The 141,514-nt window shown below is 43.4% G+C and overlaps 5 protein-coding genes, 2 long non-coding RNA genes and 1 pseudogene across 11 annotated transcripts; 5 read left to right on the top strand and 3 right to left on the bottom strand.

The window, feature by feature from the left end:
• The first annotated feature begins 10,582 nt into the window (after positions 1-10,582).
• On the top strand, positions 10,583-34,328 carry EIF4EBP1 (eukaryotic translation initiation factor 4E binding protein 1). The gene is made up of 3 exons (XM_043564259.1): positions 10,583-10,793; positions 30,826-31,005; positions 33,874-34,328. Exons 1-3 carry the CDS (start codon positions 10,649-10,651, stop codon positions 33,903-33,905), a joined length of 357 nt encoding a protein of 118 aa, XP_043420194.1. The 5' UTR covers positions 10,583-10,648; the 3' UTR covers positions 33,906-34,328.
• LOC122473615 lies at positions 28,164-28,996 on the top strand (annotated as a pseudogene).
• Positions 34,329-49,751: 15,423 nt separating the features above from the next.
• Positions 49,752-80,694, top strand: ASH2L (ASH2 like, histone lysine methyltransferase complex subunit). Of its 4 annotated transcripts, none has more exons than XM_043564235.1 (17): positions 50,692-50,921; positions 51,589-51,655; positions 51,787-51,932; positions 55,620-55,708; positions 55,995-56,089; positions 60,830-60,925; positions 61,554-61,649; positions 63,010-63,085; positions 63,818-63,835; positions 65,288-65,381; positions 66,131-66,348; positions 74,022-74,189; positions 74,487-74,680; positions 77,580-77,672; positions 78,961-79,059; positions 79,804-79,863; positions 79,958-80,694. In XM_043564235.1, the coding sequence occupies exons 1-17, from the start codon at positions 50,734-50,736 to the stop codon at positions 80,063-80,065; spliced, it is 1,905 nt and encodes a 634-aa protein (XP_043420170.1). In that variant the 5' UTR covers positions 50,692-50,733; the 3' UTR covers positions 80,066-80,694. The 4 variants fall into 4 exon arrangements, with proteins under 4 accessions (XP_043420173.1, XP_043420177.1, XP_043420170.1 ...); XM_043564247.1 differs by lacking the exon at positions 50,692-50,921 and adding an exon at positions 51,074-51,370; XM_043564238.1 differs by lacking the exon at positions 63,818-63,835 and having other exon boundaries at positions 49,752-50,921.
• LOC122473597 lies at positions 58,934-59,936 on the bottom strand. The gene is made up of 2 exons (XR_006294699.1): positions 59,838-59,936; positions 58,934-59,608 (listed from the first exon to the last, which is right to left on the bottom strand). It is a non-coding gene; the product is annotated as an uncharacterized LOC122473597 (long non-coding RNA).
• A 3,062-nt stretch (positions 80,695-83,756) lies between the features above and the next one.
• STAR (steroidogenic acute regulatory protein) lies at positions 83,757-88,196 on the bottom strand. Its single transcript, XM_043564253.1, has 7 exons — positions 88,091-88,196; positions 86,626-86,739; positions 86,171-86,298; positions 85,374-85,532; positions 85,054-85,238; positions 84,391-84,484; positions 83,757-83,896 (listed from the first exon to the last, which is right to left on the bottom strand). Exons 1-7 carry the CDS (start codon positions 88,152-88,154, stop codon positions 83,783-83,785), a joined length of 858 nt encoding a protein of 285 aa, XP_043420188.1. The 5' UTR covers positions 88,155-88,196; the 3' UTR covers positions 83,757-83,782.
• A 6,188-nt stretch (positions 88,197-94,384) lies between these two features.
• LOC122473549 lies at positions 94,385-97,024 on the top strand. The gene is made up of 2 exons (XR_006294698.1): positions 94,385-94,495; positions 96,349-97,024. It is a non-coding gene; the product is annotated as an uncharacterized LOC122473549 (long non-coding RNA).
• LSM1 (LSM1 homolog, mRNA degradation associated) lies at positions 96,776-107,473 on the bottom strand. The gene is made up of 4 exons (XM_043564221.1): positions 107,230-107,473; positions 102,753-102,821; positions 101,282-101,397; positions 96,776-97,289 (listed from the first exon to the last, which is right to left on the bottom strand). The coding sequence occupies exons 1-4, from the start codon at positions 107,273-107,275 to the stop codon at positions 97,119-97,121; spliced, it is 402 nt and encodes a 133-aa protein (XP_043420156.1). The 5' UTR covers positions 107,276-107,473; the 3' UTR covers positions 96,776-97,118.
• Positions 107,474-107,669: 196 nt separating this feature from the next.
• On the top strand, positions 107,670-138,464 carry BAG4 (BAG cochaperone 4). Of its 2 annotated transcripts, XM_043564200.1 has the most exons (5): positions 107,670-108,088; positions 124,731-124,835; positions 135,765-136,019; positions 136,467-136,721; positions 137,450-138,464. In XM_043564200.1, the coding sequence occupies exons 1-5, from the start codon at positions 107,819-107,821 to the stop codon at positions 137,933-137,935; spliced, it is 1,371 nt and encodes a 456-aa protein (XP_043420135.1). In that variant the 5' UTR covers positions 107,670-107,818; the 3' UTR covers positions 137,936-138,464. The 2 variants fall into 2 exon arrangements, with proteins under 2 accessions (XP_043420135.1, XP_043420143.1); XM_043564208.1 differs by lacking the exon at positions 135,765-136,019 and having other exon boundaries at positions 107,776-108,088.
• Positions 138,465-141,514: the final 3,050 nt, after the last annotated feature.

Here is a 141,514-nt window from a genome sequence, read left to right as displayed (position 1 = left end):
TGTATTTATAATTATTTTATAATGATGGATTCAATTTGCTAATGTTTTTTTGAGGATTTTGAAGGAGATAATTAGTATAAGTTCATAAGATATTGGTTTATAGCTTTTTTTTCTAAGTTCATGACAGATACTGGCTTATAGTTTTCTTTTTTTTAGTACTGTCTTTGTCTGGTCTCATAAAATGAATTGGGAAGTGTTCTCTCCTTCTCTGTTTTCTGGAAGAAGTTGCGGAAAATTGTTATTTATTCTTCTTTAGGAGTTTGAAAGAATTCTCCAGCGAAACCATCTGAGCCTGGGGATTTCTCTTTGGGAAGGAAATCTGTTTTATCTGGATCATGACATCTTTGTCCACTGAAGTCACAAAGGTTTTGGCCAAGTTTTAGGATATCAAATTGCAGAAAACCCTGGAAATCATCACCCACATCCCTCACCACATATGAAGAAAGTGATTTGCCTAAAGTCACAGAGCTAGTTAGTAGTAGAAATGAGAAGAGCCTGTGTTTCAGGATACTCAGTCTAGCTTTCTTTGCTGCTAAGTAAATGAAAGTGGCTCAAGAGTGAAGACTCAATTTTCAAACACCCTCCCATTCATTGCCCACTCACTGTCTCATAGGAGGAGATCAAATGCTTCCCTGTGTATAAGCCCTCAATAAGAAGATTCCCCAAGCCCCTTCCACCCCAAAGTTAGAACCAGGAAGGGCAGGAGTCAAGAGCAGAGCTGGCAACCCATGGCCAACGGGACAGAGAAGCAAAACTTTGGCAAACAAATCCCCCAAGGAAGAAGCAACTATAGGGCTGATCAGCCTGGGAATCAGCCCCCTCTGTTGGTCTGATAGACAATTGGATGAGAGGCTGAGCCAAAGAGGAACAGAGACCATGGGCACCTCTCCCAACAGGGTCAGCAAACAGTAGAAAGTTAGGGTTTCCTGATCACACGCCCTGTTTTCCTTAAGGTAAGGAAAGAGGGTATGAGCCCTCTTAGCCCTCATTTCCTTAGGGTATGAGCCAGAGACCACTCTCCAAACTGTAGATAAGAAGGCAGAAGATAGGGTGCCTGGGTGGGTTAGTCACTTCAGTGCCTGACTCTTGATTTCAGCTCAGGTCATGATCTCACGGTTGTCGGATGGAGCCCTACATTGGGCTCTGTGCTGACAGCTCAGAGCATGCTTGGAATTCTCTATTTCCTCCCTCTCTCCCCCTCCCTTGCTTGTGCATGTGCTCCCTCTCTTAAATTAAATAAACATTAATTTAAAAAAAAAAAGGCAGAAGAAAGGAGTGGATAGATTATACCTGCACAATAACATGACATTCCCACAGCTGGATCCCCATCACTGCTTAGGATGTCATCCAGTAGAACCTTCTGCAATAAAAATATTATATATCTGCACTGTCCAATGAGATGGCCACTAGTCCTATGTGGGTATTAGACACTGGAAATGTGAATAGTGCAACTAAAAATACTAAATTTTTGATTGTGATTAATTTAAACTAGTCATATGTGACTAGTGGCTACTGTATTGGATAGCCCAGAACCAGAGAAACCCCTGTAAATGCACTCACAAACAAACCTGAAAAGCATATGAAAACCAGAAGCATAATCTATAATAAGGGAAGTACTAAGATGCGATGGCAACTCACTTAAAATTGAGACAAAACCTCACATCTCAAATTTGCACCAATATTACACGATGCTCTGGTTTCACTTTATTTTAGCTCTATGCATGCTAGTTTGGGGGGAAAAGATCACTTTCGGCAATATAAGGGAAGGAGCATATCATAGGCTTCAGGGATCCACTTGGAAGTTACTAAGCCTATATCGAGTTAGAGAAAGAATATTATGGAGATTTGGCTTGTTTTGTTGACCGTTATATCCCCAGTGCCTAGACTATCCCCTGGCAAGAAACATTCTGGGTAAAAGTTTGTTGAGTGAATGAAAGGAGAGGCAGACTGCCAGAGAACTCGTCTTAAGAAAAAGAACAATTTATAAAGCAAAACCTCTAGGCTCAGCAGAATGGCCACTAGAGGGCGTTCCAGTCCAGCCGCTAACTGGTGACCCGCCGCAGGTAAATCGTTCTCCCCCTTGGGAGAATTCTCGGGTTTTCCCTAGCACTTCCCACGCTCTAGGGTGGCTGTAAAAGAGTAAATCCCAGCCACCACCACTCCCTTCTTATCACACTCCCATGTCTTTCTTTCTTTTTTATTTGTCTGTATGTTTTCTCATGTATACCAGACAACCCTCTGACTTAGATGTTAGGATCACATCTATGTATCTATGTATGGGCAATGCAATGCCCCCAGCACGCTAGGACGCTTAATAAATGTCATATTTTGCGCTTCAAATAAAGAAAATGGAGAGTCATAGGCAGCAGCCCACGCCTGGGAATCAGGAGGTGGGTTTCTAGACAACTCTGTTCAATGTAAGTCCAATATGGTCCCAAACACTGTGCTGTAAGATTCCCATAGGTAGTATTATCTCCATTTTACAGATGAGAAAATTGAATTTCAGAGTGATTGGCAAAGGTCACATAGATTATAAGTGGATTTTGAACCCAGGATGATTTGCCTACAAAAGCCTTGGAATTAACTCTGTAGCATTGGTTTCAAGTTCAAATTCGGCAATGCTGAAAGCATGGCTTTCTAGGAGAGCCAGTGAGGCTAGAAGACTGAAATTGGGGGTTGCACTGGAGTCAGGAAAGGGAAAGAAAAGGCAGTTACATTGGAGTCCTTGGGGGGGGGGGGGGTGGTTGGCACTGTTACCACCCAGAAGAGCAGGGTGGACCTATCACAGGCCAAAGTCTTCAAGATTTCTGTTTAAGGACTGCGTGTTGGGGTGCCTGGGTGGTTCAGTTAAGTGTCCAACTTTGGCTCAGGTCGTGATCTCACAGTTAGTGAGTTTAAGCCCTGTGTCGGGTGTTGGGGTCTGTGCTGACAGCTCAGAGCTTGGAGCTGAATCTGTCTCCCTCTCTCTCTGCCCCTCTGTCCCTCTCTCAAAAATAAATAAATAAATAAATAAATAATTAAAATTAAAAAAAATAAAAGGACCGTTTGTGTTGACCCCCAAATCCACAAGTAAGCCCCAAAGAGATGGCATTTGGAGGTGGGGCCTTTGGGAGGTAATTAGGTTTAGATGAGGTTATGAGGATGGGGCTCCCTTGATGAGGCTGGTGTCCTTTAAAAGAGGAGAGACCGGGGCCCTCTCCCTCCGCTGCATTGAAAATACAGCAAGAAGGTGGCCCTCCCAAAGGCAGGACTAGTGCCCTCACCAGAACCAAATCTGCCAGCACCTTGACCTTGGACTTCCCAGCCTTCAGAACTGTGAGAAATCAATGTCTATCATTTAAGCAGCCCAGCCTATGACAGTTTGCTATAACAGCCCAAGCAGACTAAGACACCATCCTTGCCTCCGCTGTACCCTTTCCTTTTCTTTGGGATAGTTGTCTCTTCTCCTCGAATTAGAACTTTCTCTCAGGTAAAAAAAAAAAAAAAAAAAAAAGAGAACTTGCTCTCAGGTGAAGATCCCACCTACTTCCCAAGCGCTGCAGCTAATCTCACGCTTTCCAAAATTTGGAAATCTCTGCGGTGGTGGTTAAGTGCATGGGCTTTGGATTAAGCAGGTTATAAAAATAAATATGAGGCTTTGTGCAAAGGCCGGCTAATCCCCCACATCCACGACTCATTTTCCTCATGTATATGCAGCGTGGATAATACTTGCCTTATGAGGTTGTGGTGTGATTTATTGATTTTGTCAATGCCAAACCTCTTGCATTGGGTCTGTAGGCACAGAGCAGGAACTCAGGAAGTGTTCGTTTCCTTTTTTCCTTACTTGTGGTGTCACGAATGCCAAGGACAGTTTATATTTAGCAGAACCTTTAGCTCAAAGGAAAAAGCTAAAATGGAAGAATTTCAAGCATCAACCTGTGAGTGGAGAAGATATCTGGGGGTAGGGAGGAACATTTGAGGACCAAGGACCTTGACTTCTCACCTTGTACACAAGAGGATTGTGCACACGGGTCCCTGCCCTCACCTCAAAACAAGAAGAGTGCCTTGTGAGGCTCAACAGGCTTCCAGCACATACATTTGCTCAGGACCAAGATTTTCTCTGGACTGCTCCACAAGTTACTCCCCTCCTGATTTTTTCTCTACTCCACTGTGTTGGACTCCTCTGTTGTCCCTGTAGATCCAACCTCCCTCCACTCTCTTCTGTCCCACTCAGTGCCCCAGGAGGTTGGGCTATCAGGCTTGTCCTTTGTTTTCCAGCTAGATTAGGCTGTCAGGGAGTCAGGCAGGCGAGTTGAGGGCTGGAGGCCAGAGAGGTGAGAGTTTCTGTTTCCTAGCTCCCTCCCTGTGCTTGGCCAGGACTGAAGGCCACAGCTCCAGGGTGGCCTCTCCACACAGTTGTTACTGCAAATACTCGGCGCCCAGGAAGAGACAAGCCACACGCACTCGGGGAATCAGGAAAAGATTGTTTATTGCACACTGGTTCCAGCCCAGCAGAGTCACCTCCAAAGGCTGAGCCTGGAAACTTGGCATCATCTTCCTTTTATGGCTGGCATGGTAGGGGGTTGAGAGACAAAAGAAAAGGGGGAGGGGGCATTTATCAGTGGTGCTGTCTGGGCAGTTGGTAGGCACAGGAGGCAAGCAAGATTACAGAAGCCAAAGTAGTATGCAAGGGGAGCGTCCAGCCTCGGACATCTGGCTGGCCCCTTTTCTCTTGTTTTTACTAGCTTTTCTTCTCACAGTGAGTGTGTGCTTTCCCTAACAAGAACACACTCTCCCTCTTTTTGGATTTCAGTCCCCACACCTTCCCCTTGCTCCTTCAGGCCCAATTTCAGTGCCAGATACCACAGTGTATCTTCTGGCTTCCCTACCTCCTGCCCACACCTTTGTAGATCATCCTTTTGTCAAATTCTCTCCAAATTACCCAATTTGAGTGACCCTAATTGATATAACACTGGTGATGAGGATGCAAAAGGTAAGCTGAGGGCAAAGGAGCTAGCTTTACCCCTCTCCCCAGGTGGGATATGTATGATACTCCTCAGGCACCCCTGCTCGTCCAAGAACAAAGGAAAGAAAACAAGTAGTTAACTGATAGAGATCACAGGTATGCAGGACATGAGTCTCCGTCAGTTTACAAATGTCTTAGTAAATTACAAGAAAAAGGCAATCTTATCAGCAGCCTAATCTCCAGAAAGCTGTGGACTCAGTTTCCTGGAGCCCTAATATTACCCTCCCCTCCATAATGATGTGGGGAACAAAGGCAAGAAGGAAATGGCAGGTGAACTTAAATTTCCTTATAACCTGCAGCCCATTAACAAATACTTGAGGCAAATACAGAGTATGACATCTCTCCAGAAAACCCCTACTGTCAGCATGTTAATGCCTTACTAGAGGGAAAACAACCTTAGCTTGATAATAGCAAAGCCTCAGGTATTTTAGAAGTCCTCTTTGGCATAGCAAAGTCCTTCTGGAGGCCTCCATTTGTCTTTACCTCCCCCAGCTCCACAGTATATAACCAGTTACTCTGCACAACCCCAGTGCAGCTCTTTCTGCCCACAGGTCCTGTCCCTGTGCTTTAATAAAATCACCTCTTTGCACCACAGATGTCTCAAGAATTTTTTCTTGGCCATTGGCTCCAGACCTCCACTACTCCCAAACCATATCACCGAGGGCTGGTTAGGCCCAAGTAGTTGGTCTCCCACTGATCCATGGAGACCACGGGGCCACTGTTCTTCAGTTGCCACCAAAGGCTCTCTGCTGTTTTGCTCTCCTGGCCAGGACACAAAACCTTCTCAGGTGGACACACCCAGAGCCACCTGTAGGAGGGCAACCCCAAGCAAATCGCAGGTGGTGACTCCCGGCACTTGCCAGCACCAGAGTATTGTTCCCACATGGGAAGAAGATGATTTTTATTTTATTTTTTAAGTTTATTTATTTATTTTGAGAGAGAGAGAGAGAGAGAGAGAGAGAGAGAGAGAGAGAGAATCCCAAGCAGGCTCCACACTGTCAGCAGGGAGACTGATGTGGGGCTCGAACTCACAAACTGTGAGATCATGAACCGAGCCAAAATCAAGAGTGGGATGCCCAACCAACTGAGCCATCCAGATGCCTGGGAAGAAGATGATTTTAAACCTGAGAATCTGCTCTTGAGGTCCTTTTATTTATTTTTTTAATTAATTAATTTTTTTCTTGAGGTCCTTTTAAAGATTGCATACCCTGCTCTGAGCCACTAAAATTTTTTGGAATCTCTTGAGCCTAGAAATGGTACTAAAATGTTAAATCCACCATTGGGAATTGTTGAAAGAGAAACAAGAAGTCCAAAATGGAGTCATTGGTCCCCAACCACAGCAAACCAAGACCTAATTGTAGTTTGAACCTCTCTCAGGAATGTGACCTTTTAAGTTAATCTGAAATTTCCTGATCAGCTCTGGTTAAAGTAATCGCGTGATAAAAACCCTGCAATCCCTTCCTCCTCAAAAAAAGATGTAACAGGGGTGCCCGGGTGGCAGTTGGCTGAGTGACCGACTCTTGGTTTCAGCTCAGGTCATAATCTCATGGTTCATGAGTTCCAGGCCCACATCAGACTCCACCCTGACAGTGCAGTTCCTGCTTGGGATTCTTTCCCTCTTTCTCTGTTTCTACTTTGTTGGTGCTACCCTCACCCACCCCACCCCACCCCACCCCCACAAAAAAAATAAACTCTTAGAAAAAAGATGTAACAATCCTTTTCTTTGCTGATAATGTCCTTGCCCCATTCTCCTTCCTATAAAAATCTTCTATTTTGTACAAATCCTTGGAGCATCCCTGTACTTGCTAGGTGGGATGCTGCCCACTGATTGGAAATCAATTAATAAATAATAAATCGATTAAGCAATTAGCAAATCGCTTAATAAAGCCAATTAGGTCTTCACTCAGTAGAACTCTTTTAACAGACTCCTTTATGTTAGCTCATGTGACCTCCACAATGTGTCTTCGGGCTCCCCAATATTCAGTCCCTTCATGGTCATTGGCCATGACACCATGACTCTCACTTCTGCTTTGCCTCGGATGATAACGAATGACCAAGCTATTTCTCACTGTAGATGTTTATTTTCAACGATAATCTGTTTATCCTCTAGTCAGTGGAGAATGTGCCTGTTTTTTTTAACGTGTCCTTTTTTTTTTTTTTTTGGTACCTTTTGACCCCCTTCGAGAGAGAATTCCTCCCCACCCTCGCTCTGCCTCTGACAACCACCAATCTGTTCTCTGTATCTATGAGCTTTTTTTTTTTTCGTTTTGTTTTTCTTTTGAACATGTCTTTTTTTTTTTTTAATGGCTGAATCTCGATCAGGGGCAGTAAGTATAGGAAGCCCTAATTGTACAAGAAAACACAATAGCCTCCAGAAGCCACTGGGGCCATGGCGACAGGATGCATTAGCTAATTCAAAGGACTTCCAGTGGTGAATGGGGAACATGTTCAGCACCAAATATGTTAGGAATGGATTCCCTGACCTGAGGGGCTTCCTAAACAGCATCTATTATAGTGTGATTCAGAGACTCTGAAAGCATTTGTCACTCTTGTGGCTCCTGCTACTTCCTCCCAGGCAGCCACTCCTGGGGGACCCTCCTTGGCACTGCTAACCCCACACTGGTCCAGCTCAGCAGAGATGTGTTGAGACAAAAACTGGGAAGGGCCAGTGCCTGCTTAAGGATTAGACCTCTGTGCCTGGTTGGCTACCCAGAGAAATTCCACTTGCTTAAAGTGATAAAATCGGTCCCTTGTCCCTCCCTGCCTACAGATCAAGTAGAGCAAGATAGGATGGAAACTTCCCCAACCTGTGTGCACAGATCATTACAAGTGTTCAGCTAAGCAGTTGCTTTCCCTGGAATTTCAGCTCTAACCAAATATGCACATGCAATAAGGCAACTGAGCCAACCTCCTTTCAAAACAGTTCTTCCCAAGGCAAGACGATGGGCCACCTTGTTTTCTAGTATGGTGACAAAAGGACAGGCCTGGAAGGGAGGGGACACTGGGCCATCTAGTTTTGCCTCAGGTCTTTCATCGCTGTGTGATCTCGGGCAAACCCCTGCTCTTCTCTGACACTCTGGGTTTTGTTTTTTGAAAAAGAATGTGGTGAATTAAAAGAAAAAAAAAAAAGGTGTGGAGAGCTCTCAACACTAGAACTATAAGATTTTGCCACAGAATGTTAGCATATTTTAGCTCAATTTGTAGAAACCTCAACTGGAGAAAATACGTATGTAGGATCATTTGACATACATATTCCATTTACTCTTTCAGAGAATTTTCGTTTTTAATCTTTGGCCAGGACAGATTTTTCAAAAAAAAAAAAAAACAAAAACCTGAGCTTAAAATTATACAAATTATGGAATTATTGTGGGATTTCTTTTTGACCTAAATGCCAATGAATGCTTTCACTTTCCTTAATTATTAGCTTTTTCCTCACGAACAGTGCAAATTATGGCCTGAATGATTGAAGAAAGATTAAATAAATGAATAAATAAGCAAATAAATAAATAAGATGGTGGTGAATGTTGTCCTGGATGACTTATAACGTACCTGGCCAGAGTTAAAATTTGGTGATTGCATAGTTTCCCAGGAGGAAATTTCCTGGAAGAACTTTAGGATTGCTTTTATCATTCTGGAGCAGCACTATCCAATAGAAATATATACATACATATTACATACATGTAATTTCTTATAGTTTGACCAAAACAAGTAAAAAGAAACAGGTAAATTAATTTTAATGTTTTACTTAATCCAATACAGTCAAAATATTTCAACATGTAATCAACATAAATTATTGAGATATCTGAAGTGTTTTTCATGCTAAATCCTTGAAATCTATTTAGTTTACACTTGTAAATATGGACTAGCCATATCTCAATTGCTCCCTAGGCACAGAAGGCCAATGTCCCCCACAGTAGGCAGTGTAGGCCTAGGGTTAGCTCAGGAGTGCCCAAACCCAGCCAGTCCTCCTACCTGGGGCCTGTGGTCCCTTCTCAAACTCCATAGCTGGCCAGTCATCTTTCTGAAACAAACAGACCCAACCTTAATCCTGTCACTCCCCAGTTCAAGAGGTCTCTGATATCTCCTACCCTTGTGGGACAAAGTCTGAACACCTTGGCATGATTTAAAAAAAAACCATCACAATTCAGCCCCAATTTCTCTCTTTAAAAAAAAAAATTTGGGGCGCCTGGGTGGCACAGTCGGTTAAGCGGCCGACTTCAGCCAGGTCACGATCTCGCGGTCTGTGAGTTCGAGCCCCGCGTCGGGCTCTGGGCTGATGGCTCAGAGCCTGGAGCCTGTTTCCGATTCTGTGTCTCCCTCTCTCTCTGCCCTTCCCCCGTTCATGCTCTGTCTCTCTCTGTCCCAAAAATAAATAAACGTTGAAAAAAAAATTAAAAAAAAAAAATTTTGTTTTAAGTTTATTTTTGAGACAGAGAACTAGTGGGGGAGGGGCAGAGAGAGAGAAGGAGAGAGAGGAGGGAGAGAAGGAGAGACACAGAAACTGAAGCAAGCTCCAGGCTCTGAGCTGTCAGCACAGAGCCTTGAGGCAGGACTCGAAGTCATGAGCCTGAGATCATGACCTGAGCCAAGGTCGGACACTGAGCCATGAGATCATGACCTGAGCCAAGGTTGGACACTTAATGATGGAGCCACCCAGGCGCCCCTGACCCCAATTTCTCTTTCAGAGTGTTCGCCTGTCTTCTCTCCCCTTGCATGACGTGGCCACAACGATAGAAACTGTTCTCTCACACAACAGGCTTTTCTGTTCCTCCTAGCATTTTTCTGTCCCCACTCGGAGAGGTCCTTGAAGACTCATTCATTCGTTCGTTCATCCATTCTTTCAAGGAGTGACTACTAAATGTCAGGTAGCGTGTGGGACCTTGTACCCAACTCAAAGGGCTACAAGGAGCCTCTTTGGCCAACTCTTACCCTCTCCACTCCCCCCCCCCCCGCCCCCCCAGCCACCACTGACGTCAACCCCTCTCAGCTCCACCTGGGCTCTAGTTTTAGTTTTGATCACCCATCTGTGTGACTTGTTCACCCGTCCTCCCACACCTTCCCCCAAGCCGTGGAACGCCCATTCTTGGTTATTTCTTCACACCGTGAAGGCTCAAAACATCGAAGTGGGGTGAATGACCAATCAACCCCCACCTCCTCATCGGAGGAACTAAAGCACGGAACGGGGAGGGGACCATCCGGCCCAAAGTCCTCGGGCAGAAACCAGGCCTTCGCCAACCGCGAGGACTGCTAGGATCTCGCACAGCTCTGCGACACGCCCCGGACCCGGTGTGGGGTTAACTAACCTGCACCAGCCCCCGGCCTCCGGCCCCATCCCATCGCTGCCAGCGTGGAGGAGAGGGTCCCGGGAGCGAAAGGGGCAGGCGGTAGTGGGGCGGCGCCCGCACCCGCGCCGGAGGCCAAGGGGAGGAGGCCTCAAACTTAGGCTGCGGAGGATCGCACGTACCGGCGGCCAAGCCGAGGCGGGTGTGGCTGCTGCTGCTGCGCGGCGGGAACTACAAATCCCAGGTGACGCCGAGACGCAGAGGCGGAAGGGGTGGGCGTGGGCGTGGGCGGGGCGAGGAGGGACGGGCCAGAGCGGCCGGAGGGCCACGCTCGGGCTGCAGGCACTGCTAGCGGGAGACCATGTCCGGGAGCAGCAGCTGCAGCCAGACCCCAAGCCGGGCCATCCCGGCCACTCGCCGGGTGGACCTCGGCGACGGTGTGCAGCTGCCGCCCGGGGACTACAGCACCACTCCCGGCGGCACCCTCTTCAGCACCACCCCGGGAGGTAGGCGCGGGCTTCGGGTGCTCGCGGCGCGGGAGGACTGACTGGGCAGAGCGGGAGGGGTCGGGAGTGGCCAGTTGGACGGGGCGACGGGGCAGAGGGGCCCGACGACTGGAAAAAAGGGCACCACGGACACAGCGAGGGTCACGAGCGGATGGCCGCTTCCCATTGCCTGCCCTCTGAGTGCGTCCTCCGAAGCCCCGGCTGCAAACTACCCCAATTCGTTTCCTCCTGGGAGAGACAGCCGAGTCCCCCTACCCAGACGGATACGCACACTTCCAGAGCAACCACATGCTGAGGTGTGCTGCCTCTTGTGGGTGTGGGGCGTACTGAGGGAAAATAGCGCCGGCTCAGGGTGGCCTGGGAGCAAGGAGAGGCCTGGCCTGGGGTTTTTAGGGGATGGGATGGGCGTTCTTTTTTGGGGTAAACGACTCTTGCAGAATCCCTTTTTCCTTCCCGAGGCGCCCCCAGTTTTGCGTTGGGCCTCCGCCTCTGAAGGAGGATTTGGGCCGAGGGCTCTCTCCTCCAGCAGCGCCTCACCTGCACCTGTGGCAGGTTGCCCACTTAAGCATGTGGGATCTACGCAGAGGGACCTGGGGCCGCGGGCAGGACTGTGCAGAAAACCACGTTCTTCTGTCCAGGGGGAGGGGGAGCCTTGTGACCTCCCTGAGTGTATAAGGAAGAGGAAGCTGAACTGGCACGGGTTGGGGCCAGCCTTAGGCTGCCCCCGGGAGCCAGGCATTCCTCCCAGCCCGGGAGCCCCGGCGCACAGGCGCTGATGAAACCTGCCCGCGCGTTTGCATGATGAAATCCTCGTGGCTCACCACTTCCCTGCCATCCCCGCGCTGCCCTCAGCCCGCTTTGCTCTTCTCCCCTCCCCTAAGCCCTCATCCACCGCTCCTGCCCAAACTACCCAAACTACTCGAAAACCACTCGCAGACAGTGGCGCTCCGTTGAGAGGCACGGGTGCAGGTGGAGCCAGGGGAGCAGCAGCGTCGCGGGCCACATCACATGCTTATTTTCTCAGGCTGCGGTCCCGCCATCAGCAAGCACAGCCAGATCCGAGGTCTCGGGCCGTTTGATCCAAAACATACAACGTTAGAACTGTTAGGAATCACAGATGTACTTGTTTCATGAGGCCCCAAACTGGAAAACACATGTCCCTTGTCCGATGTCACACCGTTTTCTCAGATTGAACGAGAAATACTATCCAAGTGTAGAGGGGAAAATGCTCTCTCTTCTATTAAAAATGATCCAAGGAAAAGTTCTCAGTAAGCCTTCTGTCCACCCTTGACTCAAATTCTCTTTCCATGCTATAGTTCTTTTGTAGTCCATTTGGTCTGCTTTCTCTGTGTCATACTGTGTCTGCCAGGATCCTTCCTGACAGTTTTGGGGTTCTTCAAGTGAGGGTGTGCATCTCTGATCTTTTCAGAGTGGGCACTGAGGCAGCCCTGAAGGCTCAGAGGTGCCCTTTTCTGCACTCTTTATTGCTGGATGGGGACAAGTCAGATTGGAAGGCACAGCCAAGGGCACTGTTTACAGGGAACTCTGATCTACTTCTCACCTTGGACTGGGAAATGGGTTTTTTGTTTGTTTTTGGTAAACCTCAGCATATCTCCCTGCCTTTGAAGGTCTCTAGTTGGGAGAGAGGGAAAGGGGCTCTGAGATCAGAGTATAACTCTGTTTCTGAGGCCAACTGGAGGGAAGCTAGCAGTGCCAGGAGCCTAAAGCCAGCTTTCTTGTCCTGGAGTGTCCAGCAGGACAGGCATAACGCACAGGCTGTAACCTGGAAAAACACACCTTGTTTTTGCCAAAGTCAGCCAGTCTGGTCTGCCTCAGTTAGCCAAGGCTTGGAGTCTTCCTCCAAAGTCTGCTTCACCCTGCTTCTTTGCCAGGGCAAAGAAGCTTAACCTAAGGAAAGGTCATTTCTGGCACCCTTTTGCTGTAGCCTTGAGTGCTCTTTCTCATTCCTCAATATACATGTGAATTACCTGGAGACCTCATTTTAATGTTTCTTTTTGAGAGAGAGACATAGCGTGAGAGGCAGAGGAGTCACAGAATCCGAAGCAGGCTCCAGGCTCTGAGCTGTCAGCACAGAGCCCAACGTGGGACTCGAACCCACGGACTATGAGATCATGACCTGAGCTGAAGTCAGACGCCTAACTGACTGAGCCACCCAGGCACTCCACCCGGAGACCTCATGTTAAGTGCAGACTCTTGATTCTGTAGATTCTGCCATTGGGCCTGGGATTCTACACTTCTAACCAGCGCCCAGTGATTGATCTAAGTACTACACTGAGTACTCAGGAATGAGTGGAATGTGACTTCCCTCACCTTTGCAGACCTCAGGGTCTGGCAAAATGCTGCTGCTCTCCAAGTAAACTTCTTTTGAGGTTGGGTTTGGCATCAGCCCTCAAACCAGGCTCTGGAGAGAGTCTGCACAGGTGCCCATGCTAGTTTCTTTGCAGGTGTCAGGAGCTCTTGGAGTGTCCACAGGTTACTCTTCTGGGAATGGCTCTGCAGTGTTTGTCCCCAGAGGAACAGGAGCTGTGGTTGATTTGAACCGTTTCATTCCTCAGGCTCCGATTTACTTTCCATGGTCATTAACCTTTCACAGGCTAAACCACTGATCTGGTTAGAAGTCTGGAAAACTTCAGAGAAATTTGTTGAAAGGAGTGTTGCATATGAATGTTTGAGGCTTAAAAATCACCAGTGACACCATAGCCCCGCAGAACCTTTGAATGGTCAGAAACCTTCTTCCACCCCTCTCCCATCAACCTCCACGTTCCCCATTTCATGTTGGATTGTTTGACCCCAAAGCCACTAGGGTTGCTTGGCTGGTAATCATACCTAAACCCTGTAACTGGGTAAGGTTAATCAGAGGTAGGCAGGTGGGGCTGCAGGTGTTAATGGCACCCTGATATAGACAAACAAAGTCTATGCCCAGAAAGCTTACCTTGGAGCAGCTCCCAGGTCTTTGGCTATAGGACAGACAGTGCTGGGAAGAGGAGGAGGTGGCCTGGGCACTGAAGCTAAAGTATAGCCAGTGTCCGGAGGCCTCGGTCACACAGTGGGAGATTATGTCTCCTAATTACCCAGGGTTGACAGTAACTCTGATGAGACTAGGGTCTCATTATTCTGGATGGGTTAAAAGAACTTGGACATTAAGGCAGTGAGGGAAATGTAATGGGCCCTCTTCTCCCATTGAGCTGAGCTTCCTATTAAGACATTTAGAACATTCCACACTATGTCCCTCATTAAAGACTTTGACGGGGAGCCCTGGTGTAGAGCACCCCAGACTCCCTCTGATGCCCACCAGACTCAGTGTGTTTAAGGCATTGACCACATCCAGAACCTGGAAAACAATCTGACCTCAAGGGCTTGGCTTGCTACTTAGGAAGATGAAGACACACCTGAAATAGAATTAGGAGCATCAAAGTTGTAGCCGTAGAATGAGGCAATTAGGCAGATACCCCCACCCTTCATAACCAGTAGAACTTGTATGATTCTCATTGTGAGAATTGCCTGCTCCAGGTCGGCAGCCTGCTAAGCCTTACATTCTAGCAATGCACACACAGCTGTGAGATTGTAATTGCCTTCACATTTTTTTGTTGCTTTTGTTTCCAGTATCCTCAAAGGATGGCAGGGCCTTATTTGAAAGGAGAGTTTGATCTTTTACCTATTGGTTTTTTTTTTGAAAGAGCAAAAAAGTCCTCCATTACCAAATTTAGTAAAAGGACAGGCAGGGTGGTACCTTGTCTGCTGTTGTCATCAAGCAGTGAGGCCTTTTCTGGTGTGGGTCTTTAAAGTTTAATTTATTTATTTTTGAGAGAGAGCGCAAGCGGGGGAGGGGCAGAAAAATCCAGAGCACAGAGCCCTATGCAGAGCTTGAACCCATGAACTGTGAGGTCATGACCTGAGTCCAAGTCTGACGCTTAACCCACAGCCACCCAGGTGCCCCTCTTGTGTGGGTCTTTATTTGATATCCTTGCAAAAGAGCGGGGAAGGGGCAGCGGGACTGAGAAAAGGATTGCTTCCCAGGGCGCAAGTTTTGAACGAGGAGTGTTCATTTTCACGCCTACGTTTTACGTGTTCACACAAACAAAAAAACCTGTTGCTTTCTGGGCTTAGAGCCACGCCAGTGTTCTTCCTCCGTTATGATTCATGACAAATGAATCACATGTGCTTGTTTACATGTTTGTTCCCTGGGTAGATGGGAAGTTCTTTCCGAGCAGTCTTACTCATCTTTGTATTGCAATGACTGAGTGCTGAGTCTGGTGTTTAGCAGGTGAAGAGTTGAAAAGAATCCTGGAACGACCGTATTCTCAGGGTAACCTAGTTCCTTTGCCACTGGGCCTGGGTCTGAGCTGGCTTAATGAAGACATTTAAATTTTTCTTTTCTGCTCTTTCAGTTGCAGGGCATAATTGCTTACCTTGGAATGTCCCAGGGGCAAGACTAACTTTCCCTGAACTTTGTCACTTATCCCAGTATTGCTAATACTACTTTTTCCAACTATTGCACAGAAAGTAGAAGGAGGTAGCCTTTATACTGAACGTGTCACTACTGGGGCCAGGGTCTCAGACACTGGGATTTGTGCTCCTTATTTACTTGTTTGCACCCAACCTCACTGCTAGGCAGGAGTAAGTCACATCTGCCCAGGTCATTTGGATGCTCCAGGACATGGGCAACACAAGGTGTCTTGCAATCCAGTGCCCATGCCCCTGAAAGTTTGAGAGAGTTCAGATACTAGGCCCCGAGTATCACAACACTTAGTAACTTCAACAACAGCAACAGTAAATTCTTTAGGCTGGTTGGGCATTTTCTGATGATCTCCCTGAACTCACTCATCTGGCTGCATACAGTTAGCAGCTAGATTGTCTGGGGCTAGAAGGTCCAAGATGGCTGTACCCACATATCTGGGGACACCTGGAAGGCTGGGAGTTCTCTCTTTCCTCTGTATTCTATTACTCAAAGCAAGCCACAGGGCTACCCCAGATTCCAGGAGAGGGGAGATACCAGCCTTGGAATGAGAGGAGCCTCCTGTAGGGACAGGGATTGGAAGAGTCACGGGGCCACGTTTTCAGGCAGTCTTCCACAAGGGCCAAGCCTCAAAGAGTGGTCCTTCGAGGGAACTTAACTGCCCATCCTGCTGTGTGGCTGCGCAGGGCCAAGGCCAGGAATTAGAAGCAGACCAGAACTGCAAGCCTGTGAATTGACTCTTGGTTTAAGAACTGAAGACACCTTCCTGAAAACACAGAGTTCTTGATCCGATGCCCCGTTTTCAAGGCCTTATGTTCAGCTCCACAGAGCAAACTATGCGGGTGGCCATGATGCCAGGCCACTGGGCCATACCTTCCACTGTGTGTCATGCCCCTCCTTGCTAACTGCTACCTAGCCTGCCTCCTCTTTCCTCCTCAAAGCAGCTAGGCTTTGGGAACTCCCTTCAGAGGAGCCCACGCTTGCCCACCCTGCCCAGCACTTCCATCTGAACATCCTTGATTTTCTGGAGTGCTGGCAGTAGGATGGAGTCAGGTTTTGAGGCCAGCGGTCCAAAAATGCGTAGGAGTGAGAATCCCGGGAGGTGCAGGTGCAGGTGGGTTCAGAACTCCCCTTGGTTTCCTGGTGACACATACAATGCGGAGGTTAACCAGGTCTGTTGCCTTAGAGAGAGTGCGTGTGTGTAAATCAATTTCTCTCTTCTGGTCTTTGGAATAAAAGGGGAAGGCAGGCCTATCTTAATTTGCTCAAGCGGCCATAACAAAATACCACAGACTGGGTGGCTTAAACAACAGAAATTTATTTTCTCACAATTCTGGTGGCTGGAAGTCCAGTCAAAGTGCCAGAAGGGTTGGTTTCTCCTGAAGCCCTTCTTGATGGTTGCAGATGACTGTCCTCTTTGCTGCCACTCTATGTGGTGTGTGTGGTATCTCCCTCTCTTATAAGGACACCAGTATATTGGATCAAGGCCCTACCCTAACAGCCTCATTTTAACTTAATGACCTCTTTAAAAACTTTATCTCCAAATTCAGCTACATTGAGGCTGGGAGTTGGGACTTCAGCATATGAATTTGGATGCGAGGGGTTGGGGGGCAATTCACACAAAAAACAGAGCCCCTCCTCTTTCCAACCACAGCTTTTGTTGCGTGTAAAGGGAGGCATTTCAAATGGAGGCTTAACCTGCTTGGCCTGGGTGCATTTTGAAATGTTTGGTTGGGGTGGGTGTGAGGGGGGTGAGGGAAGGGGAAGGAGCTTGGCCAGCCCTTAGAATAATTATTCCAGCTATTTTGTTCTGCACATTTCTGTAAAAACTTTGTCCCTCCCACTTAATTTTCAAAAACAAAATTTTTATTTTGATGTTTATTTTTGAGAGAGACACAGACAGACTGCAAGCAGGGGAGGGGCAGAGAGAGAGGGAGACACAGAATCCAAAGCAGGCTCCAGGCTCTGAGCTGTCAGCAACAGAGACCGATGTGGGGCTTGAACTTACAAACCACAAGAGCATGACCTGAGCTGAAGTCAGACGCTCAACCAACTGAGCTACCCAGGCACCCCTCTCCTGCTTAATTTTCAAATAAAGCGGACTCTTCCTCACATGTCAGGGCCTCGAAGGGAGGGACTAGTGAGAGGGCCCTTTGTTACTCACTGATTGCCCTCATTTGGTATTTGAGGATCTTCATGAGATTCCCGGCCCCTAAGAAACTTCCAGACTTTGGTTCTCTTTGCAGAGCTGGTAGGGCCAGAGATGAAGAAAAATCTCAGACCAAGCACACCCTGATTGTCTCCCCAAGATTTTCTCCTTGACGAGGTGGCTCTGCTTGCTAAGCAGACTGCCCAGCAAGGAAAGCCACCCTGACGCATCGAGCTCCTGCCTGGTGTGTGGCGGGCAGTTGGGAGCCCCCCCCCCCCCCCCCCCCCCCGCAGACCCCGTGTGTTGGCCTCCAGGTTGACACAGAGCTGCTGGCGAGAGCTGAATGTAAAATTATCCGGAGTATTTTGTTCACAGGCTGCTGGCTTGCATCCGAACGAACGTAGGCATTTGAGCCTCCCCCAAGCATGTTGTGAAACACTCTCCCTTTCCCTGGAATGGGAACAGCAGTTCTAGGAATTCTGTTCTTGTACTCTGGCTCGGCCTCACGTCCCCCGCCCTCCGCCCAGGGGAAGAATGTTTCCATCAGGAGAGGCGCAGGGGAAAGTGAGGAACAAGCAAGGCTCAATTTACAGAAATCCCTGCCAGCCCCATTTTGAAGCTGAGTGTGGCTACTGTGGGAAAATGGAGAAGAGATCAAGGCCAGCCTCTCTCTCAGGGAACATCCTGTTCTGGCCAAACACTCAGAAGAATAGGTAGCAGTCTGGAGACCCCTGGAATGTTCCCAGTTGCCCGTGTAAGGCACGGTAGCCTGGTCTGCCTTGCTAGTTTTAAACAGAAGTTGGTGTTTAGGACTGGAGGCAATACAGGTTAGGTCTGCCCCCTGTATGGCCATGGAGGCGACAGCCTTTCTGAGCCTCAGCTTCCTGTCTGCCAGTTGAGGATACTGTATCTCCCTTGCGGGGAGTGGGGGATGGGGCACTAAGACCTGGCCTGTCAGGCTATGAGCAGTGATTTAATCTCCACACTACTCCTGTGAGGTGTGGATTTTGTTAGTACCGTCCTCTTAGAGCTGAGGAATTCAGCGGCCCTTGAGAGTTGAGGGGCTGTTACACGGCACACCCAGGTTTGAGCCCAGAACTTGTGCCTCCAAGCCCCGTGCTGTTTGCACCACACTGAGCACCTGCCAACCAGGAGCTCCTAAAAATGGTAGTGTATCAGACCTGGAACAGACCCTAAAGATTACCTACAAAGCCTGGCACATGGTTGGTACTTTAAAAATAGTTTGAATGAGCCTAGTACACTGCCCTTGTTTACAAGTGAGGAAAACAGACTCGAGGGGAATGTCTGCATTGCTTTGTACATTCTAAGAAACTGCTGTCACCACAAAGCATGTCTTGAGAAAAAATACCATTCTTGTATTTGGCGCACATCTGAAGTTTTCAAAGTCCCAAATGACACTGGTTACCAAACGTGCTGAAGCGCACGTTGGTTCTTGAAGCATGTTTCCGTGGGCCAAAAATAGGGTAGAGGGTGCCCTTACCCTATCCCTTTCACCCCCAGTCTCTTTTTCCAGGGTTGCATACCTCCCCTCTGATTCGTCCCAGCTCTGACCATATAATTGGTCCCTAAATCATGTCATCTGAAGCTGTGCCAGTCATAATAGCTAGGATTTGTTTGCATAGGGCTGACCTCATGTCAGCCTCTGTTGTATTCCACACCATAACCCTATGACGTAGGCACCATCATCATTGTTCCCATTCTACAGAAGAAGAAATGGAGGCACAGAGAGATTGAGTAATAACTTGCCCAGGGTCAGTAGAGTTAGCAAATGGGAGAGCTGGGTTTCTAACCACTAGACTGTATGGGGAGAGGAGCTCGTATTCATCCTGGCGTGTTGTACCCACACCCTCTCTCTACAGGGCAGGTAACTCTTGCAGCCCGCTGGACTTAACATCTTCCCCACGTGTGTTTATGTGGTGACGTGTTTAAAAGGCTTTCACTTCGGGGCGCCTGGGTGGCTCAGTTGGTTAAGCGTATGACTTCGGCTCAGGTCATGAGCTCAAGGTCCGTGGGTTCAAGCCTGCTTCAGATGCTGTGTCTCCTTTTCTCTCTGCCCTTCTTCTCTCTCTCAAAAATAAACAAACATTAAAAATAAATGAATAAAAAGGCTTTCACTTAGAAAATAGACTCAGTTCTTCTCTACAAGTAGTTCAGAACCAAATCTGACTGCTACCCCTGCACCCAGCAGGATCCCAGCTACACAAATGGTTTGAAGCATGGGGGGCGGGGGTCTGCCTTTGTTCTTTTCCTGCCCTGCTGGGAGGCAAGTTCTGGATACCCCTGCTCTGTACCTCCAGTTTTTCCAGTCTAGACCACCCTCAGTCCATAGACCCATTCCACTTTGGGAGAGTGCAGAATTGGGGTGACACTGATTTCTCTGGATGCCTCTGACTTTTGGAGGGCTTGATGTCTCTGTCCACACTGGCACACACAGGGTAGATCTCTCCCCTGTCTCTGATCCCCACATATGCCTCTGCTCTCAGACTTTGTCCACTTGACTATAGTTGTTTGTTTACAGATCTTTCCAACTAAATTCCGAGTGAGGTCAGGAAATTGTTCTTTACATGCCTAGCACTTGGCATGGTGCTGGTACAAAGGGGTTCAAATACATGAGACCAATACACCTGTTTGGGGATGCAGGATCAAGCAAAGATTGATAAATGTGTAGGTGAGGGTTAACACTTGTCCATGGAGGTTAACACTTATCCCTGGATTGGTCCCTATCCTTGGATACATGTCCTGGGAGTTACAGTCTAGCATGGACAGGGCCTAGCACACAGCCCAGAGAGGTGCTGGAGGGACGGGCTCACCACTCCACTTACCCTGCCCAGCAGAGAGCCCCTAGGCTTTTTGTGGGGAGTGGGGGGAGTCTACCTAGTTCCAGTCAAGGCCATTTTCACTTGACTTACTAGAAAAGACATTCTGACCCTATATCCTTATTTATTTGTTTGCTTAATGCCCTATGTGTTAGAGTTTTGTATTAAAAAACAAAATATACTCAGCGTAAAAGATGTTCGTCTTGCCTTGATCCTTATCTCACCCTCAGAGGTGACCAGACACAAAATACATACAGTTCTGTGACTCTTCCACACAATATGTTGCAGACAATGTGCACTTGTTCCAAATAGTAACCACACAGCACCGAATTATAGGTCTGATCCATAATTTAACCTGTCCTTTAATTTAAAAAATAAATCAAAGTTTTATATACATATATATGTGTGTGTATAATTATATAATTCTATCTTCTTTTGTATGTACTTGATTTTTTTCTGTAATACAAGTATGTGAACATTATTTGTAAATTGTTTATGTAGGTAAGTAGTTAAATCTCAAAATTACTGAAAGCCTCCCAACAAAACAGTAACCCCGTACCTCTCTCCACCCCCATCTCTTTAAAAAAAATTTTTTTTTTACATTTATTTATTTTTGAGAAACAGAGTGAGACAAAGCGAGTGGGGGATGGACAGAGAGAGAAGGAGACACAGAATCCGAAGCAGGCTCTAGGCTCTAAGCTGTCAGCACAGAGCCCGATGCAGGGCTCAAACCCACAAACTGTGAGATCGTGACAGGAGCCGAAGTCGGACGCTCAACCAACTGAGCCACCCAGGCGCCCCCTCCCCCCCCCATCTCACTCTTTAGATGCAGCTAACATTTTTCAGCCCTTTCTTTGGGGATTTACTTCCATATTTCTGACTTTTTCTTGACTTTTATTGATAGTTGAGGACTTATTGTCTGTACACCCTCATCTCTTCCTTTTTTTTTTTTAATGTTTAGTTTTGAGAGAGAGAGAGGGAGAGTGCAACCTGGGGGAGGGGCAGAGAGAGCGGGAGACACAGAATCCGAAGCAGGTTCCAGGCTCTGAACTGTCAGCTCAGAGCCTGACATGGGGCTTGAACTCACAAGCTGTAAGATTGTGACCTGAGTCGAAGTCGGAGGCTTAACCGACTGAGCCACCCAGGTAACCCCTCTCATCTCTTCCCATTCCCTAATTTAATTATATCACAAATTTAAAAAAAAAAATACACATTATTTTTATTACTATGGCCCTTGATGAGCCAGGTAGTTAATTATTGTACAACTTAGAAAAATAGAGTTAATAATTGCTTCATTTTAAAATGTAATTCGTTTTCAGGGGCCTGGCTGGCTCCGTTCGTAGAGCATAGGACTTTTGATCTCGGGTGTGAGTTTGAGCTCCACATTGGGTGTAGAGATTACGTTTAAAAAATGTGCTTACACTCACTTTAAGGACCCCAGGTTCAAAAGTAACAGTGTTGGCCCTACTTTGGGGTCTAAGAATAGGCGTGATGGGTGAAGGACCTGGACTGTGGCAAGTAACCTGTTATAGACTTACGAGGTGGCTATTTGAGGCTTCTAGTGAAATCTGCACATCTGTGCTTCATATCTGTTTCCTACCCTCTAACCCACACCTGTGCACTTGTTCTGTGGTTCTGGTGTCTTGTAATATTACTGGGTAGCCAGAAACAGGTGCAGATGCGTTGAGGTTTTTGCTGTTTAGCATGATCGGCAAATTGTGAAAATGTAGAAACACACAGAAAAGGTCCAGTGGCGTAAAATAAATGCAGAGCTGGAAGTGGACTCCCTGGGGCTGCTAGACTTGGTACGCAGGACTGTGAGCCTGTGATGAGCTTCTCGTCCCTGTATAGATGCAGTGTTCTTAGCCTTAGTGGAAAACCTTGGTTTGGTGGTTTCAGCCTGGGGGGGCAAATAGATTGTAAAGGACAAAGCAGTATCTCGGTAGCATAGACCAGTGCTAGCCCTGTCTGTCTATTGAAATAGAGAAATGGACTTAGCTTAGCCACAGAGGTTTAAACTATCTGGTTGTCCCATACATGAACACAACCCAGGGCTCGGATACACAGTTGTATTTAGTGTTTTGTGGTCTGCTAGCCTTTCCAGCCCAGGAGCTTTTGGACAAACCTTTGTCCTTGTGTGAGGTTCGTTGTTGGGATTTTGCGTTTGTTTTTGTGAATATTCCATCCCTGAGCTTTGCAGTAGACAGATGTGATTCAAAACTCACATTCTGAGGTGTTTCTTGCAGCAGAGTAATTGGTTTGCAGGAATAAGTCACGCTTTTCCGCTCAAGGTGGGGGAGGGGTGGTAATCCATGGGATAAGCTAAAGTTCAGTTGTTAGGAGAATTTGATTGGAAATTTTAGCTTTGAGCTTTGTTGCTCTAGTTCCTGAAGTAACTTGGAGATGCTCCTCAATTGTCCATCCACTGCTGTGATTCCTTGGGTCCCACCCATTCTTTCACTTTAAGAGAAAACAAGTAATTGTTGCAGGAGTGTCTGTATTTTGCAGCTGCCCTTTATAAGAAGCACTTTTTCCAAATAAAACAATTTTTTAAAAATGTGCTTAGTTATGGGGTGCCTGGGTGGCGCAGTCGGTTAAGCGTCCGACTTCAGCCAGGTCACCATCTCGCCGTCCGTGAGTTTGAGCCCCGTGTCGGGCTCTGGGCTGATGGCTCGGAGCCTGGAGCCTGTTTCCGATTCTGTGTCTCTCTCTCTGCCCCTCCCCCGTTCATGCTCTGTCTCTCTCTGTCCCAAAAATAAAAAAAAAATTTTTTTTTAAATTAAAAAATAAATAAATAAAAATGTGCTTAAAGGATGCCTGGGTGGCTCAGTCAGTGGAGCATTTGACTCTTGATTTCGGCTCTGGTCATGCTCTCACAGTACATGGGTTCAAGTCCCACGTCGGGCTCTGCGCTGACAGTGTAGAGCCCACTTGGGATTGTCTCCCTCTCTCTCTGCCCCTCCCCCACTCACTCTCTGTCTTTCAAAATAAATAAACATTTTTTTTTTAATTTTGTTAACGTTTTATTTATTTTTGAGACAGTGAGAGACAGAGCATGAACAGGGGAGAGTCAGAGAGAGGGAGACACAGAATCCGAAACAGGCTCCAGGCTCCGAGCTGTCAGCACAGAGCCCGACGTGGGGCTCGAACTCACGGACCGAGAGATCATGACCTGAGCCGAAGTCGGCCGCTTAACCGACTGAGCCACCCAGGCGCCCCAATAAACATTTTTTTTAAATGTGCTTGGTTTTCATTCAGGTAAGTCTCCCACACCCTCCAGTACCTCTAAAATACTAAACAAAATACAGTTTTACACACAAATTCGACTTGTGGATTTATCAGTACATTCTTTCCTTCTGTCCTGAACTGACAGGGTTTGGTGGCTCTAGAACGGCTCTAGTAGCTGCTGACATGAGATCTCCTGAAGCCCTTCATCTTATTCTAATTTTGTTACAATATTCATCCTGTAGCTTTCTGAAAATGTTTCTATTATACTTTTACTTGGTTGGTATTTGGCTGGGTATAAAATGAGGCCAAAATGAATTCTCCCTGGAGATTGTGAAGGCGTTGACCCACCATCTTCAGGTTTCCAGCCTTGCCATTGAAAACATTTATGCCATTTTTATTCCCAATCCTTGAGTGCACCTGCTGTTTTCTCACCCTTTCTGGAAGATTTTAGGATCTTTTTATCCTCAGTGTTGTGAAATTCTGCAGTGAATGTTAAGTTGGTGTTTTTAATTCATTACACAGGATACTCAAGGGGCATTTCAAGACTGATCTCTTTCAATTCGGGAAATTTTTCTTCCCTTTTTGTCTTTTTAGGTAAATTCCGCTTAGCAGTTTGTCTTTTCTCTCTTTCTTAACTTCTTGTTATCTGATGCTGGATTTCTAATTTGGTCTCTTTTTGCCTGTTATTTTTGTCTTTCTGTTCTTTAAAGTCTTTAAAAAGTTAGGGTGCCTGGGTGGCTATGTCGGCTAAGTGTCTGGGCTCAGGTCGTGACCTAGCAGTTCAAGGATTCGAGTCCCGCATCGGGCTCTGTGCTGACAGCTCAGGGCTTGGAGCCTGCTTCAGATTCTGCCTCTCCCTCTCTCTGCCCCTTCCCCGCTTGCACTCTGTCTCTGTCTCTCTCTCTCTCTCTCTCTCAAAAGTAAATAAACGTTAAAAAAAAAATTCTCTCTCTCCCTCTATCCCTATCTCCCACTCACTCTCTCTGTATCTCTGTTTCTGTCTCAAATAAATTAAAAATATATATACTCTTTCAAAAAAAGTCTTTAAAAAGTTGAAAAGTTTAAAAAACAGTAAAGTCTGGGGTGCCTGGGTGGCTCAGTTGGTTAAGCGCCTGACTTTGGGTCACATCATGATCTTACATGAATTGTAGCCCCACATCAGCCTCTGCTAATAGTGCGGAACCTGCTTCAGAACCTGTCCCTTGCTCTCTGTCCCTCCCCCACGTCTGCTCTCTCTTTTTCTCTCTTAAACTTAAACAAACAAATAAACAGTAAAGTACCTTAACTGTTTCCTTCTGTTGGTTTGTTTGGATCTCTCCTTAGATGTAAGCTTTTCTCAGAAATGTATGGAGACATCTGGCTGGTTATATTTAAGAGTTAGGCACTCCAGAGCTGACTGGAAGCCCTTTGTGAGGTCTGGAGGCTGGTGGGTTCAATCTGGTGGCTAGCTGGTATTTTTCATTGGGAATCCCCTTCCCAAAATCAACTTCTTTTTTTTTTTTTAATATTCTGTATTTTTTTTACGTTTATTTTTATCTATTTTGAGAGAGAGAGCGCCCACAAGAGCAAGCAGGGGAGGGGTAGAGAGAGAGGGAGACAGAATCCCAAGCAGGCTCCTCACTCTCAGCACAGAGCCCGACATGGGCTTGAACTCTGTGAACCAGAGATCATGATCTAAGCTGAAGTCAAGAGTCAGACGCTTAACTGACTGAACCACCCAGACACCCCCCAAAATCAACTTCTATTGGTCTTTATTTTTGCTGTTTATTCTAAAGCAGAGCACGGAGGGGGGGGTGAGGCTCACCATTCAGGAGGTCAACCTAAACTTAATTTCTCTGTCTCCCCTCCCTCCTGGGGTGAGGGACATAGGGGACCTCTCCCCAGTCCCATTTTCCATGTTGACTCTAATTCCTGAACCTTCCTGGGGTTCTTCAGAACCCCGCTTCCTGGTGTAATGTCCACCCCTACCTCCCTGCATTAAAAAAATTTTTTTTAACATTTATTCACTTTTGAGAGACAGAGAGAGGTAGAGCATGAGCAGGGGAGGGGGAGAGAGAGTGAGATACAGAATCGGAAGCAGGCTCCAGGCTCCGAGCTGTTTGTCAGCACAGAGCCTGGTGCGGGGCTCAAACCCACGAACCTCCCTGCATTTAGATGCCACCTTCATCCTCTCTGTTAGAACTATTCCTCCATTCACTTTCTGTCTTCATGTATTGTGATTTGGGGTAACAGTTTGAGCCCCACTTGCTTCCAACTTGAGTATGGGCTTCTGTTTCTTGTTTTATTTCTCGGTGTTTACGAGACTTTTGAGAGAAGCATCAGGGAAAAAAGTGTCTTGGCTTTGCCATCTTAGAGCCGCCTGGATCCTCAAAAGCTCTTCATGATCTTGTTTGTAGAAGCCTAATGGAGTTGGATCATGTTCCCTAATATAGAGAGAAAAGGTAGGCCCTCGGCTGAAAAGGATTATGTGGAGACCACGGGTGTGATACCCACATACCCCAGAAGACCACACCTGACCGACACCCAAGGAGCTGCCTGCTGCTCAGCGCTTTGTAGGGACCTTGGCATCCCGCTCCCCCCCACCCCCCCCCGTTTCCATTTCCTGTTCCTGTATGCAGGCCAAGTCCCCAGCTCCTGGAGACTGCGTTTCAGCCAAGGGTACCTATTTTTGACGATATGAGACTGTGTGTTTTGCTGTTTGCCTCATCTGTGGGAGACATAGGGAATTTCCAGAAGATCACTGTTGCCATGTATTGGTGGATCCCATGAAGGGACAGGGGGAAAAAAGGGTTAAAAAGCTAAAACTGCCTCCACAGGAAACATTTCCACTACATTGATCTCCAGCTCACATTCCTCACTGACCCCAGATGAGTCAGTGGGGGTTAGTGGTCCCCTCCTAGGCTTGACACCTTGCCAGCTGACTTTCTGAACACCACTGTTCCTGCCCCCCACGTGACCTCCCTTCCCAGCTGAAATACTCCCACAGTGGGCATCTTGGGAACCACCTCTGCTGGCATTTGGTTTCTGGATTTTATTAGCGCAAATGAGGATTCCTATTTTTAAACAAGTGCCCTACCTAGGTGGAGGGCAAGGGGCACAGAAGTTCTTTCTTTTTCTCCTTTAAGTATAATTAATGACTTAAAAATCGCCCGGTATAGACCCCCAAAGAACTGAAAGCAGGCTCTCGAAGAGATAGTTACACACCCAGGTTTACAGCAGTATTATTCACACTAGCCAAAAGATGGAGGGTGAATAAACAAAATGTGGCATATCCACATAATGGACTATCATTCAGCCTTAAAAAGGAAGGAAATTCTGAGACATGGCCAACAATGTAGATGAACCTAGAGGACATCATGCGAAATGAAATAAGCCAGTCACAGAAAGACAAATACTGTATAATTCCACTTACACGAGGTACCTGGAGCAGCCCAATTCATAGATACAGAAAATAAAACGGTGCTTTCCAAGGCTTAGCGGGGAGGGAAATGGGAGTTGCTATTTCATGGGTGTAGAGTTTCAGTTTCACAAGATGAAAAGCATCTTGGAGATTGGTTGCAGAACACCGTGAAGGTACTGAACACTGCTGAACTGTATACTTAGGAATGTTTAAGAAGGTGAATTGTATGTTATTTGTATTTTACCACAATTACAGAAAAATTTCTGGGGGCTAGTGGCCTTTAAAGAGCTTCTCCAGGAGTGCTGACCCCCCTCTTTTGTTTTTTGAGACCCTTGAATCTCCAGCTTTTAGGTTCCACTCAGATGGGGTCAGTTCCCTATTCTGTGGTGAAAAAACCAACAAAGAAGCAAAGCTGGAGGGAGGCCAGGACAGGGGAGACTCTTGCCGAACCTTGAAGATTAAGAAACAGAGAAGAGTGGTCCCTCTCTGAAGCCAAGGCATTTACCCTCAAGGAGAAGGCACTGTTGTTCTCCATTTGTAGCCCACTGGGCTCACAGCCCTTCATGTTACAGACGAGGAAACTGAGGTTCAAACGGGGGAGGAACAGAGGTCTGTGTGCACAGGGTCACACTACTGGCCAGTGGCCGAGCCTAAAATGCAGCCTGGGTTCTGTGTTCTTTGCTTTACACTGTCAGCACGGAGCCTGCTTGGAATTCATTCATTCTCTCTCTCTCTCTCTCTCTCTCTCTCTCTCTCTCTCTGCCCCTCCCTTGCTTGTGCTCCCTCTCTCATTCTCTCTCTCTAAATAAACTTAAAAAAAAAAAAAAGGAAGAAATGTGAACTGTGAACTTTAGCCCACATAGTGATGATGAACAAGACTCAACTTCAGCATCATTGCCTCTCAGCCAAGGAGAGCAAGGCTCTGGGTAACTTAGGGCCAGAGTCAGACTAGGACATCCTGCATGAGTAGGCCAAGTGCACGTTTTGGTGTCTCTGACCATTTTTCTGCTCTTTAGCATCCTAGCCCTCAGCAGAAGGACCCCGACCCCACGCAAGCCTACTCAGAGCCCAGAGATGCAAATGAATTCCTCTCTAGGATGCCACTCACAGAGAGCCAGTGCTCAACATCTGAGACGGGAGTCCCTGCTGTTGGGACAGCACACTGTCATAGCCTTTAAGTGAGGGAAATATTTGAGGGCTATTGATAAGGAGGGGCATTCCTGAAGTCTAAACCATAGCTTCTAGCTGCTTCTCCAGGAAAATACCAAATGGCGGATGACCTTGGTGCTGTGGAAATGGGAGGCCAAGAAGGCTTCCACAGAGTCTTGGGCAGTGGCATCTGTGGCCAGGGTGGGACCGTGGAGCTCCAGGAGGCAAGGCCAAGGACAAAGAGTGGGTCTGCATCACCAAGCTGGGCCGCCTAGTCAAGGACATGAAGATCAAGTTCCTGGAGATCTGTCTCTTCTCCCTGCTCATCAAGGAATCTGAAATCATTGACTTTTCTTGGGGGCATCCCCCAAAGATGAGGTTTTGAAGATTATGCCGTGTAAAAGCAGACCCGTGCTGCCAGTGGACCAGGTTCGAGGCATTTTTTGCCATCAGAGATTACAATTGACACGCTGGTGTGGATGTTAAGTGCTCCAAGGAGGTAGCCACTGCCGTCCAAGGGGCCATCATCCTTGCCAAGCTTTCCATCATCCCGGTGCAGCAAGGCTGCTGAGGGGGGGGGAGACAAGATCAGCAAGCCTTATATTGTCCCACGCAAGGTAACCGGCTGCTTTGGCTGTGCTGGTGCACCTCATCCCTGCCCCCATGGGCTGCGCTGCCACCCTGGGCAACTTCACCGTGGCTACTTTTGATGCCATTTCCAAGATCTACAGCTGTCTCACCCCTGGCCTCTGGAAAAAGATGGTGTTTACCAAGTCTCCCTATCAGGAATTTACTGGCCATCTTATAAAGACCCACACCAGAGTGTCTGTGCAGAAGATCCAGGCTCCAGCTATGGTCACCACATGGTTTTATACAAGAAAAGCAAAAGGAATTAAAGCTTGTTAAAAAAAAAAAAAAAATCAGGAACACCTGGGTGGCTCAGTCGGCGAAGCATCCAATTCCCGACCTTGGCTCAGGTCATGATCTCACGCTTCATGAATTCGAGCCCCACATTGAGTCCTGTGCTGACAGAGCCGAGCCTGCTCGGGATTCTCGCTCTCCTTCTCTCCCTGCCCCTCCCCTGCTTGCAGTCTCTCTCACCCAGAATAAATAAATAAATATTTAAAACAATATTTTAAAAGATCATAGCTTCTAAACTCCGGGCACTTATTCCCTCTGCAGTTTGCATTACAGTTGCAGCTTGCATTCTATATTAAGTATTTCTCCTTATATCTCATACCTTTTTAACTTAGTTTTTGTTACTTTATTTAATTACGTGCATTATTTATAACATACATACTATTATATTAAATTATATCCTGTTATGTATTGAAAGGAAACTTGATATCACGACCATATATGGAAAACCTGATCCACTTACCATAAATAGAAGGTAACTATAAAAAGAAATATGACACCAAGAGAGTTTTAAATTCTATCTGGATTCCACTGCCTGCTGAAGGCTTTGAGCCTGAGACCTGCTCTTTGTTGAAAAGGAAGAATCAGGAGTGTGAGTGAGGTGTTTAAGATAAGTTACTAGTACCACACTGGTGCTTTAGAGGTAATCCTGATTAAATAAGAACCCAACATGAATCACCTCTCATTAGTCACTGTTCTTTGATGAAATCAGCTGATTCTCCCACCAGAATCCCGGGTCCTGGACTTTAGAAAATTCTCCTTTTTAAGGTATCACTCAGGCAGCCGTCCTCACAGGATGGCGGGATGGGATGGGTCCAGGGTGTGGGTGAAGGACCAACTCCCTCAGAGTTGGTCCTCGCCCTGGGGTGATGCTTGGGAAAGGAGAGAGAAGAGGGAGTGGGTAGAACACAGACCATGTGCGAGCCCTGAGGTGCAATGACATGTCAGAGCAGGTGTCACAAGGGGATACACGTAGCAGGAGAGCCTTTGGTGGGAAAGGTGGAGCCCATGTGGCACTCCTGTCCACAAAGCCCAGGAAGGGAAGCGTTCTCATTTTTACTAGTCTGGGGGAGTCACTTAATTTTCTGTTGGCTCATCTGTAAAATGGAGTTAAAGGTTCTGGATATCCCTGGGGCACCTGGGTGGCTCAGTCAGTTGGGCATCCGACTTTGGCCCCGGTCATGATCTCACAGTTCGTGGGTTTGAGCCCCCTGAGTAATAACACTAAGCACTGGCTAGGTATTCGAGCCCCACGTGGGCTTTAAGGAGAGAGCCCTGGATGTGCTGATCCAAGGGGAAGAAGCATGGCATGGTGGCCTTGCCAGGCCCCTCTTCCATCAGTGTGCCCCACATGATGGCGTTGGTGGTTCTGAGGCAGCAGAGTAGGGCTGCAGCCAGACACCTGAATCTGCATCACTCCTCTTTTCCTTTCCAAATGTTTATTTTTGAGAGAGAGTGCTAGCGGGGGAGGGGCAGAGAGAGAGGGAGACAGAGGATCTGAAGAGGGCTCTGTGCTGATGGCAGAAAGCCTGACACAGGACTCGAACTCAAGAACCGTGAGATCATGACCTGAGCCGAAGTCGGACACTCGACTCACTGAGCCACCCAGGTGCCTTCCCTTTTTGTTTCTTTCTTTTCTTTCTTTTTTTTTTAAGTAAACTCTACCCCAAAGGTGGGGCTCAAACTCATGACCCTAAGATCAAGAGTCTCATGCTCTACCAACTGACCCAACCAGGTGCCCCGGTCTCACTCCTCCTTGATCTGGCTTTTGCAGAAAAACTTGCTGCCTCTGCTGCAGCCATGCCTCAAAGATGTGGAAAATGCACAGGCAGGAGGTTTGAGATGGCTTTTCCAATGTCCCTGCCTCCTCCCAGGTACCAGGATCATCTATGACCGGAAGTTCCTGATGGAATGTCGGAACTCGCCTGTGACCAAAACACCTCCACGAGACCTGCCCACCATTCCCGGGGTCACCAGCCCTACCAGTGATGAGCCCCCCACAGACACCAGACAGAACCACCTGCGCAACAGCCCAGAAGAGAAGCCGGCAGGTGGTGAGTGGCCGGGCTTGGCCAGGCTCTCCCTTGGGAAGGGAACATATGCAACCTGTGGATCCCCTTCAGAGAGGAAATTTCAGGAGGGGGATTGATGGTGGCTGCCCCACCCTCTGTGGAGCAGCTTAGAGTGCAGAGGTGGCATTGGGGGACAGTATTGTCACCAGTGCCAACTTTCCACGTGCAAGGGGCCCAAGAACTCCAGGAGAGGTGACTTGGCCCCATCAGGTAGTCTAATTAGTGGAGAGCTTGTTTGAAATGAGGGGGACTCCACACAGCAGCTTTCATAAATAAGTATAACCCTTTGTATCATTGTATTAAAGCATTTCTGCTTGTCTGCCTCATGTGGGCCACACCCACAATGTGCATGTGCAGGAGAGGACTTCTCAAAGATTCGGTGTACTTGCCCTCTAGGAAATCACATGTCTGCAGGATCAAAAAGGCACCCAGGATGGGTATTGGTCCACTAGTGGATTCTTGATGAAGACAGAAACCGTGCAAGCGGTTATTTCTGCAGGTTTGACACTGGGCAGCTAGGTCCTTCCTGGTATCTCTGCCCACCTTCCCCCTAAGTAATCAGAGCAGCCACCCTGGTAGAGGGCCGTGTGAATGTACTCTTTGTGGTATCATGACTAGCTAGCCAGAGCGTCTGAGTGCTCCCATTGTGGGAGAACATAGTGTAAGCACTTGCAGATGACCTGAGTCAGATTGGAACCCTCTGACCCTTCCCCCTGAAGGCAGTGCACCAAGCCCAGACAGGAAGCAGCTGGGACCTCAGGCTGGGCTGGCCCTGCTGACAGCAGCAGAGCCCATGTACCCAGGGCCTGCAGGATGTGATTCATAGTTACCCAGCGAACCCCACAGCCATGACAGGCAACCCTTGCCTTGCCTTTCCTTTCAGACTTGGATAAGAGTGGGAGGGAGGCAGAGTTGGGCACACAGAGCCGAATGAAAGACGGCACCAGGCAGTGTGGCTCCCTGCCTTTCATTAGAGGATGCAGAGAAAGATGGATAGATTCATGTGGTCAGTAAGGTGGTGCTTCCCAGCCACCCACTTTTGCCTCAAACCAAAAACCGGAAGTTGAGGATGAAGGTGGTCACACCTGACATTGCTGAGCCAGCACTGCCTGAAGGCTATCCCTAACCCCTCCCAGTTTCTGGAGCAGTGATCCCCATAACAAATGCAGTGGTGGCCCAGAGGTGCCCCAGGCTGACAACCCTTAACCCACAATAATGGCCTAAGAGTTCCATTGTGATGGGGTGGTAGGGATGGACATAGTTTTTCATTTTGCTGAACAGGCTATTAGCCAAAGCTCCTAGCCTTGGACCATATATTTGTGTAAATATAACCAGAAGAAGTGGCCAGTTTCCCCGTGGGGGCCAGAGCCGGCATCTCAGTATATAGAACCAGAGAGCAGCCTTACCCAGGAGATCATGAATGAGGCAGCTCCATTTCAGAAAACAACTTCCTGCAGCATGAGTTACTTGGAGATTTTTGTGGAAAGAGTTAGGGTGAGGGCAGTGAGTAGCTGAACTACCAAAATAACTCCTTTACTGCAGAGTCAGGCTATTCTGCGGGCAATTGGACATATGCCTAGTAGGTTGTATTACCATTTTCTAAACCACAGCTGACACAGTTGCTCAAAAAAGTTTTATGTTTAAGGAATATTTTTCTGTGAGGTTGTGTTTTTGTTTTAATTTTTTTTTAAGTTTATTTGTATATTTTGAGAGAGAGAGAGAGAGAAAGAGAGAGCACGACTGGAGAAAGGGCAGAGAGAGGAGAGAGAATTCCAAGCAGTCTCTGCACTGTCCGTGCAGAGCCTGACACGGGGCTCGAACTCATGAACCATGAGATCGTGACCTGAGCTGAGATCAAGAGTCAGACGCTTAACCAACTGAGCCACCCAGGTGCCTGTGAGGTTGTATTTATGTCAAATCCAAGTAACCATTCACTTTTATTAAAAACAATAAAAATTGGCTCAATTGGTTAAGTGTCTGACTTCAGCTTGGGTCATGATCTCGTGGGTTTGTGAGTTTGAGCCCTGTATCGGGCTCTCTGTTCTCAGTGTGGAGCCTACTTTGGATCCTCTGACTCCCTCCTTTTCTGCCCCTCCCCTGCTCATGCTTTCTCTCTCAAAAATAAATAATACATTTAAAAAAATAAAAATCAGTGGTGGCTGGGTGGCTCAGTTGGGTTAAGCGTCCAACTCTTGATTTTGGCTCAAGTAATGATCTCACGGTTGTGAGATCAAGCCCCAAGTCAGGTTCTGCACTGGGCCTGGGGGCCTGCCTAAGATTCTCTCTCCCCCTTGCCCTCTGCCCCTCCCCCATTTGCACATGCATGCTGTCTCCAAAAAATACAATTTTTACTTTATGTTTTTTAAATATTTTTGAGAGAGAGAACGTGAGTGCGTGAGTTGGGGAAGGGCAGAAAGAGAGAGGGACGGAGGATCTAAAGCGGGCTCTGCACTGACAATGGAGAGTCCTATGTGGAACTCGAATTTGCGAACCATGAGATCATGACCTGAGCCACAGTCGGATGCTCAACTGACTGAGCCACCCAGGTGCCCCCAAAATAAAATATTTTTAAAAAACAATAAAAATTGTATGAAATTCAGGACTCCCACTTCTTCTGTGGGGATACCTGGTCTCCCTTCTTCCTTTGGGACTAGGGAAGAGAGCACAGCTGGACAGGGAAACTTCAGGCCTGTTTCTAGGAATTCCTAGTGGAGTTCTGCCCTCCCTCCATTCTCCTAGTCTTGTAGGAACAACAAAATGAAAAATAATAAACCGTCTCACTGGCTTCTAAAATGTGAGCCCTACCATTCCCCCATTGCTTACCTGGCCATCTGTCCCTTCTCTCCCCAGGTGAAGAGTCACAGTTTGAGATGGACATTTAAAGGACCAGCCATTGGATTGAGTGATGCCTCTGGGCCCCTCTGGCCCTTCTTGGGAAGAGTAACACCAGCCAGATCTTTTGCAAGTTCTAATCCTGGGCAGGCGTTGAGCTTGGGGCCGGCCATCCCGGCCCTCTGCTCCCTTACTCAGGGCACCTGCTCCCCCTTCCTCTTCGTGAACACCAGCAGATACCTCCATGTGCCTCCATTCATGCACCCTAAGGGGAGTGACTCTCAGGAGCACACCCTGCAGCCCAGGGCCAGGAACTGGACATGGAGGAGCCCTTCTGAATGATTGTCCGGCTCTTCCAGCCCCAACCTCTGGGGGCGCACCCACCCCTTCCTTAGGTCGGTGTTGTGGGAAAACTGCCCTCCCCTCCTTCCCTAAGTGAGGAAATAAAAGCCACCTTCACCCTAGGGCCAAGAGTTGGCCCCTGTCTGAGCTCTTTTCAACTCCATGTGGATAACTAACCCCAACTACAGTTTGCATGGTGCCTCTAAGCACTTTCCTATACTTCTCCCATTGCTTCTCACACTGAACCTGTAAGGTAAGTAGGCTAAGTGTTCTCCTCATTGTACAGCTCAGAGAAGTTAAAATCACATACCAGTAAATGACGGATGGCACTGGCTTTGAGCTGTGCTGCTCTCCATCTCTTGTTCAGTGCTGGGTGTGATTTCTTTTCTGGGCTTTGTCCCCCAAGCCTGTCAAGTGACCTGGTCACCTTCATTCTGTCGTCCGTTCCCTGCAAGAGTCAAAGGGAAGAACCTGAGCTTTGGCTGATACAGGCATGCCCCCCTCATATTTGTCCAGTGATCCCTTCATGTGAGCTGTCATGGGAGGGCACACACATGAGACAGGTGCTCTGTCTTGAGGATTTCACTGACACACAAAATTCATCCCTAGGGAAAGGGAGTATAAAAGAGACTGTATAGGATTGGTTATCAGGGAGTGGTCCATGCAAGTAAATGCTTCATGGAGGTGATGCTACAGCTGGGTGGGCTGGGGAGAGGCAGGGGCCCAGAATTGCCAGGGTCAAGTGATCTTGGGGAACCAGGACATACAAGGACGTGACATCAAGTTGCCCGCTTTAGCCAGAGCAGGTAATTTGTGTGGGTGGGGATGGCTTGTATAAATGGCCATAAAAGGGCCAGATTTCTCAGGGCCTTAAATGCCAGGCGGAGGTCTTGTGGAGAAGCAGCAGGTGTTTCTCATTATAGGATATGCTGGGCATGGGTGGCCTTTGGCAAGAGGCAGTGGTTGACTTGGACCTTACAGTTGACTCATAACACTTGTCAGTCTACCATTTGGGAGCAGCAGGCCTTAGTGGTCAAGTCCTTTGCCTGGCCTTTTCTACAGCCAAGTTGGAGTCCCCTCCCCCCACAAGGACTGTGAAGGCAGCTGGAATCAGTGTGCCTGGTGAGGGTGTGTGGAAGGGCCCAGCTGTAGCAGCATGTTGGCTCCAGGCACACAGGATACCCTTTTCTTATAGATGGAAAGTGAGACTGGAGAAGCCATCAGAGCAAAGACAACAACGGAAGCTCTAACTAGGTTCAGCATGGAGACCAGTCAGCCTTCCCCATCCCTTAGCTTTCCAGTAAAAACATCTTACTCTCCCCTCCTGACATCCAACCTGAGGTCTTGCCCACAAGTCTACATGGTAGATCTAGTCCCCTTGGTCCTACATCTTACGGTCCAAGAAAGTGTAAAAAAGAGGCTTCTCTGACAATAAGGAAATCATAAGTTGTACGCCTTTCCCACTGAACGAAAGCATCCTTCAGGAAACCCAGGTGTTTCTTGAACATCATTTTAGCTGGATGCTATGGAGTGGCCAAGATCTAGGTCAGTCCCTGCCCTTGAGGAAGTTAAAATCTTTGGGAGATAAGGCTCCCCAGGCCCAATTGAACATCCCAGTGTAGTGAGTCATAAAGCCTTTGTAGAGATATCCTAGGAAACCATCAGTTTGGCCTGCCCACCCACTGACATCACCAACAGCACTGTTTCTGGCAGTTGGGACCCCAGTGACAACTGTTAGGACAGACACCACATGCTGTGAAGCAGGGAATACAAAGAAGTGTTTCAAGCTGTAGTATATGTTTCCAAGGTATCGACGCGGTCTGGAGACGAGAGTTGCTACGAATAGGAAAAGTACACCTAGAAACATCATAAAACAATACTTCTGTGTTTGTCCAGTGTGGTGGTTATGCAGGTGCCATGAGTTAAGGGAATCTGAGAAGTCTTCAGAGAGGAGGAGGGTAGGACTTGATCCTAGGAAGGGCCTTCCCTGGGTCATGAATGGCCTGAGGTACAGGGGCCAAGAACAGTTTAGCTGGAGGACTGTCAAAGCTGTTGGGTTTTCCATACACAAATGAAGAGGCCAGGTCAGGGGCAGTGGAGACAGCAATAGGGCTATACTGGGAAAGGAGGCTTGAAGGCACTTGGTGCGGTGGAAGGCGGAAAGACGTGTCCTGGAGGTTTCTGGTCTGGGTGACCCAGAAGAGTGGTCAGAAGGGAATGCTGGGTCAGGAGTTGCACAGAATAAACAGTGAGAAGGCTAAAACCGGAACCTTGGGGAATGTTCCCAGGGAACACGAGCGGAGTAGGGACCTCGACTGCCAGTGATTTTTCCGGCCTCCGTGCTGCTGTTGGCACAGCTGTGGGCATCCCTCCAATTCCCAAGAAGCTAGATGAGGTCCTGATGGAGGCTGTCTTTCTACTAGCATCCTTTTGTGAGACATTCATTGTGGAAATGACGCAAGGAGCGGCCCAAAGACACATAGCCAACCAAGGAATCCCATGGTATTTCAGGAGGGGCAGGGTTCATTAATTAATAGACCTACATGTGGTCTTTTCCAGCTAAAATCCAACTGCATTCTGACTTAACAAGCCTTTGCTAAGCCCCTTATCTATACTCAGCATGGTGCTAGACCTTCCAAGCAATACAAAAGAATTTCAAGACCACCACATGAGGCAAAAATCCAGGGAGGCATGATGAAGTGCAAGAAGGTGGAATGAGAGCCGGGCAGGAGCAGTTGGAGTATGATGGATAGGTAGGCTGTGGGGGTGGTGTCTGGAATATACATACGGTGTGTATAGGAAGACTATGTGAGGCTCAGGTGTGTGGGGTAGCACGAGCTAAATTTAGATAGAGTAAGATTAGGTTATTGGGGTAAAAAGCCATTGATTGAGTGCCTTTTGTATGTCTGGAGCTTTACTACAATCTTATTTATGGCCCCAATAACTTAGAAGGTGGATGTTCTTATTCCCATTTTATTTATGTCCGTGGTGGATGCATGGCAGAATTAGGGTTTCCAGCTTCTGTCTGTCCAGGTCCACAGCCCATGCTCTTCATACCACACTGGACGGAAGGGAGGGCTGCATTATTTAGATTCTGAGCCATAGACAACTAGGATGTTGGATGGAGGTATTAGAATAAGGCAGTGACAGGTGTTAAGGCGAATCAGGTGAAGGTAACTAGAGCAAAGAAGTCATTCAGATGTTTGGTGGGTTGCTGAGAATTAGGGAGGTGGGGGTGGGGGGTGAAAAGTAGCAAGTGAAGGAAGGTTGGTACATTTTGTCATTTATGCAGGGGCTATTTTTTTTTAATTTTTTTTAATGTTTATTTTTGAGAGAGAGAGAGACAGCATGAGCAGGGGAAGGGCAGAGAGAGAGACACACAGAATCTGAAGCAAGCTCCAGGCTCTGAGCTGTCAGCACAGAGCCCAATGCAGGGCTCGAACCCACGGACAGCGAGATCATAACCTGTGCTGAAGTCAGACTCTTAACTGACTGAGCCACCCAGGCACCCCAGAAGGGCTATTTATTGAGTGCCTACTGTGTGCCTGCATGCAGGCACTTTCAGGCACTAGAGACAGCAGTGGGCACAACAAAGCACTGCCTTCTAGGAGCTGACCTAGTGGAGGTAACACATTTAGGGATTGAGCCTGTGCATGATTCTTATCTTGTATATTCAGCTTTTGTTGCTGAAATCACAAACCTGGCCCCCTCAAAATGAGGTTCAGAATTTAGCAGAGCCAACCCTCCCTGCCCTTCTAAGCAGAGGACAGGTGCCATGTGCTGTGGGACAAGTATTCCTGCATGGAAGAGCCAACACCCCAGTGACAGGCAGTCGATACCTCATTTTCTGGAAATAACTAGAACAAACCTCCCTCCTCATCTGCAACAGGTTAAATGAATATGAGGAGTAGAGGAAACTGTAGATTGATTGGGGGAAAGCACAACCCCTGAAGATTAGGTTTTCTTGAATGTACACATTCCAAAGAATATGACTTGAATGTGCCCTGCAGGGAGGGAGGGGACCCCATGGCCAAAATAGAAGCAAATCCCTCCTTCCTCCAGCTGTTAAGAGGCCATAGCACAGGAAGCTGGTTTTTAACGGAAGACCTTTGGGAGCACCTGGGTGGCTCAGTTGGTTGAGTACTGACTTCAGCTCAAGTCACGATTTCACAGTTCTGGACTTCGAGCCCCACATCAGGCTCTGCACTGACAGCTCAGAACCTGGAGCCTGCTTCGGATTCTGTGTCTCCCTCTCTCTCTAGTCCTCCCCTGCTCCCTCGCTTGCTCTCTCTCTCTCAAAAAATAAATAATAAAACATTTTTTTAAATGTTAAAAAGTAAAAATAAAGGAAGACCTTTGAGCTGTCATTTGTTCCTTATTCTTAGGTTCTTTACGAAAAGGTGTGTGTGTGTGTGTGTGTGTGTGTGTGTGTGTGTGTGTGTGTGTTTAGTTTCCAGCCACAATACTCAAGTTAGTGCTGCCTCCTGCTGGAAGAGTTCGTTAAAACAAGGAAGGAAGTCTAGTCTCCATGCTTCTGTACCATTCAGTGAGGGGTGCCACAAGGATTGTACACCTCAGCATACTGCTTCACATTATCTCAAGATGATGCACCTGGCTTCACGCTGTCTGAGATGAATACTGAAGGAAAAGTTCCAGACAGCCTAACCAGAGTTGCTGGGGGAGGTGGGGGGGTGGGCAGAACCAGGGACGGCATAGAACGCTTCTGCACTGCTCAGATCTGGTTTGGGACAAGCTAGTTACAACCCTGCCTCCCCTCTCCAGTCAAACACAGCCATGCAGGCAGATGTGCTACCTTCTGACCTCAGTTCACCACTCATCAGTCAGCTCTATCCAGCTAGGAACAAAGTTTGCATGGCTTCTCGACTTGAGCTTTTGCCATTGGGTTGCATTTAAACCTTTTTCTAGTCACTCTACCCTGACATGGGAGGAACAAGGCTTCCTTCCCATAGGACAGACAGGACTCTGAACTATTAAGAACTCTTTCCTTAGGCTCTATCAGGATAGGTTCAGATTTGCAGTGGAATCATGGATATAAATGTCGTTGTTCTGGGGCACCTGGGTGGCTCAGTCCGTTGTTTGACTTCAGCTCAGGTCATGATCTCACAGTTCGTGAGTTTGAGGGCTGCATTGGGTTCTGCGCTGACAGATCAGAGCCTGGAGCCTGCTATGGATTCTGTGTCTGTCTCTCTCTCTGTAAAAACTAAACATTGAAAAATAATAATAATAAATGTAGTTGTCCCTCGGGTAATCCCTCAGCTCTTGGGACTTTCAAGTTCTGAGCCATTAGAACCACCAAGAAGCCCATCCACAGCTGTGTTTCCTGGCCCCCGAGCTGAGCCTCTTAACTTAGACTAGGGGCATTTTACAACGTACTAGACAGTTCTGATGTCCTACATAGTGGCATTGAACTCTACTCTGTAAGCCTGATGAACTTTGCCACTCAATTCACTGACAAATGATGCTAGTGGTACTGATTTGGAGGGAAAGTAGCATGACTTCCTCTCTCCTTTCCTCCATAGATGGTATCTGAACCAGATCAGCTTTCTGTAGTGCAAGGGGCCCAGAGGCTGTGGTTCATTACCTCCACCTATTCAGCCCTGGGTTTAGAAGATCTCAAATCACAAAGGAAGAAGATGGCACCACCATTTTTCTGCGGTAGTCAAGATATAATTGGAAATGCCACTCCATCATCAGTGGATAGTCCCTCCTTTGACAAGATTTGGCACCTTCAAATGGAACAAACCTTTTACCACTGATTCCTCTTTCCCTCCTGGAGACTCCCAATTCTTTCTTCTTCATCTCAGACTTGACAGTTTCCTTCATGTTCCTCCAGGGTTGAAGATAAGCCATTGCAAACAGGAAGACATTATCAACCCAAGGAGAGCTATTGATCATGACCCATCAAGACAGTTGGCCTGCTATGTATAACATTCACATAGATGCCACACAAAGTATATGTGACCAGTGGGTATTTGGATCCAGTGAGGGGTGGGTAGCAGAGGGCCCTGGCTCTTGGGCCTGCATCATGAAAACTTAAATCCCTGAATGAGTAGCTGCGTTAAAATTTACAGTTCAGTCAGAAGCTTTCTTTTGCCAAGGAAGGGAAAGAAAGGAGGTCGTAACATTGTCTCCCCAGGAGTCTTCATGGACTCCTGAATGAAGTAAACCCACTCTCTGATTTCCCCTACTTCAATTCTCTGATAATTACTGTCTTCTTGACCTTTCCCAGATAGTTGGGTTTCTTGTACCATACAGCTTCATTTATGTTCTGTGCTCCTGACTACACCTCATCTCCTACAATTCCAACAGAACAACCATCCACCACGTCCTGGTCAGAACTATGTCTAGAGCAAGGGAAAACTGTAACCTCACTCTTTCCCTGCCCACATTTTTGGCCTCGAGTATTCCACAGGGACTCTCACCAGGGAAACTCATGCCTACCCCATGTGTTCTAAACAGTGTTCATCACCAGCTCCCTGAGGAACTGCAGGAAGGCAGGAAGCATCTTTTTGCTTGGATGCAGACCCCACACTAAGACTCAAAATGGGCCCCGAACTTCCAATCCTTGTCCCCTCTCCAGCTCATCCTCTTGCCCCTCATCCTGCTACATCAGTTATGCTCAAACTTCAGAGGGCATTAGAACGACTTGGGGAGCTTGTTAAGACACCTTGCTAGGCTGGACCCCCAGAGTTTCTAATTCAGGAGGTCTGGGGTGGAGCCTGAGAATTTGCATTGCTAGTACATTCCCAGATGATTCTGATGCTGCTAGTCCACTGTGAGAACCACTGAGCTACATAATCTGAGGACGTCAGCTCTATTAGTCCAAACAATCACAGCAAGCTTGCATCCACTACAAGAGCCAGAGTGGAGAATCAGCCAGCAGGTGCCCTCATGTCCTTGGGTAGGTCCTCCTCAGACTCCAGAGGATCCCCTTGCTGAAGCCTCTGGGCCACTTTCCTCAGTGGGACTGGTGGCACCTTTGGCCTTATAGTGGGACAAGCCTTCACAGGAGAGTGATGCAGTTTGATTCATTCAACAAATATTTCCTGAGTGCCTTCTGTGTGCTGGACACTGATCTAGGTGTCTGGGATACATCAGTGAGCAAAACACAAAAATCCCCACCCAGTGGAGCTTCGTTTTTTCTTTAAAAAGGAAGGATAGAACCCTTTCACTGCTTTCAGGACTCAGATATGTGGTTACTGGGAGGAATCAGGAGTGTTTAGTTAACTCAGTTTATATACACTAGAGATTAAGGACCAAGAACTCAGGCAGACTAAATAAATGCTCCATTGAGACAAACCACCGCAGTAGTTATCATCATCTTTTTGATAGTTACAACAAACATAACATTTTGTTGTTGTTGTTTTGCTTTACAGATGATAAAAACATGGAGGTATGGGCAGGGGAAGGGGGAGCAGGGAGCAGAGTCCTGGACATCCGACCCACTGTTCTTTTTTGGGAAAGGGCCTGGAAACTTTTGGCAAAGGCTGGTCTGGGATGCTTGCTTCCCACAGGTTCTCTCCCTTGGGTACTGAAGGCCCTCTGCTAGTCAAGAACTCTATATAAAGTACAAATACAGTGCTTCTGAAGGGCTCACACTTTAATCTTTACTAGTGTAACAGATGTGAATCTTGGTCTGCAACTCGTTAGCAAGGAATAGGGCTATCTTTTTGTAATTCAACATAATTTACATTCTTTTTACATGTCTTTTTATAATCCAACAAAGTTCTCCTGAACTTGTTCTGTTGAGCGTGGTATACCCAAGCCTAACCCCCAAGGCGTCCAATGGCTTCCTCAGCCACCCCATCGGATGTTCAGTTATGGCCCCACGTGGGGAATTGAAGCCTTGGCCCTGCAGCTCCAGCAGCCCCTTCTCCTATTTCTGGGCCAGGTTAGAGGATATGGGAGTCATCCCATCTTGCGTGCGCTGCACCAGGGCACCCAAATCTCTGCAAGGCTCAGTCCTGGTCTGTCTAGACTTACCCCACAGTCATGGTGCATCCCTTTCTCATCTCGTAGGTAATCTACATGGGGGTAGAAGTATGTATCCCAAGTATCTTAGTTCTGAGTTCTTTCTGTACCTGTAAGGAATGGAGATGACAGACTATTTCTCTTTCACCTTGCCCTATCTCCCCTTCAGTGACAAGCACAGAGCAACGCTTGTTGCATCTTAGAACCACACAGGAAGCTTTTTTAAAGCTATCAATGCCTAGGGGTGCCTGGGTGGCGCAGTCGGCCAAGCATCCAGACTCTTGATCTCCACTCAGGTAATGATCTCACAGTTTCTGAGTTCTGAGCCCATCAGGCTCTGCGCTGATGACGCGGAGTCTGGTTGGGATTCTGTCTCTCCTTCTCTCTGCCTCTACCCTGCTTGTGCTCTCTCTCTCTCTCAAAATAAATAAATAAACTTTAAGAAAATTTTGAAAAATTAATAAAGCTATCAATGCCTGGATCCCCCGTTCACAAGGTCAAATTGTATTGGCCAAGGGTCCTTGCCTTTTTTTTGGTAAAGTTCCTCAGGTGATTTTAAAGTATAGCCAGGGTTAAGCACTATGTGGGAAGGGAGACGGGGTAGATGGGAAATTCATTACTATGTGGAATTACTCTGCTATGTTAGCTAATAGCTAAGCATAGTTAGTTATTACCAGCTGTATACAAAGCCCTGTTGAAAGGGATCACGTTAGAGAAGCTAGTCGGGAGATGAAATAGGGTCAGAAATACTTATGATCCTCAGGCCAGCATTCCTGCCACCGGCCTGGGAGCTTGTTAGAAATGCAAGAATCTCAGACCTCCCTCCCCCCCCTCCCCCCCATCAGACTTTCAGCATGTGCGAAGTACTGCCTAACACATTTATTTTGCTAAAGCAGACTCCTGGGAGGAGGAAAGTCTGGAACTGGGTTTTTAAGTTGTAGAACTTTCTGGAAAGCTTCATTCATCTCTGAGAAAACAGCAAGAAAACACTCATGCAAGAAGTTAGTGGGGCTGCTTGGTGACAGACAAAATGGACACAGCTTGGGTGCGTTTCAGGAGCGAGGAGTAATTCAAAACAATTAGAAGCCAGCTCATCCATGTCTTCGTTTTGTCTTTAAATGAGAAGAAAATGATCCGTTCCTTAAGGAGAGGGAGCATCGTTTTTTCTGCTTGAAAGATGATAGAAGTAGGTTAGTTCACTTCAACACTTATCCTGGGGAAATTACTTTGTGTGGTTTAGTTTACCTGTGTGTACAGTTCTTGAACATGTGTCCACCTTTTTCAGATTACAAATCTAGTTCATAGAAAAATCTAAGGTACTAGAGAAGTACATTACAGAAAGTCTTTGTAATCACCTCCATTCCCTCAGACATAACCACTGATATAAGCTATAACTCCAGATTTCTTTGTGTATACTAAAAATATACAAAAGTAGAATCACAACATAATACTGTTTTTTCTCTTTTGAAGTTTACTTATTTAAGTAATCTCTACATCCAACGTGGGGCTCCAACTCAAAACTCCAAGAATCGCTTCCTCTACCGACTGAGAGAGCACCCCAATACTGTTTTTTCTTTACACTCTTTTATTCTCAAATCCAGAAGATCCATTAGTCAAAATAATTGCTTCTTAAATTAAAAAAAAAAATGTTTACTTATTTATTTTGGAGACAGAGAGGGCACGCGTGAGAGCAGGGGAGGGGCAGACAGAGAGGAAGACAAAGAATCCCAAGCAGGCTCTGCACTGTCAGCGCAGAGCCCCTAGGTGGGGTTAGAACTCACCAACTGTGAGATCATGACCTGAGCCGAAATCAAGAGCCAGAAACATAACCAACTGAGCCACCCGGGGGGCCCTGCTTAATTTTTTTTAAAGATTTATTTTTAAGTAAACTCCACACCCAACGCAAGACTCAAACTTATAACGCTGAGATCAAGAGTCGCATGCACTACCACCTGAGCCAGCCAGGTGCGCTATTAACTTCATCCAAAATATTAAAACCCTATGGGATGAAACAATACTCTTTTGAAACTTGATTTTTAACATTTGCCACTCGAACTGGAGAGAACAGCTCAAGCAAAGAAATGAGAGACAATGGGGTGCCTGGCTGGCTCAGTCATTGGAGCATGTGACTCTTGATCTTGGGATTGTGGGTTTGAGCCCCAGGTTGGGTGCAGAGACTACTTTAAAATCTTTAGGGGCGCCTGGGTAGCTCAGTCGGTTAAGCATCTCTTACTTTCAGCTCAGGTCATGATCTCACAGTTCGTGTGAGGCTCTGAGCCCGATGTCAGGCTCTGCGCTGACAGTCCTGCTTGGGATTCTCTCTCTCCCGTTCTCTCTGCCCCTCCCCCACTCGTGCTCCTTCTCTCTCAAAAAAAATAAACTTAAAAAAATAAAATCTTTAAAAAAAGAAAAAGGAAACGAAAGTGAACTGAATGCAGAGTGGGGTGCTGACTGCTTTTAAACATTTTAAAGTCAATTATTCATAAGACATCATGGTGTGTTACAAACGAAATGATCCCCTGTGTTGGTCCCCATACAGAGGAGCCAAACAGGATTATGAACACTGGGTCTACAATAAAAATGTTCTAATTTGCAACTGAGGCCTAGTGAATCACATACATTCACATAAAGACTGCGGGAAGCAAGGTTTCCAGGGGAAGTAACTTAGGCATGTGTCTTGATGTAATGGACGCGGGGGGCCAGGGACAATCGGGATGGAGGGAAGCAGAACCAAACCTAGAGATTGGAAGATGGGGTGGAGTATGCTGAGAATGGTGGGTTCCCACAGGAATTGGGGTCATTTGCTGGGCACTCTTGGACTCTAAGTTTTCTCTGAAAGGCAGTAAGTAGTTCCCTAAACAAAGATGAAGTGCTGCAGAGGTATCAGATCATTGGCCAGGCTGAATTGGAGTAGGAAAGCCCGAATCAGGAAGATTCAGGTGTGGTAAACCTAGTGAGGTGAAAAAAAAATGGCTGGGGGCACCTGACTGGCTCAGTTGGTTAAGTGTCAGACTCTTGACTTTCGCTCAAGGAGTTTGAGCCCCGCATTGCATCGGGCTCTGCACTGACAGTGCAGAGCTGGCTTGGGATTCTCTCTTTGCCTCTCCCCTGCTTGCTCTCTCTCTCTCTCTCTCAAACAAAACAAAACAAAACCACAATAGGTTGGAGGGACAAATAGGTTGGAGAAGGGACAAATCTGAGACCTATTGGAGAAAAGTGTGGAAGGAGACAAGTTTTCTTTTTGAAGACTTTATTTACTTCTGAGCAACTCTTGGCACACTGTCAAACACTTGGAAAATACAGAGAAGAGAGTAAGAGGCAGTCTTTATAAACCCGCTGCTCAAGAATAACAATTGTGAACATTCTGAATACTGTATTTGAGGATGAGAGAATGTGCTCCATATTTTCACCAGGGCCAGGCGAATAAGCGACACTCCAGCTGGATAGTCCGCTTTCTGACAAGCTGAGTGAGTTCCCCCGCTGCTGACCGGGAAACCTTCCCAAAATGTGCTTCTCCTGTTTTTATCCAGCCTAAACTTGTAAGCTGGTGCTATGAATGATTTTATTAACCTTCATCTTGAGCAGCTGTCCAGTGTGTGCGATGCCTTGCTTCCCAATTCTAGAAATTAGGTCTGGTTCCACCTTAGCCTCACCCACTTTTACCCACAGGTGAGCTGGCTGTGGAATTCTCCGAAAATCCTGAACTCAAATATTCTTACTTTGACCTCTCCCCATTCTAGTTCCTGCCTTTTCATCCAGACTTCTGGACGCTGAATTCCCCCGTTTCCCTGTCTTTCTGCTTCCTCAGATGCCATGGTTAATCACCTGAACTGCTTTCTTGCTATCATCTTTGGCTGCCTTTTATCCTGGCCCTTACTTTTACCTGCCTGGCAAAACTGAAAACTCAGATGATTGTTTCAAATCATCTTCGCTGTTATATAGCATTGTGGTGTTGCAGGAACTGGAAGATATAAATTGTAGGCACTATCAATATGCAGGCTCAGAGCTCAGTGAAGCCCTCGCTATCAGCCACCAATATTTTCTCATAGTCTCCTGTTCCTAATTACAAACCACATCCTTATTCCATCCTCCCGATTTCTTCCTGTTTCAGATGAATGGATTCTCTCCTTGTCATCAAGCCGAACTTCATCTCTGCCAGTTGACTCAGCTCCTTGACCCGGTTCATTAAAATAATACTATGGGGCGCCTGGGTGGCTCGGTCGGTTAAGCATCCGACTTCGGCTCAGGTCATGATCTCACGGTCCATGAGTTCGAGCCCTGCGTCGGGCTCTGTGCTGACCGCTCAGAGCCTGGAGCCTGTTTCAGATTCTGTGTCTCCCTCTCTCTCTGACCCTCCCCTGTTCATGCTCTGTCTCTGTCTCAAAAGTAAATAAACGTTAAAAAATAATAATTTTTTTTAGGTTTATTTATTTTGAGACACAGTGAGTGCGCATGCATGGGGCGAGGGGCTGAGAGAGGGAGACAGAGAATCCCAAGCAGGCTCCGTACTGTCAGCACAGAGCCCAACACAGGGCTCGAACTCACAGACTGTGAGATAATGACCTCAGCCAAAATCAGGAGTCAGATGCTTAACCAACTGAGCCACCCAGGTGCCCTGACCCAGTTTCTTTAGAAAGCTGTTCATCAACTACCACCTCTCCTGCATTTTCAACCTCTGGCTCCATACTGATGAATAAAAGTGTGTCATGAGCCTCTCTCCCAACCCTGCATTCCCCTCCAGCTATCATCTAATTGCTCCTTCAGAACCAAACCTTTGTTTAGGAACTATTTCAAACACACTGAAAACAGAGTAAAGAACCAGGTAACAAACAAGGATTTAACAAATGTCAACATTTTGCCACATTGACTCAGTTTTTTCTTTGCAGAAATAAAATGCCTCTGGATGTCTGGGTGGCTGTCAGTTAAGCTCCTGACTCTTGATCTCGGCTCAGGTCATGATCTCGAGGTCATGAGATCAAGCCCCGTGTCGGACTCTGTACTGACTGACAGCTTGGAGGCTGCTTGGGATTCTCCCTCTCTTTCTGTCCCTCTCCAGCTCGCTCTCAAAATAAACGAGAAAGAGAAAGAAAGAAAGAAAGAAAGAAAGAAAGAAAGAAAGAAAGAAAGAAAGAAAGAAAGAAAGAAAGAAAGAGTGAGCCTCAAAAAACTGGAAAGATCTGTCTACACAGCTATTTCTGCTTCTATCCTTCCACTCCCTTTTCAATCCACTATAATGTGGGTTCTGCTAAATGATTCCAAGAAACTGGAATCACTCATCACTTTCATTTAAAATGAATCATTCATGGCCTTCATTTAAAATGTAGCTGATGGGGTGCCTGGGTGGCTCAGTTGATGGAGCATCCAACTCTTGATTTCGGCTAAGGTCATGAGATCGAGCCCTCCATCAGGCTCTCTGCTGAGCAGGGAGCCTGTTTAAGATTCTCTCTCTCCATCTGCCTCTCCCCTGCTCATGCTCTCTCTAAAATTAAAAAAAAAAATTTTTTTTAAGGGGCGCCTGGGTGGCTCAGTCGGTTAAGCATCTGACCTCAGCTCAGGTCATGATCTCATGGCTTGTGAGTTCAAGCCCCACGTCGGGCTCTGTGCTACAGCTCAGAGCCTAGGGCCTGCTACGGATTCTGTGTCTCCATCTCTCTGGCCCTCCCCTGCTCACGCTGTCTCTCTGTCAAAAAGAAATAAAAACTTAAAAAAAATTTTTTTAATAAAATAAAATGAAGTTGCTGCCCAGAACACAACCCCCAGATCACAGCTCTTTGAAAACAATTCTGTATCAGAGGTTGTCCAATCAATTTAGAGTGTCACTACTGGCATTAAAAAAAAAAAAAAAAAAGACATAATACAAATGCAGATTGTTTCATAAATCTCCTAATTGTAACTAATATAACGTGTATACCAGGTCACATTGCAAAATGTGTTTCTTGCGGGAGTTGTGGCCAAACATTTGAAAGACATTGTTCTAAATTAGTGGTCTTCAAAATTTTGTTTGCATGAATGAATTTATCATTGTAAATTTAATTACCCACAGGGGGTTTCAGACAGATTGCAAACATTAGCATTGTTAAATAAAACTAAAAAAAAAATTTCTGGGGTGCCAGCTGGCTCAGTCTGTGGACTGTGCAACTTTTTTTTTAATGTTTATTTTGAGAGAGAGAGAGAAGGAGCATGCATGTGCACACACACACAAGCAGGGGAGGGGACGAGAGAGGGAGAGAGAGAAACCTAAGCAGTCTCCACGCTCAGTGAGGAGCTCAAGGAGGCGCTTGATCCCACAACCCTGGGACCATGACCTAAGCCAAAATCAAGAGTCAGACGCTCAACTGCCTAAGCCACTCAGGCGCCCCGGAACTCAATTATTTGAACTCCTTCGAAGTTCTATGCCAAATCACATTGTAATCTACCACCAGTTTTTTAATTTAGATTTTCAATTACTTTTAGATTTACAGAAGCGTCACAAAGATAGTGCAAAGAGTTCCCGAACATAGCCTTAACCCAGCTCTTCCCCTAATGTTGACATCGTGAAGCATGGTACATTGATCAGAACTAAGAAATTAACATTGCTGTAATACTATGAACTACAGACATTATTAATTTCACCATTTTTTCCCTCTAATGTCCCTTTCCTCTTCCAAGATTCAATCCAGGATACGTTGCATTTAGTTGTCATCTCCTCGTCTCCTCCAGAGTTTCTCATGTCTTTCATGATGTGAAAAGTTTTGAGGTGTACTGGTTAGATATTTTCTAGAATGTCTCAACTTGGATTTGGCTGTTTTCTCTTGATTAGACTGGGGCTCTAGATTTGGGGGAAGAATTCCACAGAGATGAAGTCCTTCTCATTGCATCGTATCAAAGGGGCAAATGATATCAACCTGATTTATTACTGGTGGTGTTAACCTTGACCACTTGGTTAAGGTGGTATCTGCCAGTTTCTCTACTGTAAAACTTACCATTTTCCTTTTCCATATTCTATTGTTCAGAAACAAGTATCTAAATCCAGCCCACACACTCAATAAGAGGTGGGATTCAAGCTCTACCTCAGAGGAAGCAGTATCAAAGATTTTGTAGCTGTATGTTAAAACATTTAATACTAGAGTAAGTATTTTGGAGGAGATACTTTGAGTCTGTGCAAAGTATTCTGTTTCTTCTTAAAATTTCACCCACCACTTTTAAAATAATTATTTAAAATTTAAAAATAATCTATCAACTTTTCCGGGCACCTGGGTAGCTCAGCCAGTTGAGCATCCGACTTGGGCTCAGGTCATGATCTCCCGGTTCATGGGTTCAAGACCTGCGATGGACTGTCAGCTCGGAGCCTGTAGCCTCCTTCAGATTCTGTGTCTCCCTCTCTTTCTCTGTCCCTCCCCCGCTTGTGCTCTCTCTCTCTCTCAAAACTAAATATATAAACATTTAAAAAATAATAATAGTTTTTAAAATAATCTATCAACTGGTAACTCAATTAGGATCCCCTTCAATTTTGTTGAAAACAAATAATTGGGAACCAACTGGGAAATCCAAATACTTACATATTTCCAATTGTTCTTGTGTCTGGTGTCCCATAGGTTTGTACACCCTTGGGCAAGACATCATAGTAAGATTTGATTCACGATTGGAGAGAGGTATGCCTTTTTTTTTTGTAGAGTGGGAGAAAAGTGTGTTCTCGGGCGACTCTAAAAATTAGGATGTACACACTGATTTCCTGAAAACTCTCCTGGCCTGAATACTTCTAGAGGTTTATATTCTTGAGTTTGAAGACTCTGAATAAGTCTACTCCAGTTACTTCACCTACCAATATTGAGGTTGATTCCTCTCTTACCTTTGGTCGCTACCTGTTCCTTCCTCTAAGGACAATCTTCTCTCAACTGGAAAGTCCTCCAGCACCTGGCTTCCTAACTCGGGCTTCATTTTCCTCCTCTTAAAATATTAAGTGGCTTGCAGCTTCTAGAACACACATTGCTGCTTACCTCTTCCGCCTGGATGGAACATCCCCTCTCCGGTCCTCACCTATGTAGCTGGGACTCTGGACTCCTACTTTCTAGGCTAAGTAGCCACTTGAAAACGTGCTCAAAGTGGCAGATCACCACGGCAGTAACGAACTGCTTCTGGGGCGGGAGGGCAGTGAGTGCTAGTGTTTGTAGAAGACATTTCCTACATTTAATGGTGAGGAACGTTTGCAATGCACACCACAGCCTTCAGAGTCCGTAGGCACCCAGCGCTCTCAAGGCGCCTCATCAGCGCTGATTTCCAGTGTCGGCCACGAAAATCACAACATCCAGCCCGGAAAACGAAGTGAGCCCTGGAGGAAATCAAACTAGTAGGTCCGCCTTCTCCTAGCTCTGTGGCTACCACTCCAAATCCCAGGACCCTGCCCGCCTCCGCCTGCCCGACCTTAAAGTGGGCCTGGAGGGCCCATTCGTCAAGGCAAGCGGTGGGCCCACCAAACGCGTTTACTGTTTGAAGATTACAAAGCCAGTCAGCAACTCACGCGAGACGGAGAGCGTATTCTCGCGAGAACTCTGGGAGGCGGCAGTGATGGCGGCGGCGGGAACCGGACCGGGACCTGGGGTGGATGCAGGACCCGGCCCAGCAGCGGCAGCAAATGCAACAGTGGCAGAAGAAGGGGAGACAAAACCGGTGGTAGCGGTGGCAACTGCCCCGGCTGGAGAGGGAACATCTGTTGCTCCAGCAGCAGAACCCGGTTCTGGAGAGGCAGAAAGTGGGTAAGATGTCCTGCAGCCTGAGGGGGACACTGGGAGGGAGGCCCACCCCTCCTGGAGTCCCGCGGCTCCCTGGAACTCTCCTGCCGCACCCTCCGAACCTAGGCCCTGCAGCCAACGGCTCGCCCTCCGCACCCCCCCGCCTTCCAGGACTGTAGTCCCGCCCGCCGCTTGGCCCGTCCCCTTCTCCCTCCCCTCTGAACTGTGTCTGTAACTACGCCCCTTTCCGTACCTTTCGCGGGTCCTGAGAGTCAAGGTTCTTGTTCTCTCTCAGGCTCCTGAGAGGTCTGGTAGCTCACTCTTATAGCAGGAACTCCTCAGATATCCCAGAGGAGAAACCACTTTGCATTGCCGGACTGGAAGAAGTAACGGTTCCTCTGAAAACAAGAGTGGGAGAGCTGCATCTAGGCGAACCTCCCCCAGGACTAATTCCATCTCCTGTAGATTTGTCAGTAAGGACAGATTAGGCTTCCCTCTGCCCTATGGGCCTGCGTCTGTCTTGGTCATATTCTTCCTAACCCTGGGCACCCAGGCTGAGAGAATAGGCTTAGCTGAAAAAGCTGTAGGAGTGTGAAGTTCACCTGTACTTTGATCATTATCCTTAGGCATAGGCGTTTTGAGGTTTGTTTCCCTTGAAGATTCTCACTTGAGTACTTTCACTATCTTGTAGGGATGCAAATTCAGTTGATGTAGGTGGTGGTTTGGAGACTGAATCTTCTAATGGAAAAGATACACTAGTAAGTATTTCTTTTTGGATGTATGCAAGGCAAAATAGGTTCTGTTTTTTGTTTGTTTGTTTTAAGTTTTTAAGTGAGTTAAATACAATAGGGTCAACTGACCTGATTCTCTAATTGTTGTGTGGACACAGGAAGGTGCTGGGGACACTTCAGAGGTGATGGATACTCAGGCGGGCTCCGTGGATGAAGAGAATGGCCGACAGTTAGGAGAGGTAGAGCTGCAGTGTGGCATATGTACAAAATGGTTCACAGCGGACACCTTTGGCATAGATACCTCGTGAGTATTTTTTGTAATCTTTGTTAAGAATCGCTTTTTAAGGGGCACCTGTGTGGCTTAGTCAGTTGAATGTCCGACTTCGGCTCAGGTCACGATCTCGCGGTCTGTGAGTTTGAGCCCTGCGTTGGGCCCTTTGCTGACAGCTCAGAGCCTGGAGCCTGCTTCGGATTCTATGTGTGTGTGTCTCTTTCTCTCTGTGCCCCTCCCCCGCTCATGCTCTGTCTCTTTTTCAAAAATAAACATTAAAAAAAATGTTTAAAAAAATCGCTTTTTAGGGGCGCCTGGGTGGCTCAGTCGGTTGAGCGTCCGACTTCGGCTCAGGTCATGATCTCACGGTCAGTGAGTTCGAGCCCCACATCAGGCTCTGTTCTGACAGCTCAGAGCCTGGAGCCTGTTTCGGATTCTGTGTCTCCCTCTCTCTCTGACCCTCCCCCGTTCATGCTCTGTCTCTCTCTGTCTCAAAAATAAATAAACGTTAAAAAAATTAAAAAAAATTAAAATCGCTTTTTAAAATAAATCTCAGTATGTTCAACAGTTGAATAATAATTTGTAGGCAAATATAAAAGCATATTATTTCCTATGTCTTCTAACCTCACCTTCAGTGAGTAGTAGGATTTGAATCAAGAATTGTTTTAATAATCTGAACTGTTTTCTATCTATTGAGGGTCGAGCCCTAATAGGTACAATGATAGGTATTCTCCCTGCTTTGAGCTTACAACCTGGTTAGGAGACAAAACCATGCAATTACGAAGCATTATATAAACAGTTATGGGACAGTAGCATTTAGATGTTGTATTTGGTGTTACAGATTTTGGGGAGAGGGTTGGTGTATATGGTGGACAAAGCCTGTTGTCAAAAATTTGAGATAACCAGTGACTCTTCATGCTTGAGCGATCCTTTTTTCTCTTTGGCTTCAAACTCACTCCCTTTAAGTATTCTGTGTTCACTTCTCAGCAAAACATATTTCCTATCTTTTACCTCTTCTAATAAATCAAAATCACTTTATGATTGATTGAAAGTAAAAGAATTTTTGCTTTATTGCAGGGAATTAGCCAACAGTAGCAAGTGCTTGATATTGACGTACTGTCTATGGAAATCATTGTACTGCTGGCTCTCTTTGGTGTTTTTTATGGTTCTTACTGTGCAAGTAAATTCAGATAAGACTGCCTCAAAATAAGGCTGCACTATTTTGAAATTCTTCCTTCTTGGGTGGGTTGTTGAGGAAACACCTTCCTTTATAATTTATTGTGTGCTTTCTAATTAAAAAGTTGTAGGGGACTTTAGAAATGCTAATGTTCTAATTAACATGTGATTAGTGATCTAGGATACGGTATTTAAAAAAAAAAATACTGAAGGATCTGGAAGAAAGAATTGATCTTGGTAGAAGGATCTATAGGGAAAGTATACAAGATAAGCAAAGCTGGTCACTTAGATAAGACCCAACTAAAATCTGGCCGCTTTGGCCAAAGAGAATTTATTTGGATATACAGAGCCTAGGAAAGGAAATTTACCAGAGAGCTAACTTGGGGTGATCTAGGGAAGAAGCAAACCACAGTTCAAGAGTTTTGGTAGAAACCAGTTTGTACCTGAATTTGAGAAGTTACACCTAAAGCCCAACTAGGTGAGACGGATTGTCTTTCACAGCTGAGATGGAGGAAGGGAGCTAGTCAGGGTAGGAAAAAGGCTGCTGTGAATACCTGATTATATTTGAATTAATAACTATACTTCTACATGTCTCTAGTTTGAAGCTTTACTTTCTGTAGGTGATTTTATCATGGTGGGCTGTTGAACAGAAAGGGTTCAAGAGCAAGGTAAAGGCAAGGGAATTCAGTCTTAACATTCACAAGAATGTTTCTTAATTTCTTGAGTGGTGACAATAGACACACATTTGGGAACCTTCTCTTCGAGGATACTTAAAGCAAGTTTCAGTTGAGTCCAGATAAATCTGCTTTTATTTTGATTTCTTCTCTTACAACCTAAACCAGTCTTGTATTTTTCTATTACTTTCTCCTTTTTAAGACTAAGGTCTCCTGGGGCACCTGGGTGGCTCAGCGAGTTAAGCACCTGACGTCAGCTCAGGTCATGGTCTCCTGGTTCTGTGAGTTCAGGCCCAGCGTGGAACTCTGTACCGACAGCTCAGAGCCTGGAGCCTGCGATTTCCCAGCCTGGAGCCTGCGATTTCCCGGTGTCTCCCTCTCTCTGCCCCTCCCTCCTCCCCACCTCCCGCGCGCTGGCTCTCTCTTGCTCTCTCTCTCAAAAATAAATATTAAAAACAAAAAAAAGAGTAAGTCCCCCTTATACAATACAGACAAGTTTTCACTTGCCCCCAAACTCACTTCTGAGGAGATATCTTTGTGATACAAGCAGTCTTAATAGTTAGAACTCCTTTCACTTCCTTTCCCCTGCCCCATCTTCCATATCTAATCAGTCACCAAGCTTTACCAATTTTTTTCTCTTGTATATGGGCTTGTCCTTTCCGTTTTTATTCTTTCACCCTAAGTGAGGCCTTCTTTGCCTTCTGCTGGAACTGCTACAAAAGTGTCTTACGTAGGGGTGCCTGGGTGGCTCATTCTGTTAAGTGCTCTGTCAGTGCAGAGCCCAACTTGGGGCTCAAACTCACAAACTGTAAGATCATGACATGAGTCAAAGTCAAGAGTCTAATGCTTAACTGACTGAGCTACCCAAGTGCCCCTACATTTGCTTTTTCTCATCTCTTCCTTCAGACCCAACCTGTCACTTAAAATTTTAACCATGTCACTTCCCCTTCAAGGAGTTCCCATTACCCACAGAAAAAATCCAACTCTACCTGGCTCCTTGCACTTCCTGCCTTTCAAGCCTTTTTTATTTTTCTTTATTTTTTTTTTCTTTGTTTCTTTTATTCTTCCAAATCCCCTCTCTGGGACAAACTCATCTACAGCAGTTTGCTCCTCTGCCCCCTTGTTGGCCTTTCTCATCTCTGTATATAGTTCACTTAGACAAAAGAAAACCAACTCATCTTCCCAAATCTAGTTCATAACTTACGTTCTCCAAAATGTTTCTAACTCTTAAATCTGAAGTTACTACTTGGATCCTTAAAACTCCTCTGGAGTAATTATCACCTGTAGGATTCCTTTGGTACTGAGACAAGTAATGTTTTGTGACTTACATGTTGTCTTCTTGAATAATTATTTACATTTTTAATTAATCTTGTCATATCTTCTGTCTGCCCTTTCCAGCAGTATTATTGGCCTTTTAAAGAGATATTTAAGTATTTAAGTGTATAAATGTCTGTGTGTAAATTAGAGTTGTATATATTTAAATATAATTTACATACAAATATTTGCATGTTACTATATTTAAGGAGACTACTTTGTCTTCCACAACTGGCCTGGCATGCTCTTTTTAGGTGCTTAAATACTATAATAAACTAGCGTGGACAAGGCACCAGTGATAATCTTCCTGGTGCTGAATTATTTACTATGATAGATAATATCTTATTAAATGTTTTAACAGAAAAATCCAGGTATTTGTGAAAATATAAGCCCTGTTTTGGTTTTGATGACCTTTGTAAGTTTTAATCATACATTAATATATTAACATTATTATTTTCACTGCAGGGAAGGGATCCCTGTCGATTCAGTTGATTTACTTCTACAAAGAAGTGTGTACTTAGAAGTTCACTGATTTTTTAATCTGGCTGTTCTGCAGATCCTGTCTGCCTTTCATGACCAACTACAGTTTTCATTGCAACGTGTGCCATCATAGCGGGAATACCTATTTCCTCCGGAAGCAAGCAAGTAAGAACAAACTCACGAGTGCCGCAAAATTGTCTTCTGGGTAGCTGCAAAAGAAAAGAGATTTGGGCTTAGCAGGATCAGGGAACTCCTGCCTAGTAGCCGGTAAAAGTTATGTAACATTGGAGTTTAGCTCCAAATAATGGCTATGGTCCACTTCAGGTAAAATCATGACTCTTATTTTTTTGCTGCTATAATTGTTAACTTGTGGATCACCTAGTTGAATATCCTTTAGGTAACATGACTATAATACTATAGATCATTTTTTCTTCCTTTTTATTTTTAACAGACTTGAAAGAAATGTGCCTTAGTGCTTTGGCCAACCTAACTTGGCAGTCTCGAACACAAGATGAACATCCAAAAACCATGTTCTCCAAAGATAAGGTAGAGAAGAGATTAATGTAATTGCAATTATGCCAAAGAATCAGGTAGAACATCTAAATATACTCTTTAACAATGAGTACTTTGCCCCCAATTTTTATGAATATATGACTGTAGATTCAGTGGTTGTTACTGATTTCATGTGATTTACTAACTTCTAATATGTGCACATTATGTCATTTGGCTAAATTATTAGTTGGGGGAATCCTTAAATAGTTTTGGTTGGCTTTATAGAAGCAAACAACTGTCTATCCCCCAATTAATAATCAGATCTTGAGGCACCTGCGTGGCTCAGTTGGTTAAGTGTCTGACTCTTGGTTTCAGCTCAGGTCATGATCTTACGGTTTTGTGACTTTGGCCCCATGTCGGGCTCTGCGCTGACAGCCTGGTTCGGATTCTCTCTCTCTCCCTCTCTGTCTGCCCCTCCCCTATTGGCGCTATCTCTGTCTCTCTCAAACTTAAAAAAAAAAAATCTTGAGGGGGTGCCTGGCTGGCTCAGTCAGTACAGCATGTGACTCTTGATCTCAGGGTCTTGAGTTCGAGCCCCACATTGTGCATAAAGATTACTCAAAAATAAACTTAACCAGGAAAAAAAATCAGATCTCGAGCTGAACCTTCTCAGCCCAGTTTAACTATTTTTATAGACGATTATTATAGATTTTGTCAGAGGGAAGGGGGTAGGTTTATACATGCCTTTTATTTAAACGAATTATCCTTTATTATTAAACTGCAAAACCACACAACTGAAGTCAGGACTCAAAATTAGACGACTAGCCCACCCATGAGTCTTTCCTACTGTGATTCACGGTAAGAAAATATGAAAATTAAGTAAATTTTAGAACGATGGGGTTTACATTATGCCTACTATACATTCATACCTGCCCACTTTCATTTAAGCTGAAACAAGGGGCACCTGGCTGGCTCAGTCAGTAGAGCATCTTGAGTTCGAGTCTCATGTTGGGCCTAGGTAGAGATTGCTTAAAAATAAAATCTTTAAGGGTCCCTGGTGGCTCAGTTAAGCATCCAACTCTTGATTTCTGCTCAGGTCATGATGTCATGGTTTGAGAGATCGAGCCCCACGTCAGGCTCTGTGCTGACAGTGTGGATTCTCTCTGCTTATGATTCTCTCTCCCTCTCTTTCTCTCTGTCCCTCCCCCATTCACGCTCTCTCTTTCAAAGATAAATAACAAATATTTTTAAAAATTCAAAAAATATAAAAGATAAAATCTTGAAAAATAAATAAAAATTTCACCAAACATGGGCGCCTAGGTGGCTCAGTTGGTTATGCATCTGATTCTCGATCTCCACTCAGGTCATGATCTCACAGTCTGTGAGGTGGTCTGTGAGATTGACGGCACAGAGCCTGCTTGGGATTCTCTCTCTCCCTCTCACTGTCCCTCCCTTGTTATGTGTGTGCACACATACTCTTTCTCAAAATAAACTTGAAAAAAAATTTTTTTTCACTGAACAGTGCTTACCCTCCACTCTTTTTCCTCTGCATTGTTATTTTCTGTTCTAGTCAGTGCTAGTTTTGACTTACAGAATTGATTTTATAACCTACTAATAGATTGCAATCTACAGTTTGAAAGACACTGGCATAGGGTATATGGTGAGACCAATATAGTTGGGATCAGACCTGTAAGGGCTTTTCTACTGAATAGAAGTTAGGACTTAATCCTGCAGGCTGGAGTAGTCAGACAGCCCTCTCACCTCCTTTTTATTCCTGCAGTAGAGATGTGTTATGATTAGATTTGCATTTTTTCTGGTTTTTTTATTCCTCCCAAATTCTTATTTTGAAATTTCAAACATTGAAAAATTCAGATAGTACAGTGAACCATCTGTTAGTTATTTTCCTAGATTTGCCAGTTATTAATATTTTACTGCATTTGCTTTATCTCCCTAAGTTATATGAGACTAAACTGAATACTATACCCAGTATTTTCCCATAACCATAGTACAGTGATCATACTCAGAAAACTTAATGTTGATGTAATACTACTATCTAATATATAGTTTTTATTTTTTATATAAAGTATATAATTATATTTTCTCATTGTTAATTATCATTTTAATATCCTCCATAGCTTTTTTTCTCTATCCAGGATCCAGGCAAAGATTGCATATTACATTTAGTTGTAATGTCTCTCTTGCTCTTTTTTTTTTAAGTAGGTTCCATGCCCAACATGGGGCTGGAACTCACAACCCTGAGATCAAGAGTTGCATGCTCTACCAACCAAGCCAGCCAGGTGCCCTGTAATGTCTTTTTTGTCTTTAATCTAAAATGGTTCCTGAATTTATTTTACTTTGTTTTTTTGGTCTGCTGTGACATACATTTATTTACTTATTTCTCTATAAAGTTTATTTCTTTATAAAGTTTATTTATTTAAGTAATCTCTACACCCAGGGATGCCTGGGTGGCTCAGTCGGTTAAGCATCCAACTTCAGCTCAGGTCATGATCTCACGGTCCATGAGTTCGAGCCCCACATTGGGCTCTGTATGGCAGCTCAGAGCCTGGAACCTGTGTCAGATTCTGTGTCTCCCTCTCTCTTTGCCCCTCCTCTGCTCGTCCTGTCTCTCTGTCTCTCAAAAATAAATAAACTCCCCCCCAAAAAAAAAAAGTAATCTCTACACCCAATGTGGGGCTCATGGCCCCGAGATCAAGAGTTGTGTGTTTCTCCAACTGACTCAGCCAGGCACCGCAGTCTGCTATGACGTTTAAAATTTTGGGGAGCCCAGACAGTTGTTTGGCGTGATTCTTCTGTTTGCGTTTATCTGATTGTTTCCCCATGATAGAGTTCAGGTTAAACATTTTTGGCAAGAATATTATGTAGATAATGTATGTATAGTGTATTTTTTCCTTGTATCACATCAGGAGGCATAAAATACTGGTTTGTTTTATTAATGACCTTAAATTTGATTACTTGGGTAAAGAGGAGGTATCTATCAGATTTCTCCATTGTAAAGGAACCTTTTGTCTTTGTAATTATTAAGCAGTCTGTGTGGTGATGTGTTGAGATTGTGTAAATGTCTCATTGGGACCCCTTCAAGCAATGGTTTTAGCAACTAGCCTGATTATCCTAGCCTGAATCAGTTAATAGAGTGGTCATTGTGAAAAAGAATACATTTGTTACTTGCAATTCTTCTGTTAAGAGAGTTTTCCTTTCTGTCCATCTTTTTTTTTTTTTTTTTAAGTATTCCTGCAGATTTGTGGATTATTTTTTTTAAGTTTGTTTATTTTTGAGAGAGAGTGGGGAGGCAGGGGGAGGGAGAGAGAGTGAGAAAGAGAGAGAGAGAGGTGGAGAGGCAGAGAAAAAGGAGAGAGAGAGTGCCAAGCAGGCTGCACCCTCAGTGCAGAGCCTGACGCAGGGCTTGATGTCACCAACTGTGAGATCATGACCTGAGTCGAACTCAAGAGTTGGAGGCTTAACCAAATGATCTACCCAGGTGCCCCAATTTGTGGATTTCTGATTTCTGGTGCTCAGATTTGATCAGTGTATCCCCATTGAGTCTGATGCCTGACACTGTTTTTTTTTTTTTCAACGTTTTTATTTATTTTTGGGACAGAGAGAGACAGAGCATGAACGGGGAGGGGCAGAGAGAGAGGGAGACACAGAATCGGAAACAGGCTCCAGGCTCTGAGCCATCAGCCCAGAGCCCGACGCGGGGCTCGAACTCATGGACCGCGAGATCGTGACCTGGCTGAAGTCGGACGCTTAACCGACTGCGCCACCCAGGCGCCCCACCTGACACTTTTTTGATATGTCCCTATGGTTACTTTCTGGAACAACAGAATATTCCAGATTTCCCTTCTACTTTCCCTGATTCAACCCTGGTTCCTTTTATTTATTTAAAGATTTTTTTTTTTTTTCGAGTAAATTCTACATCTGACATGGGGCTTGAATTTGTACCTCAGAGCAAGAGCCACACACTCCACTGACTGAGCCAGCCAGGCACTCCAAATAGTTCCTTTTGGTAAAGATTTGGTTGTCATTTCATGGAACTAAGCGGTGGAAGGTTTTGGTGGTAGACTCTAACTCTGATGGACTTTGGCAGAATGGTGACAGTGGGTGAAGGTCGATGTCAAGGTCAAGCTCAGATATCTGTTTAGTCATGTCAGCAAGAACTGGTGAGGATAATAATCAGAGCAGTGGGGATAGAAGAGACCTGATGGGTGAGAAATTTTCTGAAATCTTAAAATTCATTTGGTGTCGGTTTAGATGTGATGGTTGTGCACAGGAGAAGAATCAAGGATGATGCCCTTGGCTTCTAGCTTGTGATTCTAGGAGGTAGGTGATTCTGAGCATTAAGAGCAAGAATAGAGATCTGCAGAGCAGATTTATGAGTTGAGAAACAAAGTTTAGTTTTGTAACAAGAAGTTTGAGGTGCCTTTGGGATGACCAAATAGAGATGTTAGAAGCAGGTAAAACAGGAGCTCAGGAGAGAGAATCACTTGGGAGTCATTGTCCAAATGTCACCCAAGGGAATGGGGTGGATCTTTCCCTCCAACTGGATTGTAAACCTTCTGAGGCTAAGACTTGTATATACTTATATGAAATTCCTCACAATCTGTATATTGTTTGCATGCAATTATGTATTTGTTTAATCATGAAAAAACTAAACGTGGATTTTTCTCTCGATTCTGACAAGCTCTTTGAAAATGCTGCAGTTTTCATTCCATTTTTGTGAGTATAACTTTGAAAGCAACTATAGAACTCTTAATATATTTTGTTTTGAAAAATTAGGATATCATACCGTTTATTGATAAATACTGGGAGTGCATGACGACCAGACAGAGACCTGGGAAAATGACCTGGCCAAATAATATTGTTAAAACAATGGTGAGTAGACCAAAATGATCAGACTTGACGTTTCAAAAATCCGTGTTCTTTGTAAGTATTAAATCTGTTTTAGTCTCACTGAAATAGCGTGATGACTAAGAAAATGAGAACAACTTAGTTTTAATTCTTGGACAGTGAGGTATCACTGATTGTAAAGTTTAATAGTTTTCGCACAATCACCAAGTTGTGTCTGAAGTGAACATCAATGTCGTTTTATACACGACAGGGGAACCTTGGTCCACTGTGCTTTTGCAAGTATAATTTATATTGACATGGCAGACTGTTTTTCCCTTTGATTTAAAAACAAAAACAACACTGTTCTAAACATTATTGTCCTTAGAATTAAAGAGAGTACCTGGGGAGAAGGCCACAGCAAGCTGTTAACAGTGCTAACTTGTATCTGTGAGGTGGAGGGATAGGGGAGGATTCCAAAGGACTTTGGCTCTCATTTCTTCAAGTTCCTCTGTTTGAATTTTTTGATGGTCGTGTATTTTCTAATCAGAGGGAAAAGCAATACTATCATTTGGGGAGATTACACTTAGGAATTGGAGTTGCTCATTGATCATCCATTCGATACTACTTTGAAGTGTAAAATTTCCGGTAACGCTAAAATACTGCTTCCTTTTAGAGTAAAGAAAGAGATGTATTCTTAGTAAAGGAACATCCTGATCCCGGGAGTAAGGACCCAGAAGAAGATTACCCCAAATTTGGACTTTTGGATCAGGTACTTTATATTCCCCTTTTGATTTGGAGACAGAATCAGGTTTTGTTTACATTTGTCTGTTTGCTGCAGGCCATTCCAGGCCTCTAATGTGGTGAGCCCCAAGTAAGCAGTTATTGTCATGTGTGGGGAGAAAAACCCCTACCTTAAACCAGGAGACTAGTGTTTTAGTTGTGGTTCTTCCCCTTAACATTACAACCTTTTGCATATCATTTTTATCTTTTTTAATTTTAATTTCCTCACTTGTAACACAAATATGCTGGGCCAAGTTATTTCTAATTTTCTTTCCATCTCAAATTTTACTCTTCAAAATGTGTTATTAAGAGAAATTTGTGGTGAACAATTGAGGAGAAAGAAAATGTCCACTCTTTGTCCGATGGGTCACATTTGGCATCTCAGGAGGCCAAATCTTTCAGCTGTGCCTTGAAATGTTTGATCTGCCAGCATTGAAAGTTAAAGGTTTCACATAGAAATGTTACTCTGTGAGGACCCATTGCCCGATGATGCACATAAGCCAAACGCTGACACCGGTTTTGTAGCAGAAAGGGTTTTATCGCAGGGTGCGAAGCAAGGAGATGGGAGAAAATTTCTCAAATCGGCCTTCACAAAGGGTGTGGGTTGGGTGCCTTTAATGGTAGGAGTCAGGATGTCACGGGGTGGTATGTAGGTTGAATGGAATATGCTGATTTGATATAGGGACAAAAGGAGGTCTCTTCCTTTCTGGGCGTGCACATTAAGGAATCAAGCCTCTTCATGGGACGCGTGCTTAAAAAATGACAGCATAAAGGATGATGACGTGGGGTGGAGGGATCTTGGGGCATGTCCTCACAGAGGTTACTTTTGTTCACTCCTGGTCCCTTCTTCGCAGTTGCTTGGCTCCCCTTATCTGTGGTCAGGCGACTCTACAAAACAGGCTCATGTGAATCAGTCAGGTTAGCCAGAGTTTTCTTAGGGTAGATGAATCAAGCATTTGTTAACTTAATGTGCTGGGGGCAGAAATTCAGATTTCTGTCTTTTCTTCTAGAATGAGAGGATCTGATTACAGTGGGCCTGAATTCCCACAGGGGGCTGAGAAAATAGCATTCATGCACTCCTGTTTGCCATCTCCCGCTCCAACAACCCCCCCCCCCGCCCCGCCCCCTGCCAATTCACTGTTAACAACTTCGATCCTTACACTTGGCCTGCCTCACACATGTTACTTGTTGATCTCTGAAGCATCCAGGTTTGGACCCCTGTAAATTTCAGGCTTCTTAGGATTGTCAGTTTTGATTCACATTCTACTAGGATTTCCTGGTTTTTTGAGCATTGCCAGACAGGTTTGATTATATAGCCTCCCTTTATAATTGAATGTTTTTCCCTCTAGGATCTTAGTAACATTGGTCCTGCTTATGACAACCAAAAACAAAGCAGTGCTGTGTCTACAAGCGGGAATCTAAATGGTAAGTGTTTAAATGTCTCGATGAAATATTTGTAAGCTGTTGGATCCAAATATGCCTAGAATTGGGCATCCTTTGGGTTGACTCTTAACTGGATATTTAGAAAGATGCTTTACAGTCCAAACCTCAGTTTTGTGAAGCTGGCCAAAGATTTGACAGATGGTAGTGGAGAACTGTTTGTTCTTTACACCACAGTTTGGTCTTAAGTGAAACAGATTTAGCATAAAACAAAGTACAGGTTTAAAGTCAGATTTACTGTGCTTATTATCTTAGACTCCCCATCTATATCCTTATCACTGACACCCAGTGTGGTTTTGGTTGTTCTCTCTTACTGCTAATTCAGCTGTTATTTAACAGACTTCCTCTGCCCATCTTCTAATTGTTCTTGCCCTGAAACTTCAGCTTATTCCCATGACAGCGTTTCTGTACTGATCACTAGCTGTAGATGTTTTTCTGTCAGTAATCCACCTAATGACAGGAATGGACTTTATTACTAATGGTAATCTAACAAAGGCTGGGGTAGCTGGGAGGCAACTAGCTATTCATCTAACACTTGGCAACATTAACTTGTCCTTTGGTGCAGTAGCATCTTAAATGTGTAATCATTTCCACTGTCACTAATATTCTGAGATGGGTTGGAAATAGCTAACTGTATTGTTTATCTTTTTACACCATTTTTTCCCTTTGTAATTGTTAAAATTTGACAAATACATGGTGCCACTTCTGTTCTTACAGGTGGAGTCTCTTTTGGAGGTGAATTCCTCCTCTGTCTTCTTTCATCCTCTCAGACTTAAGTATTATGTGGTTTGGAAAACGCTTTTTGCTGAGTTGTGGTAGAAGCTAAAACTAGATTAAAATTTTAAAGCATCGTGAAATGATGGCAATAGCACTTGATATGAAACCATAGTTCCAGTTGAATGTTAGTAATTAAAAGCTTGTACGTTGTCATATTCTGCCTAACATGGCCAGCAGTCACCTTAATATAGTACGTCTTGTTCAAGATGGTTCTAAAACTTCTCTTTCAAATTAATTAAAATACCAATAACAGTAAGAAATCCATAGTCTTTTAAGGTAACACAAACTCAAATTGATATTGCAACAGCGTAATATTAAACCTTTTTAAAAATGAAAAATAGGAATAATACATGGTGTGTTCATAAAAGGAAGTTCTGCGTCAATCTGGTCCTGTATATGCAGAATATGACCTGCTCTCAATGTCTTGATCCTTTTTATTCCAGCAGAACTGCTGAGAATTTCCAAGCTTGCCCCAAATTAAGATACAGTACTCTATGCAGTTGTTACCATAAAGGTGTTTTCCTGCAGTTCAGGGACATTTTCTGACAGAAAAACAAATTGAGAGGAAAGACAGAACTGGACAAAAACTTCAAAGTACCTATTTCAGAAATCACTAGGTAGTATTCCTTGTGGCCTTAGTACGTTGCTAAATTATTTTTTGCATAAAATATGTAAATTTTTATTGATACTCGCTCTTAATTCCACAAGCTGGGTTAGTCTGACCTGAATTTTATGCATTGGCACAATCTTAATTGTAAAAGTTGCCTACTAAATTTAAAGCCTTTCTACTTGGGTCATGAACAACCAGAGTGGATACCTAGCAGCACTGGAGAGAAACACCTTTTTAGTATTTTTGTTTCTGTTTTCTATGTTTTATGTACCTTTGTCTTGTTGGGTATTCAAGTTAAGTGCTTTAGCGGATACTGTGCCTTTATTATGTTTATGGAATATATCCTGCATAGATCAAGTGAGTGAACATCTACTTGTAGTGAGGATATTCGTTGTGGGTGTTCATATTGATTTGGATGGAAAACAAATTTTATCCTTGCAGTTGTTTTTAGATGTGGGTGTTTGGAGTCTGAATGCGCGAAAATGCATTTGTGTCACATCCTCAGAAAGTGTACCAGTAGTTGCAGTTCCTTAAGAAAGGAAGGTTGAGTGTGTAACACAGGTGTCATTAGTGCTAGGTTCATTTGAGCTTACTGCCAGAACCCAATGTTCTGAGCTGTGAGACCTTCAGCCTACTCTCTCAGAACCAGGGTGAAACCCCAATATGCTTTCAGGAAGGAAATCCTCCTGTGTGTGGTGTTACACAAATGCACGACAGGAGTGTTAGTCACCATGGAATTTCCACATCCACATGAAGCTTCTGTGACAGCTTATTGAAAGTGATCTGCCTTCTCTTCAAAGGGGGAATTGCAGCAGGAAGCAGTGGAAAAGGAAGAGGAGCGAAGCGCAAGCAGCAAGATGGAGGGACCGCGGGGACCACCAAGAAGGCCCGGAGGTGGGCAGAAACACCCACTCGCACTCACCACTGTTAGGCCATCTTTGGTGCTGGCACAGCCCATCAGAGGGAACAGAGCTGCACTCTTCAGTAGCTCAGGTGTCTGAGATTAAAAAGCCTGTCCATTTTTCTCAAATCTTGAGCGCTTTGAGGGATGAAATAATGCCAGGCTGGGAATCGAAGTTTACACATTTGTTTTGTTAGGGGAGTGCTGGGGCAGCACCTGGGGCGCTTTGCCTGGGAAGTAGAGTTCAATGCTGTTAAGACATCCTGAGAAAGGATTGAACTTTCTCTCTTTTACTTCAGCTGTGTGCCTCTGCCCTCAAGCCTCTTCCCTTCTCTTTATTCAGTAAATCCTGGTCTTTTCTTATTTAAGATTGTAAGTACTCCCAGTCTTATCTCTGAGTTTCTGTTCATTAGTTTTAGTAATTAACATAATAAAGGAAATCACCCTTGTTCCCCTTCTTCCTTACTTTCCCCTTAGGACATACTGCCTCCTTTTCATAGCTATTCCTACAGGCTAGAGTAATTTGACCAAAACTACTTTGCTAAATTTAAAAGCGGATACTTTCTGTTTCCCTGTTTTACCTGCAGAGGGCAGGATCCTCTGTTTGAGCAATGAAAAGCATGTGTGAAATTGCATGTGTTCCTGCTGAAATCTAATAAATCAGATGTCCTTCTTAAAGAATTGAAGCCATTTGAGCTAAGGGGGTTTTAGTTTCTTGATATTATTTTTTTCCTTTCTGCAGTGATCCTTTGTTTTCTGCTCAGCGCCTTCCCCCTCATGGCTACCCCTTGGAACACCCGTTTAACAAAGACGGCTATCGGTATATTCTAGCTGAGCCTGATCCCCATGCCCCTGACCCTGAGAAACTTGAACTTGACTGCTGGGCAGGAAAACCTATTCCTGGAGACCTCTACAGAGCCTGCTTATATGAACGGGTTTTGTTAGCCCTACATGATCGAGGTATGTAACATATTAATACTCAATGTCGGGGGGTGCCTGGGTGGCTTAGTCAGTTTAGTGTCTGACTCTTGTTTCAGGTCATGGTCTCACGGTTCATGAGATCAAGCCCCGCATCAAGCTCTGTGCTGATAGCATGGAGCCTGCTTGGGATTCTCTGTCTCTCACCCTCCCTGTCTCCATCTCTCCCTCTCTCTCAAAAAAACAAAAACAAACTTAAAAACACCTTTAAAATAATAATGTTCATGTTGGACCCAGATGTTACTTTGAATATTGTCCTCAGCTTTGTCCAGTTTAGAATTAGATATACATGTCGGTCTTTTACCACTCCCCTGCCGCCTAGTTCTAACTAGACTCAGCTGAACACACAAGAAATAATTTCCTTGTTGTCTTCCTTTAAGCTCTAGCCATTTGTATATATGGGTTTTTTTAACTTTTCTATTTTGAACTTATTATTTTTTTAATTTTATTTTTTATTTTTTAAGTAATTCTGCACCCAACATGGGGCTCAAACTTTAAACCCCAAGATCAGGAGTTGCATGCTCTACTGACTGAGCCAGTCAGGTGCCCTTATTGAACTAATTTTAAACTTACAGTAAAGTTACAAAAATAATAGTTTTAATGGTAACATCTCCTCCTCAAGCTTCTAATGGTAACATCTTATAGGATTGATAGTTGTCAAAACCAGGAAGTAAACATTAGTAAATGCTGTAATGAAACTAAAGACTTCATTTACATTTCACTAGTTTCCTCATTAATGCCTCTTTTCTAGGATCTCACAATTTGTAAGTCTCTGGCCACCTTTCCCAGGTCTGTTTTGGATTCTGTTTATATTTTGCTCACTAATTTTAGTACCTGGATCTTTTCTGCAGTGATTATTGACATGGTGTTTGCCTGATGATTTTTTATTTCTTCTCCATTTATTATTTACTCGATTATTTATATCAGTGTGAACTCAGATATTTATTTTATTCTGTTGGGGTATACTTTATCTAGTTGCTCAAATTATTCCCGCTTTGGCCATTGGGAGCTTCTTTAGGTTAGTTCCTGTGTGGTTTTTTTTTTTGATAAGCCTCATCTTTTTTTTTTAAGTACTTCTTTACTTTCTGGCATCAAAATGTTCCTGGCTTATCTTGTATTTTCCATGCCCCAGGCCAAGTATCTGCTATTTCTCTGAAGAGCCCTGGTTCCTTTGATTGGAAAATGATGTTTAGAAATAAAGACCTAAGTGTTAGGTATGCTCCCTGGGTGTCACTTCCAGACTCCCTCGACAGAAGTAGGAAAGTATATGTATACCAACTGACGCGTATACGTACAGGGCTAGACTGAGTTTGTACTGGTAGCTTGGCTCCCAAATGCTTGCAGGGTTGTTTCAGGCCTCCACCTTTCCTTATTTGTCACTTCTTTCTCCAACTGTGAGACACCTGACTCTATCTGCATTGTATTCCCTTGTTCACTTCTCATATGCACATAAAGCAGTCTCAGAATTGCTAACCTCTATGAGAAACCTTCACCAGCTTCCAGTGTTTACGCACAGCTCTTTGTCTTTGGCCTCGCAATATCCCTTCAAGTTACTGTTAACTTAGATTCGTTCTGTTCTTTCTCACCACCTTCAGTGTGCTTGTGTTTCTCATTTATAACAGGCTCATTTGTTAGTGTTTGTATGCTGTTTTTAGGTTCTCCCATCTCTTTCGGGGGAGAGGCAAAGTGTGTGTGTGTGTGTGTGTGTGTGTGTGTGTGTGTCCATGTGTCTGTGTCAGGGGGTTATGTGAAGGGTGTGTGAAACATTACTGTGGTTCCAGGAGTAAAGTTGTATGAAAAGGTTAACGCAACCCCATCCCTGCAACCCCATTCTCCCTTTTTTCCCCTCACCTACCCTTTATAGGTAACCAGTCTCTTTAGTTTCTAGTTTATCTTTGCTGTGTTTCTTCTGCACAAATAAGCAGATATATGTGTATTTCCTTTTATCTCTTTTTTTCGTATGCAGAGGGCAGCATACTATAGGTACTCTTGCGTTTTGCTTCATGTCATAACTCCACAGCACTTTGAAGAGATCATCCTAATTGTTTTCTATTTTTTTAGCTTCATGATTATTATGTGGATGTATCTGGTTTATTCAGCCATTCTGTGGGCACTTAGATTATTTCTAGTATTTCGCAATCACAAAAAGACAGTGAATAACTGTGAGCATGTGTGTTTTGTATTGTTGCTGGTGTGTTTTCAAGGTAGAATTCCAGAAGTAGAATTGCTGGAGCAAAAGATAAGCAACTATATATGTAGTTTTGCTAGCCTTGCCAAATTTCCCTTCAGAAGGTTGTGTGATTTTGTATTCCCATCAGCAATGTAGCGTGTTTATTTCTGCGTGGCCTCACAAACAGAATGTGTTGTCCTGTGTTTTAACTTTGGCCAGTCTCATAAGTGAGAAATGATACCCCAGTGCTGTTTTAATTTGTGTTTCCTTGAATTATCTGTCCCTTTATATACTAGGAATATTGGCTTTTTGTGGTACATATTGTGAACATTTTCTCCTAGTTTGTCAGTTGTCTTTTGATTTTATGACTTTTTTGTCATAAAACTCTTTAATGTTTAGTAGCTCTTTTAATGACATGATTTATTCAGAATAGCCTTCATTATCCTTTAGAATGTGAAAGTGAATTTAAATACACTCACTACTTAAAATAATAAACTCACTACTTTTAGACAAGTGTACCTTATGAATTTTGTCTTTGTTTTTCTAGAGTATTAATGCAAGTTCCAAATAGCATATTATCCACCAATAAATACCTCAGTATTTAGGGGCACCTGAGTGACTCAGTTAGTTAAGCGTCCAACTTCAGCTCAGGTCATGATCTCGCAGTTTGTGAGTCTGAGCCCTGTGTTGGGCTCTGTGCTGACAGCTCTGAGCCTGGAGCCTGCTTCGGATTCTGTGTCTCCCTCTCTGCCTCTCTACTGCTTGTGCTCTCGCTCTTTCTCTCTCTGCCTCTCTCTCAAAAATAAATATGAAAAAAAAACCCTCAGTATTTGTGTCTAACAAGGATTCTTTAGAATGAAACCATTATACCATTATTATTCCTAAATAAGATGGATAATAATTCCTTAATGATCTAATACCCAGTCCACATTCACAGTTCCACGGTTGTTTAAAATACACTTCTTTCAGTTGTTTCTTTGAATTGGATCCAAACAGGTCATATGTTTATTGCATTTGGAATCCCGTTATTTCTTGATTTCATGCTGAAAATGAACACATGTATTGATACTGGTCATTTGGAAGTGAAGTGATGTAATTCCTTGGTGTGATGTCCATTATATGTGGATTGTTTGACTTCTTGTAGTGATGAGCATACTTTGCTAGTAGGGCAAGTAGGGGAGGGCCAAATAAGTGACTTCAGGTTTTAAGAAGTGAGACTTGTCTTGTTTCACTATACTTCACAGCTTTAATTCTGGAGGAGGGGAGAAAAAGTAGGAACACTGGTCCTTAATAGTAAATTCATTTATTAGAATATATAGAAAAGCAATGCATGCTTGCCATTTATGCTACTCATGCTGAGCCTAATAAAAATTAATGATAAATCTGTATTGTATCTTTTAATGTTTTTATTTTGAAATAATTTCAGATGTGTAAAAAAGTTGTAAGAACAAGGGTGCCTGGGTGGCTCAATTGGTTAAGTGTCCAACTTAGGCTCAGGTTATGATATTGTGTTGTGGTTCATGAGTTCAAGCCCCACATCGGGCTCTTTGCTGACAGCTCAGAGCCTAGAGCCTGCCTGGGTTTCTGTGTCTCCCTCTCTCTCTCTCTCTGCCTCTTGCTTGCTCACGCTGTGTGTGTCTTGCTCTCTCAAAAATAAACAGACGTTAAAAAATTTAAAAAAAAAAAAAAAGCTGTAAGAACAGTACCAAATTTTTTTTTTTGAACCATTTGAGAGTAAGTTGCCATGATGCCCTCTGGTTTTTGAGAACTTGATTGTGTATTTCTTACAAGCAAGGACATTATCCTTCTGTTGTTATTTAGTGCTGCTTGACAAATTAACATAAAACTTAGCAGTCTAAGACTACAAATGTTCATTATTTTCTATGGTTTTTGAGGGTTGGGAATCTGAGAGCAGCTTGACTGTGTGGTCTGGCTCAGGAGAATTCACGTGGTTGAGATCAGGCTCTTAGATGAGCATGCCGTCTCTGAGGACTTAGAGACTGGAGGATTTATTTCCAAGATGGCTCACTCATGCCGCTTTGACAGGATGCCCTTAGATCCTCACCATGTGGGCCTCTCCATAGACCACTTATTTATCCTCACCCTGGAAGCAGAGTTCTGGTGCAAGTGATCCAAGATCGCAATAGAGTTTGAGTATTTTCTATGACCTATCTTTGAAGTTGGTCGCTTCAATTTTGTTTTATTTGTTAGAAATGAGTCACTAAGTTCAGCCCACACTCAGGTGGAGGGAAATTAGGCTCCACCTCTACAAAGGAAGAGTATCAAAGAGTTAGTGGGTATTTTTTAAACTTTCACATTCTTACAGAACCAGTATATAGCCATCAAAGATGGGAAATTAACACTAATTAACTACTCTCTGATGGTCCTCAGATCATATTCAGGTTTCTCCAGTTGATCCAATGTCATTATAACAGAGGATCCAGTTGAGAAGTGTGTGCTACATTTAGTTGTCCTGTCTCAAGTCTTCTTTAATCTGGAATAGTTTTTCTGTCTTTCCTAGACTTTGATGACCTTGAAGCTTTTTTTTTATTAAAGTTTATTTATTTATTTTGAGAAAGAGAGTGTGAGCAGGCAAGTAGTAGAGAGGGAGAGAGAGAATCCCAAGCAGGTTCCGCTCTGTCAGCACAGAGCTTGACACGGGGCTCAAACTCACGAACTGTAAGATCATGACCTGAGCCAAAATCAAGAGTCGGACGCTTAATTAACTGAGCCACGCAGGCACCCCAGCCTTGAAGCTTTTGGAAATTAGAGGCCACTTGTTTTATAGAATATCCCTCAGTTTGAGTTTGTCTGGTTGAATACTTGGGATTCAATTCAGTTCTGCATCTTTGACAGAAATATCATTAAAATGCTGTGTTCTTCATATTGCATCCTGTCAGGTGGTTCTTGATTTTAATTTGTCCCATTACTGATCATGTCCACTTTGATCGTTTTGCTAAGGTGGTATCGGCTGGCTTTAGCCACTGTAATGTTAACTTATTTCCCCTATGTAATTAATAAGTGTTTTATGAGGAGGTAAGTCCTTTAGTGTTTTATTCTGTCCTGAACACTTGCCTTGCTCAGCCCCCACCTAGTGATTTCAGGGGCTGAATTTCTCAGGAAGGAGTAAAGGATGAAGAATTTGTATTTGAGAAGGTAGAATTTCCCAAACACCTAAGAAAGTTCTGCTAAACAACATGCATTTAATTTAAATAGGTTACCATTGTATCTGGCTGGTACACAAGCCGTGGTGGCATAACCAAAAGAGTGCAGATCCAGGGCTTTTCAGTCTCTGCCACTGTCAGCCAGGCCACACCGGCCTGCGGTGTGATCTTGAACAGCCACATGCTCTGCTTCCGCATCTGCATAGTAGGCATGGTGGTTGCAAGGGTCAGAGAGTCTGCCTACCTGCCTGTCTACCTACGAAAGTACTGTGTAAGTCATAAAGGCCTTCGTAAAAGCTAGAGCTAAGTTTTGTGCTTCCTCCAGTAGAATTCAGACAACTTCTAGTGTTAAACACTGTTTCAAATACTTTTTCCTCAATTAAGTCTTAATTGGATTTGTGATGTTTCTACATTGATAAAATCAACCTACACCACCTGGAAATGTTCTCCTATCTTTTGTCATTTTTTTCTTCACTTCCAAGTCATTATGTCCCCTCCTGTTGGTTTAGATTGTCCCCTTATCTTACATAACGGCCTCATAGAAAGATGAATACGATGAATCTTCATATACTTTTCTCCCAGATTTAACAATTACCAAGTTTTTGTTCTATTTTATCTGTTTCTTTCTGCATCTCTCTTTTTTTTCTGAATTTGTAAGAAGTAAATCTCACCCTTCATACTCTAAAAATATGGATATTTTGTTTTATAACCACAATGCTATTATCACACTTAACAAAATAGATCATTTCTTGCTATCATCTGAATTCAGTCCATAATCAGATTTCCTTGAAATATCTTTTTATCTCCTCACAAAATACTCATTATTTACAAAGGGAAAATAGTAACTTTATAGTGGAGAAACCTGTAAGGTACCACGTTAATCAAGTGATCAAAGTTTAATACAGTATCAGCATTTTGACATCATGTGCTTCCTGATATGATGCACTGAGAGGCACAGCATTATTTTGGTGATATTCCTTACAAAAAGCTTAACCTGGGCTTAAACAGGAGGAAACATCAGACAAACCTAATTGAGGGCCATTCTACAAACAAAGTGACCAGCACTCTTTAAAATGTCATGGTCATGAAGGACTTGAACTGTCCCAGATTGGAAGAAACTAAGGACACGTGACAACTAAATGAAATGTAGATGTTGGATTAATCCTGAAACAGAAAAAGGATATTATTTGGATAATCGGCTTAATTTGAAGACGATGTATAGATTAGCTAATAGCATTGTATCATTGTCAATTTTCTGGTTTTGATAATTGTGTTATGACTGTAGGTGGTGTTAACATTTGGGGAAGCTGAGTGAAGGGCATATGGGGAATGTGTACTGTTTTTGGAAGTCTAACATTGTTTCAAAATAAAATACCAAGTCTTTTATTAATTTTTTTATTTTATTTTTAAAGTTTATTTATTTTGAGAGACAGAGAGCAGAGAAGGGACAAAGTTTATTTATTTTGAGAGACACAGAGCAGAGAGACAGATAGCACCAGGCAGGCTCCATGCTATCAGTGCAGAGCCTGACATGGGGCTTGAACCCACGAACTGCGAAATCACGACCTGAGCTGAGACCAAGAGTCGGACGCTTGACCAACTGAGCCACCCAGGTACCCCTAAAATATCAAGTCTTTTAAAGGATGATTTACACAGGGTCACCTGGGTGACTCAGTAGGTAGAGCATGTGACTTGGTTCCAGGGTCATGAGTTCAATCCCATGCTGGGCCTAAAACTTACTTTAAAAAAAAAAGGGGGGGGGGCGGAAGGGGGCGCCTGAATGGCTCAGTCATTTAAGTGTCTGACTTCTGCTCAGATCGTGATCTAACGGTTCATGGTTCGAGCCCCACTTTGGGCTCTGTGCTGACAGGTCAGAGCGTAGAGCCTGCTTCAGATTGTATGTCTCCCTCTCTCTCTGCCCCTCCCCTGCTCCTGCTCTGTCTCTCTCTGTCTCTCAAAAATTAATACATATTATTTTTTAAAAGGGGGGTGGTTTATACAAATCAGGATCCAAGCACACTACAGTTGGTTTGTTATATTTTAGGGAATAGACAGCATAATTAACTCTTAACCTGTTATCTCAAATATCACATTTAATAGAAACTAGGTTATCTGACCACTTAACTTCCGTTTTCTTCCTCTCTCCTTTGGCCGTATCTTAATGTTGAGATTTTGAACCTTCTGAACTTGAGAGCCCTGATCTGGTATTTCTGATTTTTTACTTTGTTTTACTGGAGTGTAGGAGACTCCGGTTTTTGTGGCAATCGTCTCTAAGTGCCTCCAGTAAGATGCAGGCCTTTGTTTCCATCTCCACACTGCAGCTCCCCAGTTAAAGATCTCTGATGACCGGCTGACTGTGGTTGGAGAGAAGGGCTACTCCATGGTCCGGGCTTCTCATGGGGTACGGAAGGGTGCCTGGTACTTTGAAATCACAGTGGATGAGATGCCGCCTGACACTGCTGCCAGACTGGGTTGGTCCCAGCCCTTAGGTGAGTGGGAGCGATCATGAGGACATCACAGCAGGCATAAAGGTATAGACCATGTGGTTGTGCTTCATGACTTTTTGGCTTATTGGATTATGGGCATAAAATTCACTTCCTAAAGGGTAAGGTGGTTTGCATTTCCTAGAAATATTTTTATAACTCTTTACTTGTGAGAAATAGTTTGTCAGGAATTTTGCAAAACCGACCAAAAAATACAGTGAAAAGGAGTAGAAATTTTTCTTTTAGCAAACCAGAGTCAATTTGCAATCTTGTGACTTCCTGTACATCTCTTTATTGGGACAGGTAACCTCCAAGCTCCCTTAGGTTATGATAAATTTAGCTATTCGTGGAGGAGCAAAAAGGGAACCAAGTTCCACCAGTCAATTGGCAAACACTACTCTTCTGGCTATGGACAAGGAGACGTCCTGGGATTCTATATCAATCTTCCTGAAGATACAGAGACAGCCAAGTCACTGCCCGATACTTATAAAGATAAGGTGAGTTTGTATCCCTGAGAGATTCCTGGGTTTGAAGACCTGTGGCAACCAATATATTCCTGCACCCGTGGCCTGAGTGTTCTCTTGTAATGCTGACCTAGCATTCACACTTTCTTCCAAGATTTCATTTTGAAAGTTTTTAGACGTAACAAAGTTGAAAGAATTTTAAAGTCTGTGTCCAAATACCAATCACCTAGATTCTACCTTAACCTATTATCTGTTCATTCTTCCATCCATCCATCCATCCATCCATCCATCCATCCATCTTGCTTTAATGCACTTCAGAAAATATTACAGCCATCAACATACCTCACCAGCGGGGGGGAGGGGGGAGGGGGCGCCTGGGTGCCTCAGTCAGTTAAACATCCAGTTCTTGATTTCAGCTCAGGTCATGATCTCACAGTTTGTGGGCTCTATGCTGAGTGTGGAGCCTGCTTGGGATTCTCTCTCTCTGCCCCTCCCCCACTCACACATGCTTGTGTGTGTGCGTGCACGCTCTCAAAATAAATGAACTTTAAAACTATGTATACATCACCTGCGCCCAAGTACTTCAAGATACATATCATTAGCTAGAGTTCAACCTTTATTTATTTATTTATTTATTTATTTATTTATTTATTTTGATACAAAATTTACATAAAATGAAATGTATAAGTTTTAAATGTATATTCACTGAGTTTTGAGTTTGGCCCAAACCCCTAAGGAGACACTAGAATCTTATCACCCCAAGAAGTGCCCTCATGCTCTTTCCCAATCAGTCCCAACTGCCATCCCTACAGAGCCAACCATTCTTGAAATTTTTTTCCCTATCATAATTCTATTCCATTAGTTTTGTTTGTTCTTAAACTTATTTTATAAATGGAACCATGCAGTACATAATCTTTTGGGTTTTGGGATTTTTTGTGATTGTTGTTTTAAAGGTTTATTTTGTGAGAGAGAGCATGTGAGGAAGGGGCATTATCTATTTTCCCATTTTTTCTAGGTTTATTGATTATAGTTGACATATAATTATCCATTTTCCTATTTTAGAAATTCTTAAATTCCATTATAATTAACATACAGTGTTACATTTGTTTTAAGTGTGTAATATAGTAATTAAAAAATTCCATACAGGGGAGCCTGGGTGGCTCAGTCAGTTAAGTGTCCGACTTTGGCTCAGGTCATGATCTCGTGGCTCATGGGTTTGACCCCCACGTCGGGCTCTGCACTGACCGTGCGGAGCCTACCTGGGATTCTCTCTTTCTCCCTCTCTCTCTGCCCCTCCCTAGTTTGCCCACACTTTTTCTGTCTCAAAATAAATAAATAAACTTAAAAAAAAAAATTCAATATATTATTTAGTGCTCATCATGATAAGTATACTCTTAATCCCCTTCACATGTTCCTTTTTTTGTTTTTTTATTTTTTGTTTTCCCCCTTCACATATTTCACACATTCCTCCCCCACCCCCACCTCTGGTAACCACCAGTTCTCTAGAGTTAAGAGTCTTTTTGTGTTTGTCTCTTTTCTTCTTTGTTCATTTGTTTTGTGTCTTAGATTCCACATATGAGTGAAATCATACGGTATTTGTCTTTCTCTGACTGATTACTTTCACTTAGCATTATACCCTCTAGATCCATCCATGTTGTTGCAAATGGCAGGACTTTATTTTTTATGACTAATATCCCATTGTATGTATATACCATATCTCTTTTATCCATTCATCTATAGATGGATACTTGGGTTACTTCCATAATTTGGCTATTGTAAATAATGCTTCACTAAATATAAGTGTTCATGTATCTTTTGAAAATATCCAGTAATGGGATTACTGGATTGTATGGTTCCATTTTCCTATTGATGGACACTTGGGCTGTTTCAAGTTTGGGGCTATTATGAATTAAGTTGCAATGTACATTCTTGTACAAATGTCTTTGTAAACATGTTTTCATTTCTTTGGGTCAAAGGGTAGTTATAGATTTAGTTTTAGAAGAAATTGACATACTTTCCATTCCCACCTGTGATGTAAGGTCATTTTAGTTGCTTCACATCCTTGTCACCATTTGTTGTTTGCCAACTTAATTGTAGCCATTTTGATGGGTGCCTAGTATAGTGTCCCATTATGGTTTAAATTAGCGTTTCTTTGATGACTAATACTGGTGAGCAGGTTGTCATGTGCTGCTAGCCATTCATCTATTTTCTGTTGTAAAGTTTCTTTTCAAATATTTTGCCTTTTTAAAAAGAATCAGATTGTTTATCTTTTTTTATAGAGTTGTGGAATTTTTTTTAATATATTCTGGATTATGGTCCTTGGTTAAAAATTATTTTTGGGGGCTCCTGGGTGGCTCAGTCAGTTGAGCATCCAACGTCAGCTCAGGTCATGATCTCAAGGTTCCTGAGTTTGAGCCCCGTATCCAACTCGCTGCTGTCAGCACAGAGCCCACTTCAGATCGATCCTCTGTCCCCTTCTCCCTCTTCCCCTCCCCTGCTCCCTCTCTCTCAAGAATGAATACACATTACAGGGGCGCCTGGGTGGCGCAGTCGGTTAAGCATCCGACTTCAGCCAGGTCACCATCTCACGGTCTGTGAGTTCGAGCCCCGCGTCAGGCTCTGGGCTGATGGCTCAGAGCCTGGAGCCTGTTTCCGATTCTGTGTCTCCCTCTCTCTCTCTGCCCCTCCCCCGTTCATGCTCTGTCTCTCTCTGTCCCAAAAATAAATAAACGTTGAAAAAAAAATTTAAAAAAAAATAAATAAAATCTAGCAAAGCTAACCCTGCATAGATTTTTAATTTCTGTTGCAAAACACAAGGACTCAGTGCTACTTGTCTGAAATTGCCTTTTTTTTTTTTTTTTTAATTTCATAATGATGTAGCTGATGCTTCAATGTTCCCTTTTTTCCCTTTCCTTCTTTCTTGGTTTTCAAGGCTTTGATAAAGTTCAAGAGTTATTTGTATTTTGAGGAAAAAGACTTTGTGGATAAAGCAGAGAAGAGCCTAAAGCAGACCCCCCATAGTGAGGTGAGTCGGTGAGTCATGATCATAAAAATGTCAGAACTAGAAAACTTTGAAGATTGGGACCAGGCTCCTAATTATAAAAGTGAGGAAAGTGAGGCCCAGAGAGGACTGAAGGGGTATGTGCTATGAGAGCTCGCCAGCCGCAGAGCAAGCTCCCTCTCCTGCCTGCTGTGATTGTGGGACCAGATCGCTCTTCCTGTGTCACCATCCCGCTTTCAGAGAGATGATCAGTGTTCTTCTAAGGACAGTCTCCAGTGCAGAGGGTAAAAGCAGCAGCCTAATAAGGAAATCCATATGCGATTGAGGAAGCAAGGCAGAGATATTTCTTCTGCTCGGGAAGTATCAAGTACAGAGGGAGGAACACTGAATAGAAGAGGAGGGGACCTTGCTCTGTGACCCAGAGGCAGCAGGAGCTGTAATGGCTTATTTAGTTCCTCTAGAACTTTCCCTACTTCCCCTTTCCAAGGTTGTTGGCCAAAGTCGTACCATAAATACAGTCTGGCCCCAAAAAGGAGAAGGGGTGGAAGAAAATTTTGAGCTAGAAACACTGTTCCCTAAAAATGCTGTGATCGCTGTCTAGGACAGTAATAGAAGCTAATGTAGGAGAAAATAAAGTAGGCTTCCAGTTGTTTTTAGGGGAGAAAATAGTAAAGGGAAACAGGTAATGGACCTAGGATGATACAGCCAGAAAATCCAGCCCAGGAGAAGACAGCTCTTGCTGGGAAGAACAGGCAAAGTTACTTGAGAAAAGGGGGTCTTTTCTGAAGTCCATATGTAGTGATTAAGAGAGGATATTCAGAATAATTTCCAGACAGAAAGGACAAAGAAAATGAGGATTCAGAAACTTAGAGGATCTGAAGAGATTTTCAAAGGAGAAATGCAGAAGTGAGAATCTGATGCAAGGGAAGGGATCAAATAAATAAGCTTAAGTAGGTACGATTCTGAGGAATCGGCAAAAGACCAGTTTGTTTTTTATACAGATAGTATAACGAATAATAAAAAGAATGCTTTGGTACAGGTAATGTAGGAATTCCTAAGCAAATAAACCTAAAGACCACCATTTACATGGTGCATATAAATATGCTCTGAAAAACCTGAAGACCAGCTAGATTGGTGCATGTAAATACGCCCTAAAAATGTAAGAAGACGTTATTACACCAGCTGTATGCTCTTCTGAGAAGACATCATTACCAGTGTGGTGGCAGTGCTTGTAAAGGGTTCTCCAAGGGAGTTCTTCAGTTTGCTTGTTCTGTTGTTAAATTCTGAAGTAAAACCGTTGTTTTTGTTTCAGATAATATTTTATAAAAACGGTGTCAATCAAGGTGTGGCCTACAAAGATATTTTTGAAGGGGTTTACTTTCCGGCCATCTCACTGTATAAGAGTTGCACGGTATGTATCGTCTGTTCATCCTGTGAACAGAACTTGAGGGAAATAGGTGAATGGTTGTGATGGATGACCATTGATGTGAATTCTAGAAAGAAATCTGAGTAGCCTAAGAGTGAGATGGGAATGTGTTCCTGTTGTTACTGTTTGTTCCAAAAACAGTTGGGTGTCTTACGAAGTATTTGCTTGGATAGTTAAAAGATTGTGCAACTAGTGTGCTCCATACTTTGACTTTGAATGTGCTGTACGGTAAATGTCATTGTTCAGTGTAAAGGATGTGAAGTATATGCATGCAGAAGTCAGCTTGGTGTTATATGTCATGATAACCCACCATCATTGGTTAGTAAGTGTTGCTTATGCCAATCTTTTTTTTAACACGATACAGTATGAAGGGGACTATCATCAGATCCTATTGTGGGGTTTTTTTGTTGTCTTTTTTTAAGTGATTTGAAAAGGTAATATCTGGAAATTTACATATACTTTTTAGTCTGTCAGTAACCACCACTGGAGTAAGATAAGGAAATCTTCAGGTAATAAACAGAAATCAACAAAAGTCTATTTTATTTACCTAATTTTTGATGGACATTAGGGTGTTGACCACTTTTAGCACTGGTAATCTATATCATTAGTTCCACTTATACCCTGAATATCATAGCTACATTTAAAAATAAAAAGTTCCCAGGTCACATTAAGCTTTTTTTCACTATTTTCCTCTGTTTTCTCCTGTCTGCTTGAATTGATCTATCCCAGGTTTCCATTAACTTTGGACCGTGCTTCAAGTATCCTCCAAAGGATCTCACTTACCGCCCTGTGAGTAACATTCACAGTGCATCCTCAGTATCTCTGCTCCTTCTTGCCATACTTATTCTGATCACCTCCTTTCTGTTTCTTGTTCCTCCCACAGATGAGTGACATGGGCTGGGGCGCTGTGGTAGAACATACTCTGGCTGATGTCTTATATCATGTGGAAACAGAAGTGGATGGGAGGCGGAGTCCTCCATGGGAACCGTGACCAGGTCCCTCTTTCTTTGCAGACATGGACTTGCTGGGGAATAAATTGGGGAGGGAGGCCTGTTTTTGTTTTTTGAACTGTTGCAAACATTCTCCCAAAGATACCGCAGGACACAGCCTGTGCTGTAGGCAAATTAAAAGTATGGGTGAGACTGGGAGACTCCCTGCTTTTCAACACTCTCCCCACTTCTGGTGACTGCTTCTATTTTGTGTGCCATATGCCAACATCTGCTGACCCCAGGATCCTTTGCGCCCCCTGTGAAACTGGTGCTGTTCCACGTATCCCTCCGACCAGGACTAGTTACCTTATTGTATTTTCTAAGGAGTGAATAATCTCGTCTAAGGCACTGACTTATTTAAAGACCTCTCCTTTTGTGGCATTGACTCCATCCCATCCGATTTCCAAGGAAGTAGTAGGCCTAGTTTCTGAGAACAGCTGAAATCAGTGGCTGTACATTCCAGATCTAAAAGGTCTTTCCTTTTGGTATGGGTTTTTATTCCTTTTGAAATATTTTTGAACACTGGGGTCTCTGAAACTACTAGGTCTCTAGAACTGTAATTGTAAAAAGAACTTGCTTGCAGCTTTAACAATTAGAAACTCTTCCCAAATAAAACCTGTCTTCAAGTGTGTGTGGCACTCTGCTTCCCTTTCGGGGTGGGTTCCTCTTGGTGACAGGGGTAGCGATGTGGGCAGTGAGGAAGGGAGCCAGCGCAGGGGGAGGGAGGCGGGTTTCTGACTATCCCAACCCCTCTTCTGCTTCCATCCTCTCTAGCCAGCTCAGCCACCCTTTTTCTCCAGTGGAAGTCACCTCAAGGAGATGAACAAGAGTTTAAAAGGGTTAATGGTGTCCCTCCAGCATTTCCCTTTGAATGTGTATGCTAATGCGTGCACGTTGTTTTCTTGCCTTACTTACCTTCCTTCCAAATACATGACAATTCAGAATACTAAAAACTGGAATGTAAGAACAAGCCTTCCCTTGAGCTCCCTTATGGCTTCCCTGTCCCCATTTTTAATACATCAGTGACAATGCAGCCTCCCAGGAATTTCCCAAATTTCATGTGACTATTGGTACCTTAACTTGGTAGCTTTGACTAATAGATTTGTCTCCTAATGAACCATCCAGGCTGTTTTGGCCATTCCACATCTCTTAACAGGAAACCTAACAGAATCAGTGTGATTGTAGGCTGAAGGCTCAGCCTGTCACCGCTGGACACCCATTCATTCGTGGCCGGTCTTAGAGGGCAGACTTGGTCATAAAGCTGGACCGTCAGAGTTTGAAGAACTCTAAGAGAATGAGGGTAGTGTTCTGTAGAGGAAGCTGGAGGTAAATTCTTTGTAATATAAATTACCACGTATTTTATTACTTGTACACCCACTCTCCATTTGATAAAATTTCTGTACATTGGATCTTCATAAATCAGGTTACAGAAGTTATGATGTTGCCTATTTATATTTCATATTCAAAAGTGTGTGTGTGTGTGTATGTGTTTTGAGAAGGTTCATTTGAAGGACTCACAGGATACCCACTCTCCATGGAGTCCTCTATAAAATGGTGTCAGTGAGCATATCATCACTGACCACTTACTTTATTCCAACATAAAATTAAACAAGTGGGGAAGTGGCTCCCAGTTCAAAGACACAGTTCCACAGTTTGGAGAAGGCAAATTTTAACTGAGCTCCAAACAGTGGTGTGCAGCAAGAAAGCCCATTTCCTTGCTTCCAGCCTGCTCTTTTTTGAAATCAGTGTGTATCACTTTACACATCTTTAGATGGTCATTTTCCCTTACTTAGCTGGGGGTGGAGGATAGTCTGTTCTAGAAATACTTTCTTCAGCTCTGAGGCTCCCTGGTAAATAATAATTTGGTCTGTGCTAAAAATAGACTACTCTATGAGATAAGAATAAATAAGAAGAAACACTTCTATCAGATATAAAATTTCAGTACCTCCATAAATATGAGCATTCCCACGACTGCTAACCTGTTTACTTAACAAGCCGGGGCTCTGTTTCTGGATGGTTTAAATCATCACTGCTGTTATAACTAGAATGGGAAAGTTTCAAGTGGTAATGGCTGGCTTTTCATCCTACTCACCCTTCTTAGCAAAGTAATCCCACCCCAATCTATATTTTGAAAGCATAAATTCTCTGAATCTTGAAAGGGGAATTTGCTCTCACCATATTCCCTCTTTTGGCCTTCTCTCAAAATAGTAAAACAGTGACCTGTTAAAAGCCGTGAAATTGGCAGCCCTGAGCCAAGCTGGAAGCAGATGTAATTGAGTGAACTGAAGATTCAGTTTCCAAGGCACGTGGGTGGCTCAGTAGGTAAAGTGTCCAACTTCAGGTCATGATCTTGGGGTTTGTGAGAGGCCAGTGTCAGGCTCTGCCCTGACAGTGTGGAACCGGCTTGGGAGTCTCCCTCTCTCTCCCTGCCCCTGTCTCTCTCTCTCTCTCTCTCTCTCTCTCTCTCTCTCTCTCTCTCTCTCAGAATAAATAAGTAAACCTTACAGATTCAGTTCCCTTGTTAGGTGTCAACATTCACAGAAGGGAAAATAATAAAATTTGTTTTTGTTTATCTTAGTAATATCATTAATTTTCTTCATTTGGTACCATCCTATCTTTTAATTACATAAATAAAAATCCTCAGTCATCACCTTCATCTTGCAATGCCTGTCAGCTACCAGTTCTAGAATTCTTTTAAGAATTGATTTAGGCTTGGAGCACCTGGGTGGTTCTGTCAGTAAGCATCCGACTATTGATTTCAGCTCAGGTCATGATCTTAGGGTTTGTGAGTTCGAGCCCTACATCAGGCTCTGCACTGAGCCTGCTTGGGATTCTCTCTCTGCCACTCCTACTCTCTCTGTCTAAATAAACTTTAAAAAATTGAATTAGGCTTGTGCTTATTGTGGAAATTAAGTACTCATGAAAGATTCTGGCAGCAGATTCTAAATAATTGAGTGACCTATGTCCCCAGTAGTTTTTCCTTTTAATGAGCTCGGGGATCTAGTTTAATTAAAATCTTTGTCCAGGACTCCTTTAGCATGAAGTTGCTGTTTACTAGAATGATTTTTTTTTTTTTTTAAGAGTAGAATTTTTAAACAGGTACAGACTGAAGTTTGCGTCTTAGTTACAACTCTTTATTCTGACTGGTGCCCATGGAAGAAATAGGGTAACTAGTTTAATTAGTTTCATATCTTTTTCAATCAAGAAAACTTAGACTACATTTCTAGAACGCATCCGCTGTGGGGAGTTACTTGGTCTTTGATGCAGCTCTCTACCTGTTTGGTAGAGGAGCAGAGAGTTGCTGGAGTCCCTTTTGTAAGACCCCCCACACACTGCGGGGAATGGAGCTCTTGAGCCCCTAAAGTATGAGGTCCCAGTCCTTGTACTTGCATCCTGTGTCAGCTAGTAGCATTTTATAAAGATGTTTTTAAATAGATGTGTAAGGGCCCAGAAGGAAGTTTTACAAATATTTTGGAGCCCTTAACCTTCATTTCAGAGCTAATCATTGAATAGAGTTAGAAAGCTCTTTCTCTTAAAAGCTCTGTCCCCATTTTCTTTGTCCTAAAATTTTGCCAGTCCCAGCATCCTAAATATACTCCAGCCCATTCCAAAGTCCCCGGATGAAGAGCTTAAACAGACTTGTAGGCTTCTAGCAGGGATCTCCCTGAAGGGCATGCGAGCCAGTGCGCTAGAAACAGTTGGAAGCAGCAGGCTGGTCCTTAACACCTGGCGTCAGGAGCGGGGCTGGACTCCAGGTGCTTGCGCAGGTGGTTGGCAAAGTCCACCTGGGTCTGTGATAAGACCTGGTTGATGATCGTCTTTGGCAGCCATCCCTAGAGTAGAAGATAGAAGAATTTGGCCACCTTGTGGGTGGTGTTCCCCTGTAGACACCTCTGTACCCTGTCACAAACATGGATTGCTTGGGGCTTGGTCTTCCAGCTCTGTTTATAGGTGTGACCTTGGAGTTGACCCGGGAGGACTGCCCTACTGCCCTGCTGTGTCATGACCGTGTAAGAACGGTCAATTGTGTCAAGACAAAGGTCAGTTGTGTGACCCTGAGCTAGCAACCATATCTTTGGGGGCCTAAGTTTCCTTCTTTCCAAACGGGCAACTACAGAGTTGAAATTTGATATGAGGTAAAAGGGAGCTATTGTAGTCTGTGGAGATGATGGAATAGCAGGCCGATACTCAAGCCTCGTCCTTCTCCCAACAGTCTGTCTCTCAAAATGGAGGAGGGTTTTTCCTGTTCTTGCAGGATCACGTGGGAGGGTAAGAGTCAGTTTTTCTCCCCACCCCCTACCCACTAGCCACCTCTTGTGCCCCTCACCTTGAGGTCAATACTGAGCAGCCACGTGAGTTTGGTCTTCGAGGGACTTCCGGCCAGGGGACGGAGCACCATGCAAGTGGGACCATGCTCTCCTCTGGCAAATGGAGAGCAGTCCAGTCAGGAGGACAAGGCAGAATGCTCTTTTTATGCTGACCAGTTATACGAGCCACACTTCTCTGGTACCTTGTCTTTTCTAAGTCTCAGAACTATTTTGTCAAGGGTGATAAACTTAACAGTTGGCCTGGTTACCAGCTCACCGGAACACATGCTGGTTGGGGCTGGAGCCTGAAGGCCCCCTGTGGTGCCTGTGAGTTGCCGGATGCCAGGGAAAGGGTCCCGGGTGATGGGTGTGGCCCCTCACAAACAGCAGCTGTGTTCTAAGCAGTATGGCTTGCATTTCAGTCGCCAGTATGGCCAGACCTGAGCGTACCAGCTAAACCTCAGCCCTACGTCATGTTTTAGAAAATTATTAAGGTTCTTAAACTTTCTAGGAAGGTTGGTTAGGGCCGAACTTGTCTTCCTCCATATTCCTGTGCAAAAGGCAGTTGAAGGTAGGGACCAAGGACTGGTTTCTTGGAGCCGAGGATTCATTACACCCTCACCGGGCACATGCCCACAAGCCTGCGTGAGGGAAGAGAGCTTTTGGGCGACTGCCAGTATTACCTGATGATGCCTTTCTGCTCGGGCATCTCACCGAAACGTGTGGCCGTGCCAGCCAGCACGCAGGTGGAGCCTCGGCGCTTAGTGCAGCGCACGCTCACGAAGTCCCGGGGCCCCACGAGGTTTCCTGCTGATTCTGCAGCCAACTCGTGGGTGATGACTGTATCTTTTCCAATCTTCTGCAGGACCTACCGGCCACGGGGAGCCAGAATCATTAGCCAGTGCTGAGGCTAAGGCACCACCCACAGCTTGCAACCTTTTTGGCACACCTTTCAGACTGGGCTCCCATGGGTTCCTGCCACCCACACCTGGAATCTCCTCACCTTAATCTCCTTGACGTTCGGGTTCCACTCTCCCATCGCTTCCATGTGCTCCACAAGCTCTTCATAAAGCCTCTCCATGGGCTGGTCCACCACCACCTCCAACCGGAACACCTTGCCCATATCTGGGACCACTTTACTCAGTACTGTGTCCCCATTTGCCTGTCAGGGAGAAAAAAAGGAGCTTCAGGATAAAGTTTACAGAAAAATATTCCTAGGCAGGAATATGACAAGGACAGGCAAGGCAGGAAGGGGAACAGCACAAAGAACTCTAAGCATGAGGAAGCCTAAAATTGCTTCTTCTCAGACAGTTGGTCATCTTTCCCGCCATGAGCCTCATACATCTGCTGAAACCTTGAGCAGTAACCTGCCTGATTCTGGACCCTTGTTTCTTGGTGGTAAATGTGGGTAGGTCCAACTGAAAAGGCCCCCCTACCTGACCTCAGAAGCTCAAATTTCCTGAGCAAAACAAAACTGGAAGCGGGAAAGTCTGGTCTACAACCAGCTCATTACATACACACAGTATTGGGTGGGATCTTAAGGATGTTTTCAGTCCTCATTTTACACCAGAAAGATGTAGAGACCCTTGGGGCACTGCTGGGTCTCGATCCCCGATTTCCTGACTCCCAAACTAGTGTCTGCTAACTCAGAACTTGGGAGAAGGAGAGGGTTTACCTGAACTCTGGACACTAGGCAGCATGTAAGTTAAAACCACTTGCTGCGTGAGGCGGGAATTGTGAGAATGGCCTTGAGGATGGCAATGGAACAGTGAGGCACGGGGGTTCCAGGTCCACCCTCACCTGCTGGTTCTCCTTCTTCCAGCCGTCCCGGCTGCTGAGGATGCCCAGGGCCTTCTGCATGGCCTCCTCTCCCTGCTGGATATAGGCCAGCTCCTGGTCACTGTAGAGAGTGTCTTCCAGCTGAGAACCTGGATACACAGCCCAGGAGAGACCGAGCTTGCTTCCGTTTCCTTAGCCTATCACCCGCCCCCACCTGCCACCCGCGCTTCCATCCTTGAGTCTGGATCTGCTCTTTCCTCTGAAGAGCCAAGGCCAAAGTCATAGGGTCCGGCCTGCAGGTGAAGTTAGACACACAGCTACAGCCGACAGGGGGTCTGCAGAGCCTTGCACCCCAGTCCCACCCCCTCAAAGTGAGAAAGGCCAGCTGAGGGCTAGTTAGGGGGTGGTGGGTCATGCACAGAGCAATGTACACAAGCTCCTGCCACTGGCACAAGCCCAGAAGCGTCAGCACTCACCAAGCAGAGAACTCCGACGCCGAGCCTGGTTAATCCATGCACCTGGGGTCGGGCCCCCTAGTGCCCTCCGGTTCAGCTCCTGGCCGATTGCCAGCACGGCTTGGTGCCTCAGCCCTGCAGAGAGGAGAGAATATTGTTGCGTAGAACAGAGGAATCCCCTTAGAGCGAGATGGTTCCACCCCTTCGTTTTGCCACAGGGGAGGAAACGTGTGGAGGGAGACGTAACTTGCACAGGAACACAGATCCCTGGTGGGGTCTGAATGAGAGCCAGGCCACCTCCACCCAGTGCTGTCACTCTGTGCCAGGCCACCTTTGGGCCCAGAGTCGGTCTTCCATCTGGGCTGGCCAGGCCTGGTGCTGCCTGGAGGCAGGGGCTGCACCAGAACCTGCTGCAGTTTCCTTCTTGAAAGGGAAAGAAGCTCTGTTCAAACAAGCAGAAAAATCCTGGCTGTGGAAGGAGAATTCAAGACCCCCAGCCCTTGAGGCCTGTGTAGCTGTCAGCAGCTGGGGTCCTTCACATGAGTAACTGCTCTGCGTGCCACTGGGGTCTGAGCAAGGGATCCTGTTGATCTGGTGGAACAGCCCTACTGCTGGGCCGGGTCTTCTAAGCACGGCTTCCTTCTAAACAGAACCCAGGGATGCCTGGGTGGGTGGCTCAGTCCAGTTTGGGTTTTGGCTCAGGTCATGATCTCACAGTTTGTGAGTTTAAGCCCTGCATTGGGATCCACACTGACAGTGCAGGGCCTGCTTGGGATTCATTCTCTCTCTCTCTCTCTCTCTCTCTCTCTGCCTCTCCACTGCTTGTGTGTTCTCTCTCTCTCAAAATAAATAAACTTAAGAAAATAAAATAAACGGAAGCCTATTCAACCCAGGGTAATTGGAAAGGACTTTAGATTGGTTTGTGTACCCTTCAGTGACTGCAGGGGACTGACTAGGATGGCCCTGGGTCCTGATTAGCTCTACCAAACCAGACTTCAGTACCTGGTTCTGCTTCCTCCTTGTAGGATGGGAACACGACTTCCTGCTGCACCCACTTCCTCTCTCTGCCTTGCTCTTCGGGGCCTTCCCCACTTTCTTTTTTTTCTCCTCTCTTCCCTGCCCATGATGTCTCAGGCCTGCCAACACTGCTCGCTGGCGTCAAGGCTCACTCCCACCTCTGCCACTGTGGCTGTGGCTCTCTTGGTACCCTTAGTGCCAATCCAGGCAAAGTTCAAGAAAGATTGGTGCCCCAGAGAGGACAGCACAAGTGACAGAATCCAGAAGAGACGGAGGCGTCTTCGTATCCAGGCCAACCATTCAGGTGGGAAAAGGGAGGTCCCAGAAGGTGGGAGATTTGCTCACATTCACCCAACAAGAGGCGCAAGTGAGATGAGTGCGGAGTGGCCGCCACCCCGCCCCCCCCCCCCTACCGTCCCAGTAACCACATGGCCTCCACGCGCGGCCAGCCTCTCGCCCCAGAACTCACCCTTCATGTTGCGAACGTGTCTATAGGAGCTCCCAGCGCACAGCTTGAACGTCGCTAGGAGCATTGTTTCCAGGTGGCGGGGGACAGGCAGGGTAACGGTGCTGCTGCCACTGCTGCTGTGGCCTCTGCTCACGAGGGTGGCTTCTTCCCTCCTTTCCCAGCTGTCAACGTCTACCTCTGGGTCCTGCGGCTATGGCTGCGCCCAGCTGCATGTCCCGTGTCTTAAATGCCCCCCAGCTGAAGGCTGTATTTCATCATCAGGAGATAAAAAAGCCATCACTTGCTATGCAAAGGAAAGGGTCAAGGGCAGAGGGATTGCCTCACGCCATGGCTTTGGCCATTTGCGGGGAGGCGGGGGGGGGGGGGGGGGGGAGGCGGGTGCACAGAAAGGAGCAGGGAGGTTGGTGCCAGACTCCAGCGGATGGAGCGGGGAGAAAAAGCAGCAGCTGAGGTCAAGGCGGTTTAGAAGAAAGCATACACCATCCAACTGTGGTTTTCAAAGAGCATGTGAAATGCAGATTTCCGGCCCTTGGCCTCAGAAACTCTAGATCTAACCCGGTCTAGAATTGAGGCTAGAATGCCCGGGTTGCCGCGCAGGTATCCTGTGAACTGCACGCTACTCTTTGAGAAACCCTGCCCCGGTCTGGGACGAAGTCTTTTCCCTTTAAGGTTGAACTTGTGGTTGCTTTCAAGCCAGATTCACCTAGCAAGAGTATTGGGGGCGAGAGAAGCACACTGGCTTGGCCCCTGGCCCAGGGCCTTCTGTGTGAGAGAGTTCTGTGTCCTAGCACTGCTGTCCAGAGTCAGGGAGGGAAGGCCTGAAAAGTGGGGAGCAGTGGCGGTCCCCACTGGCTCTTGCTGGGTTCCTCACTATAGAAAGATGAAGGGGACAGGACCTGTTCAGGTTGGCCCAGTACCCGGAGCCCCTACAGAACAGAGTCCCACACCTGCCCTGTCAACTCCTCATGGAGAGTGGGAAGGGTCCAGTAATCCAGAGGCCCTTGTCCTGGGCTCCTCTCCGAGCGGTGGCTGCCTGGAGGCCCATTTCTCGAGGCCCACTGTGGGCCCTCTTCCCCTGGAGACCTTCCTTGACCACCTCAACCTTCTGGAATGGTTTGTTCCTCTGAAGCACACCCTGTCACTACCCCCAGAGGGCTCATCATCTCAAGTCCCCTTTTGTATAACAGTTGGTAAGTGTTGGCTTGTCTCTTCTGTGGGACTGTTTCTCCCTGAGGCATGTCCCCTTCCCCGCATCCCCCCCCGCCCCCCCCCCCCCCGCCGCCCCCACACTCAGCTCGAGGCGGGGCACAGAGCAGGCTGGTGCTTCTCTGTTGGGTGAACAGTTGCGGGGCCGCAGGGGTGGGGGGTGGGGGCGTAGCTATGTCTTTGGCTTAGGAAACGTGCCTGTAGGCTTCGTTTCCAGCCCCTGTGGAGTCCTGGGGAAGACAACACCAAAGGGATGGGCCTTGGCCTCTGGTTCATCTCTGGCCTGGGTGAGGGGTTGGGGGGGACTTAACCTTTCACAGGCTGGAAAGAGGAGGTGCAGAGGGCATGCGGCAGAAGTCGGACACCAGGTACCCAGGCTTCTCCTCTCTGCCTGTACACGTGAGCCCTCATGCACATGTGTACCTCAGTGGAGGTGGTGGGGAGTGGGGAGGGGCTTATAATGGACGGACGGTGCAGAAAATGTTCAAGGCCCTGCTGTTGCCATCCTGTGGAGAGTTATGGCCACTGTGAGAGGGCGCAGCTGGGGGTGGGGGGGAGACTTCGGGACTGAGGCACACAGCTGTTGCTGATGTCAGAAGCTGCCACTGACTCAGGGAGGGGTGCTGGTGGCCTCCCCCAAGGCCAAGGCCCTTTATCCTCCCTCATCCTTTCCAGGACGAATGACTAGTTAACTCTCACTGTCCCTCTGAGCAGTAAGGTGGGGGGACAGGTCTGGAATTACCTCTGGCTCTAGGAGTCGTCTGTGTCTGGCTTTGCTATTTGAGGAGGGCAGAGCCCCCAAGGAAGGACACCAGGTGGACACAGCGGGCCAGGGAGAGAGGCAGGGCCTGGAGAAGAGAGGACTCCACTCATTCCTTCAACGCCCCCTTGCTGAGTGTCCACTGTGCACCCGGGGGTCAGGTGGGGAGCCTGGGGGCTGCAGTGGGGAAAGCACAGGTGTCCTATTCTCGGTCCCAGGCCCGCCTCTCGCTTCGTGATTGCGAGCCACTCACTACTTCCATCCGGACTCACTGATCTGTGAAATGGGGATATGTTTTCTTTTTCTTTTCCTGGGTGTGACCCAGCTGAAATCAGGTGATACGTCAGGAGCCCACAGAGTAAGTCCAGACTTCTTAGCCCAATCTCTGGGCCCTCCAGCTTCGCACCCTAGCTGTCTTCTCCGGCAGGGCTCAGCAAGTTCCTCAGGGGCCTGCCCTGTGCACACCTTCATGGCCGGGTAGCTCACAGCATCACCTCCCCTCAAAGATCCCCCTTGGGCCCCACTCACTCTGCTCTTTAACTAGAATTCAATACTTTTTCCTTTGGGCCCTCTTGGTAAATGTGTAGCACAGTATCAGTAAGACCATTCTCCCCCACATATACCTTTTTAAAGTTATTTGAGTACTTTTCGCTTCACAGCAAAATTGAGAGGAAGGTACAGAGATTTTTCATGTACCCCCTGTCCCCACACGTGCAGGCCCCCCCCCCCCTTTTACATGTCTGTAAGCTCCATAAGGACCTGTAAACTCTAGGAGAATTTGGCTCTTTTGCAGGTTCTTGAATCCCCAGCACTTCGCACAGTACTAATGACAAGATCTTGAATCAATGTTTAATGAATGATTAGAAAGCATGATTAGAAAGAACTCTGTGCTTTCTCAATAAATACTGATTTGTAAATTCTCAATACTGATTTTCTTCTACTTCTTAAGGGTGATCAGCCTGGAGGTGAGGACAAACCCGGGCTGCTTATAGGGTAAATGCTTATTCAGTATTGAAAAAATGTGGTGTTTTCCTCCATAGGCGCCACCGTGAGAGGGAAGCAGAAAATGCAAACTTGACTCGTTGGACTTGAGGTAATTATGGGTATAGTCAGTACTTAATTCCTTAATTCAAGTCGGTCACTGGTATTTCACAAGGTATCCTTATTTGATTCTTGTTTTTAAATGAAAGAGGATTCAATTTTATTTCTTTTTTTAAAAAATATTTATTTATATTTGAGAGACAGAGAGAGAGACAGAGCACGAGTAGGGGAGGGGCAGAGAGAAGAGGGAGACACAGAATCCAAAGCAGGCTCCAGGCTCTGAGCTGTCAGCACAGGGCCTGATCCGGGGCTTGAACTCACAAACTGTGAGATCATGACTTGAGCCGAAGTCAGACTTTTCACTGACTGAGCCACCCAGGTGCCTCACAAGGTATCCTTATGTGTACAAAGGAGACTGCTAAGTATCAGTTCATCGAGGGTATGGCATCTATCCCAAGAATCCAGCACATATCAGGTATTGAGCGGATTATAGTAGCTGACGCTGAGCACTCTTTCTGTTCCAGGCACTGTTCTAAGCTCTTCACCCATATTAACTTACTTTATTCTTACAACCACCACCCAAGAAGTTGTTACTATAGTCATACCTATTTTCCAGATGAGGAAATCGAGGCACTGAGGTAAGCAGCTTGACCAAACTTAGACAGCTATGAAGATGCTGGTATGCAAAACCAGACAATCTAGTCTGTGCTTTGTTATACAGCTTAACCTTTTTTTTTTTTTAAGCTTATTTACTTCTTTTGAGAGAGGGAGAGGGAGCACAGGCAGGGGAGGGGCAGAGAGAGAGAGAGAATCCCAAGGAGTCTTGCTTTTGTCTGTCAGCGCAGAGTGTTCGATCCCATGAATCGTGAGATCATGACCTGAGCCGAAACCAAGAGTCAGATGCTCAACCAACTGTGCCACCCAGGCACCCCTACAGCTTAACCTTTTATTTTTTATTTATTATTATTATTTTTAATTTTTTTTAACGTTTATTTATTTTTGAGACAGAGAGAGACAGAGCATGAATCGGGGAGGGTCAGAGAGAGGGAGACACAGAATCTGAAACAGGCTCCAGGCTCTGAGTGGTCAGCACAGAGCCCGACACAGGGCTCGAACTCACGGAGTGTGAGATCGTGACCTGAGCCGAAGTCAGCCACTTAACCGACTGAGCCACCCAGGCGCCCCCAGCTTAACCTTGTAAAATCTCAAGTTTCTCTCTGAAAACCAGGGCCAACTATTAAGTTATATTTGGTCCCTTGTTTCCCTTTCACTTTCCATCTCCCCTACAGGTGAGCCAGACTTTAGGTCACCTTGCCCAGGGATTTGGGCACAGAAAACAAAGCTTTCTGCCTTTTGGAATAGCTTAATCCAGAAGAGCAAACTGAAGGTGGGTGGGATAAATTTAACCTTCCAGATTTTTTTGACCTGTACACTATTTTAAGAAAATTTTGAATCAGTTGCCAACATAACTATAGCAACAACAGATAGACCAGTGGCTGGCTGCCAGGGGCTGGAAAGGAGGGAGCAGTTAAATTCAAAGGGCCAGGAATATTGGGTACATAACTATATGCAGTTGTTAAAGCTCCTAGGACTGTGTACATTGAAAGAGGGGATTTTACTGTATGTAAATGATACAGCAAAAAATCTGGTCTTAGAGATAAATCCCCAGGCCATCTGGATATCTGACCTTGAAATACACTCAGCACTGAACCCTCGCTCTTCTTTTTGTCCTTGCTAGGGGCTAGCTGGCTGCCCAGAGCAGCCACAGTTGAGGCCATTTTCTACCCCTGGGTTTAGCCAAGTGACAGCAACCGCTATTGAGTGGCTGGAATTAGGGGAAAATTTTTTTTCTTTTAAAAAGGGGAATGGGTACAAAAAGGGGAAAAAGAGGCAAAGTGGTGAAGAGAGATAGGAGAAAACAAAAGAAGAACTTGATTTTATTCTCTACTTCAAGACCCCAGGCAGAACCGGAGAAGCAGAGAGGTAGGGGAGTCCTAACCAAGTGCACCCACCCAGATGAGTAAACAGCCAGCCTCCATTTCCTAGGGTTGGTTTTCTAATTTTTTCAGGCTAGGAGATCAAGGGATGGGATAGGAAAAATTACTTTTGATTTTGGATCACTTAACTGGATACAAGACCTGCTTAGTTGGAAAGCAAGCGTCCACCAAGCAGTCTCTTGCTCTTCTTACCTGGGAGCTGCTGGAGGGTGATGGAGGTGGGGCATGGCAGTTGGGAAGAAGACAGGCTGAAAGAAGAGCATGTTCTTTCCTTCCAGCAACCTTGACGCATTGTCCCCTACCTGCAACCTCATGTTTCCCTGGGATGCTCTTCCAGACATTTTTACATCAGTTCTCTCCACTCTTCACACTTGGAGGTAAGAGCACATCTCCATATTCAGTGTAAGGGTCTCTACTAATCACTCCTGCTGGTTGTTCATTGGCTCCAGCTGTCCACATGTTGAGTCTCATGGGCAAAAACCTGACCTCTCTTGGATTTAATGAACAGTTGACCCTAGAACAGCAGGTGTTTGAACTGCACAGGTACATGTATACGTGGATATTTTGATAATTAGATACATACGGTACAGGATGGTAAATGTATTTTCTCTTATGATCTTCTTAGTAACATTTTCTCTGGCCTTTCTTACAAGAATCCAGTATATAATACATAGAACATACAGAATACGTGTTGTTTATGTTATTGGTAGGGCTTCTGGGCAACAGTAGGCTGTCAGCAGTTAAATTTGTGGAGAGTCAAGAGTTACATGGGGATTTCTGACTGAGTGTGTGTGGGGGGAGGCTGGGGTCCCTAACCCCTGCATTGTTCAAGGGTCAAATGTAGTTTTTTTTTTTTTTTAATTTTTAAAAAATGTTTATTTATTTTTGAGAGAGAGAGAGACAGAGTGTGAGCAGGGGAGGGGCAGAGAGAGAGAAAGACACAGAATCTGAAGAGGCTCCAGGCTCTGAGCTGTCAGCACAGAGCCCGACGCGGGGCTCAAACTCACAAACCATGAGATCATGACCCGAGCCGAAGTCAGATGCCTAACCAACTGAGCCACCCAGGTGCCCCTAGTCAACTGTAGTTCTAACAGGTTGGGGGGTCACCCTTAGGAATCAGCGGCATTGGTAGAGCATGTGTGCATGTGACCTTTTATCACAGATGACACTCTGCTCAGCTCATAATAACTCCAAGGTGACAGCTCAGACTAGACTCTCTTGCTACTTTCCTTCATTATGAGCAGAGTGTCGGTTGTAGCTTAAAGCTGCAGGATTGTTTCCACACGAGAGCATCGGCCTGTAACATCTGCAACCAGGATGCCTTCTTTCTACCCGAGAACCCTGGCTTCTAATGGGAAAGGAAGTTGGATGGAGCTCATCTGGTAACATGCCTTTGGAAAGGTGAAAAATGCCCCCACAGATATGTACATACATAGAACTTCTTTTGGGGGAGAATGGGGGTGTGGAACTGTTTGTTAATTGCTTCTCCTCTAGTATTTTCTTGTAAGGTAGTTCCTGGGATTGGTTCCCTAACCTGGGCAGTGCTATGAATCTCACGTATGGCTCTGAGGCTACAGCTTGCCTGGTGTGTCTGCTGTCTGTACTGCACTCTGCCTGAGCCTGCCAGCCCTATACTCTTGGGAGCAAAATGAGACCACTTTCAGCCATCTTCACCCATGTAATACCTCTGGGTTCACGCTGACAGGGCTTCCCTGAAAAGCCCTGCACAATGAACAGTGTGAGACTATCTGGCTTTACTAAATATCCAGGACCTGTTAGTTTATCAGAGCCAGGGGAGGGGAGCAGATACTGTGGTTTAAATTAGCTAAGAGCACGCAATATAAGGTCAAGGGCCAAGGAAAGGGAAAAAGAACAGCTGGGAAAGAGATACGCTGCTGTACTCAATGTCATCAGAATAAAGATGGACAGGAAAGGGGCTTTGGTAGATTATCCTTGTCTCCCTAGAAGGCAGCTTCCTGGAAACCCCTATTGGAAGAAAGTATTAAAGATAATAGAAAAGTGTGAACTGAGCTTGATTCTGAAATCTAATAATGGAAGAGAGGGCTAGCAATGGTCCAGGAGAAAAAGCACCAGATTTCAGTATCTGCAAAAAGGCTGGGCTGGGCAGAGCTGAGGGCGAGCCATTGGGCCGAGCAGCCTGGAGACCAAGGAAGGAAGCAGGTAGTCATTTCATCCTTTGGGTCAAACTCTTAGCTGCTGGTTGTGTGACAAAAGGTTAGAAAGCAATGATCAAAACTTGCTAAGGCTGGGAAATTCTATTGTGGAAATTAAGTCCCTTTTTCTCATAAACGATAACTCGTTACTGCATTCAGAATTGTTTGAAGGAGGCTGAAAAAACAAGAAAACCTAGTGAATCCAAATTTCTTGAAGGTGTCCGATGTTCTGATGCAGTGGTGCTCAGAAAAAGATGCTGTAATTCTTGTAGAGATACACAGGTTTTTCAAAGGTTGGTGATGGTTTTTTTTCCCCTTTCTGTGTTAATAACAAATTCTGGTTATTAAACAGTAAGATTAGAGGCAAAACACTAGATAAATCATTACGTGCAATAGTTTCTTCACAAATTATCTACTTTAAGGGGGCACCTGGGTGGCTCAGTCGGCTGAGCGTCAGACTTCAGCTCAGGTCACGATCTTGCTATTCTTGAGTTCGAGCCCCACATCAGTCTTGCTGCTTGTCAGCCTGTCAGCACAGAGTCCGCTTCAGATTCTCTGTCCTCCTTCTTTTGCCCCTCCCCTACTTATACCCTCCTCAAAAAGAAATATTAAAAAGAAAACAAAAACCAAAAAACAAATTATCTACTTTAAAATCAATCCAATGATGAATAGCTCAGCAGTCAAATGGTTTACAGATATCTGGGGCAGTTTTAAAAATACCTGAACCTGTAAAACGTTAAGTATATTTAATACTGTCAATACACAGGGATTGGATACAAGTATCTAAGGAAAAGTTCTTTGCTCAACAGACTACAAAAAGGAAATTATCTGGAGTAATTCCACATTAAAAAAAAATGGAGTCAGAGAGATTAGCAGAGAGAACAGAGTTATCAGCCAGTGTGTTTGAACTCCTAGTTCAGTATGCTGCCCATCACACTACACTGCACTCTCAAAACACGGTCTGTTACACTCCCTGTATAATCAGCACCATGCCAGCAAAGTGGCATCCGCATGGGTTGTTAGCCGGGAATAACCTAGATTACCAGCCACTGAAACACCACTTCATTTGTGCTTTTTGAGGACATAGAAGAGGCTCAAGACTCAATCCGAAGAACAGGAAAACCTCATGAAATTAACAGAAGATTTAGAGAAGTCACCTTCGTAAAGTGCTGTATCTGATGGGAACACAGTTTGGAATAGCTGTCGGTGAAGCAGGACAGCAAATACAGTTGGGATGCTGTTTCTCAAAACTGAGGCTTCTGTTCTCATCAGTAACTGCATACCTGGACCGAAAGCTCCTTCCTCAAGCCTGAAAATGCGTTTGTCTTACCAGACAAAAATACAAAAAGGGGAGAGGGGTGGACCTGAAAATGTTCCTTCACAACTAACTAGCAACTTGGAACTCTCAAAGCACGGAGCAATCGCAGTCCGTGGACAGCATTTACCACTGGGAACAGAAACTTAATTTGTCAATTCACTGGCGGCAACTCAAACTTGGGAAATAACATGAGTTTGGAGATTCATGTTTTATTTACAAGTAAATGAAGAATGTCTCCTGTGAACGCTAATTTGGAACAAGAACAACATAAAGAAGTAGTTGCTGGCTCCACAGTGACGTGTGAAAGGAGTCCTTGCTACTGGTTTTTCTCAAACAATGATTTTGTCATTAAAAAGGAAAAAAAACAACAAAGCCATGTGATTTCTTCATGTTGCACATGCGAAAGAATTCAAAATAAAAATGACTTTCCAAACTCTACAGTCTCTAGTCAAACGTGTGAGGAGACCAGGATGTCACTTTCATTCAGTGAGAGCCCCTGCTTCCCAAGAGCCATGGCCTCTGAGCAAATGACTTAATACTCATCAAGAGTATCTGCTCGAGGAATGGAGAGACCCCGATCCTTAAGAGCTTGAACTTTCAGCTTCTCGGCTTCCAGCTTGGTCTGCTGTTCTACCCTTTGTTCTTCTAGGATTTCTTCAATAGACACTTGCTGGAGGGGTGTGTCACTCTCCTTTTCCAAGTCCTACAAAATAAGCAGGGTTGAAAAACTTCCACGACCAAGAATAGAAAATATTATAAATCTTTAGGCAAATGGATTCCTATGCCAGGCTTGGGTTATTTTTCATGATTGTGACACGGCTGAAATATCCTTCTCCTGAGGACAGAGAAGTTTCACAGAGAAATGGCAACACTACTATAGAATACATACTTAGATGAACACAGTATTGGGGATCAGTACCAGTGTGTATAGAAAACTTTAAGTTATCTGAAGTCCTACATTACTCAAGGACTGTTTTTCTTAAGAAGATGACATATATGCATATATATGTATGAATAGCTATTTCCCCAGCCCCAAAGGACACAAGGGAAAAGTTACTGAGGCCAAGATGGCTTTAGATAAGTTTTGTATTTTTACATGATCAAAGTCAGCTTAATTTCTGGGGGTTGTGGCTCACTAAGGTAGAGAACACTGATTCAAAGACGTACCCCCACCCAAAGACAACAAGTCTTCTAGGGAAAACCTCATTAGGCCAGTTAGGTTACTAAAAATCAGCTTGGCTCCACTATTTTAATTTAAAATATTTTTGCATTAAAAAAAAAAAAGTTATTTTTCCCCCTATTTTATTTTTTAAGTAGGCTCCACCTCCAGTGCAGGGCTTGAACTCACGACCCTGAGAGCAAGACCTGAACTGAGGTCAAGAGTCAGACGCTTAACTGACTGAGCCACCCAGTGCCTCATTTTTCCCCTTATTTTAAAAATACACACTTACTGTATGAAATTTAGAAAACAGACCAGCAGAAAAAAAAATTTTTTAAGATTATCTATAATTCCAGTATAGAACAATATTTTGGTGAACATCCTTCCAATTTTTCTATGTATATACTGCCTTTAAAAAAATCTGCAATGCAAACATTAACTGTAATTTTTTCACTTACTCTGGCATCATATGCTTAATATTTTTATGTCTGAACACCTTACAAACATTTGATAACTAACTTTTCATGCAGAACCTTGCTATAAAAGTATCTCATTATCCACAGATTGTTTATTCTCCTTAAACAATTCTGTGTTTCTGTAACATGGAAGGCCAATACACACAGGTATTCTTCTCTTCCTCTATGATTTTCAGTAATAAAATTCTGGGAAGGCATCAACACATCGACAATGTGCTCCAGATGCTCCAGCCTACCCCGGATACTAACACTTCATGTGCCTGCCAAGGCCTCAAAAGCCACAGGCAGTGACAGCAGATGGAAGATTCTCACCAGAGAGGTTAGAAAGAAAGCCAAATAAATTACACAAGTCCTGCCCTGGGTCAAATGTTAACTGTACTGGGCAAAATATATCTAATCAAATGTAACCTGCCCTCACAATCTATGGGTAGCAGCTGCAGGGAAGATAAGGTCTTAGGCCGGTGTACTGCTTCTTGGACTTTTCAATATGCTATTCATCAAGCTATGCATGTGGTTATGATGATGCCAATTCCCAACAAGCAGTCTTATTACTTAAGGTTGTGTGCATTACTGTCCTTGAGGCAGAATCCAGGGACTTCTTAAACAAGATGTTCACAGAATCTAAATAGTTTCTGGGTATGAGCTTCCCTAGGGCTGGTACTTAATTTCTTCACACTGACTATTGATTTCATAAGCTGTGTATGGTTCAACTTACTTGAACCGTTAAGTGTTTAGTGGTACCACTGTAGAAATTTTGCAGCATCCAAACAATTAACATATAAGAGTACTTTCTCCACAAAAGGGCCCCTAGGAAACAATGAACCTTCAAGAACAAATGCAAGGTCATTCCTCCCCACACACATATACATCTACACAGGGGTACATTTGTGCCAACGTTAACTGGCACACAAAGCATTTCTGTGGTGTTTACAACTATAAAACCAAAGCAGAGTATGTATGAATATTTTAACTTAAATCTTTTCCTCTGATAGCAAAGTAGTATGTTTCCTCTTTAAACAATAGATTGAGAAAAGTATAAACAAAGGAAAAATAATCACCCACACTCCTACTGTCCAGAGAGGGGTTAGCTCTCTTAATATACTGGCAACAACTTAACATTTACTAGCCCCACTCCCCACACCCCAGGATACCAGAGTGCTGTATTTCAACTTTTACATATTATGACGGGATGACAATTTCAACTGCTGAACAGTGCAAAAAATGATCTAATGGACCAAAAATAGCAACCACAAAAACATTTTAAAAATTAGAAAAAACCATTTCATACATTTCATAGCAGCACTTAGCAATACTGCTATTTATTGATAATACTGATTAGTAATCTCTAGCTGTTTCAACATGAGGTCTCTAAACCAACCTGATCCTGGCAGAATTATCTTACTTTCTCAAATGGCTTATTATTGAAAATTGCTACAGACCAAACCACTCCACTCCAAAGACTTATGTAAACCTAACTTAAGATGTGGGTAGGTATTGAGAAACTACATTGAAAACAAAATAGGAAAGGATAAAATTAAGCAAATGCCAAAGTTTTTTAGTTTGATTTTCCTGACAAACCCAATAATCAGAAGCAAAGTCAAAGGTTTTAGAGAAAGCATTTTTAAGTAAATATTTTATGTAAAACATGGAAGTCAAGTTTTATCTTCTTTTAAAAATGTCTGTGAATCACTATATTGTACACCTGAAACTAATATAACAATCTGTTAACTGGAATTAAAAACTTAAGGGGCACTTGGGTGGCTCAGTCAGTTGAGCATCCGCTCTTGATTTTTTGGCTCAGGTCACGATCTCATGGTTGGTGAGATGTAGCCCCACGTCAGGCTCCGTGTTGGAGACTGCTTGGGATTCATTCATTCATTCTTTCATTCTTTCATTCTTTCTTTCTTTCTTTCTTTCTTTCTTTTCTCTCTTTCTTTCTTTCTTTCTCTCTTTCTCTCTCTCTCTCTCTTTCTCTCTCCCCCCCCCCCCCATGCTCACTCTCTCTCTCAAAATAAGTAAACAGACTTTATAAAATAAAATAAGGGGCGCCTGGGTGGCTTAGTCCGTTAAGCATCCAACTTCGGCTCGGGTCATGATCTCACAGTTCGTGAGTTCAAGCCCCGTGTCAGCCTCTGTGCTGACAGCTCAGAGCCTAGAGCCTGCTTCAGTTTCTGTGTCTCCCTCCCTCTCTGTCCCTCTCCTGCTTGTGCTCTCCTTTTCTCTCAAAAAATAAACAAACATAAAAAATTAAAAATAAAAAAAAATTTAAAAAGCTAAAAAACAAAGTGTGAGTATTTCTAATAGTTATATATGATTTTCTAATAGTTTTGTATGTATATATGCTTACATATATGTATATGCACAGTTATGTATTTACACACACAGATCTACAGTATAACAGGTTAGAAGACTTAACTTTTCACATGCCAACTGGTCTTCCTGGCATAGATACACAGCTACCTCTTTAGTTGTGAGCTAAGAATCCAAGTGAAGCTGAACTCTATTCTCAGGACTGGTAACAGATGGCTTCTCCTACAGCCATTCTTTCCCCTTCCCCCTTAAAAAACAGGGACATCATATTGTACATGCAATGTGTCTTTCCCCCAAACCCTGCTCATTAGCTTTATGTCATGAAAACCTACTTGTAACCAATTGTTTAAATGACTGCAAAATATTCCAGTGTATATAAATCATTCTTTATTGAACTATTCATTTCTTGTTAGGTATTAAGTTTTTCAATTTTCTGCTATTAAAGATAACAGAAATAATATATTAATGAACATATTTGTACCAGATGGTATTTTTGTATCCAGTAAAATCAATGATACTTTGCTGCTAATGGGATCAAAATCTTTAAAATGCCAAGAGGCACTGAAACAAAGTTAATTATTCTCTGTAATTTTCCTTTTACCACTCTAGCTTTCCTAAGCTAACTTGGTGGTTTCCTATGAGAAGCTGGGAGAAACGTGAAAAATGTATTTTTTCCTTCTTAAAAAGACAAAAAGAAACCTAACTAGCATGATTATCAAGACCCACAGCAGCTTAACAGTTTTCACTTACTATTTCTCCTAGTAGGACCACATTTTCTCCTCTGACCACAAAAATCCCTCGAGGAATATCACCGTATTTTTTGCCCACATGAATACGCTCCACAGTCTGATGTAGCACTAAATTAGCTATAAGTGTATAGGGAAGAAACAAAGATATTTAGTTCAAATTATTGGGTAAAGGTCCACAACTCAAATAATCAGTTGAGTAGAAAAGATTTAGCTAAACATGATTTTAAAATTTTCTAATTCTGGTCAAAAGCTAAAATTTGAAATAGTCTTCTCCTATTTCACTAAGACATACCACTTGGGAGAGACTTCTAAACAATTGCAAACTGAGAAAGCATTTGGGATTATGTTGCACTGATGCATGAATGTTGGTGGGAATCAGTCACAAAAATTAACTTCCTTTATCAGTTAAATTGAAAATATCAACATGAATGTAAGAAAATACAAAGGAGTAGGACACTTGGAAGACTCTAAAGCCTAAACAACTGCAGAGATCAAAATTTTTTAAGACAAAAGCAATCTCTCTATGTCGTGTGGGTATGTGTATATGACGATTTACCAAAGATTTAACTTTGTTTCAGTACTTAGGATTCATTTAACCCAGTGCAGGTATCCATGGGTTATGACATACAAAAACTTTTTTTCACACTGTCAGATAACCATACCTGGTAAACTGAGAATAAAGCATTTGCTACTCCCCCCCCCCCCAAATAATTAGACAAATTTGACTTACGATTCAGAACTCTAATCTGTTAAGAGTAACTACTTTTCTTTTAAAATTGGTACTATTTGTCTTATTTGAAGAAAAGCAAATATCTATGTTATCTTCCCCAATTCCTATAAAGTGTTTCAATTATGTTACTTTTCCCCATGCCCAAATCCACTAGCAGGAATCCAACAAATGTTGGTATGAACTGAGAAGTTCCTTGAAACAGAAGCAAATATAGATCTCTTTAGAAAAATGCAAGGTGCAAAACAAAGATCGAGACTCTTGAGTCTGATGTATCCCTAAAGTGTAAAATCTTGAACTTAACGTTGGGATCCCTAAAAAGCTTCCGGAAATACCTTCTATCCAACTTTCATTGGACAGGGAGGGATTACCTTCAATGCAGGAACTGCTTTGAAGAGTAGTGGCACCCAAGCCAATGTACAAATGAGCAGCTTTTTCAGTGGACTGAGTTTATTTCTATCATTTGGCTCCCTCTACTGGGGAAAATAAAAAAACAGTCCAAAACATTGTAATCGTATGTTCTAGTGAAAACCAGTTTTAGAAATACAAACTTGTAAATACTAGCTTTTGAATCACCTAATCATAATTTAGAAAACAATGATGTAATCACTCAAAACAGTATTCCATTATGCCAGACACTTGAGAAAGCTGCAGGTAAGTCAATTTCAACATGAATTAACACAAAAATACATAACAATGGTGTCTCTCATTATCCAGAGGATAAGACTCCACAACTAGTACATACCGAATTGATCAATGCTTCTTAAAAAACCTATAAGTGTCCTTCCATCTCGAAGCAGGACCAAATGCTTTTCTGGGGAGAGGAAAAAAGATCTTTAAAAAATGAGAACTGTTAGCTTCAGGATTAGTTTACAGGATTAACAATAAAAAAAAGTTAATAGCAATTTAAGCTCCACCACTTCCTCTTCCAATGTATTTATGGCAGAGTTCATTGGGAAATTAGAAAGAGGACCAAGGTATTCTGGGGTTTAGATGACAACAGTCGTGGTGAAAAGGAGCAGAAGCGTGTGGCAGAGTGGGCAAAGGACTGGGTGAGGAGCACGGAAGCATGACTCCCAGCTCTAGATGTTAATGTTGGCAGTTAAACCCTCCCAGTGTCATGTCAGTTTCTACATCCACAAATTGAGAAATTTAGTCTAGATGACCTCTGTGATCTTAATTCCACAATTATTTTCCTCTCAACTTAGAAGAGCTTCTGTTTCACCCTTTGGAATCAGGGAAGGTTTTATTTTTTTTTTTTATTTTTTTTTTTTTGGGACAGAGAGAGACAGAGCATGAACGGGGGAGGGGCAGAGAGAGAGGGAGACACAGAATCGGAAACAGGCTCCAGGCTCTGAGCCATCAGCCCAGAGCCTGACGCGGGGCTCGAACTCACGGACCGCGAGATCGTGACCTGGCTGAAGTCGGACGCTTAACCGACTGTGCCACCCAGGCGCCCCTCAGGGAAGGTTTTAAATACAAACAATGCCTCAAGTGAAATAAGGATGCTGACAATCAGCTAGAGCAAAAATTCATGAATATTTATTGAAAGCTATGTGTTGTTCTGGGGCTGAGATATACAGTAGAGAAGACTCAAAGTGATCAACCTTATCAACTTATATTCCTGGTGGAGGAAGGCAAAAAACCAAAAAACGACCTACTGTGATTAGTGCAATGTAATAACAAACAAGACAGCAGGATAGTATGACGAAGAGAGAGAGAAAGTAGCTAGGAAAAACCTCTCTGAAGAGGTGACTTTCAGCTGATACTGAAGAATGACAATAGGCCAGTTGCTAGACTAGGTAGCAAAATTCATTAATTTCTTTAATGCCATGAAGTACTTACTAGAAGCATAACAGAGAAACAAGACAGTGATTCTTCCCTGAAGGAATCTGTAGTCTTCTTTGGGCTATAATTAAGTATTACAAGAAAGCAAATCTTAATTATATGAAACTGAGAGAAACTATTTAGCTGGAGGAAGTATCTGAGTTCAACCTTGAAAGGTAGATAATTTTTGGCCTCTGGGAAGAGTGACAGGGAAGGGGAGAGAAAGGGAAATCTGTAATTTAGGCAGCAGGAAAAAAAAAAAAATAGGTCTGTATGTATCCATACGTTTGGCTAAAAGTTGGGGGTGTAAAGGGAAGTCACAGGAGATAAGTCCAAAAAGTACCAGAAGCAGGTTCAGCTCGCATTATGCTTCACAAGAAAACACTGAAGACTGAAACGGCAGAAAAGGGAGAGCAGAATGTGAGACATGAAAAAGAAACCTACGCCAAGGCCAATGGAAATGGAGAGGCAGAGAGAACTAAGACTGTGTGTGATCCTTTTTCCTTTTTAGAGAAAGAGAGAGAGAGACAGCACCAGCATGCATGCAAGAGAAAGACAGAGGAAGAGAGAGAGAGAATCCTAAGCAGGCTCCACACTCAGTGAGGAGCCTGATGTGGGGCTTGATCCCATAACCCTGGGATCATGACCTGAGCTAAAATCAAGAGTTGGATGCTCAACCAATTGAGTCATCCAGGCACCCCAACACTATGTAGTTCGAAATGATGGGACTGGTCAGCTGAGTCTGTAAAGGTGTGGGAGGGTGGAGGGGGTGAGTGCTGAAGAGAGGAGTTAAGGAAATGTAGGAATTTTGAGTCTTCATGTCAGGGCGGGTCATTTATCAAAAGTTGGGAATAAAAGAAGCTTAAGGTGGAAGACTATTTAGGTATTTGTGATTCTGAAGTGCTAACCAGGACACCTATGTAGAGATGTCAACAGGCAGTTGTAAATGTTAAGACTGGAATGTCAAAGAGGTCAGAATTAGAATTTTGGATAAGTCCACAGGGAGGTGATATAATTATTAAAGTCCAGGAACTCTCTTAGAGATTTAAAGAAAGAAGCACACCAAAGACAGAACCTAAGGGACCACCTATTTTAGGGAATAGTGAGAGTTAGGTAATAAAATCACCAAGTATCAATCTGGCGAAATCAAGAAAAGAAAACAATTAAGAATCTAGTAGTAACAGTATCACAGTGCTGCAGAGGGGAGGGAAGAACCCAGAAGAAGGCATCAGACTGCTGCCTTTCAAGAATACAGCTTCAGGGGCACCTGGGTGGCTCAGTCGGTTAAGTGTCCACCCTCTTGGTCATGATCTCACGGTTCCTGAGATTGAGCTCTGCTTTGGGCTCCACGCTGACAGTTCAGAGCTTACTTGTAATTCTCTATCTCTCTGCTCTTCCTCCGCACATTCTTGCGGCACGCTCTCTTTCAAAATAAATAAACTTAAAAAAAAAGAATGCAGCTTCAGCGGTATGATGACAAGAAAAATCAGACTGCAGGGGTAACGGAGGTGCTCAGGAAGTAGAGTCAAATGGAGAAGATTAAAAAGGTTTGGGGGTAAAGATAGGAAAAAAGGAATGGGAGTCTGCTGAAGAGACGTAACTGAGAGAAAATATGAGATGGACACACAAGAATATAAATGAAGGAAAGAATTTAGGGGAAGAGAGAAGATATGAGAGGAAAAGGGTATTAATGGAAGAAGCAGTGGGAAGAAAGAGGAATAAAAGAGACTGAAAGGGAGAAACACTTCCTACTCAGATGAGACAATGAATGAATATGCAGAAAGACTGAGGAGAGAAGATGAAATTGTATGTGTGGTTGTGGGGGTAGTGAAAGGTGCATAAGAATTGTTTCAAACTTTTTAGTAAAGGAAGGGGCTTGGAATCTACAAAGAACAGGTTAGAGGTCTTTACTACATTATTTTTAGTAAAACAGCAGAATGTATTAGGGGCCTCACATAATTCAGATATACAAAACGAGAGGTGGAGGCAAAAGGGCATCCACAGACGACAGAAATTGAAGATTTCATTACATATTACAGATAAGCTTGTGCAGTTCTTATTCATATATGAATATGGTCCAATTCACACTACACTTTCTTTTGACAGCAAAATCACTAATTTTGATTCAAAAAATGATTTCAGACAATGATAAAAAGAGAATATGATCATGGACTCACTTTTTATTGTTATTATTATTATCTTTTAATATTTAGTTTTGGGAGAGCACAAGTGGGGGAGGGATGGAGAAAGGGGGACAGGATCCTAAGCAGGCTCTACACTGACAAGTTGACAGCAGTGAGCCCCATATGAGCTTGAACTCACCAACCACGAGATCATGACCTGGGCCGAAGTTGGACCCTCAACTGACTGAGCCATCCAGGTGCCCCTTATTTTACTATTTTTTAAAGATTTTAAGTAATCTCTACACCCAACATGGGGCTCAAACTCACAACCCAGAGACCAAGAGTCGCATGCTCTACTGACTGAGCCAGCCAGGGGCCACACAGACTCACTTTTTAAATTTGCATACACAGTAACTGTGATTGTTGTGACTTGTTCAAAACCGTGTAAACCATTCTACAGCAATTACAAGTTAATGAGACAGATCACACGATTAAAATTATAAAATGTTGCTTGAGGAATAATTCACAGATGAGAGCTTAGAAAAAAGGAAAGATAGGACAACTATTAAGTTGGCTCCTCTTTTGTACAGGACTGTACTCATCTTCAGGACAATTACTGGCAATAAGAGATGTCTTATTAGTAGGAATAAAAGAAAATTGTCGAACAGAAAAAGAAAAAAAAATTGGAAGTGATTCAGCCTTTCCAGAAAAGTCAACACCTTGTCTGACAGCGATCTCTACTATCATAACCTGAAAGTGCTTAAGACCCTTACGGTAGAAGAATATTGCAATGACTACACAGCATAAAGCCTATGTTTAGTGTCAATTACGTCCAACCACTGTTGGTCTTAAATTTTTCGTTTCTTAATGAATCCTTTCTCTATTCTGATTCATCCACCATTAACAACCTGGTACTTCGATATATCGCAGGTGGGAGATAGTAGACGGGGGGAGGGCAATTTTCGTGTTTGGGCCTCAGTAGCCGCGTCCTTCCACAGCAGGACTTAAATTCTACAGCTTGTGGCTTACCGACCCCGGGATTGGTGGAGGCTGCCACAGGCAGGGCAGAGGTAGACGGCTAGGGGGTGGGCAAACGGGGCGTCTTGCGGCTCTTCACTCACGTGGAGGATGTCAACGCCAAACACCCTGAATTGTGTCAAAAACACACTCAACCCGCCCCAGACTCATTCTACGAGCCCCTTCCCGAAGAGATACGCGCCCAGGAGGAAGGATCTCACCCCGGACTTCATCCAGGGGAGATGAGCTACTCACTGTCGATGTCCTCGATGAGGCTGGCGGTGCCGGGCATATAGTTCATTTTGAGCTGAGATAAGGCTGCAGTGTACAGCGGCGGTGGCCCAGCTTGTCCAACACCTTCCTCCGACCGCAGTCGCCGCCTGGGCGGGACTGGGACAAGGACCCCGACCAGGAGCAGCACTTCTGCCCCGGCTTTCAGCAGCCGGGGCCTGCCGGAAACGCCTCCATATTATTCCCACCCACTTCCGGTACCACGTGCCCGTCCTCAGGAAGAGGCGGGACTGTCGTGCGGTCCCGAGACAACATTTCCCCATCCCTGATAAAAGGGGAAGAGGAATCTAGATTGACTAGATGGCAGGGAAGACGTATTCTACCTATTGAGGAACGCGGTGCTGCCGCCTGCCTTCTTACTTCCCAGACCCCAAAGTCACGGACCTCCGTTCCTCAATTGTCGGGACTCGACAGCCGAAGGGGCGGGACCGGGTCTGGGATTGGCTGTTGTCGGCCGACCCCTTTCACTGCTGTCCAGTTCCTCTCGCGGGCAGGCGCCTGCGCAATGGGACGGTCGTGGGGGGCGGGAAGCGCTTAGGGGCAGTAGAGCCCCATGTCGGCCTTGAGGCGCTCGGGCTACGGCCCCAGTGACGGCCCGTCGTATGGCCGCTACTACGGGCCAGGGGGTGGAGATGTGCCCATGCACCCACCTCCGCCCTTGTATCCTCCTCGCCCTGAACCTCCCCAGCCTCCCATTTCCTGGCGGGTGCGCGGGGGCGGCCCGGCTGAGACCACCTGGCCGGGAGAAGGCGGAGGAGGCGATGGCTACTATGCTTCTGCAGGCGCCTGGTCAGAGACAGGTCGAGCTGGAGGAAGCCACCAGGTAAGCTTTGCGCCATCTGTCCCAGGGGGTTCCGATAAGGGGAGTCTTGGGTGGGGGGTGAGGGCCATCGGGATTGATAAACCTCCAGAGTTCATAATGGATCAGGTTTCATATTTGTTTTCCTTATGGGAGGATTGGAGAGACGGAGACCGGAATCGTGGCGGGGGCGGGGGGATATGCTTGTGTTCTCTTTGCTTTTCCTTTCCTGCTTCGACCATAGTAAATGTGTCTATTACCATTAAAAAAGGAAGAAAGATACTGCGCTGACTTGCTAAGCTAAGTAGCAGGCTGCGGAGTCTCTCGCCTAGAATTGATGTTGGGCCGGAGTGACCTGGACAAGCTTTTCGAGCTCTGACAATTTATCCTGCGTGGCTCATATGGCCGGCTCTCCCCAAGAAGGGAGGTGGCTGCAGCCCCCGCTGTCACTCAGCAACCCCTCCCGCCGGGAAGGAGCGGTGAAGGAAGAGGAGGGATCCGGCATTTAGCCCTTTGCCCCTAATACTTTGCCCAGGATTGAATCACCAATAATCAGTGTTAGAAAACACCTTTACTTGGATTATTAACTTAATCTTCACTGCGGCTGCAACGTAAATGTCATCACAGTCTCCCTATTTTATGCTTAAATAGTTGGCTCTGAGAGGTCAACTCACTTAACTTGGTCAATAGAGGTATCCCCGGCTTTTTGAAGGTTCACCTCATTGCCACTTCAGGTTTTTCAGGAAAGACCTACATTAGTGCCTATTTTTACTTAACGAAAAGAAATCTGAAGAAGAGTTTTGCTCTCACGAAAAAAGGTGAAAAGCGAAAATAGCTTCAGCGTTTGTTTTGCAGCAAGCAGTTGTAGAGGCAGTGCGCAACTGGGCAGTGAGAGTGGCACCGCCAAGCTTCTTCCCTGGGAACTGCACTCCGCATCTCAGTATCATGCTGCCATAGCTTTGAACTGTGTCTGTGAGCATCTGTGTTTTATCTCGATTTATTTTGTGCATCCATCAGCAGGATATGTCCTAAGGTATTAGAAAAGCCTCAGAAAGGTTATTTTGAGGGTCTGGGATTGCGCAAACGTTTTTCATAAAAATTAATGGTAATCGCTTTTTCGCCTTATGCCATTTTGGCTTGCAAAAGATTTCATAGGAATGTCCTACTTTCAAGATAGCAGGGGAAACCTGTACACTCGGATTTACAGCATTTTACTCCTTGTATTCTTGCCAGATATATACTCTCTTTTGCTAATTTCAGTATTCTTAGTAGAGAATTATTATATGGTGAGGTGCACACCTCTGTTTTTGTTCAGTAATTAATAGCATCTTCATGGGTTGAAAATGTAGTAGTGAAATTCTCATGCATTGCTGGTGGGGATGTAAAATGGTTCAGTGCTTTGGAAAATAGTTTGGCAGTTCCTCAAGCATTAAGTGTAGAGTTAGTATATTATTCAGCAAGTTTGCTTTTGATTATGTACCCAACAGAACTGAAAACATGTCTACGTAAAAACTTACATGTTTTTATGACCAACAAGCATGTTCGTGGCAACATTACTCAGAGCAGCCAAAAGTGGAAATAACCCAAATGTCCATCAACTGATGAATAGATAAAATATGGTTCACTTATACAATGGAATTATTTAGCCATAGGGAGGATATAAGTACTGATATGTCCTATGATGTGGATGAACCTTGAAAACATCATGCTACATGAATAAAGACAGTCAGAAAGACCACATACTGTATGAGTTCATTGATATGAAATGTCCAGAATAGGCAAATCTGTAGAGAGAAAGATTAGTGGTTGACAGGGGCTAGGGGGACTGGGGACTCTGAGGTGATGATAAAGGGTATGGGGTTTCTTTTTGGAGTGATGAAAATATTCTGGAATTAGATAGTGATGATGATTGCACAACTTTGAGTATACTGAATATACTAAGAATTGTACACTTTATTTTTAAAAAAATGTTTATTTTTGAAAGAGAGAGGGAGAGAGGGAGCACGCGCACATGCGAGCGAAGGAAGGACAGAGAGAGGAGACAGAGGATCCAAAGCCAGCTCTGTGCTGAGAGTGGAGAGTTCAGTGTGGGGCTTGAACTCACGAACGGAGAGATCATGACCTGAGCCCAAGTAAGATGCTTAACTGATTGAGCTGCCCAGGTGCATCTGAATTGTACACTTTAAAAGGGTGGGTTTTATGCTATGATAGTCCTATCTTTAAAAAAAATTATGCGAGAAACAACATGTTGTAGTAGCGGTTAATTGTGAAGAAGGGTTATATATTTTTTTGTCTAAATCTGGAATAAGCAGGCTATGGAACTTTAGTTCCATGGGATCAGAGTGATGAAATGCTTGGCTTATAGGTAGGCAAACTAGACCGAAGATCAGGGGAAAGAAAAGAGAGGACCGATACACTTCTCCTTGGACTTGCAGTATTCTGAAAACAAAAGTGTGTTTTCTGGGCGAGGTTAGAGAAGTTAAGATTTTAGAATTGTGTAGGGTGTTGTAAGGTATGGTTGGAGCATAGGTGTGCATGTAAGATGGGTGATGGTGCTGGAGTAGGAGTGGTTGGCGATGAAGCTGGAATGTGTTATGGGTATTTGTAAACCATTTCAAGAATTTATCTTTCATGTTAGTGTTCTGGAAACTTGAAAAGCATAGGATGGCAATTTCTTACACAGGAATAGAAAATTGATGCAAAAGATATGCATGTTGTCAGATGTTGCAAATGTATTTTCCAAATTCATTGTCTTTTAACTTAATGTGGTTTTTGACATATAATACGTTTTACATTTTTATATAATCAAATATGTCAAAAAACAAAAGGTATAGGAGGGGGCACCTGGGTGGCTCAGTCGGTTGAGCATTCAACTCTTGATTTTGGCTCAGGTCATGATCCCAGGGTTGTGGGATTGAGCTCTGCATTGGGCTTCATGCTGAGTGTGGAGCCTGCTTGAAATTCTCTCCCCCTCCCTGCCCCTCTCCCATGCTCATTAGCGTGCACACGTGCTCGCTCGCTCTCGCTCTCTCTCTCTCTCTCTCTCTCTCTCTCTCTCTCTCTCTCTCTCTCTGGGGCCTGGGAGGTATATATAGGAGACTTTTGAATCTTACTACTCAAAAAATGCGGTCCATGGACCAGAAGCTTCAGTGTCACCTGGGGGTTGTTTGAAATGCAGAATCTCTCCTACTCCATACTTAATGCTGCAGTTTAGTAAGATCCCCAGGTGATTCTATGCTTGTTTATGTTTGAGAAGCACTGCTGTATAGAATTAAAGATACTGATGTGATGTTGCATTGAACCACTACAAGGACTTGACTCTGTATTAACATATGTAAATATGCAGGGGAAGAAAATGGAAATCTAACTATCCCTGTTTTCTTTCTTTCCTTAACTTGTTAGTTATACTTACAGCACCTTCCCTGAACTAGCAGCATCTGCATTCCTTAAGAGCTTGTTGGAAATTACGTATGTTAGGCCCTGCCCCTGCCCTCCAGAATCAAGTGTATATTTTAACAAGATCCCTAGGTGATCTGCATGTTACCCCAGAATGAGTCATCAGAGAGAGAGAGAGCTGAGATGGAAGCTGGAAGCTGCGGGGTTGGTGTCTTACAACCCAGTCGTGGAAGTGATAGACCATCACTGTGTGCTCTGCGTCATAGAGACCAATTCTGCTGTGTGCTATGGTCACAGAGACCAATTCTGGTACAGTGTGGGAGCCATCCCCCCAAAGGTGAAAATACCACACTAGGGGATCATTGGGAGCCATCTTAGGGGGTGATTACAATGGGAAGGACTGGGGAAACAGCTCAGTTATGCTCTCAGAGTAGTTCAGAGGAGAGGTAAAAAAGGCAAGCATTTGAACAATGAATGTACACAGCTTTTTTTCAACATTTTGTTACAAAAATTTTCAAACATACGGAACAATCGAACTACACAGTGAATACCTATGTAGCCACCAACTAGATTCTGTAATTAGCATTTATTATATTTGCTTTATCATACCTATGTAGCTTACTCTTACTTTTTTTTTTTTTTTTTTTTTAAATTTTTTTTTTCAACGTTTATTTATTTTTGGGACAGGGAGAGACAGAGCATGAACGGGGGAGGGGCAGAGAGAGAGGGAGACACAGAATCGGAAACAGGCTCCAGGCTCTGAGCCATCAGCCCAGAGCCTGACGTGGGGCTCGAACTCACGGACCGCGAGATCGTGACCTGGCTGAAGTCGGACGCTTAACCGACTGCGCCACCCAGGCGCCCCTCTTACTTTTTTTTTTTAGGTTATATATTTTTTTTAGTAATTTCTACATTCAACATGGGGTTCAAACTCAAAACTCCAGGATCAGAGTCACATGCTCTTCCGATTGAGCCAGCCAGGCACCTCTATCTTACTTTTTGAATGCATTTCAAAGCAAGTTGCATAGATTTGAAAGACATTTTTAAAAGTGTATGTCAATTGGAAGTGAGGGAAGCTGGAGAAACAAGGTGATCCTGAGGTTTTAGTATTTCCTAGGAGTAAATATTCCATAGTAATAAAAAGGAAGAGGAACAGGTTTGTGTTTTTTTTTTTAACTTGTTTTATTTTTTATTTTTTTAAAATTTACATCCGAATTTGTTAGCATATAGTGCAACAATGATTTCAGCAGTAGATTCCTTAGTGCCCCTTACCCATTTAGCCCATCCCCCCTCCCACAACCCCTCATGTAACCCTCAATTTGTTCTCCATATTTATGAGTCTCTTCTGTTTTGTCCCCCTCCCTGTTTTTATATTATTTTTGTTTCCCTTCCCTTATGTTCATCTGTTTTAGTCTCTTAAAGTCCTCATCTGAGTGAAGTCATATGATTTTTGTCTTTCTCTGACTAATTTCATTTAGTATAATACTCTCCAGTTCCATCCATGTAGTTGCAAATGGCAAGATTTCATTCTTTTTGATTGCTGAGTAATACTCCATTGTGTGTGTGTGTGTGTGTGTGTGTGTGTACATATATATATACCACATCTTCTTTATCCATTCATCCATCGATGGACATTTGGGCTCTTTCCATACTTTGGCTGTTGTTGATAGTGTTGCTATAAACATGGGGGTGCATGTGTCCCTTCGAAACAGCACACCTGTATCCCTTGGCTAAATACCTAGTAGTGCAATTGCTGGGTTGTAGGGTAGTTCTATTTTTAGTTTTCTGAGGATCCTCCATACTGTTTTCCAGAGTGGCTGCACCAGCTTGCATTCCCAAGGAGGAACAGGTTTTAATGGGAAGATAATAGTTTAGTTTTGTACCAGAAGAACTAGTGATTGTTTAATAGAGAAGCTTAAAAAAATACAAAGACTTGGCAAGGGTTTATGTGCTACATTTATTTCATTTCTGTTGGAAGTCGGTTACTCATGGTGCTTATGATGTGCCAACCTCTGGATGCAGTGTATATGATTGATTAGAGAGAAGTTTATGATTTTGTTTATGTTTTGGGTTTTTTGATGTCACCTTTTTTTTTCTTAAAGATTTTATTTAAGTAATCTCTACACCCAACATGAGGCTTGAACTTAAACCCCCCAAGATCTAGAGTCACATGCTCTCCCGATTGAACCAGTCAGGTACCCATTGATGTCAAATTTTAGAGTCTGGCTTCCAGGAGTTGTTGGTGGGACAAAACAATAGATGTGGAGTTAGGTGAGTGATGGGGGATGGCCATAGTAATTTGAGAGTTATCAGATTGAAGCATATTCGAGGTACTAAACTGGGTAATGTTCCCGTGGGAGATCTTTAAATAGTGATCTAGAATAGTGACAGAGAAAGAGGATTCCAGAAGGAGACAATCAGAATATGTGGAAAGACAGTAGGGAAATCAGGAAAGTCATGCAATGCAAAGCAAGCAAGGACGTAATATTGTTTTGCAGGTAAGTGGTAATGAGAACTGAAAAGATGCTGTTGGATTTGGCAATTAAAAGGGCCTTGTTGATTTTAGTGATGACAGTTTAAAATCGTATTAAAAGTAATGAATAGGAGGTTTGGGTGAAAGACAACCAGTGTAAAAACTGTACTTCCAGAAGTTTAGTAAATGAGAAAGTTAGCTGATTGCAAACCAGGATTGAGGGAAGAATTTTTAGGATTAGGTGATTTTGAATATGTTTGTAAGCAAAGGAGGGTAACCTAGTAGAATGAGAAGAAAGATGAGAACAAAAGAATAGAATGTGGCTTGTGGAAAGAGGAATTAAGAAGTGAGGAAAAGGGACACTTAGGTGGCTCAGTCGGTTAAGTGTCTAACTCCTGCTCAGGTCATGAACTCACGGTTCATGAATTTGAGCCCTGCATCAGGCTCTGTACTGACAGCTCAGAGCCTGGAGCCTGCTTCCGGTTCTGTGTCTCCCTCTCTCTCTGCCTCTCCCTTGCTCGCACTCTGATCCTGTCCCTCCCCCCCACCTCGAAAATAAATAAAATATTAAAAAAAAAAAAAAAAGTGAGGAAGAGCTGGAAAACCATCCAAGCCAGAGGAAGGAAAAATCAGTTTGGAGTCAGAGTGGAGGAACATTGAAGGAGTTTATAGCTCTTGGTGTCCTTGATGAAGTAGGAGGTGAGGTCATCTGAGAGGAAAGGAAATGGCAGGGATTAAGCTGGGAACTTGATATGATGAATATTTGAAACAGGTGCTAGGGGAAAGTGGAAAATTGTAGAGAAGCACGGGAGAGACCCAAATGAGATTGAGAAAAATTTTTGATGGTGGTCAATACAGGAACATAAAGTGCTTTTGTAGTGATTTGGACATAGATAGCTATAAAAACCATTTTTAATGTACTTTTCTAATTGTTTTTGTCTAATTCTTGTTAACAAGGTAAACAAATCTGTAAATGGAGTTTAGTAGCAGCACTAGTCAGCTTCCTCTGCTGGTTAGATTTGCTTGGGCTGGGGTCATATTTTGGAGGCATGTTGGTAAGTCACTTTGTAAATTTAATCTTGTATCCACTTCTTCAACCCTAGTTTTCTGTTTGTTAACTAGTTCTAAGATAAACGTGAAAGGAGTTGACTCCAGCCTTCATCTACGATTTAAGTATTTCTTCTCAAAAGGGAAGTAAATTAATTTATTCTTGCATAATTTTGATCAAATTTCCAGTGCCATAAGAACTTTAATTCACATTAATTACTACCTCTTGTGAAAGCCTTTTCTTACCTCTGTCTGATTTATATCACCTTTTAGCACCTTTGTCTAGTTTCAGACAACAAATAAAAAGTTTGGAAAGAGTTAAGCATGTGATAAAATTGGCAACTCAGTTTATAAAACAGAGATCAGCTTCAGCCAGCTTCCTGTGAGACCAAATGCTATTTCATAGAATTAGTGTTGTGTTAGGAGGACCTTGAGCTGCAGACTTTCATCATTACTGGGGATATTTTTAGATTTGTTCCATTTTGTCCAAAAGGGAGGAAAAAAAGAAGTGAAGACAATTTTTTTATTAAGACTTAATAAAATTAATAATAATTCTTACTACTTCATTGAAGACCTTCTCCCATCCAAGTACTAACCAGGCCTGAACTTTCTTAGCTTCCGAGATCAGACAAGATTGGGAGTATTCAGGGTGGTATGACCATAGACAACGTTCTTTTTTTTTTTTTTCATTTTGAAAATTATGGTATAATTACATTCTGTAAATTGTACTTTTTTACAGATATAGTTCTGTGAGTTTTGACAAACGTATACAGTTATGTAACCACTACCATAATCAAGGTATAGATATTGACTTTTTTTTTTTTAACATTTATTTATTATTGAGAGACAGAGACAGAGCGTGAGCGGGGGAGGGGGCAGAGAGAGGGGGGGAAGACACAGAATCCGAAGCAGGCTCCAGGCTCTGAGCTGTCAGCACAAAGCCCAATGTGGGGCTTGAACTCACAAACTGGGAGACCATGACCTGAGCTGAAGTCTGATGCTCAACTGACTGAGCCACCCAGGTGCCTCTCTCTCTTTTTTTTTTTTTTTTTTTTTTTTAATGTTTGTTTAGTTTTGAGAGAGACAGAATGTGAGCCGGAGAGGGGCAGAGAGAGAGAGGGAGACACAGAATCGGAAGCAGGCTTCAGGCTCTGAGCTGTCAGCACAGACCCCAATGCGGTGCTCCAACTCAGGAACCGTGAGATATGACCTGAGCCGAAGTTGGACACTTAACTGACTGAGCTACCCAGGCGCCCTTGACCCATCTTTTAAAAAAAAGATTCCCAAGAGAAGATGGAAGATTTAAGGGGCACCTGGGTGGCTCAGTCGGTTAAGCATCCAACCTCGGCTCAGGTCATGACTCATGGTTGGTGGATTTGAGCTCAGAGTCTGGAGCCTACTTCGGATTCTCTCTCTCTCTCTCTCTCTCTCTCTCTCTCTCTCTCTCCCCACCCCCCACCTTCCCTGCTCGTGTGTGCTCTCTCTCTTTCTCTCAAAAATAAACTTAAAAAAAAAAAGATGTAAGATTTAGTTTTCATTCACTTCTAAACCCTATTAAAATTATAGGAAAGTAACTTTCTTGTTTGTTGTTTGAAGTATCATGATCTCATTTGCATAACCTGAATAAATGTATGTATACACATATAAAATATATTCAGTATTTTCAATGCGTTTCAAGCAGTTGCAGTCATTTGATTTCTATTGCTTAAATGATCTCATATCGTGCCAATGGGAGTTCCTTCTTCTTAGCTTCTGAGTCCTTTTGACATGACCCATTGATTTTTGTCACCTTCTGTGATTTCTGGTACAAGATGTGCCAGGCTTATTTTGTATATATTCTGTCCAGACATATAATCAACCATTCCTTTAAGAAGCCTTGATTTTTTTTTTTTTTAAATGGGGAATTGTTTTCAGAAACATTTATGTCAGGACCTAGGCAGGAAAACAGAACCTACTTTAATTTATTTTTTATTTTTAATGTTTACTTATTTTGAGAGAGAGAGAGCATGGGGGAGTGGCAGAGAGAGAGAGAAGTAGAGAGAGAGAATCCCAATCAGGCTCCATCTATACTGTCAGTGCAGAGCCTGTTGTGGGGTTCAAACTCACAAATTGTGAGATCATGACCTGAGCTGAAATCAAGAGTCGGACACTCAACCGACTGAGCTACCCATGCACCCCACACTAGTTCTTTTATTTTTTTATTTAAAAAAAATTTTTTTTTCAACGTTTATTTATTTTTGGGACAGAGAGAGACAGAGCATGAACGGGGGAGGGGCAGAGAGAGAGGGAGACACAGAATCGGAAACAGGCTCCAGGCTCCGTTCCGAGCCATCAGCCCAGAGCCCGACGCGGGGCTCGAACTCACGGACCACGAGATCGTGACCTGGCTGAAGTCGGTCGCTTAACCGACTGCGCCACCCAGGCGCCCCACATGCTAGTTCTTTTAAAAGAAAGAATTTGTTTTAGGAAATTAGTTAAGTGGGTGTTAGAGATCTCAAAAGGCAAAAAGAGAAAAGGGAGGTAACACAGAAGATGGTGACTGCAGGAAACAACTACAGTTCCTAGGGCTGGAAAATAAGAGAAGAGGTAAGGTTATTAGAACCAGCAAACTTGGAAGAATGGCCTGCTGGAGCTGGAATCCAGGAAGAGGCACTGCCTAGCTGCTGCTGGTCTCTCTGAGGGAGTTCTGGAAAACCAGAAGAATCTGGAGATTGCTACTAACTGCTGCCTCCAGGTTGAAGGGCATTGCTGGGCTGACACAGAAACAGCAAACAAGCAAACAGGAAGGAGCAAATCTCTTCTCTCCTCCTCTAACCTAGTGCCTCCTATGGTAGAACTGAATAGTAATAAGCAAGCAGCAGAGGAGAAATGTTCCAAATCCTGCATCACAGAAAAGCACTGCATTTGTGGAGTTGAGGGACAATAGCTTAATAACTGGTACAGAAGTTAAATTTGGGTGCCAGGTATACTGATTGCAATTGTGTTATCACTGCTTCTAGACCCTTTCAATGGACAGAGTTGTGAAATAGGTTTTTTTAATGTTTTTAAATTTTTATTTATTTATTTTTTAATGTTTATTTATTTTTGAGACAGGGAAACAGAGCGCAAGTGGGGGGGGCAGAGAGAGAGGGAGACAGAATCTGAAACAGGCTCCACCCTCTGAGCTGTCAGCACAGAGCCCGATGCAGGGCTTGAACCCATGAACTGTGAGATCATGACCTGAGCCGAAGTCGGACGCTTAACCAACTGAGCCACCCACGTGCCCCAAGTGTTTTTTAATTTTAAAAATTTTTTTGCAAGATATTATTTTTTTAGGTAATCTCTGCACTCAACACGGGGCTTGAACTGATGGACGGCAAGATCATGACCTGAGCCAAAGTCGGGCACTTAACTGACTGAGCCACCCAGGGGCCCCATCCAAGACCATTTAATAGAGGGAAAGAACAGTCTATGGCACAACATACAATACCATGGCAACTGGATAGCCATATACAATAAAGTTTGGACTCTCATACCATATATAAAAATTAGCTTAAAATGGATCATAGACCTAGATGTAAGAGCTAAAACTATAAAATAAAACTCTTAGAAGAAACAAGGGGTAAATCTTCATTACTTGGGATTTTGGAGTGGTTATGTTACGGAGTGTTAGATGGAAAAGGAAGGAAGCCTGGATTCTTTTCACTGCCATAGTAAAGAGTTACAGGGCAGCAAAAGCAGGGCAAAATTTCGTTAAGTACACTCAAGGGAGGAGCGGACCAGTGAAGACAGACAAGGGCCCTGCAAACTCTGGGGTGTGAACTTGTATCCGTTTTTTCTTTTGGGTGGGTTCTAGGGTCACAACATAGGCCTGGAATACATGATAATTAGTCAACTATGTATTTCCTTTCCAAGAAGTATTGGAAATGCCTGCATGGGATAGGAAACGGCAATATTATTTGTATTCTAGAAACATAGGTCAGATAAGGACAGGCACAACAAACTTAACTCTTTCTCTGCTGTGATAATGTAACCACAAACCGACTGCTAGATGAGTGGAATAAGGTAGTCCCTGGGCGGTCCTCAGTTGGGGCTGTCTGTCAGGACATGTAAGGTCCATTCTCCTGCTGCTCATGCCTAGCTTCCTGCCTAACAGTTTCTTAGATAAGACACCAAAAAGCACAACCAACAAAAGAAAAAAATAGATAAATTGGATTTCATTAAAATGAAGAACTTTTCAAGGGACACTATCAAGAAAGTGAAAAGGAATAAAATGTTTGCAAATCATATATTTGAAAAGGGACTTGTATATAAGATACATAAAGAGCTCTTAAAACTAAACAGTAGGGGGCCTGAGTGGCTCAGTCGGTTAAGGGTCTGACTTCAGCTCCAGTCATGATCTCATGGTTCGTGAGTTCGAGCCCCGCGTCGGGCTCTGGTCTCAAGAGCCTGGAGCCTGCTTCAGATTCTATGTCTCCCTCTCTCTCTGCCCCTCCCCCGCTTGCACTCTGTCTCTTGCTCTGTCTCAAAAATAAATAAACATTAAAGAAAAACTCTAAACAATAAAAATACAAATAACCCAATATAAAAATGGGCAAAACATCTGAACAGAGAATTCTCTAATGAAGACAAAAAATGGCCCATGAGCACAAGAAAAAAATGCTCAACATCATTAGTCATGAGGAACTGTAAATCAAAACCACAATGAGATAACACTTTACACCCTCTAGGATGGCTATAAACACAAAACTACAGACAAACTGTTTCTGAGGTTGTGGGGAAATCAGAATTCACACATAGCTAATAGGAATGTAAATTGGTGTAGCTGCTTTGGCAGTTTCTAGTTCCTCAAATTGTTAAACACAGTTATCATATGACCTAACAATTTCACTTTTAGGCATATACCCAGGAGAACTGAAAATGTATGTTCACATAAAAAATTATTCATGAAGGGGCACCTGGATGGCTCAGTCGGTTAAGCATCCAACTCTTGATTTCAGATTAGGTCATGATCTCTCCATTTGTGAGTTCGAGCCCTGCATCAGGCTCTGCGCTGACAGTACAAAGCCTGCTTGGGATTCTCTCTCTCTGCCCATTCCCTGGTTGTGTGCGTGGGTCCTCACACTCTGTCACAAGATAAATAAACTTTTAAAAATCTTTAAAAAATTTCATGAGTGATTACAGCAGCATTATTATTATATTATATATTAAAATATATATTAAATATTCATATATTTATATATTATGTAAATAAGTATGTAATATACGTTAAATATATATATTAAATATGTTTTATAGTATTATATTAACATTAACATAATGTTATAATAGCCAAAAGATGGCAACAGGCAATAAAAATGTCTGTCAACTGATGAATGGATAAACAATGGAATTTATACACAATGGAATTTATACACAATGGAATACTATTTGGCCACACAAAAAAATGAAGTAGTGATACATGGTACAACATAGTTGGACCTCAAAAATGTTATGCTAAGTGAAAGAAGCTGGCCACAAGATATCACATATATGATCCCATTTATAAGAAATATCCAGAATAGTCAAGTCCATAGAGATAGAAGTACATTAGTAGTGGCACAGGGCTGGGAGAGTGCAGAGGTAGGAGGGTATAGCTAAAGGGTACAGTGTGTCCTTTGGAGGTTTTGAAAATGTTCTGAAATTGGTTCTAGTGATGATTGCACTTATCTGTGAATCTAAAAACCGCTGAATTGTACAACTTAAATGGTTAAATTGTAGTGAATTATATGTCAGTAAAGCTGTTAATAAAAATAATAACAGCAATGTTATGTATGACTAACAGTTAACTAATGAGTGCAATTTTAGGTTTCTTTGCAGTTGAGCTTATCCCTAGAATATATTCCACTGAAGATGTATAGTAAAAATACTGCTATTTAAAAGTCATTTGAAGTAATTCTTTCTGTATGGTTTTGTTACCAACTTGGTATTTAGTTATCGTATTCCTGACTTTTCCTGTAGTAAAAAAAAAAAAACACTTCAAGAATTGTGGCTTCCAACAGTAAACATTTATTTCTTGCTCATGTTCTGTGAGTCTGCTGTAGTGACTCTTCTCCAGGCTCCAGGTTGGGTTTGGTTTGCTCGTGTGTCTTTTTGTTCTGGGACTGAAGCTGAAATCACAGCTCCTGTATGGGATATGCTGGTTTCATGGTGGAGGACAGGTATGCAAAAGAGTTGCTAGAGTTTGCATTAATTCCTAAATCCTTTGTTTGGAAGTGGCACACACACACATATTTGTTTCTTTTGCTTAAATGGTGAAATTACATTTTTAGGGGCACCTGGGTGGCTTAGTCAGTTAAGTGTCCGACTCTTGATTTTGGCTCATGTCATGATCCAGAGGTCATGGGATCAAGCCCTGCATAGAGCTTAGCGCTGAGTGTGGAGCCTGCTTGGGATTCTCTCTCTTCTTCCCTCTCTTCTCCACTCCCCTCTCCCCAAAATAAATAAATAAACTTAAAAAAATGTTAAATTACATTTTAGAATATGTTTATACTTGTATGTCTAATTCAAATCCACTCTACACAATACTTCTGATGTTTCTCCATTTAATATGTTATTTTTCTTTTCTAGTGTGAAAATACTGGTTCCCAATACCATTGTTCTATTTATTTCCTCTATTCTGAAATACACACAAATAGTTTAAAAATTAAAATGCTAATATCACTACTGAGAATATTCTACATAAAGTTTAATATTTCTTTGTATTTATTTTGCCTTTAGAATGTATACCACTGAGGCTATCCATTCAGAAACCTGTTCAGGAGTTACTTGAATGAATTATTTTTTGTGTGTGGTTATCCAATTTGTTAGTTTTTTAATTTATTTATTTTTTAATGTTTATTTATTTTAAGAAAGAGAGCACAATAGCATGAGTGGGGCGTGAGCAGAGAGGGTGGGAGAGAATCCCAAGCAGGCTCTGTGTCGTGAGCATGGAGCCTGAGCTTGGCCCCAATCTCACAAACTGAGATCCTGACCTGAGCTGAAATCAAGAGCTGGATGCTTAATGGACTTAGCCACCCAGAAGCTCCAGGAATCAGCTTTTAATAGGACCAGAGGCACTTCCTTCACGCTTTCTGGGAAGACTATGGCAGATAGGGTGCATTCAATTTAGTTAAGTAGGAAGATGGCACTTCTGATTCCTTTTTCCTATTTTTTTTTAAGGTGAAGTATGAGATAAAGTCAGTTGAAAAATGAGGGATGGGCTAAGAGGATATTTTTTTTTAATGTTTATTTTTGACAGCAGAGACAGAGCACGAGCGGGGGAGGGGCAGAAAGGAGGGAAGACATAGAATCTGAAGCAGGTGCCAGACTCCAAGCTGTCAGCAGAGAGCTTGATGTGGGGCTCAAACCCACGAACTGTGAGATCATGATCTGAGCTGAAGTCAGGGCTCAACCAACTAAGCCACCCAGGCACCCCAGGCTAAGAGGATATTAGAATTTGAGGGAACAAGAAGAGTGGAACTATTCTGGAGAGTGAGATGAACATTCTAAGGAAGTGTGGTCTCTACTTGAGATTTATGGCCTCTAAATAAGTGAAACCAGAGCTTGTGTTTCTCCACCAGTATTTAGAGGAAGTGCAGATGAGAAGTCAGTGGACAGTTGGGTTTAGACAGGGCTGGGTTTTTGCAGGGTGAGTGTATCTGAGGGAAGCAGTGGCAAAGGATTAGGTGTTGGTAAGCTGAGGAAGGAAGGAAGTGAGGACCTGGGCAGGGTGAGGGATAGGAGTGTGAAGTAGTGGAAATGTGGGTACCTCAGAGAGTCAGTAGGAGAGAACAGGAACCCGGTTCCTGCTAGAGGAACCTAGTTCTGGAGATTTAGGGATTAGTTCAACACTGCCGGGGTGAGTCAGCTTCAACTCTTGTCTTTTCATCTTTACTCACAATTCATGTTCTTGGTAGAGAGAAATCAGTTAGTCAAATGCTTACCCTTTCACCAGGGGAAGGAAGGGAGGGCATTAATTGGGGGCATCTGCCTGATTAAGAAATTTGGTAGTTAGGATCTGAAGTATGCCTGTGATCTTTTTTTTTTTAATCTTCTGTTCTCTAATTTCTGCATTATGTAAAGGAGATGCTACTTGCCCAGCTTGTATAATGTCTTATGGAAGAGTTTCGTGCTTTGAAAACAAAGCATTATGAAACTGATTAGTGCAGTTAAGCTAAGATGGTGACAATTAAACTCAGTGATTACAACTGCCAGTGAATTTCTTTGTGAAACAATTTGAAGATCTTGTTTAAGCTTAAAACTAAAACTATAAAGTTCAAAGGGAAATAACTTCTAGGAACAAGTGTATACATTAAATAGACTCTAAAATTTTTTTGAGTTGATCTAGTCTCTTAGAGTTTATTGGCTTATTGCAAATCATTAACTCTTTGAGTTGTAGTGCACAGCTGTAGAGATTAATGTCATAGCTAGATTTTCTTCTTGGAGTGGTAGTTCTGTATCAATTCCTGATGCTGGAGTTAGTTGTAGACTGCCAGCAGAAGGTGTAGCCATATCAGAAAGCAAAGAAATATGAAAAAACTAGTATGGCAGGCAAACGAGTATTGAAGTTGTATGTGTTTGAAGTAAAGTTTAGTGGTAATATTTTCAAGCTTCAAAGTTGTTGAGATAGGCAAATATTACTCTTTAAAAACAATTTTTTTATGTTTATTTTTGAAAGTGAGAGAGCATGAATGGGGGAGGGGCAGAGAGCGAGGAAGACACAGAATCTGAAGTGAGCTCCAGGCTCTGAGCTGTCAGCACAGAGCCTGACTGCTGTGCTTGAACTCACAAACTGTGAGATTGTGACCTGAGCTGAAGTCAGATGCTTACTGACTGAGCCATTCAGGTGCCCCTGGGCAAATACTATTCTTAACAGTGGCAAAGAACTATATTCTTGTTGTGCTAATTAAATTGGTAGTGATAGGATTGGTGATTGGAGAGGGACAAAGGAATCTAGGTATCTGGTTTTGATAATCATCTTAAAATAGTAGATTTCCTTTATACGTCATTTGGTATCATAATGCATAAGAATAGACCTAGATAGTCAATAATTGCTTTTTCTAGGGCATGTGACTTACAATATAATATTCAAGCATCAATTTAATAATGAGTGATTTTATAGTAAAGTTCTCTTTTTATTTTTTATTGATTTTTTTATTTTTTAAATATAGTTTATTGTCAAATTGGCTAACATACAGTGTGCTCTTGGTTTTGGGGGTAGATTCCCGTGATTCATCGCTTACATACAATACCCAGTGCTCATCCCAACAAGTGCCCTCCTCAATGCTCATCACCCATTTTCCCCTGTCCCTCACCCCTCCAGCAACCCTCAGTTTGTTCTCTGTATTTAAGAGTCTCTTACGGTTTGCCTCTCTCCCTCTCTGTTTGTAACTAATGGAGTTTTTTTTTTTTTTTGATTATTCATTTTGGGAGAGAGAGAGAGTCCATGTGCAACTGGGGAGGAGTAGGGAGAGAGAATCCCAAGCAGATTCTATGCTGTCAGCATGGAGCCCTACACAGCATGGAGTCCCATGCAGGGCTTGAACTCATGAACTGTGAGAACCCTGAGATCATGACCTGAGCTGAAACCAAGAGTCGAATGTTGAACCAACTGAGCCATGCAGGTGCCCCATTTTATAGTAGGGTTCTATTGCCTTTTTTTTTTTTTTTTTTATAATTATACTTGCCTCTATCAACTTTTCAATATGATGTAAGAATATTATTAAAGGTGACTTTTTTTTCCCTCCTTAGGACCAGCCACCATATCCTAGCTACAATTCTAACTATTGGAATTCTGCACGACCTAGGGCTCCATACCCAAGTACATATCCTGTAAGACCGGAAATGCAAGGCCAGGTATGGTCTAAAATTGCCAGACTTTCTGAATTTTTTCTTAATATACTGATTTTCAAAACATGTGAGATTTCATAATAATGATGTGTGGGTTTTTGTTATTTAATGGACTCTGTCTTCATGTTTTTGTCTCAGAGATAAAGAAATATCTAGGCAACTATTACCCTTAGCAAAAGTAGTTTGAAGCGTAATAGATTATTTCTTAGGACCTGGAAACAATAAACATAAAATGTACTTATTTTTCTAAGTTTGACTTTTTTTTTGAAATATAATTGACATGTAATACCATATTAGTTTCAGGTATATAATGTAATGATTTGATATTTGTGTCTATTGTGAAATGATCACTACAATTAAATCTAGTTAACATCTATCACCACATATAGTTACAAATTTTTTCTTCTGATGAGAACTTTAAAAAAATTTTTTAATGTTTATTTATTTTTGAGACAGAGACAGAGTGCAAGCAGGGGAGGGGCAGAGAGAGAGGGAGGCACAGGATCTGAAGCAGGCTCCAGGCTCCGAGCTGTCAGCCCAGAGCTGCATGTGGAGCTTGAACTCATGAACTGCGGGAGATCATGACCTGAGATGAAATCAAGTCACATGCTTAACTGACTGAGCCCCCCACACCCCCCAAGAACTTTTTTTTTAATGTTTTTTTTTGTTGTTTTTTTTTTTTGAGACAGAGAAAAACAGAATGTAAGCAGGGGAGAGGCAGAGACAGAGGGGGACACAGAATCCCAAAGCAGCTCTAGGCTCTGAGCTGTCAGCACAGAGCCAGACGCAGGGCTCAAATCCACAAACCGTGACCTGAGCGAAGTCAGAAGCTTAACTGACTGAGCCACCCAGGTGCCCCCTGATGAAAACTTTTAAGATTTATTCTGTTGACAGCTTTCAAATATGCAACACAGTATTAACTATAGTCGCCATGCTGTATCTTACTTACTCATGACTTGCTTATTTTATAGCTGGAAGTTGGAAGTTTGTACCTTTTGACGCCCTTCAGTCATTTGCATCCCTGGCCCCACCTCTAGCAACCATGTCTGTTATCTGAATTTAGGAATTTTTATTTTTTATTAAAAAATTTTTTTTTATCTTTATTTGTTCTTGAGAGAGAGACAGGGTGTGAGCAGGGGAGGAGCATAGAGAGAGGGAGACACAGAATCTGAAGCAGGCTCCAGGCTGTGAGCTGTCAGCACAGAGTCCCACGCGGGGCTCGAACTCGTGAACCACAAGATCATGACCTGAGCTGAAGTTGGACACTCAACCAACTGAGCCACCCAGGCGCCCCGAATTTTTTTTTTAAGATTGCATATGTAAATGTGATCATACAGTGTTTGTCTTTCTCTGTCTGACTTATTTCCATCTGTGTTGTCACAGATGGCAACATTTCCTCCTTTTTTATGGCTGGGTAATAGTAAATTGTTTTTGTATACACCACATTTTCTTTATTCATCCATCAGTAGACACTTAGGTTGCTTCCATGTCTTGGCTATTATAAGTAATACTACAATGAACATGGGGATTCAGATATCTTTTTGAGTTAGTTTTTTTGTTTCCTTTGGATATATTGCAAATAGGGGCATTACTGGGTCACTCTATTTTTAATTTTTCAAGGAATCTCCAAGCTGTTTTCTTTCCATAGTGGCTATACCAATTCACATTCCCAACCAACAGTGCACAAGGGTTCCCTTTTCTCCATATCCTCACCAGCACTTATTATTGTCTTGAGAATAGCCATTTTAACAGGTGTGAGGTCATATCTCATTGTGGTTTTGATTTGTATATCCGTGGTGATTAGTGATGTTGAGCACCTTTCATGTACCTGTATGTCTTCTTTGGGAAAGTATTCAGGTTGTCTGCCTGTATTCTAATTGGATTGTTTGTTTTTTTGCTATTGAGTTTTATGAGTTCATATATATATATATATATATATATATATATATATATATATATTAGTTTTTAACTCCTTATCAAATACATGATTTGAAAATATTTTCTTCCATTTAGTAGGTTGCCTTTTCATTCTGTTGGTGATTTCCTTTGCCATGGAGAAGCTTTTTAGTTTGATGTAGTCCCACTTGTTTACCTTTATTTTTGTTGCCTTTGCTTTTGATGTCAAAAAAACTGACCTCTTAGGACAAATATTTAATTTTAAATATTTCAAGTAACTGAAAAAGTACAGAAAATATGTACATCTTTTTTTAAGGTTGATTTATTTTTGAGAGCGACAGAGAGAGAGCAAGGGAGGGAAAGAGAGAGAGGGAGACAAAGGATCTGAAGCAAGGTCTGCACCAATGCAGGGCTCAAACTCAGGAACTGTGAGATCATGACCTGAGCCGAAGTTGGATGCTTAGCTGACTGAGCCATCCAGGTGCCCCCGTACATCTTTTTATCCAGCACCTAGCTTTGTCAAATTTTTTTAATTAAAAAATTTTTACTGTTTATTTATTTATTTATTAAATGTTTATTTTTGAGAGAGAGAGAGAGAGTCAGAGTGTGAGCCAGGGAAGGTCAGAGAGAGAGGGAGACACAGAATCTGAAGCAGGCTCCAGGCTCTGAGCTTTCCGCACAGAGCCCATTGCTGGGCTCAAACTCATGAACCGTGAGATAATGACCTGAGTGGAAGTCGGATGTGTAACTGACTGAGCCATCCAGGTGCCCCAAGCTTTGTCAATAATTAAGTTTGCCACATTTGTTTCAGATTTTTTTTTTTAATTTTTTTTCAACGTTTATTTATTTTTGGGACAGAGAGAGACAGAGCATGAACGGGGGAGGGGCAGAGAGAGAGGGAGACACAGAATCGGAAACAGGCTCCAGACTCTGAGCCATCAGCCCAGAGCCCGACGCGGGGCTCGAACTCATGGACCGTGAGATCATGACCTGGCTGAAGTTGGACGCTTAACCGACTGTGCCACCCAGGCGCCCCTGTTTCAGATTTTTAAAGGGGGGTAAAATAAACCCAGTTGAAGTCACATATAACACTTCTTTCTATTTCCTGAAGTTATATTTTGATCTCATATGTGTTTTTGTGCTTGTACTACTTGTATACACATTTATATAATATTATTTAACTTGTTTTTAAACTTGATATCAGTGGTTTCATACTAGCATTCTCCTGCAGCTTGCTTTTTTACTCAACATTGCTTTCCATTTTTCTATTGGATACATTTGAGGAAAGAACTTTCCTGGAGTATGGAATTGTTGGGGTTTGGTATACATGCTAATTAAATGTAGCCAAATTACTTTTCACCATGGTTGTATCATTGTGGAAATGAGGAAATGTTTAAAAAGTTAGTCACCCATAATCTGCCAACCCTAATAAAGCAATAATTGTCACATTTTTTTTTTCTATTGAGGTACCATCTTTGCATATGCAAATACTTTTTTAAAAAATAAGACTGTAGTATATACAAATTTAAAGCAGTTGCATTTTAGTAGCTTTCAAAGGATCTGAATTTAGATCCAGGTCAGAATTCTCTGTAAACTGATATTCTCTGCAGAATTAAATTTTCAGATCGCCATAAAACATTAATATAATTCTTCTGATAGATTTCAAATAGTCAAATAATATGTTCAATTCTGTTCTGACTTACTGGTGATATGGAGGCTGAAATAATGAAAAGAAGTTTCTTTATGGGGCTGAATAATTAATTCATTAAAAGAATCATGTTCCTGGGGTAGCTGGGTGGCTCAGTCGGTTAAGCGTCCGACTTCGGCTCGGGTCGTGATCTCGCTGTTTGTGAGTTCCAGCCCCGCATCGGGCTCTGTGCTGACAGCTCAGAGCCTGGAGCCTGCTTTGGATTCTGTGTCTCCCTCTCTCGCTGCTCCTCCCCCACTCATCCTCTGTCTCTCTCTCTCTCTCTCCTTCAAAAATAAATAAAAAACATTTAAAATAAAATAAAAAAAAGAATCATGTTCCCTTTTTTTCTCATCAATTTGGTTATATAATCCTTTAAGATTGATTTTGAGCCAGAAGAATTCATTGAAGTTAGAGCAAGATTTGCTTATTTTACTTAAAGAAAATCTAAAAGCAATTGATTTTTCATAATGATTATGTGTAAATCAACTTTAGGATAAGGTTGTAGGAGATCATGGAACACAAAGAAAAAACCATGTTACTACTTAATTTTTTTTTTTTATGTTTATTCATTTTTGAGAGACAGAGACAGAGCATGAGCAGGGGAAGGGTAGAGAGAGAGGGAGACACAGAATCCAAAGCAGGCTCCAGGCTCTGAGCTGTCGGCACAGAGCCAGATGCAGGGCCTGAACTCACGAACTGCAAGATCATGACCTAAGCTCAAGTCAGACACTCAACCAACGGAGCCACCCAGGCGCCCCAAAACTATGTTACCACTTATCACAGACTTGTATTTTACTTCTGTCATCTGCATTCCTGTGACTGAAATTGAGAGGCACACATTGTTATTGCTTAATGTGATATGCTTATGGTTTGGCCATATATCATAAAATTCACCCTTTAAATGTACAATTCAGTTGTTTTTAGTCTACTCACAAGATTGTGCGACTGTCATCACTATCTATTCTAGAATATTTTTATCAGTCCAGTTAGAAACTGTGTACCTATCACCCCATTCTTCTCTCCCCCTAGCACCTGGCAACTTTTAGTATACTTGTTATCTCTATGGATTTGCCTATTCTGGACATGTCATTAAACTGAATTATATAACATATATTCTTAAATGTTTATTAATTTGAGAGACAGAGGGACTGTAAGTAGGGGAAGGGCAGAGAGAGAGGGAGAGAGAGAATCTCAAGTAGGCTCTGTGCTGTGAGCATGGAGCCCAACATGGGGCTTGATCCCACGAACTGTGAGATCATGACCTGAGCTGAAATCAAGAGTCAGATGCTCAACAGACTGAGCCACCCAGGCACCCCAGGAATGGTATCACATTTGATATCTTGTGACTGGCTTTTTTCTTTTAGCATAATGTTCATCCATGTTGTGACAATGTATTGATACTTTGTTCCTGTCTGTGGCCAAGTACTATCCATTCTATGGATATACCACATTTATTTTATCCATTTATCAGTTGATAGAAATTTGAGTCTTTTTCACTTTTTGGCTGTTATGAATAATGCTGTTATAAACATTGTTTGCTAATTTTTATGTGGACGTATGTCTTTTCTGTTGGTTATATATGTAGGAGTGGAGCTACTGGGTCATGCGGTAGGTAGTTCTGCTGTGTTTAACACTTTGAGGAACTGGCAAAGTTCTAACAAAAAATACTGAAGTCCTTTGATAGGGTTCTGAATTGAGGAATCATGATACAGAAAGACACTGGTCAGAAATTTCATTGAATTTGAAGGATAACTAGGTTGTAAACTACAGCCTATTAAAAACTGGTCAGGAGCTCCTGTGAGACAAAAATTGGAAAAGTTCTATAAATAGAGGAAGCAACCTGTGGATGATCATAGATTTGTTAGTTCCAAAAATGAGTATTAGAGAAATTCAAGTTGATGTCGACTGCTGAAGATTATGACTCTTGGAGCACTTTTGTGGTGAAAGTTTCCATGTTTTTCAAGAGAAGCACAATAGGAGGAACTGTGTTGCTGAAAGGTAATCTGTTTTTGCTTGGATTGGGTCTGTTTGCTGTAGAATGGAAAGGGAATCCGCCGAACAGTGTATCGCTGTCCGTGTGAGAGACTTGACCACTTTTCTCCTCTTTGGATTCTACATCTATACAACAGTCCATCAACTGTGAAATTGACTGTTGGAAGAAGTATTCATATGGGTGATTTTTAGCTTGCAAGGAGACGCCAGATGATGTGATGTTAGTTTGACTTTTGAATGCTAGGTAATATCTATATTTACATCTAGAACAAGAGTAGCAACTGGGATTTCTGAGTTTCCAGTCTCTTGATTTCTTCTGGAAGCCAGAATGAGACTTTTACAGAAATTTAATAACTGTCAAAGATTTTACTTAATTCTTATAGTTTCTCTTTCAGATTTTATCTGTTGCCGTATCAGCTGACAGTTTTCAAATTGTAACTTCTTTTCCTTAGACACAAGTTTCCCTTCAGTAAAATAGTCTACTTGGACACTGATGAAGTTGCTCTGGTCCTGGCAGCCCGCTGGATTCTAGACACACTTGGGATTTCATGACATTTGTAATAGCATAAATTTTTTTTTTTTTTTTGCTACAAAAGTAATACAACTTTATTACTAAATATTTGGGAAATAAAGAAAAGGAGGAAAATACTAATTTTGCCATCCTAAAAGATCTATATTTTGGTAAATTTGTTTTTGCATTTTTCCTATTATGTTTACACAGCTTTAAACTTATGGTATATAAACTTTTTTGTATGGCTTTTCATTTATCATATGTACTCTGCATGTTATAGGGTAAAATAAGAGGTGAAGTTTCTTTTTTAACATTAAGGAAATTTTCAAACATAATCAAAAGCAATGACAGTAGCCCAATAATCTCCTATGTACTCATCTTAGTTTCAGTAAATATCAGTGCACAGACTTCTTGTTTCATCTGTATCCTTGAGTTATTTTGAAGTAAATTCTGGACACCATATTATTTCACTTGTAAATACTTAAGTATATATCTTTAAAGAAGATTTAAAAACATAACAATGTCATTTTTAAAACTTAAAAAAACAGGGGCGCCTGGGTGGCGCAGTCGGTTAAGCGTCCGACTTCAGCCAGGTCACGATCTCGCAGTCCGTGAGTTCGAGCCCCGCGTCAGGCTCTGGGCTGATGGCTCAGAGCCTGGAGCCTGTTTCTGATTCTGTGTCTCCCTCTCTCTCTGCCCCTCCCCCGTTCATGCTCTGTCTCTCTCTGTCCCAAAAATAAATAAACGTTGAAAAAAAAAAAATTAAAAAAAAAAAAAAAAACTAAAAATAATTCTTTAATATCATTAAATGTCCGGTCAGTCTAACAGTGAATTTTAAGACAATAAAATTCCCTCCATGAATAGCCTGTAATGTACTTAATCATTCCATTATTACAGGAAATGTAGGTTGTTTACAGTTTTGTGTGATTATAAATAATGCTGTGTTGAACAAATTCATGCCTATAACTTTTTCTGTAGTTGAATCTTCTCCTTAGGAAGAATTTCTAGAAGTTGAATAATAGTACAAAAAGCCACATGATGTTTTATCAAGTTTCTAACAGCATACAAGTATTAAGGATTCTATTTTTAGGCACATCTAGGTGGAAGATCTTAACAGCCCTCCAGTGGCTTTAACAAGGGGTGGTTCAGTCATCCCTCTGGTTAGGGAATGCCTTGCTGGATCTTCCAAGCACCTGTCCTTGCATGGAATTTTTTGGCCATGTGGTGATAATACCCTGTCTTTTATCCTCTTGCCATAAAAATATGGCTAAGAGTTTATTTTCTACAGAATTATGATTGTCCTGCCACTTTGATCCATCTCATTTTAAAAAAGAATTATTTTGAGAGACAGAGAGCCGCAAGCACAAGCTGGGGAGGGAGAGAGAGAGAGGCAGGGAGAGAGAGAGAATCCCAAGTATGCTATGCACTATCAGCACAGATGTGGGGCTTGAACTCATAAAGTGTGAGATGATGACCTGAGCCAAAATCGAGTTGGGTGCTTAACTGACTGAATGACCCAGATGTCCTGATCCATCTCATTTTTTGATGTGTTAGACTAGAAATCAAATTTGACTATTATTTTTTCGGTTATTAGCAGCTGTCTTTTTAAAAAAATTTTTTTAATGTTTTCCTTATTTTTGAGACAGAGAGAGAGAGAGCATGAGCAGGGGACGGGCAGAGAGAGAGGGAGACACAGAATCCGAAGCAGGTTCCAGGCTCTCAGCTGTCAGCACAGAGCCCAATGCGGGGCTCAAACTCACAAATGGTGAGATCATGACCTGAGCCAAAGTCAGACGCTTAACAGCCACCCAGGCGCCCCAGCTGTCTTTTTTTTTTTTTTTTAACTGAGGTGTAATTAACATGTAACATTGTATTCGTTCTAGATGTACAACATAATGATTCAATATTTGCATACATTGCATAATGATCACCACAGTAAGTCTGGTTAACATCATAGGATTCTTTGCTTGTTTTTCTACCCGAAGTGGAAAAGATTATGTAGTCTTAGACAAGTACTGGAAAACTTGATTCTGTGTTTTTAGCATTTAAAAAAGATGAAGCAGAAGTTAATTGAAACATTAAGATAGTCATTTAAATGTAAAGTTTGGCTGTAATTCATTTGGATATCTAACCTAGGATTCTGGGTGCCAATAGTAGTGTGGATGGGTGATTTAAAACTATAATGGGGGCGCCTGGGTGGCGCAGTCGGTTAAGCGTCCGACTTCAGCCAGGTCACGATCTCGCGGTCCGTGAGTTCGAGCCCCGCGTCAGGCTCTGGGCTGATGGCTCGGAGCCTGGAGCCTGTTTCCGATTCTGTGTCTCCCTCTCTCTGCCCCTCCCCCGTTCATGCTCTGTCTCTCTCTGTCCCAAAAATAAATAAACGTTGAAAAAAAAAAAAAAACTATAATGAACAGGGCGCCTGACTGGCTCAGTCAGCAGTGCATGACACTCTTGGTCTTGAGGTTCTGAGTTTGAGCCCCACATTGGGTGTAGAGATTACTTAAAAATAAAATCTTAAAAAAAAATGACAGCAACACATGAGGAATTTGCCTTTGTAGTCTTTTTTTAAAACATTTTATTTTATTTTTTATAATGTATTTATTGTTTAATTTACATCCAAGTTAGTACCATGTGGTGCAACAATGATTTCAGGAGTAGATTCCTTAATGCCCCTTACCCATTTAGACCATCTCCCTCCCCCGCCCCCACAACCCCTCCGGAAGCCATCTGTTTGTTCTCTATATTTCAGAGTCTTTTATGTTTTGTCTCCCTCCCTGTTTTTATATTATTTTTGCTTCCCTTCCCTTATGTTCATCTGTTTTGTATCTTAAATTCCTCACATGAGTGAAGTCATATACTTGTCTTTCTCTGAGTTATTTCACTTAGCATAATACCCTCCAGTTCCACCCGTGTAGTTGCAAATGGCAAGATTTCATTCTTTTTGATTGCTGAGTATACTCCATTGTGTGTGTGTGTGTGCACGCACACACACACACACCCCACATCTTCTTTATCCATTCATCCATCGATGGACATTTGGGCTCTTTTCATACTTTGGCTATTGTTGATAGTGCTGCTATAAACATTGGGGTGCTTGTACCCCTTCAAAACAGCATACCTGTATCCCTTGGATAAATACCTAGTAGTGTAATTGCTGGGTCATAGGGTAGTTCTATTTTAATATTTTGAGGAACCTCCATACTGTTTTCCAGAGTGGCTGCACCAGCTTGCATTCCCACCATCAGTGCAAAAGAGATCCTCTTTCTCCACATCCTCGCCAACATCTGTTGTTGCCTGAGTTGTTAACGTTAGCCATTCTGACAGGTGTGAGGTGGTATCTCATCATGGCTTTGCTTTGTATCTCTAATGATGAGTGATGTTGAGCATTTTTTCATGTGTCGGTTGGCCATCTGGATGTCTCCTTTGAGAAGTGTCTATTCATGTCTTTTGCTCATTTCTTCACTGGATTATTTTTTGGGTGTTGAGTTTGATAAATTCTTTATAGATTTTGGATACTAACCCTTTATCTGATACGTCATTTGCAAATATCTTCTCCCATTCTGTCGGCTGCCTTTTAGTTTTGCTGATTGTTTCCTTCACTGTGCAGAAGCTTTTCTTTTTTGGTGAGGTCCCAATAGTTCATTGCAGCCTGTTGTTATTTACTTGGGAAGCAGAGTGGGATAGTACAAAGAACGTAGGCTTTTCATGGGCTTTGTACTTTTCAGATCTGGGTTCATTTCTTGGTATTGCCATAATAGTAATAACAACAATGATATTATAAATAATTACTATCTATTGAGCATACCGAGTGCCAGACCCTGTGCTAAGCATTTATATGTATCAGCTCATTTAATTTTCACAGTAGTCCTACCAGGTAAGTTTATGATTTCCATTTTTCTGGTAGAGAAAAGCTCAGAGAGATTAAACACAAAGCCTATGGGAGAGCTTGGTCTCTCTAGTCTTCTCTTCTTTTTTTTAATGTTTATTTTTATTTTTTTTAATGTTTATTTATTTTGGAGACAGCAAGAGACAGTGCAAGTGGAGGAGGGGCAGAGAGCAGCGGAGACACAGAATCTGAAGCAGGCTCCAGGCTCTGAGCTGTCAGCAGAGAGCCTGATGTGGGGCTTGAACTCATGAACCATGAGATCATGACCTGAGCCAAAGTTGGACGCTTAACTGACTGAGCCACCCAGGCGCCCTGCTTTAATGTTTATTTTTAAAAGAGAGACAGACACAGACATACAGACATAGCATGAGTGGGGGAGAGTCAGAGAGAGATGGAGACACAGAATCTGAAGCAGGCTCCAGGCTCCAAGCTGTCAGCAGAGAGCTTGATGTGGGGCTTGAACCCACAAACTGTGAGATCATGACCTGAGCTGAAGTCGGATGCTTAGCCGACTAAGCCACCCAGGTGCTCCTCTAGTCTTCTCTTTTAGTTGTACCCTGGTTATTTTTTTCTGTGACTAGCCATTATCTTAGGTCTCCCAGGACCCCTCTCTAGGTGGCAGGCACAGGTTCTCCACTGTCAGTTGTAATTGTTAGGTATACTTATGGAAGTGTTTGGGAAGCACAGCCCTGAGGCCTTCACTTCCTCATTCATCACAATATACCCTGTCATTGCTACAACACAGACTCTACAGTGATAATCTGAGTTTAATATATGGTATATGGCCATAATACATGAGAGAAAGAATGCTTCACAGATTGCTTAGGCAGTTCATATTTTCATTAGTTACTGACCTTTGTCCCTTCCCAAACTTTTCAAAGTTGGGTCAGAGCACTTCAGTTCTTCTACTCAGTCACTTTTTTTACTTTCTTTTTTTTTTTTTTTTTTTTTTTTTAACAGAGTTTGAATTCTTATACAAATGGAGCATATGGTCCACCATACCCTCCTGGCCCTGGGGCGAATACTGCATCCTACTCTGGGGCTTATTACACACCTGGATATACTCAGACCAGTTACTCCCCAGAGGTTCCAAGCACTTACCGTTCACCTGGCAACAGCCCAGCCCCAGTCTCTCGTTGGCTGTATCCTCAGCAGGACTGCCAGACTGAAGCACCCTCTCTTCGGGGGCAGGTTCCAGGATATCCTGCTTCACAGGTGAGCAGTTATCTGTTGGGTTTTTATTTGTTTAATATTCTATGAGTGATACCATGTTTGTTTCTCTGTCCCTTCGAGGGGAGTTCTGATACATCTTAATTTGTTATTCCTTATAGCATATGGGTCCACTTATTTCTCGTATCTTGGGACAGATTTATGCTATAATTTAGCCATTGAATTTTAAGCCTTCTTCCTTCTGAGTTTGATTGTCTCTAAATCTGCCCCTGGTATCTTCAGAATGAAGCTTTTTTTGGGCGTGAAGAAATGACTGCAACTGATTAGAGATGCTACCACTTAGCCTGGTAGCAGCCAAAGTACATCTGTTAAGGAGAGAGGAAGCATCTCAATCTGTTGATACTAGAGTTATTTTCATTACTTCGTTCAGGTTTTTTTGTTTTTGTTTTTGTTTTTAGCAGTGACCAGCATATTTCCTTCCTTTCAATCTAGAACCCTGGAATGACCCTGCCCCATTATCCTTATGGGGATGGTAATCGTAGTGTTCCACAACCAGGACCAACTGTACGACAACAGGAGGACTCATGGGCTTCTCCTGGTGCTTATGGAATGGGAACCCGTTACCCCTGGCCTTCAGCTGCGCCCTCAGCACCACCTGGGAATCTCTACATGAGTGAGAGTACTTCATCATGGCCCAGCAGCAGCTCTCCTCAGTCCCCTCACTCACCACCACCCCAGCAGCCCAAGGTAGGAGGCCTTCTAAACATTGTTCGTTTCATGTTTGGGTAATTGAAAAGGCACAACGTGAAACTTTCCTGCGTTGGTGTGTATCAAATGGGGACTAATTGCAAAAAGTTGGTGATTACTACCTATAGCTTTAGCCCAGTTTCTTCCTCTTTTTTTTTAATACACTTTATTTTTTAGAGCAGTTATAGGTTCGCATCTTTTTTGTAAAAGACAGAAAAACGCTCATTTACTGTTTGTTGTAATGCTATCTGAATGTTAAACAAAATCAAAGATTGCATTTTATTACCTCAGTCAGTACACAGAAGACGATATCAATGTGAAATTGTATAAACCACAGACATAAACATCATCTGTCTGTGGCTACATTCCTTTTTAAGGTCTGTCTTAGGTTTTAACTCTTCAGAGGAAGACTATCTAATTCCTATTTATTAAGTCACTGGGTAGATTGTGAGGTGGAAAGGAGTGATTGTGAGGTGTTCATGAGGATGAACACTTCAGGGTAGATTCATTATACTCAGGAATTCTCTGCCTTTTACTTGACAGAGCACTCCTTTTGTCTTTTTAGGGTTGTGTTTTCCTCAAATTGTTAAGGAGGGATGCCTAGTTTTTTTAGTGGGGACTCTTTTCATGTACTTCACAGTCTGGTGAAAGATGTTGGCTAACCACCCTGATGTTGATGGATTGCCATTAAAACAGCTCTTTTCCCCTCTTTGCTCTCCCACTCCAAGGACTCCTCCTACACCTACAGCCAATCAGATCAAGGCATGAACCGGCACAACTTTCCTTGCAATGTCCATCAGTACGAGTCCTCGGGAACAATGAACAATGATAATTCAGATCTTTTGGATTCCCAAGTCCAGTACAGTGCTGAGCCTCAACTTTATGGTAATGCCACCAATGAACACCCCAGCAATCAAGATCAAAGTGATAATCTTCCTGAAGAGTGTCTATCTTCAGATGAAGGTACTCCCCCAAGTATTAAAAAAATCATACATGTGCTGGAGAAGGTCCAATATCTTGAGCAAGAAGTAGAAGAATTCGTAGGAAAAAAGACAGACAAAGCATACTGGCTTCTGGAAGAAATGCTAACTAAGGAACTTTTGGAACTGGATTCAGTTGAGACTGGGGGCCAGGACTCTGTCCGGCAGGCCAGGAAAGAGGCTGTTTGTAAAATCCAGGCCATACTGGAAAAATTGGAAAAAAAAGGATTATGAAGGACTTAGAACAAAGGGGAAGCCTGTTACTAACTTGACCAAAGAACTCTTGATTTTGGTTAATTAACCCTCTTTTTGAAATGCTTGTTGGTGACAAGAAGCAATACATTCCAACTTTCCTTTGATTAAAACTTGAAAAACTGGTAAAGGACTTGAAAGAACATTTTAGTTATGAGTTGTTTTCAGTTTTCAGACCAATGAATGTAATAGGAAACTGTGGAGTTACCATTATTGCCAAGTAGATTCACTCCTTAAGAAATTTGTGGATATCTACAAGCTGCTTCTTATCAGCAGGAGGGAAACATGCTTTATGTAACAGGCTTATCAAAAACCTACCAGATGAGACTGGATACAATCTGAGGCAAACAGGCTCTGTTTTTTTAAACATCTGGATTACTTGTCACATTTTTGTACATTGTGACTGCTTTCAGCATACACTTCATGTGTAAATTACAGCTTGGACTTTAGCCTTCTTGGACCTCTGTTTTGTTTTGTTATTTGCAGTTCATAAATATAGTATTATTCTCTACTTCTTGGTACGTTTTGTAGTAATATGTTTAATATAATTATTCAAGAGACTATATTGGTAGCCCGATAGTATGGCAATTCTGAATGAATTTCTATCTTTGCACCACTTGAACATATTGCAATGTGTATTGAGTTCCTGAGGTATCTTGTCTCCTTTTTTGTATAGACCTTTAGGGTAGAGTTTTACCACTCCTACTTTTCATGTTAATAGTGGAAGGCGAATTGGGAGATGGCAGGGGCATAGGAATGAGATGTTTGTGGCCATTTTCTTTTTTGCTTTTTTATTATACTTGGATAAAGATCCACCTTAAAATTTCCTTAATCCCCTCCCGCCCCCCCCCCCCCCCCCCCCCCCCCCCCCCCCCCCCCCCCCCCCCCCCCCCCCCCCCCCCCCCCCCCCCCATCGTCTTTTCACTACTGCTGCTTCCATGTAGAGCATTTTGATAGGTAGGGATGAAAAATTAAATGCCACAGTGAGTAGAAATAACTGCAAAAGTAATAAATGTGACCATCTGGAAATGTGCTTCTCCATCTAAAATACTAGGTTCACCATCAAGATCCCTATGGGCAGATTTCACCTCAGTTGATAGTCAAAAACAGTAAGGATAAAAAAGGATTCATGCTCAGGGAATGAATCAGCCATAGCTAGAGTGGGAAATTTTCTTTTAAAGGCATATTTGATGTTTACCTTTATGTCCTTAGAGTAAATTGTTTTATAAAAAAGATGTTTATTACCATTAATAACAGTCATTTCAGAGACAGAGTTAAGAAAGTGATATTGAAAGGGTCTTAGCTGGGCTTGCTTGGGTAGCTTCATGCTATGGTATGGAAGAGACTTAGGTAAATGACTTACTTTTTCTATCAGAAGTGAGTTCTAGTATACAGTATCTGTTATTGGAAAAACAGCTGTTTCTTAATAAGATATCCAAGTGATAACTTTTTTCTAGACTGTCAGGCCTATTAGTGCTAATAAATCTATCCGCCATCTCCTCTCCTTTTAAACAAAGCCAAACAAACGTATGATGAGAAGAAATGGAGTAAAGATATTGGCTGGGTCTGATGGATGGGATGAATGATTTTATGAGATAATATGGTGACAGTTTTATTCTAGGATTTTTATTTTTGGCCTAAGGTAAGAATGTTAAAAAAGGCTTTCTATGAAAATTAGAAAATTGTACTTGATACTAAAAATTTAGAAGGGGGAGAACCTTAAAGCCAATTTAAAGGAAACCAGTGAGACAGTGACATTCAGGAGAGAATACTATTAACTATTTAAGTGAGGGCCCAAGATACCAATTTCCACAAAGTTTTGATTTTTATACACACACATACACACATTATGCACATATGTATGTGTGTATGTTTTTTAACAGATTTTTTTTAATTTTGAGATAATTTTAGACTTCCTGAAGAGTTGTAAAATGAGTAGTTTATGTGCATCTTCATTGAACTTTCCCTTATGTTAACATCTTATACAACTATAGAACATTTGTCAAATTAAGAAATTAGCCTTGATACAATACTGTTAACAAACGTAGAGAGTTTAAAAAGTAGAGATTTTCTTGGTCTTTTCAGTGATGTCCTTTTACTGTTCCAAGATCCAGTGCAGGATCCCACCTTGCACTTAGTTGTCATGTCTACATAGTGTCTTCCAATCTGTGACAGTGTATCATGACATCTGATGTCATAATGTATTTCTGGTGTTGTTAACCTTAATCACTGAGGTGGTGTCTGCTAGGATTCTCTACTGTAAAATTACTATGTTTTTCTTTGTAATGACTATTTGCTGGAGCTACTTTGAGACTATGCAAATGTCCTGTTTCTGCTTAAACTATTGCCCACTCATTTTTGCATCCATTGCCAGATCTTGCTTGTGTAAGTTACTACTGTGGTGTTCTAATGGTTCTAATGGTGACTATTGGTCTATCTAATGGTCTATTTCTCTCATTTCTTCTACATTTATTAATTGGCATTCTTATGTAAGGAAGGGTTATCACATTCGGATTTATATTTTTAATTATAGTAAGATATTCAAGATAAGTACAAATTTAGAACTTAAAGATGAATATCAAAGAAAGGAAAGCTAAATTGGTAACCTGTTTGAGAAAATATAATGAACTTAAGAAGGAAAATAGTATTTATGATTTGTGGGTTTGGTTCAGTATTTGACTCAGTATCGACTCTAGACTAAATTCAAAATTGTCTTGGAATTTCACATCTGGACTTTCTAGAAGTCTCTAAATTTATATTACTTTGGGGGTAGTTTTTGTCAAAAGCTTGAATAAAGTTACCAAGACCTGGCATGTTAAACACAGCTATGTCTTCTTTATAATAAGCCACTAATGTTTCAAATGTAAATGCCAATATAAATATTTAGACAGATATGCCCTAATGAAGTATCTGGTATGGTGGGTTATGCTTGTTTCTACTTTGTTGGTGTGGAATTCTTCTAAATGCTTTAAAAAATAGGGTTTTAAAAACAGTTCTGTAGTGGTTACTATAATTCTATTAATGGTAGGAAGATTTTTCAACTTTTTTTTTTTTTTTTTTTGGGACAGAGAGAGACAGAGCATGAACGGGGGAGGGGCAGAGAGAGAGGGAGACACAGAATCGGAAACAGGCTCCAGGCTCTGAGCCATCAGCCCAGAGCCTGACGCGGGGCTCGAACTCACGGACCGCGAGATCGTGACCTGGCTGAAGTCGGACGCTCAACCGACTGCGCCACCCAGGCGCCCCTGTGGTAGGAAGATTTTTTAAAAAGTTGAAGAATATAGATTAAATTGGCATTTACAAAAGGTTTTTGTTTTTTTGTTTTGTTTTTTAGTTTTATTTATTTATTTTGAGAGAGAGAGAAAGCATGGGTGGGGAAGGGGCAGAGAGAGGCAAGAGAGAGAATCCCAAGCAGGCTCCGGAGTATCAGTGTGGAGCCCAATGTGGGGCTCAAACCCAAGAACCATGAGCTCATGACCTGAGCTGCAGTTGGACGCTTAACCGATTGAACCATCCAGGCATTTTTTGGGAGATAGGTAGTTGATGACTGGAATTTTTTCT

This window comes from Prionailurus bengalensis, chromosome B1, assembly GCF_016509475.1.
Source record: "Prionailurus bengalensis isolate Pbe53 chromosome B1, Fcat_Pben_1.1_paternal_pri, whole genome shotgun sequence".
Taxonomy (NCBI): domain Eukaryota; kingdom Metazoa; phylum Chordata; class Mammalia; order Carnivora; family Felidae; genus Prionailurus; species Prionailurus bengalensis.
The sequence above is the reverse complement of the archived record's forward strand: the minus strand, read 5'-3'. Positions and strand labels throughout refer to the sequence as shown.

What these genes read in the sequence shown, in the direction of transcription:
- EIF4EBP1 (XM_043564259.1), top strand. Translation starts at nt 10,649, where the DNA reads ATGTCCGGGAGCAGCAGCTGCAGCCAGACCCCAAGCCGGGCCATCCCG. An exon ending in CTTCAGCACCACCCCGGGAG is followed by an intron (nt 10,794 to 30,825) that starts GTAGGCGCGGGC and finishes GCCTCCTCCCAG; the next exon opens with GTACCAGGATCATCTATGAC. An exon ending in AGAAGAGAAGCCGGCAGGTG is followed by an intron (nt 31,006 to 33,873) that starts GTGAGTGGCCGG and finishes TTCTCTCCCCAG; the next exon opens with GTGAAGAGTCACAGTTTGAG.
- ASH2L (XM_043564235.1), top strand. Translation starts at nt 50,734, where the DNA reads ATGGCGGCGGCGGGAACCGGACCGGGACCTGGGGTGGATGCAGGACCC. An exon ending in CTAATGGAAAAGATACACTA is followed by an intron (nt 51,656 to 51,786) that starts GTAAGTATTTCT and finishes GTGTGGACACAG; the next exon opens with GAAGGTGCTGGGGACACTTC. An exon ending in CACTGTATAAGAGTTGCACG is followed by an intron (nt 79,060 to 79,803) that starts GTATGTATCGTC and finishes GATCTATCCCAG; the next exon opens with GTTTCCATTAACTTTGGACC.
- STAR (XM_043564253.1), bottom strand. Translation starts at nt 88,154, where the DNA reads ATGCTCCTAGCGACGTTCAAGCTGTGCGCTGGGAGCTCCTATAGACAC. An exon ending in GGAAGAAGGAGAACCAGCAG is followed by an intron (nt 85,533 to 86,170) that starts GTGAGGGTGGAC and finishes TCTCCCTGACAG; the next exon opens with GCAAATGGGGACACAGTACT. An exon ending in GAGCAGAAAGGCATCATCAG is followed by an intron (nt 84,485 to 85,053) that starts GTAATACTGGCA and finishes TCCATTTGCCAG; the next exon opens with AGGAGAGCATGGTCCCACTT.
- LSM1 (XM_043564221.1), bottom strand. Translation starts at nt 107,275, where the DNA reads ATGAACTATATGCCCGGCACCGCCAGCCTCATCGAGGACATCGACA. An exon ending in CCTCATCGAGGACATCGACA is followed by an intron (nt 102,822 to 107,229) that starts GTGAGTAGCTCA and finishes TCCTCTCCCCAG; the next exon opens with AAAAGCATTTGGTCCTGCTT. An exon ending in TGGTCCTACTAGGAGAAATA is followed by an intron (nt 97,290 to 101,281) that starts GTAAGTGAAAAC and finishes CTTATTTTGTAG; the next exon opens with GACTTGGAAAAGGAGAGTGA.
- BAG4 (XM_043564200.1), top strand. Translation starts at nt 107,819, where the DNA reads ATGTCGGCCTTGAGGCGCTCGGGCTACGGCCCCAGTGACGGCCCGTCG. An exon ending in GAGCTGGAGGAAGCCACCAG is followed by an intron (nt 108,089 to 124,730) that starts GTAAGCTTTGCG and finishes TTCCCTCCTTAG; the next exon opens with GACCAGCCACCATATCCTAG. An exon ending in CACCACCCCAGCAGCCCAAG is followed by an intron (nt 136,722 to 137,449) that starts GTAGGAGGCCTT and finishes TCCCACTCCAAG; the next exon opens with GACTCCTCCTACACCTACAG.